The sequence below is a fragment of the Barbus barbus genome (genome assembly GCF_936440315.1).
Source record: "Barbus barbus genome assembly, chromosome: 11".
Lineage (NCBI taxonomy): Eukaryota > Metazoa > Chordata > Actinopteri > Cypriniformes > Cyprinidae > Barbus > Barbus barbus.
Window position 1 is genome coordinate 26674143 of NC_136739.1, and position 117388 is coordinate 26791530.

Consider the following 117388-nt stretch of genomic DNA (forward strand, 5'->3'; position numbering starts at 1 on the left):
GACATTTTGTCAAGGTTAATAATTTTGTTTACCAGTTAACTTATTAATGTCACTGTTCTCATCTTTTCTATCATTTTGTTGACAGTCACCCAATTTATAAAACTGGAGATAAAGTTAGTAATTCGACAAGTATCAGGCAGACCTCTCTGTCTTTGCAGACTCTATATCAGAGGCCTCAGATAAGCTGCTCACATTCATTTACATCTGTGTTCTTCAGCTTTCATACTTAAAATATCTTGTTTAGTTTTACTGTGTACTGGACAGTTATGCTTGACATAACATATTTCGCCATCTTAAAGTCAACATGGAACAGCATTAACATCTATGTTTTATGTACAACCCTTGATATTCCCATGCACTCACTAAAGTTGTTGAATAAAAATACCTAAATATGCATCAAGATGACCTATTGGCATATTCTCATTCATTTTATCTCAAGGGTGGCATAGTATTTAAATAGTGAAAGGTTAATGGCATTACAATGACTTTCTCAAACAGGTTATTGATTAAATTCTAATTAATGTTTGGATGTTCCCCAGCTGATGCAGCATATAATATGATGCTCCAGACTTTGCCTTATGGCCATATGGACCTATTATACACATCTGATAGCCAGTCCAACAGTTTTGTTGCTGTAACCTTTTACTGCTGATAGATTTCCTCCTTTCATTGGTGTACCACAGTATTAAAAAATATGACCCGCTGTGTGGGAGCTAAAGCACTCACAGTTAAGTGCGTGATTAATGCATGACAATATGTTGAATGTGAACAACTTGGAATATATATGAACTCGTTCTCAGTGAGATGCATGAAATGTGGACTGTGCTACACTATCAGAGTCCAAATTTTTTCAGTTATGGTTGACTCTTTACAATGATTTTTGTTGCTTTGTGTACTAAGCTAATGATATTTTGTTAACACTTTATTTTAAGGTGTCCCTGTTAAATGTTACATGTACTTACTATAATATTAACAATAAATTATTCATAATTGCATGCAAGTAACCCTAAATCAAACCCTAATCCTAACCCTAACCATATAGTAAGTACATGTAGTTAATTAATATTACTCAGTACTTAAATGTGTAATTACATTGTAACAATGACTCCTTAAAATAAAGTGTAAACGATATTTTCTATATTCTTAGATTTACGTTAAGACATTAATTAATATGTTTATCAAGCATTTCTAATAATCTAGTCCACATAATGCAGGTGATTTCAGGTTTTATTATCATTGGGGAACATTCTGCAGGGTTTTGGCTGGTTTTATGACAGTAAATAAATCTCAAGTAAATGTATCTTGATTTAAGGATGTTCAGATATTTTGCATTGGAAAACAGACAAATACAGAGAAAGCTATTTACTTGTTTATTTCTTAATTTATTCAGATGCATGCAACATGTAATGCCGTGACTATGAATTTAAGATTTTTTAGGCTTTAATTTGTGGGAGGGCAGATTAAGACCCACAGAAACCCTGATTCTGATCATGTGATCTAAACATGGAGTCTTTGTCTCATTTGTGTCAACGTGGTTTTAAACCCTTTTCAAAAGTAAAAACTTTGTGTAAAACTTTTTTAATGAGGAAATAATTACTGAATGCATGTTTAATTTCATTGGTCATGCCATGTTTGTGTCGACCTTTTGTACTGAGGACTGCAGTCTATTGTCTATATACAGAGGCTCTGATTTCATTGCAGATTATAAGAGTTGCTTCCTGGTATGTGTCTTTTCAAGTAAATAACTATTATTTCAACAGCAAAGAGTCATAAATCACTAAAGATTTTTAAATCTATGAGATAGAGCCTAGTTTAAGTATAATGTATTAGGCCTGTGCACCAATGAAAGCTCTTTCTGTACCTGCCCTGAAATCAAAGAATCCCAAACATCCTAAATATACTTTCTAAAAACAAATAAAACGATCCTCTGCTCTCATATGTGTTCAGTGACTGAAAGGAGCCATTATGAAATCTGGCAGACTCCACAGCTTGCTGGCAGTTTGAAGCTGGCCTAGACGTTTTGGTCAATGGGTTTTGCAAGGGTAAGAACTTTCTGTGCCAAATTCATAATTGATTGCAAAGAGGCTCATTTGACATGGTAAATGGAAGTCTTAAATCTTTTGCAGGGTTCAAGCGTGGCAGATAAACAGTACACAAGACCTTGATAAAAAGACTGTAAGAGACAAAACACAAGAGAGAATCCAATAAGCAGTTTATGAGAATTAAAGGTGCTGTAATCCTACTACCTGACAAATATCATTAAAATTGATGGTCTGACATATAACACTCATCTATAGACTATGTAAACCAAGGAGTCGTAATATACCTGGAGAAAGCTGTTAGCATTCCCACTGAGAGGTCGAGTAAAATGCCTAGTATCAGTTACTACACAATTAAGCAATTAAAAATTGTCAGAACGTTATTTAACGACACCAGATTGTTTAGTCTATCCAAGTGCAGATGTGAAAATACTCTTAATGTTTTCAGCAATACCCATTTGGACAAATTGCCTTTGAATTGCCCTCTAGAGAGAGTTGAGACCTGATGGATATATATCATCTTTTGTCGATAAAAATGCCACTGCAACATGTCCTTTCATTATTTTCCAATTTGGAACAAAGAACTCTGTTTGTCATTATATTAAAGTTAGATACAGGTCACTTAGAATAAAAAAGGTTTTCTTTTTTAGAAGCATTTGAAGCTGTTATTCTGACTCTGAGTACGGACTTCCCACAATTCACTCTGCGGGACGTCTGCATTGACCTGTAGCAAAATTTGACAAAATGGATAGTTGGGCTGTCACTCCCATCAAACACTTAGACAAATGTCATTTCTGAGTTGAAGTTTGTCAAAAGCTTTGGCTATAACAGGGATGCCTACAAAAAATGAATGTGAGCTTTGGGGAACTGCACTGAAGGCAATGAGTTATTAGCACAGCTAATGCTACTGCTGCTGCATCACACTGTGGAGAGTTGGTTCTGGATAATAAATGAAGACTGAATTCAATTTTGGTTGAAAATTTTTATTTTTAACTTGAACCTGATACATTGTTGCTGAATCTCTCCATCATCCGTGACATTTTGTCAAGGTTAAGAATTTTGTTTACCAGTTAACTTATTAATGTCACTGTTCTCATCTTTTCTATCATTTTGTTGACAGTCACCCAATTTATAAAACTGGAGATAAAGTTAGTAATTCGACAAGTATCAGGCAGACCTCTGTCTTTGCAGACACTCTATCAGAGGCCTCAGATAAGCTGCTCACATTCATTTACATCTGTGTTCTTCAGCTTTCATACTTAAAATATCTTGTTTAGTTTTATACACAAGAAAGGTACTCTGTCAGATTCAGCAATCATTTATTTTATAACAAAAAGTGTAGGAGACATAGGTCTCCTTGTTCCTTCAGACAGGAAGGAATAAATGCAAAAATAAAATGCAACCAACCACCAGGCATTTAGGATAGCAAGGCTTGTCAATTTTTTGTGTAATGTTAGTAATTGTGCATATAATTGCGCCTTTTTTACTTTTGATTGGTGTTTACTTTTATATAATAAACCTATAAAGAACATCAAGGTTTCATTCCACTGTTTGTTATATAGTCTAATTAAATTATCTGATGACTTTATTAGAAACACGTAGAAACAAGCTTTCTGCTTCTGTTGGACATTCATCAAAGCATGTGGTGGCTGTCTGTTTGCAATTTATTAAAATATAATCTCTGAAAATGCAAAAATAAATAAATAAATGCAGAATACTGCTGACTTGGAATTATATTGATTTAAATGCATAATGCAGTTTATTTACTCATTGGTTGCATATTAACCCTAGTTTAACAGTTAGTATACAGCTAAAGCTTACTTGCAAGGGTTTTGTTTCCCATAATCCATTAGCTTCTTCTCAAAACTATTGTAGTTGAACAAATTGGGATTTGGGAGGTCATAGGTCAGGTGGCGTCATATTACAGAATATGCGGTACAATTTACGTCATTTTAAATGTAAGACAGCCATGCAAAAACATGACAGAGATGAACATTGTTAGATGTTAGCGATTGTGGGCAATTTCACCGCACAGGCATCAGACACTCTCTATGTGGGCTTTCTTATTTATTTATTTCATATCGTCTTTAAAACATCCATATCTCTGAGGGGTACGACACAGACTTCATCTTTATAGTGAAGTCAAGGACAAGTTCTATTTTAATAAATGTCTCTGGAGAGTTCAAACCCGTGTCTCTTAGGAGGGTGTCACGGTAGCAGTCACTTTGAGGGTGTGTAGTTGGATGAACACACTCACAGAAGCAGGGAACTGTGTGCACAAGCAGATACATATGACTAATCTACTTACTGTAAATGAGGGTAGGGACATATTTTTCTGCTCTTTGAACACCGCTTAATATCATCACGGTAGTTTGCACAAGATAATTTACTTTCAGTATTATGTGCGATATGATATTGAGCTCGCTAAAACATAATTTCTCAAAATTGAATTTCTTGAGTCAGGGTCTGTCATATCCCTCTCCATCTTTTGACACTTCAGAAGCCAGAAAATGATCAATCTTACTGCTATAGCAATTTTGATTAAAATGATAAGTTTTCTTTGGCAGGCAGTATAGGGCTATGCTCTATGCTCTCCATGAATTGGGCCTGAAACTCTTTAAAAAGAACTTAAACATTATCTTAATTACAAATCTTAAGCCAACAAATGTTCAGTGAAAGGAGGTGCTTTATCTTGATAATATGTAGATCACTGATCTTAGAAGGTCAAACTAAATATTCTGGTTGTTGTTGTTGTTTTACTGTTCTTTTAATCAATTATTTTTCTACATTCATTTTAGATGATTTCTAAGTAAAGTTTTAAATAATTACTTTTAATTACAAAAATATATACTGTGATCAATAGGCTTTATAGGCTATGCAAGTTGTCTTATGAAGAAATGCTTCTTGGAAATTAGTTAATTCTTATGGAATTAAATGTATTTGATAAAAACTAAATAAAATTATATTTTATGCAAACATTTTTACACATTTTCTAGCAATTTACAGGCTCTCAGATCTGTAGAGAGATTAAATAACAGTGAATAATTTTACACAATTCTTTAATTCCTTTCCACCATCCACTTTTGTTTATTTATGTGACATTAATTTGCAAGAATTATATTAGTTTGGTTGAGCTGGGAGCTTGTTCACTACAATCCATCCTGAGTAGCTTGTATTGTTCTGCCATTAGCTAAAGATGGAGAGATTATAGCACTAGTGTTTTAAAGCAGGCATGTAATTGTCTATTTCCAGTATAAACAAACCTCTAGCCGAGGGGATGCTTTGACCTCTATAACTGCCATGTTCCATATAAAAAGAGAGTGGGCTGCCTTTGTGTGTTTTCTGTGTCAGTCCCTGAGAAAACACATGAACTGTTAAATGTTTTTCCTGTGAAGATCACATACTGGCACAATTCGCTGCTGGTTCCTATAGCGTGCTCAAAGAAACACAAAGGTGATGAAACTTATCTGTAGTCATCAACAGAAAATCGACCTTGTTGGTCCCCTAAGTGAGCCTTGGAAAATTAGATTGCTGAAATGATATCATAAAAGCTATCCCAACGACTTCTGCTTGGCAGTTCACCAAAGCCCCCGCAGATATAGCCTACTCTCAGTGGGCTTCAAACATCATACAGAAATGTTTATTAAGAAGGAATGTATATCTGTCAGAAATAATGTTCAGGCATAAAGCCCATTGTGATAACCAGTACATACAGATGAACAGCACTTGTTTTCAATGTTACATGTGAGAAAAAAGCCAGTAGAGCTCTTTGAAGGACTGTGAAAAACATGCTTTTGACGTACATATAGGCCAGCTGGGATATTACTGACAGTTTTCTTTTCTTGGGACAAAATAAAATAGCCTTCAAAAGGTTTACATCATACTATTTTTTCACTGTACATTGACACTTGTGAGAGTTTTAACCATGGCAATGCTGTGTTGTTGTTGTTTTTTAGGTTATCATTGTCATTATCAGACAATATTCTGGCTAATTATCCTGCTTCTGTGCCTACTGGCCAAATAAATACATAAATGCTTGGATGTATTTTATCATTTTTGCCTATGTATTATATTAAAGTTGCCACTATAAAAAAAACAATATTACAGTAATATTAACACTGATGTCCTGTGGTGGAAATTTAATGTAATTTTCTAGTCAATAAAATGTAAGATGATGTCAGATTTATTTGTATGAGACTAGACTGGCATGAGACTGTCATGCATTCCAAATGGGATAAATCCACCTCTGAAAGATAACTTCGGAGTACAAATAGTCATGGCCGCCATATTGAATGATTGTTACAAACCAAAGTACTCAAAACTGGCCACGTCTAAGGGCACTTTGGAATGAACTGATGGACACTTCACTCCTGTGATTGTTGCTGCAAGCTCAATAGTGTGACAACCATGCCTCCTTAACTGTCTTGGCAAGATGACACAGATGTGCGTTCCACACTCTTAAGAATACAGATTCCAAAAAGTGGTTTTCGAAAGAATTCCATAGAAGAACCTTTATTTTTAAGAGTGCAAGAAACAGTTTTTTGATACAGCCTTTTTCCATTTGAAGCTCTAACCCACTAATCAGGCAGATTGGATCATTACCTAATCAGAACACAGAACATTTATGTTTGTCATAAAAAAGTGATCTTGAAGCTTCATGAAGCAGTATGCCCAACACTAGGGATCAAGACAAGCATCGGAAAACACATTCCAACTACTTTTATATTTGTTTTTTGATGTATATATGTGGACAACATCTAAATGCAAGTTGCATTTTAATGCCAAGTGCAAACAGGGCCACGGAGGACAGTATCTTGACCGCTGAATGCCACAATTGTCCAATCAGAATCAATTTATCCAGAGAGAAGTGCAGTAATAAGAAATATTTACTCAGTGTTATATCTTGGCTGTTCATTAAAATAGTCTCCTGTATTTTTTTTCTTCTGTAAAATACCTCACCCAGTTATTTTGATTTTCATATTTCAGTTCTGCTGCACCTAGGTCTTTTAGTGCCTCCCACTGCAGAATGAGTAAGATATCTTTACTCAAAGTCCCAGTGTGTTCATTTATAACTGGGGTTGTTTTGGGTCAGATATTATATCACAAAGTACCAACTGAATTATATTACACTGCATTTTCTGAAAGCCTTTTAACTTTTATTACAGCTATAGGGATATTTTGCTTATACTAGCACCCTCAGTACAGCATTGCCTCAATTAAAAGGGTGTTTTTTATTTCAGTCTTGATAAGGAAAAGAACCCCACCTGCAAAAGTTCAAACAAAGGCAACAGTCCAACAAATTACAGACCCTTGTGGACTCCCACATCTCAAACCCTTATGTTGACCATTAGGAGCATGACAGCACCATTCCTTCCTCCTAACTAGCCTCACATGTGTCCGTGCCGCAGTGGACTTGCTATGGTTTGTTGTGGGTAGAAGTAATAGTGAGGTGTGAAATTCTGAGCCACTTTGAGCAAACTGTGATCACCTTATCAGTGGAACCTTTTTAATGGGATTTTCTGCTCTGCCCGCCAGTGCTGTTTTCTGGGTGCCTCAACTCCTGCTAACATGCAAAGTTTGTTCCTTGAGAGAGAGAAGACTAAAGCACATAGTTCAGATGGGGTCTTGGTCCTCACCGTATCTCTCTGCATAAACAGACACACAATATGATTAAGGCGATATAAGGTGGCCATTCTCCATCTCAGCATATGAAGTGGTTCCATAATTCTTGAAGTTTAATTATTCTTCATTTACAGATTTTTGTAAGTGTGCCATTTAATTTATTCTCACAAAAAAAAACAAGGAGGTTTAATGAGCACACAGAGCACTTGCTATGAGATAAAGTAGTAGTTAACGTGGCTCATGACAGTGAACTCATTTCAATTAATCATTGTTAGGATAAAAAACTTTCCCTGTTTGAATTTAAATTAAATATTCAACATAATAATGCAATTTTTCATATGTTTTGTATATGATAAATACAGTTGTCAGGGTTGTGGGGAGAAGGGATGAGGAGAGGACTCAGTACTGCAGAGAATGGGCTTTTATTAATAATAAAAATAAACAAAACCAACCAAAACTACCCCGTAGGGGAAAAACAGGACAGCTGGCAGGCTTGGCAGGGCAGGGCAGGGCAGGGCACGACAAGGCAAGGCAAGGCAAGGCAAGGCAAGGCAAGGCAAGGCAAGGCAGGATCAGCACACGACAGGGGAACATACGACGACAAACTGGCCCAGGACTGAAAACACAAGGAGATTATAAAGGGAGCAAATGAGGAGGGTAATGAGGTAACAGGTGGGGCAAATTAACCAATAATCAGGAAACAAGGTGGGTGGGGTCAAGACAATTGACATGAGCACATGGCACAGAGAACTAAACAAGACCAGCCATGTGCTCAAACAAAACAAAAACACAAGCACATGGCCAGCAAAACAAATCACTAGCCATGTGCAAAACAGGACACTAACACGCAGCTAATGAGAAGACTCATAAGCCGCCTGTTCACAAAAAGCAAAAAAAAAACACCAGCTGCGTGCAACACGGAGCAAAACAAAACGAGAAAAAGCACGCGGCCGAAACCGAACCGTGTGCCGAACAAAACACACACACAGAGGACAGAGGAGCGCACGGCCCGAGCGAACTCGAAATCGCACGCTGCCCAGCAAGAACAAACCTGGAGCGTGAGTGTCCGAACCCCGACACGAAACCAGAACAGAGTCTGAACAAGACAGGAGTGCCGGGATCCGAACACCACGCCCCAACATGAAACAGAGCACGCAGACGAGAGAGCGCGCAGCTCGAGCACACTCGAAGATTATAATGTTTTATTTTATTCTTATTACATTATCATAACATTTTCTAAGGAAAAACTTCACTCTACATTATTTATTTTATATTGTAATTTTGTATGTAGTATGCAGCATGTAAGAGGAGAAACTCTAGGTCTAGAGTTTCTTTCTCTAAGTTCAAGAAAGTCTAATCTTACAACAGCTGATTTCTACGGTGTCCGAGAGAGCTATTAGCGCTGCAAATAGAAAAAAACACCAGCAAATCAAGAAAACAACTTCAATTTGACAACACACACGCTGCAAATGCTCACAACACAACCAAATAAAGAAACGCACTGCAAATACTCACATCACAACCAAATAAAGAAACGCGCTGCAAATAAAATACTTTATTTGATTGTGTTGTGAGCATTTGCAGCGCGTTTCTTTATTTGTTTGAGTTGTGAGCATTTGCAGCACCTGGAGCCCATTTCAGAAAGGCGATTAAGTGAAAACTCTGAGTTATGTAAACCCTGAAATGAGGGAAACTCTGGGTTTTCCGTTTCAAAATGGGAGGTTTGTCAAACCCTGGAAAGCAGGGTAACTCAAGCCTGTTTCTGAAAGAGAGGTAACTTATACTCAGAGTCAGTTACCGTGGTAACTTACTCTGTGAACCTAACCTGGTCGGGAGCAGGTTTTCATCGCTAAACCCAGAGTTTCTTTCGGTCTCCACCCCCGTTTTAAAGTGTAAGCGATGTTTAAATACCTTATTCGTTCATTCACGCCACAAAAATGCTTTTCTTACTGAGTATTTATGTCTTATTTCAAGTAAAAATATCTAAAAATTCTTAAGTTAAGATGCATTTTCTATAGATGAAAAATGGTCTAAGATATTTTTCCTGGGGGATTTTCCGTTTAAGTGCATTTTGCATAAAACATGTAAAATTGGCCGCCATAGGATAAGAAAAATAATCTTAATGCAAACGGAAAAAATTATATTTTAATTTCTTACCCTATTGGCAGCTAATTTGCTAAATAAGAAAATGCACTTAAATTATTATTTTTTTCTTCATGGAAACAAGACTAAATACCTTATGTTATTTTTAAAATTTATTTGTTATATTCACAGACATGTTTATTTAAGAGGTACTATTATAAATTGTAGTTTTCTTTAAAATATTGGAGATGCAGAGCACATTAGTAAAGCCGCTGTATGCAGACATAAGGAAAGTGTGCGTCGCTCTAACACTCATTCTGAGAATTTTTTCCTGGGTACAAATCCGTCAAAAAGGAGTTTCACAGAACTGTAGGTCAGCTCTCTTGGCCACCGTAGATTTCACATCTCCATGTGGACTGAACATAATTAAATGTGGGTTGGTTTACTCACGTTACTGTGTATAATTTAGCTGATATCACTACAAAATGCATATGTTGAACTCATAAAATACATCTGAAATGCACAAAAATCCATTTTGTGAAACCAAGTCACGTTATTTATATAGCACTTTTTACAAACACAGATTGTGTCAAAGCAGCTTTACAATATTAAGAAAGGGAAACAGTGTCGAAACAGTGTGCCATTCTCCTCTGGCCAGACGAGACCAGCAGTTTAATTCTAGGTATGTTCAAAATTCTAGGTCTTTAATTCTAACCAGATACCATGTAGTAACATTAATATGAAAACAAGGGCTAAACAGTTCACCAGGTCCTCCTCAAATAATCAGTATATGTCTTTTTCTTTGTTGCATCTGTTATACTCACAAAATTGGAAACAGTTAGTTCAAAGATAACTAATTTAGTTGCTTTGTGTGGATGAACTGCTGCCTATATTCAGAATTACACAAAGTTATATGTTTAATGACTGATCAAACAAAACTCCCCCCAATACATCAAAAGAGATTCACTTAATTAAAGAGGGGTTGTTTGATGTGCAATTTTAGCTTGCATTGCCATGAGTACCTGTCCTTTTGAATTTGTGTGTTCATCAGACCTCAGTGAGTTCATGAAAAGATATAGCGAGACTGATAAATCATTGGCGGTTCATGGCCTGTATGAACCGTTCTCTTCGTATTTAGATTTAGATTTTCTAGTAAATCTAAAGATATAAGTCTTTTATATACTATGGCTCTGAGTTGAAGTGCGATATAACTGTAATTCATAGTGTTCAATGAGCCTTATAAAATGCACCGTGATTTCAAATGCCATGACCAGTCCATAATAAGAGGAAGTAATATAGAGTATTATGAAAAGATTAATGCCCGTATATATCCTGAGAAATAGTATCCAATGGAATAATAAAACGTTTTTTTCTCATCCTTTTGTTTTAGCAATTCTATCCAGTGTTTTACACCAAAATCGGCAAAATACCATTCTTAAGGCCAGTTTGAGGTGCTCAAGTTATAGAAGTTCAGCCTTTAACAAACATGTCTCAAGACCTTGCTTTTTTCCCCATTTCACTGCTGCATCTTTAAAGCAAAAACACATTCTGTGTGAATGGCCTCTTAGCTGACACATTCTTTACCTTAAAATCCTCATATTCATGAGCACAATGCTATAATTTTAGCCCATTTTCATTTTTTTTTTCTCAGTAAAGCCTTCTTGGGATTATCTAATGGCCTATGAGTCTCTGCTCTGAAGGAAAGGATTCCATGCCTTAAAGCTATCTGATAACTAGGGAATGTATGAGCTTTTTCATTAGAGACAATCAATTATCTTTAAAAGGCTTGTTGTGTAAAATGAGATGGAACCACAGCCTCTTGTCTGATTCAGATTCTTAGATGTGATCTCTGTACATCAGCACTATTGTGAGAGAAGCTGTCATGACTCTGAAAATTGGACACAATTCATTCAAAGTCATTCCTATGAAATACCTCCTAGAGAGATATACAGTACTGAACGAGGAAATACAGACGCACACACAAAAAAGAGAGAAAAAAACATACATTTGAGTCATTTGAGTTTCTACTTTATGCATGCCGTTATTGCAGTGCAATACCAAGTTCATGGTTTTGATAAATACTTTAGATGCACTATAAATACTTACGATTAAAGTGTCTAAAGTCCACAAATTCAGGTCCGGTTTCACAAACAGGGCTTAGCTTAAACCAGGACTAGGCCTTAGTTAAATTAAGATATTTAAGCAGCTTTTACAAAAATGCCTTAGAAGAAAACATTAAGGTGTTCATCTTGACACAGAACAATGACACTGACATATTTTAAGATATGTCAGAGCAAGATATTTTCAGTTGAGACCACTCAAACATGCAATTTAGTCTGGGTCTAGCTTAAGCCTTGTCTGTCAAACCGGGGGTCAATGTTTTTGTTTATTACCAAATCAAGTATGTTCTATTAAAAATGTACTTTTCAAATTTCATTTTTGTGACATATCATTGTCAAGTCACCTGTTTTTCTTTGTTTTGTTTGTTTGTTTTTTTAACTTAGAATGGTTTTGATAAAATATGCAAGTGAGATCTTTCTTCTAATTATGAAATAATGCATTTTCATCCGATTCATCCTTCATTTTGATTTTCCTCTGGGAACTCAAAAACAATTCAGGAAAAAAGAGAAAGAGTTTCAAACTGATTAAGTAAATCCTTTGGAATTTATTTATGAATTCTGGAGCTTTTCATATCATGAATCCAATCATGTTCAGGTTTTCATGAACAATATTGTAAATTGTACTTGAAAAGACAGTGATTGCATGAAAGTCATTTTGGTGCTCTTTACTTCATATTTCCATGGTTGACCACTGAATATTGTAATATTGTTCTCTTGTACATATTACAATGATAGTAATAAATCTACAGCTCCAGCATTTTATGTTCAGTCATAGCTAGCCAAAACTAATGTCTAAAACCTCCCTTACACTTTGTCCCTGCACCACTCAAAAAATCAGCGTGATCTCTTTGTGAGAACTCCTTTTGTGATGCTAAGGCTGCCATTCTCATTCTCTGGATTCCTCATCATGCACCTGAGCATGCCACACATCAGTTTTTCATTGACAGTTGATGACAGGCCTTTTTATAGCACCGATGGTCTATAATAATAATCTAAATGTAGGCCGATTGTTGCACACATCACATCCCCATTGAACAGTTTTGTACATGATAACTGATAGAAAGGCAAACGTAAAGGTGAATTTAAAAATGTAAGGCATGTTGATCAAAACACTTTGTCAATAAAAACTGAGCCTGTTTAGGTTCTGAATGCACATTCCTGTTAATCAGAATTTAAACACTCATTTTGCGATTTTGTCACTTTGCTTGGTCATGGTAGCTCAGAACTTTCAATGTTTAATATTCAAAGGTCAACATCCTCATAATTTTGGTTAACATTATTGTTATGAGTTTATTTAAAGTTATGAACAAACATTTGTTCAGTAACATTCATAGAATGTCTATTCACAGTTATCTGGTGTTTTATAATGTTCTTGAATTGTGCAACATTTTTTTTATAATAATCTAAGAGGGTTTAGAGAACATTCAAAAGTAACATTCCCATATATTTAGCAAAATAATAAAATGGAAAAAAAAGAAGAAGGTACGCACATCCAAGAGTATCTCGATCAGGTGCAAGATCAAAAAGTGATCAGAAAAAGTAGAAAAAAGATCTGCACACTGTTAATCCCTTTATTTTAAATGTTTAAAAAGCGACGTTTCGGTCAGAAGACCTTCATCAGGCACCGAAACGTCGCTTTTTAAACATTTAAAATAAAGGGATTAACAGTGAGCAGATCTTTTTTCTACTTTTTCAAAATGGAACATTCCCCTTAATGTTGTCTTTAATGTTCACATAACCAAGAAAAATAAACATGCAGAAATAACATATTTGTAACTTAATGGGAATGCTATAGCAATACATTTTTAGAATGTATTTTTGTTGGCGAGGGAATAAATTATTATTGCTTTTCGTTCCACAAATCAATGAAAAACAATCAGTTTGCTGAAGCCTCAAGAAAATACGAGGCATGTGCTCTGTGTTTCAGTTGCAATAGAGTTACTTTGCGATTTGTGAGTGTGAGGGAGCGTGTAAAACCAGAGAACTTTTCTGATTGGCTATTTTGAGATTGATTGTGTGGCGTCATGCCTCATTTCCTCTTCAGATAAATCATTTGGTGGTGGCATTTTGCCAGGGTTACATTTATTGCGCTAACACCACGTTAATGCCTATTTTTCACAATCCAATCATATATATATATATATATATATATATATATATATATATATATATATATATATATATGAATGGGTTGTGACATTTCTTAATTTCATTTCTTTTATTAACTATTTTTATAGTAATATTTTTGTATTAAATTTATAGTGATAATGATTTAGATACAAAAGTACAGCAATAATATATATGTATATACAGTTCCCTCCATAAGTATTGGAACAGTAAAGACAAAATTGCTCTGTTGGCTGTGGAGTCAAGACATTTGCAAATATGATTAAAAGATGAATATGAGACAAAACTACATAAAGTCACATTTTATTATTATTATTATTTATTTAGCCGTTTCAACACATATGTTTTACCAAATAAAAAGAACAGCACTTTTAGAGTTCATCCTCATTGATGTGAGCATAAGTTTTGGGACAGTTGAACATAAGGCAGATATAAAATATTAAAAGCTATTATTTAGTTGCAGATCCCTTGCGCACAATCACAGCAGTGAGTCTGTGACCCATAGACATCACCAGACTCTTGGTCTCATCCTTTGAAATGCTTTTCCCAGCCTTTAATGCAGCCAGTTCCAATTGTTGCTTGTTTTGGGGAGTTTCTGCCTTTACTCTCCTCTTCAGCTGGTGAAATTCATGTTCGATCGGATTTAAATCTGGAGATTGACTTGGGCAATCTAAGACTTTACATTTCTTTGCCCTTATAAATTCCTTGACTGAACTGGCAGGGTATTTTGTGTCATTGTCCTGATGCAATATGAAGCACTTCCCAGTGAATCTGGTGGCATTTTGAAGGTTTTGTACCCTTCCAAATTCATTCTGCTACTGTCATCATACATTAAGTCATCCGTAAAGTTGAGAGGGCCTGTTCCAGAGGCAGCCATGCATGCTCATGCCATGACACCACCTCCACCATGCTTTACAGATGAGGCTGTATGCTTGGGATCATTGCAGTTCCCTTTTTTTCTCCACATTTTTGCTTTCCCATCACTTAAATAAAGGTTCATCTTTGTCTCATTGGTCCATAAACACAGTTCCAAAACTCTTCTGGCTCACCTTTTGCTTTTTTGCAAACTCTAATCTTGCCTTTCTATTTTTGGTGCTGGTCAGAGGTTTGCATCTTGCTGTGTAGCATCTGTAATTCTGTGTCAAAGTCTCCTGAGGACAGTAGATTGTCAGAGCATCACCCCAGCTTTCTGGAAGTTGTTGGTGATTTTACAGACACGTCTTTTAGGGTTCATTTTCACAGCTTTTATGATTTGTCTGTCATCAACTACTGTTGTTTTCTCAGCCGATCAGGTCGTTGTTGGTTGCTGGTGTCGCTGGTGGTTCCCAAACTCTTGATTTCTCCATGCCCTTTGTTTTTGCTAGAGCTCACTTCCTCTTTTCTTTTAGCATCCAAATTGCTTGCTTTTCTCTCAAAGTCAGCTCCCTCATCTTCATCCTGGTTTGCGTGTGTCATCATCGAATGCAAGATTCAGAATACAGAAGTAATGGATATAACAGATACGACACATTCTCTGCTTTTAATACCTGAAGAATTAATGCAACAGGACACAGCTGATCACTTAGAAAGACCTGTGAGGCAACTGTTCCAATACTTATGCTCACATCAGATAGAGGGATGAAACTCTAAAAGTGCTGATCTTCTTAGCTGGTAAAACATCTATGTTGAATCACCCAGTAATAAAATGTGACATTCTGTAGTTTTGTCTCATATTCATCTTTTAATCATATTTGTAAATGTCTTGACTCCACAGCCAACAGAGCAATTTTGTCTTTACTGTTCCAATACTTTTGGAGGTCACTGTATATATATATATATATATAATACCTTTTAAAATGTTGCTGTTCTGTTAATAATTTGTATTTCATATTCACTAAAAAGCATATAGCCTATTAGGATGTTTAGTAGCAGTTTTTATTTATTTATTTTTTTATACTGAGACCATGTAGTACAAAGAATATGATCAACATACTGTGCGTAAATAAATTGTATCTGTATTTACAGTTTATTCTCTCAAAACAAGAGGCCTGAAAAGTGCATTTTGAGCTTAAAATGTGTTCACGACATATATGTATAAAGTAAGCTACTATATCTAAAATGTATAACAGTAATGAGACATGGAGTGTTTGTTTGCATCCAAGCAGTAGCCTACTCATCACCTCTCTTCTGGCCCTTTAAACCTCCAGCTGGGTTGGCGAGACTCCTGCGGTGGCATTTAACTGAGTGGGTGACGTCACTAAACTTTCCAGCGGGCTGTGTGTGTGTGTGTGTACGCTCACGCGTATGTGTGTAGAAGACAGCGTGTGCGTGCACTGCTCTGCTCAGGACGCGCGAAGGATTCGTGTTTTTCGGTGAGTGGATCGTACTTTTGCTTTGGAAAGTAAGCGTTTCGGGAACGTGGATTGTCTTTGTATGTCGCATCTCTTAAAAAAGAAACTTGAAGTCCTGGAAAGTGAGTCAGCGCTTGTAGAGAACGTGTGTAAAACTTTCTTTTCCATTCTGTTCGTCAGATGAAGTAGTTTCAGCCATGAAGTAAGTTAAACATTGGTTTGTTAGAAGCTGTATCCTGCAGGAATGTTACGGACGGAATTGGTAAGGATGGAATGCGCTCGAGCAGGTTCCTTCTGTAACACGGATGCACGAGCGCCAGCAAGCGGGATCTGTCGGCTCTTAACTGTGATCTTCAAACGAACAGGCGGATTTTATGGAGTAACGTTAGTTGGGTAGGCTATTTGTTGCTGGACATAGATTTTGCATCTCCTTAAGCTTTGCTTTGGTTTTTAATTAGCAGAAAAGTGCAGGTTACTGATGCGCCTGACAGCTGATCAGTGTTTGTTTTCAGCTTCATGCTATGAAGTTACAGTATATTGACGCGATTAATTATTGGGTTAAAATCTGTCCGCCTTTTAGGTGAATGGTAAAACGGGATATAGGATATAAAAAACCTTCGTTTTTACTTGTAATATTCTTTTTCCCCCCTCTATATTGTGTGATGGAAAATATATTTAGCAGACAGTTTTTCACTTCACCTGTTTACACTGACTTGCCAAAGTGTGTATGTTTATTAGTCTGTCTGTCTGTATTTTTATTTGTCTATCTAGCTATGCATCTGCTAATTTGTCTATCTAGCTGTTTGTGTTTATCTGTCTAGCTGTTTGTTTCTCGTCTGATAGATAGGTGATGGAGATACTTTGTTTATTTTTCCGTCTGCTGTATCTGTCTGTCAATCTGCATTTTGTGTTGCTGCCTTTCAGTCTGTTTTTCTATCTATCCATTCACCTGTTTTTCATATCTGTTTACTTATCTGGCAGTTTATTTGTCTTTCTATCTGTTTATTTGCTTATCTGTCATCTTCAAAATAAGATGTTTAAAAAAAATTGGCTGTCTATTTGTATATCATGTATTTTATGCATAGACATATCATGATCATATTCAATTGTATTTTCTATAGCTTGCACAAGGGTTTCATCCTACTTCAGTTTCTTTTGTTTTGTTTGTTCAGTAGTTAAAACTCCTTTTTGGCCATGTAGTGCCCCTGGAAAGGACTGGCGAGGTCTGTCCATGGATACCTCTAGAGGCCATTTCCAGGCTGTAATCTGCATGACAATACCTTTTCCTTCAGTGTGAGCCAGTCAGATTTACTGAATTTACAGTCCCTCTCTGAGAAAGGCAAACTGATCGCTGAATCTCAAGAAGTCCACCATTCTGCTATAGCAAATATTTGCCAGTAAGGAGACTTTAATGAATTCTTCTTGCCATGCGTCAGTGTTTTTAATAACAAAAAAATCTATAAAAATAAAGGCTGCAAGGCTTTGGAACTGCTAGGTTTTTTTCTCCAATAGTTTTAAAATCCCAATTATGTATATTTTTGTGGGCAATAAGTGAAAATTAGGCTTAGTCGGTTTCTGTTTGCACCATAGCATACACTGTAAAAAATGCATGTGAATTTACAGTAAAACACTGTAAAAATGCTACAACAAAAAACCTTTTCAATGGTTAATGGTAAGTTCCCCTACTTGCGGTCAAAAACTGTATTGGACATTACATGTAATTTTACAGTAGTATACCGTATTTGGAAATGAAAAAGAATAGCCTAAGTTACAGTGAATAAACATAATTGACATTCCCAGAATTCCCTGTTTTACATTTGAAATTTGATGTTTTTTGTTGTTGAAATAACTCGGCCTATGTTTGTTTTTTTCTTATCAGTTGTGTACATTAGGGTTGTATGTTACATTTAATGTTGTTAAATTAATGTTTATTGCATTAGTTCACTTTCATGTGTGTTATCATGATGATGTTTAGTGTTTGTGTGAATGACACTGGGCACCTTCTGTATATGTTGATATTTAAAAGCTGCTTGTGATGAGCTGGTTCATCATGTGATTTTCTCAACACCGCCTGCTTTTGGTGGTTATCAGTGTATTACAAAGGTACAAAACAGATTTCAGTACTTCAATAGGTTGGTATATTAACATTAGTTAATGAAATTACGGTATTTAAATGTAAATTTAAGTTAAATCCTTAACCTAAAATGTTGCTACCCTATTTTTACTGTAAACTTCTAGCAACCACAGCTGCTGTTTTTTTTTGCCATAAATTTTATGGATTTTTTTTTTTTTTTTTTTTTTTTGCAGTTTAGAGAATGGGACTATTTATTTTAAAAAATGGCTAATAAAAACTTAATGCATACCTTTTGTTAGTAAAAAGACATGAAAAATATACACTGGACTAGTGCTCAAAATATATTTCATATGGATAGGCTATATTTAAAAAAAAAAACTGTTCAAAACTTTTAACACAATAAAAATGGTGTGAATAAAGTTACAAGGCAAAACACAAGTCATGACTTTTCAAAAATTGCCCCGTTGAAATTTAGAATAAATTATTTGTTTTTGCATGCGTTTTAAACAAAGTTCAAATAAGTGGAATGGCATTATTTTAAGAGCCGAAGGGGAAGATTTGCAGTGAATAGCTTACAGTGGCATGCGAAAGTTTGGGAACCCCTTGCAGAATCTGTGAAAATGTGGATAATTTTACCAAAATAAGAGAGATCATACAAAATGCATGTTATTTTTTATTTAGTACTGTCCTGAGTAAGATATTTTCCATAAAAGATGTTTACATATAGTCCACAAGACAAAAAAATAGCTGAAATTATTAAAATAACAACATTCAAAAGTTTGGGAACCCTTGGTTCTTAATACTGTGTGTGGTTACCTGGATGATCTACGACTGTTTTTTGTTTTGTGATGGTTGTTCATGAGTCCCTTGTTTGTTCTGAACAGTTAAACTGAGCACTGTTCTTCAGAAAAATCCTCCAGGTCCTGCAGAATCTTCAGTTTTCCAGCATCTTTTGCATATTTTAACCCTTTCCAGCAGTAACTGTATGATTTTGAGATCCACCTTTTCACACTGAGGATGATTGAGGGACTCAAACACAACAATTAAAAAAGGTTCAAACATTCACTGATGTTCCTGAAGGAAACACGATGCATTAAGAGCCGGGGGGTGAAAACTTTTGAACAGGATGAAGATGTCCAAATTTTTCTTATTTTGTTGAAATATCATATTTTTCCATTTAGTACTGCCCTTCTGACGCGACAGAAGATACTTGCATGTTTCCTGGAAGACAAATGAAGTACAATTTACCTTGATCTTCAAATTCAAAAAGTTTTCACAAATATGCAAAAGATGCTGGAAAACTGAAGATTCTGCAGGACCTGGGGGATTTTTCTGAAGAACAGTGCTCAGTTTAACTGTTCAGAACAAACAAGGGACTCATGAACAACCATCACAAAACAAAAAAATAGTCGTAGATCATCCAGGTAACCACACACAGTATTAAGAACCAAGGGTTCCCAAACTTTTGAATGTGGTTATTTTAATAATTTCAGCTATTTTTTTGTCTTGTGGACTATATGTAAACATCTTTTATGGAAAATATCTTACTCAGGACAGTACTAAATAAAAAATAACATGCATTTTGTATGATCTCTCTTATTTTGGTAAAATTATCCACATTTTCACAGATTCTGCCAGGGGTTCCCAAACTTTCGATCCCCACTGTATGTATAACTGTTATATATAACTTATATTTGATCTGTTCCGTAAAGAAAACAGCTTTAAAAGACCTTGAATATGAGCACTTTTTGATGGGTTTTTTATGGCTGAATAAATGTTTCTTGTAACAGAAAGGGATAAATTAAGGTTTTCATTTTCCTTGAATTTATTCCTTTGAACAGAGGAAAAATATCACACCATATGAACATTTTAATGTTCTCATTTCTTGCTGGCTTTCTAGGTTTGTTTGTGTAAGTTTACTACTGTATGTAGGCCTTTGTTATTCTGATGGAGAACATTATTACTGTATCCAAAAACTTTGCAAGGTCGGCTGTCCTGCTTTTATTTTTAATGACATGTTTCCTTTCTGTCTAAAGCATATTACATTTTTTAATAGATTACATAGATGCATTACTGATCTAAAAGCATATTTTTGTTTTTGTTTTTGTAAAGCACGAAACTCCAAAGCTCTTTTTAATTACAAATTCCCAATGTAGTTGATTATTCAAGAGATACTTCCCTTTTGACATACAATTTATGAAAGAAGTGGGGAGTTTTTTTTATGTTTGAAAGTACTGTTTTTAAATTGCCTCTGAACTGGGAAGTTAATACATGTGCTAGATGTTCCTTTTTCGGTGATATGCTGATTTGCAGTTTTCATAGCTCCAAAGAAGTGAAGGTTCTGTGGTGCTACACGTTACCTTATCTTATCTAAATGAGGATAAGCCACAGACTTTACTGTTTTTACATAAAGCTAATTATAAATACTACCGACTAACCTTAACCCCTTAATGGAAACGTTTGCGGTTTAAAAAAAAAAACAAATGTATGCATGAATAATAATTCAAATTGGAGACATCCCTGGGTATCCCAAAGGAAGGTTTTGTCAGATTGAGCTCACTTCTGAGGACAAATGCGTCCCCAAAGTGTAGCTAAGTAAATCCACATAAACATATATTAGATGTGCATTCTTGGGCATACATTAGTCCTTTAGAAACCTTGAAGAAAGGAAAAATCTAATTAACAATCTGTTAATAGGCCGAGCACATCTTACAATGCATAACCGTAATTGCATTACACATTGATTATTTCAGGGGTGTTCAACTCTCCTAATCTGCCATCCTTTTAGCATAGATATCATACTTGAATAAAGAGTATTTCGCCGTACAGACAGCTCCAGTTTTTGGCGTTACTAAATGTGAAAAAAATAACGATCAGAATCTTTCATCTGCCAGATGTATTTTTGAAAGCACCAAATTGCAAATGAGGGCATACATAGAAAAGGATGAGGCAAACATCCAGTGACCTCATTACTGGCACAGACAGTGAATTGTCTGAATATAATGGCTCTGTCATGAACGACATGAATTTTTTACATCATTACTTTATCATTTCTTTTTTTTTTTTACAACTAAAATTGCTTCATCTGTAGTTAAAGTCCAGATTAGAGGAAAACCATTAGAATTTATAAGTGCAATTTAGCATGATTGATTGAAATAATCTTAACTTGAAACTTAACTTAAAAAACATAGAATTGTATTATTATTATTATTTTTTTTTTATATATTATTGGCTCAATCAGAAGCATGCATTGGAGTGGGATTGTTTGAAAACAATCGTTATCTTTGTGTTTGGTGATAATGGCAAAACAAGCTTTAAAATAAGGTGCTTTCGATGGTTTGATGTCAATGACTTTTGGTCGGGAATCATTTAAGTACTGACTCAACTTTGTGTTTGCCACATGAAGGTATTGTATGACTTAAAAAGTTTTACTTTTAAATTAAGTTACTAGTACTTTAATGGTCATTTTGGAGGTTGGCAGTAGAAGAGAAACCAGGATGTTCTTCAGAAGTTCACCTTTTGTATTGAAGAATGGAGTTTATGATAACATTTTTATTTTGAATTAATTATTAATTCATGATTTCCCACTAAATATCATGAAATAAATTTTACCAGTGATTTTTCTTTTTGTGGAATTCCTCATGCCCAGTGACAAACATTTGTTTACACAGAATTTTACTTATAAATCTGTCATATCTTAATTAGGTTGTTACCTTTGTTGACCCCAGAGGAAATGGTCCCCTGAGGAAATTAGATATATTTATACTCTGGTGCGCGTTAAGGTCGCTGAAGTGTTCTAATCTATTCTTATTGTTGTGGCTTTTACCAAATGACTGTGAAGGTTTGAAGTTCATGGCCCATAGCACTTGGTTATACTTCTGACTCTCAAGCACAACTTTGGGAGGGCATAAGACCTAGCTCATTGGAGATAAATCTTATTACATTGGTGCCTTCTAGGCATAGCCACTATTTGCAATTTCAGGATTTATACATCTTTGAGGTTGCTGACTACATAGGGAAGTTAATCTGCAGCCCATTTATTGTCCGTTGAAATAGGCCTACTGTGTCTACACTGACTTTTAATTTAGTTTGATGATACACATTCATGTGCAGTTTGTGTGAATAAAAGCTTAATTTTCAAAAAATCCTGTTATTTTCGGGTAGTTTATAAATTAGTTTGGAAACCTTTCTCACTTGCATTTTCCGCTTGAAATGGCATGACATGTTTGCTGATATTTTCCAAAGCAATCACCAATAATTTGTCAATGACCTTATAGATGTGATTGAAAAGACATGTTCTTGTACCTCAAAAATCATTTTCTTAATTAGCATTTTTTTTTTGTTTTCCATTTTAAAAATATTTTCCAGAAGATAAATTCAGAAAAAAAAAGATTTTGGGACTGAAAATATCTTTCAGCAGTTTTATCTTAATACAAGTTTCTTACCTAATTAGCAATTTTGCAAGCAACAAATTACTTGCCTCTCTAAATTGGGTTAGGTTCACAGATTTATGCTTGAAATTTAATGAAACTTTACAACAAAAAATATCCTCTGGAATACTGTTATGCAATTTGCTTCTTGTTTTAAAGATGTTAAGCTGTGTTTTTAAGCAGTGTATAATGTCCCTGCTATCTGTTCTTTTGTGTGTACAATTATCTTGGTTTTAGTTGTTTAAAATCAAGTTCATTAATTCCAGTCTTCATTATTTTGCATTAAAAGTATCTGTAAGCATTTTTTTTTTTTTTGTCATCTCATAACATCTCATTACTTAAGCTCCTATTAGATTTTAAATCTATCAGCCAGCTGAAGCTAAGTTGTTTAAAAATAACAAACAGTGTGTATCTTAAATATTCTGCTAGGCATATATAATTTGATTTGAAGTTATTTATGTGGGTGCCCTAATCAGTATGTGCCAAGTTCTTCCCCAGCTATACCCATAAAAATCATTCTCATGAAACCCAATGAGATTTATTTTTCTTCATTTCAAGGCTTGTCTCCATTGACAATTGTGCTGGAATGGGCTTTGCCCTGATTTTATGCAGCTGTTGATGTCTTGATGTCAACACAAAGCAATTTACCTTCCCTATCCTAATATGATAAAGAGATGATGGGCGCACCTACAGAAGCAGTTGTTGTGCTGCCGGACAGGTTAGTCCATCCAATTTTTGTTCTTTATTGATTGTGATTGTTATAGGTATAGGCAGAAGTCTGAACTATTTAATTTTACAGCATCTCTTACTGTGTCCAGTGACAGTCATATTCTTCACAAGGCAAGTGCTTCTCAAAGCTTCTTAAAATGTCACAAATCGCAATATTAGCACCTGTGATGAACATGATATTTCCAGTCATTTTTCACCACTCTTAACCTGACTGTAGATAATTCACATGCCACTGTGATTTCATCTGAGTGCCTGTTCGGTGCCTCATAATTCCCCAACCAGTGAAGCCATTATCATGTCTAATGTCACGCTTTTGCAATAAAAGGCCAGGTTCTATAAAAGCATTGCAACGTTATTTGCAAACAAAATTGCGCTTGCAGTTCTGTTGTTTTCAAATGGCTCACACTGATGTTATGCACACTTGTTGCCACGTAGTTCCTAATTTACATTTTTGAAAATGCCCTTTTAAATTGAGTCTTTCACATGAGCAGACACACTGTTTTAGTGCAGAGTTGATTAAGGTCAAATAGAAGAGAGAAGAAATTAAATCTGTGAAATATAATCTGCAAAAAGTGTATGAATTGTGCAAGCTTGTGCAACATGGGAAGTGTAAGATGCTGGAGCGAAAAGAAAAAGGGAGAACTGGTGTGTGAGGAGAATGTGTGACCTCAGGTGATGGATTATTGAAAACCTCTCCCACAGGACACTGTTCTTCAGTGACAGATATGGCTTAGACTTAGTGTATGCCAGTCAGCAAGTGTGTTTCATCCAGTGCTTTAGTTGGTCTTTACTTAAGCCTGCACCTGGAGTGGCAGGTTAGAATGAAGAAATGAACAAAAATAGTATATATAATAGAATGAATAACTTAAAGGACCCTAGAAATAAGACTTCTGCAATTGTTTACTCACCCTCATGTTGTTCAAAGCCTTTGTTATTTTCTGTTGAACATGAAGGGAAGTTTTTGATGTGTCTTCACACTGCCCTTTTCCATACAATGATAGTAGTTACCTTAGGTAGAAAACACCATGAAAAGTCATTCATACAACTTGTGTGCTATATTGCATTACAAAAACTTCTAAAGGATAATAGCCTTTTGCAGCATTGGAAAAACATACCTTTTACATTTCTGTGAAACTCAAAAAATGTACAATTCACTGCACTTTTCAGCTGAAATGGTAAAAACACAGACAACTTTATTTCCACCTTTTTCTTCAACACGGAAATAAGCCTATGGGCAAGACTTCCGGTTCATTAGCTGCTAAGGAAATAATGAGAATGAATGGATGAATGATGCATTTATATAGCGCTTTATTGTGTATTGCTGTACACCCAAAGCACATTACTATCTTTTGGTAGGGTCTCTCCTCAACCACCACCAGTGTGCAGCATCCACTTGGATGATGGAATGGCAGCCACAGTGCAATGGCGCCAATGCGCTCATCACACACTAGCCACAGGTGGAGAGGAGAGCGAGAGAGATCGAGCCAAGCAAGTGGATTATTAGGAGGCCATGATTTACAAGGGCCAGTGGAGGGAGTTTGGTCAGGACACTGGGTTTACACCCCTACTCTTTACGAGAAGTGCCATGGGATTTTTAATGACCATATAGTCAGGACCTCGGTTTCATCCGAAAGACGGTGCTTTTTGACAGTATAGTGTCCCCATCACTATACTGGGGCATTAGGACCCACACAGACCATAGGGTGAGCACCCCCTGCTGGCCTCACTAACACCTCTTCCAACAGCAACCTAGTTTTCACCGGAGGTCTCCCATCCAGGTACTGACCAGGCTCAACCCTACTTAGCTTCAGTGGGCAACCAGTCTTGGGCTGCAGAGTGATATGGCTGTAGGCCTTAGAAGAATAGAAGAGATAATATCGTGCAGTAAACAGTAAAACTGTTTGCACTACAAACCAATGTGTTCATAATTAAGATAATACATTAAAATAATATTGTAAGACAAGTTGCAAATCGACTGGAAGTTAGACCCATAGAATTTACAAATGGCCGTCCCCATTTTTACGGGAAGAAAAAGGTGGATAATGACAGGTCAATTTAATGTTTCATAAAGATGCTCAGTTCCTTGCACAACACTACGTTATGAACTTATAACATAGTGCATGACCTGTAAACTAATATATCTGCATCACAAAACCTGTTCCATATGACTTTTCTGACATGGTAAACTTGCTTTGTAGCTCACCTGGTACAGCATTACATTTGCGATATGGTCTGTGAGTCCTGTGAAATGCATCACAATAACAGAGACCAAAGCTGACTAAAACGGCATGGTTGCTTCAGCAATTACATTTTTTGTCATGTTTGCTTTTGTTAACACTATCCGTTAAGTGTAAGTGCATTATTTTTGTAACAGAGCATTAACATTTTAGCACCACTTACCAGGCATTTCATTTCCAAACTACTGTTAATAACCACCATAATAAAACATTGGCAGATTCACAATCAATCTTTTTCGGATGAAACGCAATGTTTTTTTTAGCACGACTCACTGGACATTTCACTTGAAAGTGTTGTGAAATGTGCAAGAAACAGTGTAATTGTTGCCATAAGCACGTTTTTCCAATGAGCTTGTGTTGGCTTTGTGTGAGGAACAGACTGCAATTTAAGCCATTATTCACCGATAAATTTCCCCTCCAGTGAGCTGTTAACTTTGAGAACTGCCGAGACTGGATAAATAAATCGGTGAGTCACAAATCGAGCTGATCCAGTTTGTGAGTTTGACTCATTGATTCTGTCTTTGACATTGGAGGCAAGATTATTAGCAACTATAGCTCAAATGGAAAGGACTACATCAAATTTTTATAATTTGCTATATATTGACAGACATGAGAACTGTTGTTGTGTGGGAAATGGGAGCATGTAATTTCCCCTTTTGTGTTCCACAGAAAGAATAATAGCATATACAAGTTTGGAATAACATGAAGGCGAGTAAGTAATGACAAACTTTTAATTTTCTGTGTGAAGTATTCCTTTAAACCAGCACCATCGAGGTTGAAAAGGAGTCTGAGTCAAAAACATAAGTCTGTCAGGCCCAAATTTAGCTGACAAGCCACTAGTGTAAAATGCACTTTGTGTGTACAGAGGATTAGCAGTCTAAACTGCAGCTGTAATGTCTTTTCAGGTTCATATCTTAACTCAAGGCAAGAGAGTTTCACAGCACTAGACACTCGCAGAATTATTAGAATCATTCAACCCTGAACTTGTGCTGTATTTATCTTCGAAGTGTCTCCCAAGAGGTTTTAAGTCATGCCTGCCACATGATTCAGTTGATGTGGAATGAGTTGGAACATGGTGCTGTTTCTGAAATGTAATCCTTTTAGGATATCCATGACGCTTACCTGAGGAACTGACTGTATTGATAGATTAATGGTAAATAAACTTAAATGAGATTTCAGCCTGAGGACTTTTTTTGTGTGGCTGAACCATTGCTTTGAAGAGGTGCTTTTATGTGAACTATGAGATGGTACAATAACTAAATGCTGCCTAATTTGATATGGATATTTAACCTCAAGACCACTCCTGTTGTGTGTGTGTGTTATAGCTGTTTTCATTATTTTCATTATTGTATGGATAATAAGAAGTGTTACTTGAGCCCCAGATCAGCATATCAAAATTATTTCTGAAGTAGCATGTGACACTTAAAGAGTGCTGGAAATTCAGCATTGTCATCACAGGAATAAATTACATTTTAAAATATATTAAAATAGAAAACTGATATTTTAAATAATAATATTTCTCAATACTTTTGTATTTGCAGTATTTTTTATTTAAAGATCTTACACTAAACTTTTGAAGGGTAATGTGTAGGGATGCACGATATTATCGGACTGATATCGAAATCGGCCGATAATGACTTTAAATGTAAATATCGGCATCGGCCTGACATGCAAAATTATGCCGATATGTCTTGCCGATAAGGGGAAGGGGTTAACTCGCATGTACTCAGGGTGTGCTATTGATTAGATCACGTCAGCAATGTGGCTCATTCTTGAAGCAAAGTTTTGTCTGAATGATGAATAGATTGACTGTTTTGGATCGCTGCATTTAATGTGTGAAGGCATGTACAGAATGACGCGTTCGGTGTGGGATAGAGTAAACCGTTATAGCACAAGCAGGGGCAGCAGTGACAGCCTCCCCCAGGTCCTAATGCCCGTTCGGTAAGTAGTTTTAATAGTAGGGGCGCTGTTGGACTACTTCTAATTAAATTAAAAAGTAAAATAGCCTACACAAATAACATTTAGACTGTGTTTCTGATTAAATAAAGCAGTAATTGATGTAATAAAATAAGTATGTTTTGATTTAATGGTCAGAAGCTATAGCTTACATGAAAAAAAAAATCACAAACATGACACTTGTAAATTAAATAATTTTATATATACTGATTTATTCATTAATGTGTAACGTTTTATTTTTTTAAACAAATCATGAGCTCTAAAAGATTTTCTGAATTTTTACAACTCTTTTGTTTTAGACCATCTACAAATGTTAAATCTTAAAATAAAATATTAGGGTTAACACTGCATCTTTCTGGGGGAAAAAATGCAGCGATTGATATAGTTGATTTATATTTATTTTCAAAGCTTCAATGTACTGTTAAAAAACCTTTATTATTTTTTATTTAATTCTTAAAATAAGTTCTTGTTAAAAAGTAACCAAAATTAATAATATTTTGCTTATAATTTCTGCACAGGAGAGACTTGGTGTTGTTTCCAAACAAAAGGAAATATATCGGTATCGGCATCGATATCGGCCAAAATGAGTTGAAAAACATCGGCATATCGAATATCGGCAGAATTCCAATATCGTGCATCCCTAGTAATGTGCATATACTTTTTAAAGTAATTTTTTACAAGTTTTTAATGGCATAGCATTTATGGAAATTTATTTTGTTCATTCAAGAGTGATCATGACAAAATCCTTGTATTGTTAACCTAGTATCTCAGTTAGATGTCTTTCTGCATCTGCTTTTCTGAGCTATGGTATAATTAAGGATACACACAGTGTGGGAAAACCTGTGTATGATCACATAATCACAGTGTTTATGCACTGTGTGAATACCCTCCGTTTCACTTAATATTTGACCTTCGAGAAATTGGACAAGAATCCTGCAGCTACCCTAAAGAGTTTCAGATGTGCCATATTTCACCTTCAGGGAGTCCTTAATCTGTCAAGGTGATGTGTGTAATTTACAATACTTGATGTTACAGTGCTTTCTCCTTACTCAACTTAATATGGAGACATGATTGTGCAAAAACAAATCTTAAGCTAACCTTAGCTTTTTTGCTTGTGTCCATTTTTATTTTTACATTCTGACCAGCCTGACACAGCAGTGGTTTGGTTTAGGGTGGAAACTGTTTGTCAGACCAATAGCAATTTAGAAATTTTCAGTTTAGTTTGTTGACACAGGTGGCACAGAAATTACACACTTCACCTTTACATAAAAGTACAGACACATACAGAGAAAGAGAGGCCGTTCAGAAAGACCTTACAAACACTTTTTGTCTGCTGGAATGTTTTATGCACTAGTCCATCAGCAGAATAGAGTTGAACCCCAAGAGACCTGTGCATTTGACACCTGCTATCCGACAGTAATCAGCCCTGTTACTGGGCCCTTTTCTCAAAGCTAGTGTGTTTAGTACAGCGTGGCCTTTTACCGCCATTGACCCAACAAGTATTCTGTCAGAAAAGCAGATCACTTATGGCATTGCTGTTTCTTTATGGCAGAGTCAAGATAAAGAAAGCCATCACCACCCACTGCTGCTTTATGTTTCTAGCCTTTCATCTCACTTCTGGCCCCATGTTCCTTCTAGCTGGCCTGGCTTGCTCTCTCTTCTTTTGTTCTGTGAGCCAGGACTTTTTGTTTTACCTTTGTTGCCCTTTGAAAAGACAGCTGGACAGGGTGTACATACATTGCTGTGCGTTTGGAATTAAAATCCAGTAATTTGATTTGACACATGTATAGCATGTACTCTTGGATCATACATGTTTAATTTTATAACTGCAGAAAGAGATTTCTTTTCTATTACATTTGAGGATTGTGCTGAGGGAGCTTGGAAAATTGATTTTATGGTTGAAATCTTTATTTTTATGCCCTGTTTTTCTGTCTTATTCCAACATTTTCAATACCATATTACAACAATGAAGCCTTTTGCTTCCAGATATTCAATTTGTCTCAATTCTCTAAAAGTAGCATCAGTAATGATCAAAAAGAAAATACATATTTAGAGAGATGAATAGCATAATATTTTTAATATACACATTCCATCTTTTGTTTTTCTAGGTTTAATATCATATAAAGATGTACTCTGAGGCCGTTTAAATTTATATGTATCACACATTTTTATTGGGACTGTGAATAGATTTAAAAATGTAGCTATGGTCACAATTAGCAGTTACTGTACTGACCATGTGAACTTAGACCATTGTGATTTAAGTTTGAACAAGCGTATGTTGTTGGCCGGATCAGCTAGGTTTCCAGGAGGCAGTTGCATTTAGGGACTGCTGTTTTATGCTGGATAAGGAGTGTTAATTAGTGTGAGCATATGACACTAGCCACAGGAAGTGGGGAAAACATTAGTGTGGTCTCAGGAAACTGAAAAAAGGGGGATGCATAATAATAAATGTTCATGTAAAACATTGACATTAATCACAGAACATTGTGTGAATTTTCTCAGCATTAATTTATTCAGCATTAATGTGATCCTGTGACGGTTATATGAGATGGCTATGATGTTAGTTTAGTTATTTCTTATTTAGTACAGTTCAGTTTTTTTCTTTTATCTTACAGTCATGTTCTGATAAAGTCAAAGCTTGAATCTTGAGAGATTCATCATGTTTCAGTCAATAGATCTGAGTCATGCCATGATACGATTATGTGATAAATGCCTCTGTATTCTCAGAGGTGCACAATAAACCCAAATGCTGTTCAATCAATGCCGTTCTCAGATAAACCCTGTTATTCAACCTAATAGTGTGATATTTTTTCTTTTTGTGGATTCCTTGTGGATTTCATTCTTCCAAAATTAGTTTCTCTAGTCTAAATAGCCTGTTGTTGTTTACATTTGCATGAAAAATGTGTGCACAAGGTAAGCATATCAATGTGAGCATATAATGTGCTTTCAAAACTGTTATTAGATTTTACTTCTAAAGCTTCATTCCTTTTTTTTCAGCGAAAAACTGATTCTTGTTAGCTGGCTAACATTAATGAGTTTCTGAGTTACAGCAAATGAAAGAAAGTAAAAGATATAGAATATGTTGTTCACTCTGGCTGAGCACTATTTTCTATTATTTGTATACACTTTGACTCCATTTCAAAACCTAGTGAGTTGCCTTGCTGTCTACTGCTACTTGTGCAACTGCCCTCTAAGACAGTATACTAACTAAATGGAACCTTAGTGATTGCTTTTGAAACCTCAGAATCCATTATCTAGTAAATAGCACTCACAATTGATTTCACATTGTGTGTGTGTGTGTGTGTATATATATATATATATATATATATATATATATTATAATATTTCTTAGCAATTTGCAATGCATTATGAGATTGCCTTATCCCCCAAGGATATGAGCTATTGGCCTAAAATAATAATCTTTGAAAGCAGAATATGCTGCCTACCTTTTTGAACAGCCTTCATTTGGGAAGTTGTTTTGCTCCCTACTAAACCAAGATTTGGGACAGCAAAACAACAAATCGTTTGAAATCAAAGGCAAACATTCAATGTTTTTGCACACATTGTGTGTGTGCTTGTTTAAACCGTGTCTAATGCATCAAATCTCTCACCAATGACTCCTCAGTTGTAGGTCTTTTGCACGCTCATGTTTTGACCTTGGTTGTTTTCTGCAGCTCCTGTGGAGACTAGGAGCTTTGAGCAGCTGTAAGACATCTTGGCAGCCTGGTTTTATCATGTACTTTATAAGCTGTGGTCTTCTTTTCCCTTATTGCCAGCCAGGGCTATGTGCCTCATTACTGTCCTCTTCATCTGTCAGAGCTCTACCGCTGTTTGGGATAAAAGACTGTGATTGATAATTATTCTGTTCATGTGACCTTGCTAGACTAGCAACATGGCATGTGTTCGTTCCATGTTTTTTTGTTTTGTTTTGTTTTGGTGTATTGCAATCCAGGCTCATTGTAAAAATGTGCCTGCTATGACATTTCTGCAAAACTATTTAACATTGCTTCTTGCTCCTTTTGCAACTCTTTCAAAGTGAAATGTCCAGTGAATTGCACTTAACAAACCTGAAATAAAAATGCAATTTCTGAAGCAACCATGCCATTTTAGCTATCTTAGACAAGTCTTTGAGAGGTTTTATAGTAACTCGTGTTTCACGGGTCTTGTAGCCAAGTGCTCTGTATCACAAGTGCAATGCTGTACAAGGTGAGTTAACAAGCAAGTTTACTATGTCAGAAAAGACATACTGTATATTTGGTGCTGGTTATGTTAAGCAAATGTCAATTAATTTACAAATTTTTGAGGTCATAACATGGTATAGTGCAAGGAACCACATAAATGTAAGAGTTTGTAAAATAATCATGTCTTGTAATCATAATTTGTGTGAAAAGGAATAAAAGTTGTGTTTTACTGCCAGTTGTGATCATTGAAACTGCAGTGAATTGTATGTATAGCTACATTTTTGGACAGAAATGTTGGTAGAGTCATGTTTTTTTTTTAATGAGACTAGGTTGGTTTATTACGTTTCTGATAAAAACTAAAAACTATGCAGTTACAATGTAAGTATATAAAAGCGCCATAAAAGTAGTCTGTGTGACTTCTGTGTTATTTTCCATGTATTTACTGTACAAGTCAATGATGCAGCTTGGAATTATAGATGTATGGTCACAAGTGTGGCTCATTCTATCAGAATTCAAAATCAGAACTATCTGTTATATATCCTTTTTTATAATTGCTTCGCAAGACTCAAAGTATTTACTACACCACTTTATGACATACATGGAAATCTACTTTAGGGCTAATTCAGTATACACAAGCAAGCATTGTGCAATCAAATCTTCAACGCTAAGAGGGTTTCCATTATTTCTGTCTGTCTCAGTCTCTTTGTCTTTCATTTCTCAGTTTCATTTTATGTATTGATTTCAGTTTCATGCAGTCTGTCCTTGCTTGTCTTTGTAGTTTATGCCTGAGGATTTTGAAGAATACATTATAATGAATAGAGTGCCCATCTTCCATGTTGTTTGTTATTAAGCCTTAATCCTGTATCTCACCCCAAATGTAGACCCTTTGGAGAAAAAGTGGGAGGCTCTGCACGGATGAAATTATTGTAATGGCATATAATATCAATTGGATTATTAAAAACAGTCATTTTCAGTTGAGGTCTGTGTGGCACCATGAAAATGTTTCACACCAGTCTTGGATCCTGATCCATCGATTGTGATCGTAATCTAAAGAAGCTCAAATCCCCAGTAATTTTTTGGATATGGTGTTTCAGCCCCCCACACACCACTTTTTGTAAATTTTCAGCTCAATTTAAATGAAGTGCTAATCTAAAACCGCTTGTCTTGAAGCATCACTGTCGAGCGTTTGTTTGTAAGCAGTAATTTTATCTATACAAATCAAAGATATATGGGATATGTTGTCAGTTCTGGTCTTTTTGACTGCCGTTACTGTTGTTTACCAATTTGTCATTTAGTTGGCACTTTTATCCAAAATGTCTTGCAGTACATAGACAGCAGCCTTTGGTTAAGTGTCTTTCTCAAGGGCACAGTGGAGATGGTTTATTGATCGTCCCTTTTGGGGTTTGAATCTATAACCTTTCAGTTGCCAGCTTAGCATTGACTTCCAGTGTATGTGCACAATGTATACATGCGTAAAGCCTCCAACAGAAGTTTATCAAGTATGTAATTATTTTCCACTAGGCATTTTCTATAATTAGTCTAATTACCACTCTAATTAATCTAAATTTAATCAGAACAATTAATATCCTCAAGGAAATAAAGCTTTTCTAACTATATTGGTATTCAATTTGTGAGATATAACATGTTATTTGTGCAATTCATCGCCTTTAGAAAATCGGTTTTATAAAAGAGCCCCTAGCAGAAAATACATCAAAGGGCTTTTATAATGCAATACATTCCAGGTTTTTCCTTTGACAATGGGATTACTTTCATCTATGGATATAGTTATGAGTTTGTGTGTCTTTCGTGATATGGTCATTTTAATCGCCCTCTCCCCAATATATATAAATTAGGGCTGCAACTAACGATTATTTTGATAATCGATTAGTTGGCCGATTATTCTTTCGATTAATCGGATTAAAAAAATATTGACCAAAAAAAACACTATTCCACATTCTGCCCAATGTCCTTCAAACAAACGTGACAACTGAATGCTATGAAAACATACAGTGCTTAATTTATTAGACCACTTATCATAATAAAGAGAAAACATATTTTAGAAATTTGTCAAAAATTTGTTTAAATTTAAAAATGTTATTGTCATTTATTAGACATAATAATAAAAAATGGCCTCATAACAGCTTGCATTCTTGCTGGTATTGTTTATGTACTTTTTGACTGCAATTGGGTATCGCGAAAAAAAAATACTCAAATAAAAAATACAAGAAAAAATAAGTGCTCTGGTTTTCTTTCATAGATAACAGCAATAATGATATTATCGCATTAAAAATAGCCTACTACTGTTACTAAAGAGCTTACACATATTGGAGTACTAACCAGTACAGAAAGCCGAAAAATGATTTTGGTTATCACCAATACTGTTACTTTAGAGCAGCAGTGGCACAAACCTTACATAAACACATTGTTAAAAAACTTACATAAATTTGTTAAGCATTGTAAAAATTGAATATAGTTTAAACCTCTATTAAAAATTTAAATAATAAAGATAATAATAAAGACGAATAAAAACACAAACTCAGTGTTAACCAACAGGTAAGAGTAATGTTCTGCAGGAACTACTTTGATCACAGTCACCTCGTCATTTCTTTATCCTGTAAAAGGCCGTTATGGAGCGTCTCATGTTTTTATTCAGACAGACAATTACACGCTGTTATCCCTTTAAAGTTCCTACTCTCATAAAATATTTTAATTTATTTTAAACCTTAAATTAACTTTCAACAACAGATAATTCAGCACAATGGATATGTTTGCGCTGAAAAGCCTATTAATTGTCTCCCTCTCTGCTGTGTTCTGTCCGTCTGACGCGCGTGCGCGCGCCCGCCGCGCCGGCGCTCATTCGGTATTTTAAACTTAACACAGACTGTCAGGACGGACCTTTATGCAAAAATGGATATGCTCGCGTGAATTTGTGGCATTTATAGATAAGGATATGACCGTAAACTGAACGTTTTTGCGCTGAGGACGCACACGCATCTGTCAAAGCGCCTGACAGGGCAAGCCATTACTCTTATGCATTAACTTAAAGCTTAAAATAAAGAATTATCATGTTTTGGGCAGCTTGGATCACGTGCTTCTCCGGCAGAATCTCATTCTGTTTCCTCCACTATTTTTAGATGCATTTTGTCCATAGAAATGCATTATTCAGTGCCGTAATTTGACTAACCAGCTGAAGTTGGACGTGCACTGTGGGCAGACCCGATTAATCGATAATGAGAATCGTTGTCGATGATTTTCATAATCGATTTTATCGATTAGTTGTTGCAGCCCTAATATAAATATAAATAAATATATATATTTTTTCCAATTCTTATCACCAGCTCGCATTGAGAGCACAAACATCTAAGCTAAGAAAATGTATACGTGGCTGATGAGCATGTAAAACCAGAAAATATTATAGCTGTACATGTCTGAGTGATCAATTTACACCAGTTAATATATTGGGTTGCCAGTCCACTATATGTGAGAAATGGCTCTAATTTCAGTTTTATTAGCCTATGATTAATAATAGACCTATTTTCTAGTTGGATAATGTTCTGCTCACATCAAAAGGAATGGAGGGAGGACTGCAGACGGTGATTGATAGATGCATTTCAATGGCTTTTCAGTTTGAATGTCTCAATCACCAATAGCTTTCGAAAATATATAGCCTGTTCTTGCTTAGTGTTTGTATTTAGCATACTTTCTATTTATAGAGGCTGGGGTATTCTGGAATCATTGCAAAATTAAGCTGAATGCTTCTTTGTTTTTCACTGAACGTCCTGCTGTGAACAAGCAGACAGACATACTGCTGAAGTCCATTTAGGCTCATCAGTAGAGACCTCATATTGAGTTATTTCCTGTTTTGTGCTATTCAAATATACACTGTGGAATTTGCTTCTACAGAAGCATTATGCCCATTCAAACTGTGTTTTTTTGTTGTTGTTGTTTTTTTCAGGTAAATTATAAATGCTACTTGCAGCAAAAGTGCAACAGAACAACAATTTGTATATGAATAAATATTGAGGTTGCATAAGTAGTCTATTCTAGATTGAAAATAAAATGTCAGGGAAAAATACGAAAGTTGTACCTGTAGGGATACAACTTGACTTGTACATAATTTGCTTTAAAATGGATAATTCAACTAAAACTACTGTTTGAAATATTATTTATTTTGTTTGTGGCTATGTCTTATCTTGTGTTTTATATAATAAATTCTAAACTCTAAGAAATATTGTTTTTGACGGACAATACAGTTGTTTTTTTTGCGCTCATTATGTAATGCGATTTATTTATTCTAAACAAAATCCCTTTTTTCTTGGTTGTGATAAACTCATGTAGTTGAAATACTGAAATTTAAGTATGGTGTAATCAATAACGTGAATATGCCCTCTGTCTTTGTGCTTGTGGAATTTTCTTCCAGAGGGCTCGCTGTCCGCAGTTCTGGGTTGAAGCCTGATTAATTCCATTCTGCTTCCTTGGAATTACTGCTCAACTTAACTTGACTCAGTTGACACATTAAATCAATTATTCTAACTGGGTCAGGCAGTAATGTAGCCCCTACCTCTGTTTCTATCCTCCCTCTTTCTCAGCACTCTGGACTTATTAGCTTTGGCTTTAAAAGAACAATAATGGAGTAGGGCCTCTTGGAATATCAAGGTTCAGGCTGATTTGTTTCCTTCTCAGGCTGAATCTTTGAAACCGTTTACAGTCAGAATCATCTGTATTGTGCTCCCTAAGGTAGCCCAGTGGGGGATGGTTGTTTGGCTCTGCTGACCTCGGTTTTAATGAGCATTTGTTACTGGTTTAATAGATGGAAAGGTTGTGTCTGGTTCTTGGAAGCTTGTCTCCAACAGCTCCCAAAATTAATTCTGTTGTGGTCTCTGTGGCTGGTTTTGAGGCTCTTATCTGCCCATGGCAGAACATTGGCATTGAGGCTGTGGCGGAAATGTGGCTTGGAGCACTTAGTAGGGTTAAAGGGCCCTTTAGAGTCAGAACACTGTTAGAATAAGGACATGCTTTCCATTTAAAACCTTGTCAAATTATGGAGGATTCTAACAAACCCTTTGCCCATTTCTTTAACCTTGTTTTCCAAGCGTGGTGCAAGTTTGGCACGTCTTCACATCACTGCTTTTAAAAGAAGCATGTGGCGAGTCCATCATTCACTGAATCCATTAGTTTCCTTTCAGTGTTTGCAGGAAGCCTTGTCCATTGAAAAGGACTGAAGGACAATTTCCCTCTATCCTAAATGTCAGTCACATTTCCCTCCCCTCCGTAAGTATAGAAATTTTGATGTGCTGACATCTTCAAGTAGTATTAAAAATCTCTTGAACATTCTGCTGGTGCGTTTGTGAAGACCTCAGACTACTTCATGGGAAGCAAATGAAGACAAACTGCCTGTCATATCCTGTGGGTCTTTTTTGCTGACGACAGCAGAAAGATCAATCTATCTGAAACAGTCCTCAGGACAGCACCTGTGTCATAGTGAGGGCCTGTGCTTGATTCATACTCTCAGCCTTCACTCCTTTCAGTTTTTGCACCTTGTTATCTGAACAATCTTATTCATACATTTCATACAGGCCCTAGCAAAACACATTTCTGTGCAAAACATTCTCCATTCAAGAAGGGACTTGTGAATGATTTGCACAGAAACTCCTTTTCGTTTTGCTGACATTTCACTTGCTCATCTTTATTCCAATGGCCTTGCATTTATACTGACCTGACCTAATCATCTTTTAAATAAATTAGATGCACATATTTTAATATATAGGACTGTGGTTGACCTTAACACTAAGCTTCACAAATCACAATGGTGATTCTCTACTGCTATCTTTGTTTAAAGTAAATTAACTTAAGGTCACGTCTCAGCTAACTTCTAATGGCTGTATTTGATGTTGACCATGCTCAAGGCCATCTGGTTTTTCTGTCTATAAAACATTCTGCCCCCTGCCTGGAGATTTTCCTGAATTTGAGGTGAATGTGTATGGTTTCACCAGATGTGGGGGGAACGTTTGGTTTCTGTGGGCAGGAAGTCAAAATGGCATTCAAAATTCACATTCCTCTGGGTTCTCACAGCATGTACACAGTGTTTTTTTACGTAATATTTGGGGTGAATGCTAAATTTAAGACTAGGTTTGCTGTAATTGGCAGTACAGTCTGTCTAGGGAAAATGTTTATACCAAATTGCATGAAAAAAATGAATTGGTGCAACTCCTGAGGAGACTGTTCCAAGGATTGAAATGTGTGCAAGCAAAAAAGGATTCTAGCTTCTTCCATTCAAATTCAATCTAATGTTGACTATCTTCAAGTGTTTTAACAGAATCATCAGCAGCAGATCTCATTTCCTGTTTGCATACAGCAGTGTGCTGCTTTTCATCTGGAGTACTGTGGCATTTGTTGCTGACTAAGGCTAAGGAGACTTGTGAATCACTTATGGGAAAAATATATGGAAATGTTTTTCTCAGAAGAGGTGCAAGTTGCCTGCTTTGCTCTCAAGACCATGAAATCCCATTTCACGCTTTATTAGCTGATGAAATCTTCTGTGTTCTTTGTGGTAATGTACTTTTTGACTGCAGCTTCTGGTAGTCACACAGCATCTTTACCTCCCATGGTTTCCAATCATGCTGCTTTCTATCAAATAAACGATTTGTTGACTTACAGATGATTATGATCTTGCTTAGATGAGACTCTGCTTTGTGTTGTAGGTTTCATGCACGTAGGCCCAGAGATATTTGGCTTCGCATTACTTAGTGAAGGATTGATCATTTTCTAGTTGGTTTTCCTTAGTGTATTGTTTTGTTGTCTTCGTCCAGCACTACATTTATAAATTCTCTTTTCAGAACTGAGAGTCCATTTTTATTCTGTATTTCTTTTGACCACTTGGAACCAGATTCTTCTGATCCTCTTTGCCTGTGATTTTCTTTTTCAGGACCCTTTGGGATGAACACTGAGCTAGTTTGTAGTTGGCAATGTTTGTCTGCACAACATCCGCAATATTTGATTTTCTTTTGCATGTGTAAAAGAAGTGGTGTTGTTTTAGATCTACTTCGTTGCATTAATAAGAGCATTATAAATAATTTTTCATTACTTTGCCGAAGTGATGCAAAGTTTCACAATTTTACTAGGTCTTGTCCGTGGTGGCTAGGACAGTAGTAGAACTGGTTGTAGAATTGTTTGATTTTATGTGTTTTGGATTGTTCCAGGGACATGGAATCTGAAGTTGAATCATGTTCTGCATATTTGTCCCATAGGAAATATGAGTCATTCTTCTCTTTTTCAATATGACAAAAGTTTTCACCTATATCTGCCAACTCCACTGTCAGTAACAGAACTGGTGACACTCAAGACTTCCAATTTTGACACTGATATTGTCTTAAGTGTCAGTTTCACCTGTAAATATGTATAAAAGTAACACCGATTTCAGTAAGGGCAATGGTCTATGATAAATCAGATGCCCACAGAGATGATCAAAAATGGCATTTCATATCTTCTCATTTTTGCAGAGTAACTTCAGTTAGTTCCACTGCAAACTAACTCTAATTGGCAATTAGGTCTCCTCAGTGCAGTGTTTACAGATCTATATTCCTCTCTCATTAGTGTTAACTGTTTGAAACTGAAACGCTGCATATTCCCATCTGTTGTCTAGACAGAGGTGTGTGTAAGGTAGAAAGAGCGTTAGACATTGGTGGGTTTTTCAGTGCTCTAGGTTCACTTGATAATGATCCATCGGCTCTGTAGCCATGGGTACATTGGCTTTGACAGAGTGAGCTGGCTGTAATTCAGTTTATACAGATATAGAGCAGGAGCCTCTGATTCTCTCGCTGATGGACCACGTTATGGGACCTTGTAGAGCAGAGAGAGATAATCATGGGATGTGAGAGGCTACATGTTGAGGGCTTTCAGACTATTTGTTGGATAGAGGAAACATCCAGGTTTTTTTCTCATGTATTTCAAAAATTAAATTGATGAAATTTGGTATATAATTAACTGTGCAATACAAAAGTGTATAATATCTACAGGTACATCTAAAAAAAAAATTGAATATCATGAAAAAGGTCAATATTTTTTGTCATTCATTTCAGAAAGTGAAACCCATATATTATATAGATTCATTGCACATAGAGTGAAATATTTCAAACCTTTATTTCTTGAAATTTTGATGATTATGTCTTACAAACCCAAAATTCAGTGTCTCAGAAAACTTGAATATTACATAAGATCAATAAAAAAAGTATATTTTAAACAGAAATGTCAGGCTTCTGAAAAGTATGTTCATTTCTATGAACTCGATACTTGGTTTGGCCTCCTTTTGCATGAATTGCTGCATCAATGCGGTGTGGCATGGAGGCAATCAGCCTGTGGCACTGCTTAGGTTTAATGGAAGCCCAGGCTGCTTTGATAGCGGCCTTCAGGTCATCTGCATTGTTGGGTCTATTGTCTCTCATCTTTGCTGGCCAGTCAAGCACAGTAACACCATGGTCATTGAACCAGCTTTTGGTACCTTTGGCAGTGTGGGCAGGTGCCAAGTCCTGCTGGAAAATGAAATCAGCATCTTCATAAAGCTTGTCAGCAGAAGGAAGCATGAAGTGCTCTAAAATGTTCTGGTAGATGGCTGCGTTGACTGTGGACTTCAGAAAACACAGTGGACCAACACCAGCAGATGACATGGCAGCCCAAATCATCACTGACTGTGGAAACTTCACACTGGACTTCAAGCAACATGGATTCTGTGCCTCTCCACTCTTCCTCCAGACTCTGGGACCTTGATTTCCAAATGAAATTAAAAATGTACTTTCATCTGAAAAGAGGACTTTGGACCACTGAGCAACAGTCCAGTTCTTTTTCTCCATAGCCCAGGTAAGATGCTTCTGACGTTTTTCTGGTTCAGAAGTGGCTTGGTAGCCCTTTTCCTGAAGACGTCTGAGCTTGGTGACTCTTGATGCACTGACTCCAACTTCAGTTCACTCCTTGTGAAGCTCTCCCAAGTGTTTGAATCGGCTTTGCTTGACAGTATTCTCAAGCTTACGGTCATCCCTGTTCCTTGTGCACCTTTTCCTACCCAATTTCTTCCTTCCAGTCAACTTTGCATTTAATATGCTTTGATACAGCACTCTGTGAACAGCCACACCTTTCAGTAATGACCTTCTGTGACTTACCCTCTTAGTGGAGGGCGTCAATGTTAGTCTTCTGGATCATTGCCAAGTCAGCACTCTTCCCCATTATTGTGGTTTCAAAGAACAAGAGAGACCCTGAATTTATACTGTAGGGAGGGTCATTAATTGAAACTCAAATGTAAATATTCTAATATTTTGAAAGACTGATTTTTGACTTTCATGAGCTGCAAGCTCCAATCATCAAAATTAAAACAAAAAAAACTTTTGAAATGTTTTACTTTACATGTAATGAATCTAAAATATATGAAAGTTTCAGTTTTTGAAATGTTACAAGAAAAAAATGAACTTTCACGATATTAAATTTTTTTAGATGTACCTGTATAATGTTATTTAATTTATTTAATTTAAAGAGGTCACAAATGCTTACTAAGGCTACATTTATGTGATCAAAAATACAGTAAAGTTTTTTGTGAAATCTATATGAATGTCTTAATATATTTATAAATATAATTTATTCCCATGATTGCCAAGTTGAATTTTCAGCAGCCGTTACAAAAGTCTTCAGTGTCAGAAATCATTGATTTGGTTTACAAGAAATAGTTCTAAAATCAGTTTATTTTAGTAGGCTACTGTATAATTTCTCAAGTATAATCAATTATGTATAGTCACAGCAAAAAACGATGGGTTATTTTTTTAACCCAACCGATGGGTTACACATATTGGGTCACAATGTTGGGTTATTTTCTACAACGTTGGGTTAATTTTAATAAATCGTTTGGTTATTTTTAATTATAACCCAGTGTTGGGTTAAATTGGTTACCGCAGCGACGGTTCAAATTTTAACGGACGACAAGTGACTGGCAGTCAGACAACAGAAGAAGCTGCTGCTGCTGTGTTAGTATGAGGTAAGTAATATCGGTTTTTGATGTATAACTCTTATGACATAAAGAATCGTTAAACGCATTCTAAAATTGAATGTTTTTTTGTTTTTGTTTTTTAAACGAAGTTGTAGTTCCCTTTAGTCAGTGTATTGTTCTCCGGAGAATGAGCTTGATTGTAAATAAAGAGCCTAACAGCTGTCCCGGTTAGGTTGCTAGTAGTAATAAAGTAATTAAAAAAATGACTAGTGAAACTGTTTAGAGATGTATTACAGTAACGTTAGAATGTATGAACGGAAACGTTAAGCCTGTGTTAGGCCTATTATACACTTAATTTAATGTTACTGAAATCACATCTACCATTACGCCAGGTTTAAATTATTTTACAGTTAATGGAGGGTTGCAGACCTGCTCTGACTAATGTTACAGTTTGTTTGGTCGCACTAGTGACTATCACATTTATATATGGGAAACGGCAAATGCAGTGGTGTTCATTTGAGCCGCGCCGCACGGACCATTTAACTTGTCGGTATATAACGTTAGCGCAGCGGCAGCTCCGACAAGCTTAGTCCAGAGAGAAGCACTCAAATTCACTGAATTCTCTGTTAGAAAAGGCTAAAAATAATCCAATTCTCCCATAAGAAAGACGTGATGGGAGAAACGAAGCTTCAAATCAATTACCAATTGCTTCTTAAAATGATTCACTGCTGCATACAAGCGTTTGTGACACAAACTGTTTTGACGCCTGCTGGTCAAAACAGCTACCAGCACTAATAACACTAAAAGTGTTTTTATGGTTTATTCATATGATATGGGAAGTCATGGCCTAATGGTTAGAGAGTCGGACTCATAATCCAAAGGTTGTGGGTTCGAGTCCCCGGACGGCAGGGATTGTAGGTGGGGGAAGTGAATGTACAGCGCTCTCTCCACCCTCAATACCACGACTGAGGTGCCCTTGAGCAAGGCACCGAACCCCCAACTGCTCCCCGGGCGCTGCAGCATGGCTGCCCACTGCTCCGGGTGTGTGTTCACGGTGTGTGTGTGTGTGTGTGTGTGTGTGCATTTGTTCACTACTCACTGCTGTGTGTGTGCACTTGGATGGGTTAAACGCAGAGCACCAATTTCGAGTATGGGTCACCATACTTGACAAGGAAAAAAAAAATAAAAAAATACTGAATATTGTTATGCATCTATTAGAACAGCCTCTAATTACAGCCATTTCTCATATGAAGTGATGTTCAATGTGTTCATACTTATGTTTTAGACAATGGATTCTTCCGTGAAGGAAACACTGTAACAGTGGATACTTTTATTTAGCAAGAATGCATTAAATTGATAAAAAAGAATAATGATAAAGACAATTATAATGTTACAAAAGATTTATATTTCAGATAAATGCTGTTCTTCTGAACTTTCTATTCATCAAACACCTGAAAGAATTCTACTCGGGTGTTGTCAACATAATAATAATAATAATAATAATAATAGTTTTTGAGCAGCAAATCAGAATATTAGAATTATATCTGAAGGATCATGTGACTGGAGTAATGATGCTAAAAATCCAGCTTTGATCACAGGAATAAATTACATTTTAAAATATATTTAAATGGAATAAATAGAAAACAGTTATTTTAAATAGTAAAAATATTTCACAATATTATTACTGTATTTTGGATCAAATAAATGCAGGCTTGGTGAGCAGAAGAGACTTCTTTAAAAAATAACAAAATATTACTGTTCAAAAACTTTTGACTGGTAGTGTAGGATTTAAACTTAAATTATGACTTCAAACAATTATGAAAAAAAGATAAATGATTAGTGTGTTGCTGCCCCATTCTGTCCAGCACAGCTTTCTTTCGTTCTCAGTACTTCATACTTTTGTTCCAAGTCCAAACTTAACAACCAAATCAGTCAAATATGTAAGTGTGGTAACATTTACTCACATGAGTTAACCTAGAACTAGTTTTTGATTAAGTATTGATAATCGTGAAACTTCACTGATGTTTAAAATTTACTAATTTTATGAAAGACTTCATAAAGCCTACCAATTAATCATGGTAAATAATCATGATTTCAATATTGACTAAAATAATCGTGTTCATGATATTTCTGCTATAATTGAGCAGCTCTAACTAGTTTAGAAGTTCATCTGTAAAATGTTTCTTCTGCCTCATCTTATCACAGATGAAGGTGTGGATGAAGAAAGTTGTACACTACTGGATGACACCAGCATTGCTGTACTAATTCCAAGAACTTTCAACGAGGAGACAATGGAACAGAAGACTACAAGCAATGGGATCTGTGTTGCAAACGTTTCTGTTTGTATGACATCAACTACCCAAAGCCTTTTGCTCCCATTTGGGAGTTTTTGCAGCACAGTCATCAATATTCCAACATTTCCTTCAACACACTGCCAATGTTTTATTTAGTGATCAGTAAAACTTTTACTTTACTGATCATCAGTTAGTCCAGCAGCCAGCAGAATTGTTTTTATTATTATTATTACCATTTTTTTCAACTACTTGCACACATTTTCAAAACTTTGCCTCTTTTTTTATTTTATTTTTACTTTACACACAAATCCAAGAATTGCACACACAAAAAAAATGTTAGTTGTATGTGCACTTTTGTTTTGAATTGAATATTTGTACACATTCTTGTACATTTATTTGGTAAACATTGATGAATTTACAGTACTTACTAAAAATGCGGAAATGTTTTACATTTCAAAATATATTTGTCAAAAATGTATTATTTGCATATTTAAATAAACAAAATCTGTATTGGAAAAAGTAGTTTTGTTAAGTAATTTTATTTTAAAAAAAATACTGATCTGAATTAATATAAATATTAACTCAACTGTTGGGTAATTTTGAACCCAATTCATTGGGTTTATGTCCACATCAATGTCAAAATCAAACCTACGCCCTTGCAAAGCAAACATATATATACTGTATTGAGTGTGTGCTATTTGAATTGATTGGATAAGGACTTCATTTCCAGCTATATAGTCGAAATGGGCAGTTAGGTTAGCTCAATTTTCTCCGCTCTCAGCACAATTTTGTAAGTGTATCCGAATCCCACATTTGAGACCGAATCCCACATTTCCTGCTCAAAATCCACTGGTGGTTGTAAACACATGTTCTGTCTTGAAGTGCAGCTGAGGCTTTTGCTAAAAGATCATCATGTGGTTACTTTAGAAAGACATGCTTTGTTGGTTTAGGTGAAAGACCTAGGGATGTGGGAAAAAATAGTCCAAATGACCCCTACAGTAATACTTCTGTGTAAACATAAGCACTCTAGCTCATCTAGCACTGAGCATATATCTGAAGTGTTGTGTTCATGTGGATTTATGAAACAGGATACACAAGTAACATATTCAAGTGCCAAATACATGAAAAATTGGGACCGCAATTTAAAAAAGGGTTTTAAATTGAATTATAAGAATGGTAGTCTGAACTTCACGGATGTACTTTTTGAGAAATGCAGTTTCACAGAAAGAAAGTGGGACTTGGTGCTGCAAGAGAAAACAAATCACCATTACTGTTTTTCAACATATGTGCAAGGACAAAACCAAAAAGCAGATAGGAAATATATAACTGGTCATTTTTTATGTTAACTTTGGAACTCGCACTCGTGAGATTGGGATTCCTCACCTACAGTTTGATATTTATCTATAGATACCCTCTAATTATGAAGCACTCAAACGTTTCTGCAGCAAAATGGCTCTGAATTTCTTAAATTATTTATTCATTGTTCCTTTGTCGTTTATAGTTGTCTTTTTATGTGAAGCAGCACTAGTCATTATAGAAACATATCAAGAGACATCAGTAGACTCTGGCCTTTCAAGCTGTTCTGAATAAATTATGGTGAACTAACTTAAACCTTAAATTATTGAAAAGTGTAGACCATTTTTTCTTTGCTCATTTCTCCTATTGTATGACAACAAGCTCTGGACTATTTATTGGGGGCCAAGCTCGAAGGGCTCTAGCCCCTGTTGTATCTATGTTTTCTTCATATTTTTCTTCTCGTCCAATGGGAGTCTATGGCAAGGGAACATAGGAAAATGATGAAAATTGGCACTCTTGTAGAGATGGCCATGAATAGTGATCTGACCAACTTTGGGGTCTCTAAATCCAACTCTATAGCGCCACCACCAGTTCGAAAATTCAACATTAAAATGGTAATAACTCTTGAACCCCTACGTCTAGAAAAATGAAACTTTGTACACTTGATTACTCTCTTGATGCTGATCACAGTCAATACCTTACATTAAGACTCCATCCATTACAGTAGCAGCCATTTTGAAAAGTACAGTATTCTGTCTTTTCACTACTCCTCCTTCAAAATTTATCCAATTCTTCCCAAAATTGGTACAGATTATTTTTGGACTGCGCTGCACAGAACTGACAAAACAGAATTGTTTAACTACTAGTGAAAAAAAGTTATGATGATGTGAACTTAACGAGGTCGACCCAAAATTGGTTCAGAGGCTGTATCTCGGCCAAATTTCGATCAATCAAAACGAAACTTGGTACGCTTCATCAGCACCATGGTCTGAGGGAACAGCGCCACCCATGGGTCGTGAGATACCAAAATGCACATTTTCGCTTATAACTTTTGAACAGTTAGTCAGAAAATTATGTCTATGGATTCCTTGGGTCATGCCGAATCTGAGGATATAAATTTTGCCAGGATTGGCTAAACCATGTGTCCGCTATTTTGAAATTTGACATAAATTGCTATATCTTTTGAACCATTTGACATATCTGCACAAAAATCGGTAGGGATCATGAACACAATGTCCTGGAGGTACCTCGGAAGTTTGAAGACAGCGTCACCTAGTGTTCCAGAGATATAACTATTTTTACAAAAACACATAACTTTTGAAAACATCCAAATGATGCTATTTTAATATAATTTAATTCCCTGAGTTATGCCGTTTCTGATGATGTCTCTGTTTTTCATTTACTTCGATTTGGCTGACAGGCACATTCATGGAAAATCATCAGAATCATTAGTGTTTTTGCTATTCTTCCTATAAATTTTGTTCAATGTTGTCCAAAATCTGATCTTTGGACCAAACTGCACAAAAATGACTGAACAGATTTTTGATATTCACTACCGTTCCCGAGAAATCCCTCTCCATGCCTGTATTTGTTGATTTATGCTAGTTAGCTTAGCATACTAATAAGTTACAGGCTAACCAATTACCATAATGTTTAATGTGACTCTTCAGCTATCAAGTTAACCATACGCTGTGTTACAGTTAACTTAACTTTGCATGTTACGCTTGTTAAAATGCTAAATAACTTTTTTGTGAGTTTATTCTCACACTGAAACCTCTTCTCGGTAATCTGTTGAACAAGCATGAGTGACTAGCTCAATGTTTTACACCACGGATCCTGCATGCTACATGTCGTGGGTTCGCCACTCAGTGATCGCAGGAGGTACTGTGATAAGAAATGTAGAAGTTGCTTCTGTTGCAGGCTTTGTGCCTTTCCAAGGATGATCTCATCTCAATCTATTAAAAATATGACAGTGCATTTAAGTACAAATTCATTACTTTGAATTTATTCTCAGTTCAACTTCTGAACTTCAGCATCTGTGTAAATTCCCATCTCCTCAGTGGCTTAACAGGATCGGCAATAGGTGCGTGACCGGGAGATTGTGGGTTCGAATTCCGTGTGGTGTAACTTTATAAAATTGTGTGTAATGTTGTGCTGTTTTGATTCGTTTTTTATCCAGATCATCATTGTACAAATCCGTATTGCTCCTGGATTATAAATAAATGTTTTTATCCATTCATGTTCATTTGAACTTCTTTTCAAATGCTGCAGAAGTTACATCTGTTCCAGTCATTGTGCCTAAGAATGATCTAATTTAAAGCTATCAAATACAATGTGCAGTGCATTTATGTACAAATTAATTGTTTTTCTTCTTCCCGAATGATAGTCAATGACAGGCCTATGGAACCATAATGATCAAATTTGGCACACTTGTAGTGATGGTAATTAAAAGTAATTTGACCAACTTTGGAGCATCTAAGACCAACTGACACCACCAGTTCAAAGATTCACTTTTTTTAAATTAATCTTTGTTCAAAAGTTATGATGTTGCGAACTGTGCTGCTCTGCTTGCTGTGTTGCTCTACCAACATTTGATCAGATGACCTTTGGACTGAGCTGCGAAGAAAGGACTAAAAATATATATATATATATTTAAATTATTTATCTTTGTTCAAAAGTTATGATGTTGCGGACTGTGCCACTCTGCTTGCTGTGCCACTCTACTAAAATTTGTACTGAGCTGCACAGAAATGACTGAACAGATTTTTTTTTTTATTATTAATCTTTGTTCAAAAGTTATGATGTTGCAAACTGTGTTGCTCTACTTGCTGTGCCTTCGAGGCTTGGCCCCGAATCGCTGCTTGCAGCTATGTTTGTAATTGTTTCTGAGTTGGTTGCCTCTGCTTCTTGAATCATAGAAATGTCAACAGCTGACCTATTGAAAAATGCTCTGTTGCTCGACCTTGTTGTTGTGCTATTGGTTGATGGTATGGCTTGTCGTGGTGTTCCTCTGTAATTATAGCTCGTCAAGACCCGTTTATCCCAATTAATGAAGAAAACCACTTGAACCTCACAAGTGGCTGATTTGAAATGCTTAAGGCAGCAAATTTTTTTGCTTAAATTTTTTTTTATTTTGCTGTTAAAAATAAGCAGGCAAGTGGGAACCAAGTGAGCCAGAACTACCATTGGTGCCCCCTCAAAAACAAGTTGAGAACTTGTCAGTGATGCCTTAAAATGCTCCCTACGTAGGCAGCTCACTAGGCATCATTTTGGAATAGTGCTGCTTTTTGAATACCTTTTTTATGCCATGATCAGATACAGATGCAAGTACATTCTTGGCAAAGGAGGACTGGGGTAAAGCAAAAATAGAAATGCAAAGACTTTTACTTCACCTCACTTCTGACCTTAACAAGATTGTGTTCCTCTTCCTCCCAGCCAAGATCTCCTCACCCACTCTGTTTCTTTTCATCTTCTGCAAGTCACTGAGTCAATGTATCTATACATAAACTCTCTCAGTCTCTGTTCACATTTGAGCTTGCAGGTTTGGACAAGTTAAAATGTATCTCAATATCTATAAATATGTTTTTATATTTTATACTAAAATTACATTTATACCAAATAATACAGTTCTCTCCACCCATGAAAACCATTTTAAAACAAAAGGCATAGTATTTCAGATTTCCAAGTAACACTGTGATTCAGTGGTTTTGAAAGAATCGGTTGAGTAAATGATTCACTGACTCACTCATAAAGCCAATCACTTGTTTCACCCCTTAATAAATCAGTGTTTTTGAATGAATCTGTTGAATATATGATTAAATGACTCACTCATAAAGACTGCCACTTGTCACCACCTACTGGTTAAACGAGTCAATAACAAAAAACTGTCTGGAATGCACAAACCCACACTTCTGAGATTTTTTATTTTTTTTTGGTAATAGTAGCACATATTAATAGTTTAGTAAGAGTTTGGAATTGATTCGCTAAATTAAGTTGACCATTTTTTTAAACACGTTTGTGTGTTTCTGCATTCATTATTAGTAGTTTCAAGTCACATTGTTGATGTTGCTTATGTTTGTTAGTTTTCCTTTGCCAATCTGAAATTGTTATCATGATATCCTAAAGACATGCATTTAATAGTCAACATTTCTTGCTAATGTCGACCAGGTGCTTGTAAGATTATGACTACTACTGCACTTCTTAAAACATATGGTCCAAACCACAGAATAAGTACTTTTGCCTCACGAAATGGAAAATGCCAAAGTCTTAAACGCATTACTTTCCCCTCCCCACATCTGTCCACACAAGGAGGAGGGGGCGAGATGATGGAAAGGAAAACAAATTTTAGGATAATAAAGGAAAATAATCCTTAAAAATATTCTCAAACCTGCTGATGCCAAGAGTAACACAGCCCCACCCCACTCTATTTCTTCTTGGAGACGAGAAGAGAGATAGTCTGTACTTTTCACCATCTATATGAGCTGTACATTTCCATATCTTCTGTCTGTCTAGTGTCTTGGTCATCTGTAACAGTTGTGACATTAAGGCATAGGTGTCAGATTTCAGTGAGCGTAACACCGTTAGCTGCCAAAGTCCACTGTCTTGCACTCAAGTTGCTCTGTGGCTGAAGTATAAACCAGAATTTTTGTGGTTGATGTTTTTTTCTGTGGTGGAAACTTTTGTTTTCATGTGTTCAGCAAGTTTTCAGTGAGTTAATGTCCTTTCATGAGTTACTAACACAGAAGCCCTGCTAACACTGATACTTCTTTTTGGAGGTTTTGGAAGTATTCTTATAAGATGGTGTCAGTTGTGTATTCTAATACTGAAAACAAAAAAAAATCTAAATGAAAAGAAAGCATCATGAACAGAGGTCAAATGTACAGTTTAGCGTTTACCATACAGAGATATTTGACTCTTCATCTCTGTGATTGGCCAATCGGAATCAAGTTTTCCCAGAGATATATATCTAAATATTTTCCCCCTACACAGCACTGCTTGTTTCTGTCATTCTCTCTTCCTGTCTCTTTTTCTCTTGTTCTTTCTTTCAAGAGGTTCTCTCACACTCATGAGACACCTCGTTTTGCTTGCAAACCCACCGCCCCTCTTACTTTAGTACTTCACATAACCCCATCTGGCCCACAGCTGAAAACTATTAAGCACTGCTGGAACTTCCTCCTTAGTATTCCAGCTTGTGTGAAAGCGAATAAGTCGCCCGGCTCTACAGTTCACCCATCTTTTCGCTTTCGTCTAAAGGTTCTCTCCACTGGTTTTTTCATTTGGTTTATCTTTGGCTGGTGCTTTGGAAATCTCCTCTCATTATTGGTAAGAATGTTGGCCTTTTTATGTGGAGAGGTCTGACAGAAAGGACAGGAGTGTTTGGAGTATGGCTCCGAGCTAAATGGAGAATAACAACTGATCCATGTAAGGAATGCCGAGGGTTGAATTAATAAACATTGTTTTAGAATGGTTGCTATTTGAGCTTAGTGAATAGGGAGGGTTCTGTTGGGAACAAAGGACAGTTTTATTTCATTCTGTTTTTCTCAGTATAGTTGTGGTGGAGAAGCATAGTTTTGTTGTAAATGCTGACAGTGTTGAGTGATGACTCAGATATGGGTCATATCAGTGGAATGCTCATCAGCTTTGAACGGCCTTAAATTATAATTTTTTTGTTTACATTTGTCTGTTCCTCCAAAGCTGTTCCATGCATTTTGAGCATTTGAAATGTTTGGAATTCTTATGAGAACAATAGTCTGATTATTTGAATATTTGGTGTCCCTCTTACTTTGTTCTTTGTTAAAGAATATTTTATAAAGCATTTCTGAAAATATACATTTTAGATGTTACTACAATCTTTTAAAATGATTTAATAAAGTGTTTTGATTAGTAGATTACAGTATTTAAAAAAATCTCCATTTCCAGTAATTTCAGTGTTTTTCTTTTTTAAACGTTTTTTTTTCTTCAAGAAATGATCCTCTTGTAGCTTCTGCTTTCAATGATTGTGAGAAATATTTTGTTTGAATACCCTTCTTAATGACATATGTAAAGGGCATGTTAAAATGAGCATGGGGTAAAACATGTTTTTTGATCTTCTCTGTCTGAAGCCATTTTTAGGGTTGCAAGTGTGAAGTGCTGATATTATTATTGTCAGAATTATTATTACACTGTTTATCTCCCCTAAAATGGAATTTGCAGAACAAACTATAAATGGTAGAAATGTTCAATTTGCCATGAAGGCCTAAATTTAAGCCTAGTTTTATATTGAAACATCAGGGATACTTAGGTTTTTTTATATTCAGGGATTTATTGTCTCATGTTTTAGATATCTCTTTTACCCAAATTTGTTTCTGAATATACATAATTGTTTTCCAGCATATTGTATTTTTTTGAAAATCAAGTTCTTCATTTGGTTTGTATTTGACAGACTTCAGAGCATTGTAGTTCAGAGGGTCTTTGTCAAAATGGCCTATTTCACTAAAATGCATTAATTCCTGAATGGAATATGTCGGTAAAATGACAGTAGTTATTGCTTTATAATATGAACAATTACTGCTATTCGAAACCATATTTTCAATTTAAATCCAACAAAAAGGACCCAGGCAGTCTCAGTCAGATCTCAAATCTGAGCTACCATATAGCTTCTCCACCCAACAGTTATAAATTGCTTTGGGTTCTCTCAGACATGCCTAAGCTGGAGTTCACTTTGAAGATACTAAATATTATCAGCAGAACTTTGCAGCTCAGCATAAAGGAAGATCTCAGGGTCTCCCCTGTGGGACAGAGTGACCAGTGAGGAAGTGATAAACGGAGAACAAACACAGCTGCTGTCAGTCAGGCAGGCGGACAGCACAGCCAGGTGTTTGCCCAGGTGTGACCGGGCAGCAGATAATATTGCTTAGTGGAATAACTGGGAAAGAGTGGGCATTGTACCCAGAGAGATTTTTTTCACTCTGTGTGGAATGTTGTAATAAAATGGCCAGGGCGGTTTTACTCTGTGGAGCAAATGTGTTAATAGGTTAGGAAACCTGTGCAATGTTGACCCTACATATGACTCAGTTTATATATGTCAGGCCTATTTCACAAGTTTTCTGAACTGTGACAGAACTCCTAATGATTTATGAATTCTTTCAAAGTTGTTCCAGTTCTTGGTCTCTTTAGGCTGTTGGCAGACGTGACGCAAAAACTTGTGACTTCACCTTCTCAGTCAGTGATGTCTGCTGTCCTTGTACATTTGACTCTCCGTGGCTCTTTATGACAGCTCAATTGCCTGTGAATAAAAATATACAAGTACCTGCCCTCCTGATCAGCCCCTTTGCTTTTAAAGTTGGCAGTCTGTCATGCTGAAGCCTATCTGCATTGCTCTCATGGGATCCAACAAAACCTAAATGTGCCTGCAATACTTGTAACATTTTTTTGATGCTTTTATTACAGATGTGAACTAATTAAGATACTCTGACTATCTAAAGGATGTGTTATTTTTTTCATTTTAGTTTTTATTTTTAAATCATTTTTTTACTTCATTATGTATAATAAAAAATAATATATATTTAATTAATTAGTCAATCAATCATATTTTCTAAATAAATCTTAATTTGTACATCAATTATGCCTATTATATTATATAGTAGAAAATATATTTAAAATACATGTATGCATATAAATATTGATGTATATGTATATTCCATATTTTCAATGTATATGAGAATGGGTTAGAACAGTGGCTGCTGGATTGGCATACAGAACTTTTATCATATTTATGAGACTCGATCCCAGACCCAGATGCTGTAGAACCGCCCATAAATAGTTCCATTCTAGCTGGTCAAAAGCTTTCATCGCATCTAGAGATAATACTGCGCAAGGGGAGGACAAACTAGTATTTGAATTAATAATATGATATAACCTGCGTAAGTTATCCGAAGCTGAGCGAGATTTAATGAATCCTGTTTGGTCATGATGAACTAGCCTATTCATAAATTTCTCTAGACGACGAGATAGTACTTTAGCATATAATTTAACATCAGTCCCTATCAAAGAAAGTGGCCTGTAACTAGAACAGGAAGTCAGATCTTTATCTTTTTTAACAAGAGAGAAATAACAGCTATATTAATAGATGGGTGAAATGAGCCTGGAGTAACTGAAAAATGTGTCATATCTAACATGAGGGGGCCTAAATCCGACCAAAAATTAGTATACAATTCAATTGGAATGCCATCTATGCCTGGGGACTTCCCCTTGTTCATAGATCGAATTGCTGACTCCAGCTCCTGAAGAGAGATCGCTTCAGCCAGGTATTCCGAATCCGAATCTGACAGCCTAGGTAAATCAAGGTTGGACAGAAAAGATGCAAAAGAGTCAGAGTCACCATCAGCGGAAGAAGTATAGAGGTTAGAGTAAAAAGAGTGAAAGGCGATATTAATGTCTTTTGGGTCTGTCATAATGAGCCCAGATTGGGATTTCACAGCTGAAATATTAGCAAACTTTTCACTGTTGCGTAATCTTAGGGCTAAAAGGTGGCTTGGTCTACTACTCTCTTGAAAATAGTAATTCTGCCTGGATCTTTGGATCAGGAATTCTGCCCTGGATCTCAGTGATGAATTGAGTTCGGACCTAACCGCCATGATTTTACTGAGTGTATTGTCTGAGAAACAACGCTGATTATCTCTAGTCAGATTCTGGAGCTGAGATTCCAGTTCAACTATCTTTTTGTGTCGATTTTTTTTTAAAGTTAAAGTTCGATTATGAAATTGAGTTATTCCTTATAAATCCTTTAACTGCATTCCAAAGTATTTGAGGATCATACACTGAACCTTGGTTAAATTCAATAAACAAATTTATTTCAGAATTGACTGCAAAAGTTTTCATCCTGTAACAATTTAGGGTTAAATCGCCATCTAGTGGCACGAGATGGCAGAGGGATCAAAGATAATCTGCACAAATTTCCATCATGATCTGACAAAGATACAGATATCGTCATCACGAACAGCTGAAGACAAAGAAGTAGAAATGAAAATATAGTCAATTCGCGAATAGGATTCATGAGCAGAAAAGAAAGTGAAAGACTTAACAGAAGGGTTTAATAAACACCAACTATCCACCAACGAGGATGAGGTTACACATTACCGAAGTTTGTCAGAACACAAAGCTTGAGAGTGTGATTCCTTTGGTCCAGATCTATCTAGGATATGCAACATTACATTACAGAATTCATGTCTGCACCCAATACGATAGGTTAACAAAACATTCAATAGTGGAGAATATTCCTATTCTCCACTATTGTTTTTATATGTGTTATTCTACCATTTGTATCACAACCTTTCTCTAAAATAGTAATATTTAAAGTCCTCCGCATCAATATTAGGACACCCTTGGTTTTACTATCTGAAGATGAGTGAGATACCACTTCATACAACTTATTACACCTGCGTATATCCTCCTCTTTAAAATGGGATTCTTGAACTAACACTGTATCAATCTTTCTTCATTGCAAAAAATCCAGAAAACCTGTATGTTTGTGAGGGCCATTTAGCCCAGTAATATTACAACTCAGAATATTAAGGTCAGTCATAGGTATCAAACAGAATTACTGCATAATAAGACAAAATACAAGTTTGAAAATAAAACCAGTTGAGAATGGTAACCTCCCCGTTACCATTCAAAAAACATATACACATTCCCATGAACTATGGCTGATCAAACCAAGAACAAACCTTGATCTGCCAGCACCCCTTTATATGGTCCGTGGCGTCAACAAACACCTGCACATTACTGTAGCACCAACATTTGGCCCCATAGTCACATATTGACTAGGTAGTATTTCTATTTAAAAAAAAAAGAGAGAAGAGAGATAAAGAATACAACTAAAACAAATAAAATATCATAATCAGTAAGCGATACTGTAGCACAATGAACTATGAATTAAGAAGTAAACATTAAAGTGAACAGTGAAAGACACAGTCACCTAACCATTTAGAGCATCTCTTCTCCGATTAGACAGCAAATGTCACTTAGTTTGCTTGCTTCAGAGTAGCTGGAGCTAGGAATCTGATTTACGACGTCCTGTTTCCTTAAGGCCTCTCTGCATTCCAGCTCCTCAGGTTTCAATGTTCTGATGCATCTTAAATTTGTCTGATTCAGTCTCTGATATCTTACAAAGTTTTTACCGGGGCATGAAGTCTGGCGGCCTGCAGAATGAGCTCCCTGTCCGTGTACCGCAACAGTTTAAAGATGAAAACCTGTGGTTTAGCTCGATCTGAGGAGATCCTTGTGTACACGCGATGCGCTCGCTCCACTTCAATCTCTTTGCCCACCAGAGACGGGAGCCGCGTCGGTAGCGATCTTTTCAAAAAGCCCATAGGGTCGTCCTTTTCAGAACCTTCAGGCAATCCGACCAGACGCAGATTGCTGCGCCTATTGCGATCCTGTAAGTCCACAACCTGATGTTCGAGCGTGGCAACGCGCCTATCGTGATCTGCAACAACTTTCTTTTGTTCTCTCATCTCCCCTGTAAGAAGATCCAGTTTAGAGCATAGCGACTGAACAACTGACATGTGAGAAGCAAACTCGTTCCGCATCGCCATCAACTCGGTTCTTAGAATATCCTCAAAGTGTGTAACAGTGTTCGCCATCTTGTCCATCATATCACTCGTGGTCGGTGGCTTGAATTTCTTCTTAGAAGCGGATGGAGACAACTCCCGCTGTTTACGACTGTTTACAACCAATGAAATCTGCAAAAAGTAGCCAAACATACGGAGCTCTACTCGAGTGCGACTAGGTTCATGAGCACGTTATGTGACTCCCCATAGACAAAACAATTCTTAAGACAAAGATTGTAGGTGGGGGGAGTGAATGTCCAGCGCTCTCTTCACCCTCAATACCACGACTGAGGTGTCCTTGAGCAAGGCACCGAACCCCTAACTGCTCCCCGGGCGCCGCAGCATAAATGGCTGCCCACTGCTCCGGGTGTGTGTTCACGGTGTGTGTGTGTTCACTGCTGTGTGTGTGCACTTTGGATGAGATAAATGCAGAGCACGAATTCCGAGTATGGGTCACCATACTTGGCCGTATGTCACTTCACTTCACTTCAAAAACCCACTTTTGCGGCTTTATGCCTCATTGGCTCAAACCAGTAAGCAGCTTGCATATTGTCATCATCATGTAAATTGTACAAAGTGGCATGAATGATATGTTTAAGGGTTAAAGAAAGCATAAATGCATTGTTTTGTCATGAAACCTTAAATCACATTCTTTTGTGCCAAGATATCATCCCAAAATACTATAATTTACTGCTTCCCTCCAGTGAAGCACCACTCCCTTCACATGAAAACGCACTGTAAAAAGCATAGGCATCACTGGTTAGATTGCTTGTTTTGCTAGATGTTGTGTGAAAGGATTTGTTCAAAGTATGCATGGTTATATTGAAATAGCATTTCATACAATAGGGTCTAAATGGAGCTCAGCATTTCCTCTTGGAATAGCACATAATCTGTTTTTCAAACATTGCTATCTTGACCATAATTTTTGAGAAGAGAGAACATTTTTGCTATACTACAGTTTCATAGTGGCTCAATAAAAAAGAGTGCACTTTATACAGTATTCACCTTGAACGTTTAACAATAATCTTACTAGCATGAAAGCTGCACAGTTAATCATAACAAGAATATCAAATGCTCTCTTAAGTCAAGTACAGCATTAAACCTCCAATGTTCCCATTGTCTCATTGCATTTCACCATGAAACATGATTAGGTCTACACAATAAATTCAGTGAAATCATGCAATGATAAACATGCCCAGGAAAGTTGTTCTGTATCTTGTTCAAGTTAACAAGACTGATAATTCACAGACAGGCAGTGGGAGTGATGCACTTATATTGAAGGCACTGTGAAGTTAAAGAAATATTTTTCTGAAGAGCCTCTATGAAAATCTTTTGTCTTCCCTGCATTAGGGAAATCAGTAATGTGCACATGGACCCCTTGGGGAGTTCTTGCGATCCGACAATACTATTGTAATTTGTCTGCCCATTGGGCGGAACATTTGATTTGCTTATTTCATAGCCTCTGTATGTCATTGGCTAAGCTGATCTCCTGATGTTTGACAATGCCTGAGAGGTAGAAGCTTAGGAACTATCATGCAACGAAATTAAATTCTATTGGACATCTTTATCGTTTTATTTTTTCTATTTTTTCTCTGTAGTGCCAGGCTTAAAGACCCAAATGAAATGAGTGCTGTTTTTTGTCCTGCCACATTGTTTTTACCATTGAAACAGGATGTTTTGAGTGGTACTTACAGCTCTTTCCCTTCTTTGTTCAATAGCCAATATGCTTCATTGTCACCTGATGACATTGGAGGAAGGGAGCTTTTTATTCTAGAAAATATTTCACTGGATAAAAATTAATATAAAGTTTATTCTACTGTTTAGGAGTGCATGAAATATGTTTTGACTGTTAACTCCTACCTGCTGTAGTACTTTTGGTTTATCCCCCCCAAATAACTTTGTGCAGAGATATTTGCTTTTAAAAGGGGTTATTTCTTGTGAACCCAATAACTTTTAACCCAGTAACATTTTGTGCAATAACACACCCTAGGAGACTTCACCTTAGAGGCAAATTCACAGGATTTTGTTTTTGAAGCATGTAGTGCTATTTCTCAGACTCCGTGAAATACATTTTCATATGCACTCTCATCCCGCCAGGTAGAGGTGGCACATTCCAGGAAATCGCAGCTGAGACGGAGCGTTTTCAAGCATGAACCGGGCATTTAACAGAAAAAAAGGTATGTGTGTTTCTACCAGTTTTTGTCTTGCTTTGCACTCTTTCCTCTGTCTATCCATTCAGCTCAAAACCTAGAGGGCTGTCAAACGATTTTGAAATTCATGTAAGCATATGAATAGCATGGTTTTGTTTAATTAATAGCAATTATTTTTTGCATACATCAATATTTGCTGAAAACAATAAAAATGAAAGTCATTCAAAGACTTTTTTGTGTGTCTATATGAAAGCATTAAACAGACAAAATGTAGCTTTAAAAGTCAAATATTAAATATTATTGATTTTATTTTCATATCATTGAACCATAAAAACATGAAAGTGCTACTATAAGCTTGAATTGCTCTGATGGTTAGAAATGTCTTGCTGCAGAAGTGAGTACAGATCAGAGATTAATTATTTCATGTTCTTTATTTTACATTATTTTATACATTGCATTTTTATTGCATTATTTTGTTATTTATATTATTATTCACATTAAATTACCATTACCAATATTCCAAATTTAGACAGCCCTAACCGAAACCCTTATAAAACTCTCTTGTTCAGACTTTCCCTTTCCGTACTCCTATCTGTCTGCCTGCATCTCTGTCTATCTCTAGCTCTCTTTGTTCCTCACCTAGTCTCTCCTCGCTTTCTGTCATTTCTCAGTGGCTTGGAGCAGACAACCTGTCTGCCTCCAAAGGTCTGTTTTTTTCCCTCTATGTATTTACAACCACCTGTCTCACCCTTCTTTCCAAAATGAATTAATGGATCTTTGATGTGATAAAACCTACTGGCCAGTCTTAGATCCCAGGTGGCAGGGAATGCATTGGTAATATTTCTGTGTTAGGAGCTCCTGTTTGCCTGTCTGGCTTGCTTTGAATATATAGATTATAATCGCAAGTAGTGTCCAATGCTGAGTCCCTCAGGATGGCAAATGATGTGATGATGTTTAGAGATATGTTCTCTGGTAAATGTAACACATATGGTTTTTATATGAATGAGAGATTATAGTAGTATGCCGAATATCATTTTTGAAGTACAAGTACTCTCTGCCATTACTTATAACTGTGTTTTTATAAGTACATTATGATTCAAGGGTAGCTTTTCTCATGTTTTGATGAACTATTATCTAATATTAAAAGCATAAAGTACCAGGACACAATAGTGGATAACCAAGGCCATGGAAGTTTTGTTTTTCATTTCAGTATGCAAAAAAAAACCACTTCGTCATTGTATTGCATATGGCAGTATCTCTAGTGTACTACATTGAAAATTCACTTACAATATGCTAATTTACACAGAAAAAGTTGTAATCTGATTTCATAAAGAGGTTAGGCATAACAAAGTAATTATTTCGGCACTGAAAAGAGCAAAGCTCTTGTGGCCGCAACACATTTCCTTCCACTGCCTTGCACGGATGTTCCCGCTGTCAAAATTGCCTCCTTTCTGGTGCACAGGACAGTGCTGTTGAACCGTGGAGAACACCAATAGCCCATCTGTCTGAAGGACAGCATTACATTCTCCAACTAACACAAAAAGGTCTATCCAAGCCACTTATGAACAATAGTGACATTTACCAGAGAGAGACAGTAATCATTTTATGGCCATGCATTCATTAGCAGCAGTGTCGGGTGTGAGTGGTGATGTGACGTTACAGAAGATTCACAGAGAGATTTCTGTCTAATGAAGTCTGACTAATTCTGTCTTGCATTGAAATTAAATGGGTGATTCGTCATTGGTCAGTAAGGTAGCGTAAATATGTTATATGGTCATAAATTATTATTCTTTTTCAGAGTTAATGGGTGATCATTTGTCTCAGAAGACTCAGCCTAATAAATTAAACTACGAAGTACGAACAGAAAGTTTATCAAGATGTTATAGGCCTTATCTGTATAGTTTTAAGACTGGATGGATGGTCATCTATAGGACAAAAAGCACAATGCTTCCAGGCTTTTGTATAAACTGTAAGTTTATAAAATAATATATGTTAGCTATGTCGAGCTGTCAAAATAATGTTATGATTCTTCAGGATTAACTGCTGAAATATAGAGGAATTAAATATAAAGCGACAAGTTAAATTACTGTTCACATACTCAACAGGTATAGACTGTTAGTTTCTGAATTTAATGGTTGGTAATCCGCAAAGCCAAAGGCAGAAACGCTGTTTGCGTGATGACAAAGAAATAATTGGACCCAGATTCTTTCCAGACTTATGCATCCAATTACCAAACACAGAACATGAAATAGCAACAGTGTCTGTTATATAGAGCATAATAAAATCAAGTTTGAACCCACACATGATCAGCTTGAATAGCCTCAACAGCACAAAAGATTTCTCAGTGGTGAAACTTTGAGTAATGATATAACACAATCTCTAATGTGATTTGTGCAATTTTGTTTGCCATTTTCATGCTTTTAAGCTCAGAAATGATTGCGTTTGGTGAGTGCGGCTAGTTAATTAGTGACAATCTAGTATTCCCAGTATCCCATAAATAACCTTAGATAAATTATGCACAGTTCCACTACCTAATTACTTACATTACAGTAGTTGTTGTGCCATCTTTTTCTTTATTTTTTTCCCCCCTACAAAACGCTTAAAAAAATTCTGAATATGTCATCATCACATTGCTAATACCTCCAGGCTTTCACAGTGCGTAGCGGGAGATGACAGAAATACTCTGAGATTATGGATAAAACATAATCTTTCTTTAATGAAAAATTGCCCATGTGCTTACAGGACCTTGTGGCCCAGACCATGTATTAAAATGCGTATTCAACACTTAATCGGTTTCAATTGAAATACAGTACAAAGGCTTAGTGCCCAGGGCTTTTTTTTTTGTATTTGTTGGAGTGGCATATAGAAGCATTACTATTGTATTAGATCATTCCTGTCTTACTTTTGCTATAACCTCTTCTTATTGCCATTCAGAGCTTCATGAATCAAAGCAGTGAGTTGTAAAATTAGATGCGGAGACTACCAAGGCTCTTATGCTCCTCTAAAGCCCTTGCAGAGAAATTCTGCTAAGAATATGCCAAGATGTTCAAATTTCACAGACTTGATATTCAGTCAATGATCATTAAATATTATTTTGGAAAACATCAATATTTGGCCGCTTTTCCCATTATACAATTCATTAAATTGAATGCGAAATACTCCTTCAGCCTGCTAATAGCCAGACAAATTGGTAGTCAAGATCCTCAAATATGCAGAGAAATGCTTTGATGGCACCACAGACTCAACCACTTATGACACAAACACATTTCAATACTTTATGATTTGACTTTTTGACAGATTTTCACCCATTCTCCATTCATATTGGTTTCTCTTCTGAAAATATAATAAGCAATGCATTTCTTCAGCCACTTTGTCATCAGCTCCGGCATCACGGTGATGTCTATGAAGCACCTACAATTCTTACACACAGATGTACACAAGAACACTGTGACATTTTGAGGTGTGCACTCTTCATTTGTCCTATGAATCGCACCCACTCTATAAGGAATCTCAGCGGGCGAACACTGTATCCTGACAATCTGTGGAAGACGAAAAACTGGCAGATTTTCAATAAGCAATGGATTTATGAGGATAAGTTTGAGATCAGAATATACAACTTGGATTGAATCTTTATAATTACCTTTAAAGTTCATGTACGTTGACATGTTAAATATATAACTCACCAGATTTAAACACCAATTGCTCTGAAAGCCTCAAAAACTGTTGCTAACTTTTAAAATGACCATTTATCCAAGAGTCATCCTTATTTCAGGCCAAAGTTTTTCTTTTTCTGAATATTTACATGCTAATTAAAATCGACCATTGCTTTCTTGAAATACCTGAACAGTTTCTGAGTCCTCAGGGATCTTTTGTTTTGATCTGCTTGAGTTATACTTAGCAAAATGGGAGATTAATTGGTCGTTGTTTCCCTTTAAATGGCTGTATGGCAATTGTCCAGAATACCGTTGCATAACATCCTCTCAATTGTAATACATTAAAGCAAAGTTTAAAGAAATAATTGCAGGGGGAAAACAGTGTAGAGTTACAAATGTTGGAAATGTGCATTCCCAAATGCCTGACACCCCTCATATGTACTATACAGGAAATAGGGAGTGATTTTGGACATGCAATGGTGTGGCTAACTCTGTTAATGAACTCAGGGTGTTGATGCCGAGCAGATCGGCAGGCGTGCTGAATCTTGTGACTCCTGCGGCTTGTTTGTCACAGTTAGGGCTTGCAGTTTCCTCTAAGCGGTCACACAAGCACAGGCATGGTGGTGTCTCCTGTCCGTCACATCTGACCCCCTGTGTGCACTCCTTTGAGGCCAATCTCAGTAATTCACCTCTGACAAGCCAGTTTGAGCTACACTCCAGCTTTAGCTGAAATCCTTCTTCTACACAGGCATTTGGCTTTTCATCTTTGACAATCTTTGAAAATGACTTTATTTAACAGTTACGCAAGGACTGTTGTTGTTTATACACATTTGAACTGGAGTTTTTGTGCTAAGAGGTTTGAACAGCTGCTGATTTTTAAAGGCCTACTTATTTATATACTGTTTGTCTAAAACATTAATGATATCATCAAGATATTGCATACTTCATAAAGAACCTTGTTAGGTTAATAGTGTTCTGTCTCCTTCTAGATAAATCATGGATGCACACTCCAGAAGCACTGGCGAAGCATTTTATAGCATACAATGTCAAGGTATGTGTTATGAACCTCTTTTTTACAGAATTCATTTCTCTTAAGATTTACTGTTTTGCTGGTCTTTTGTAATATATATACATATATATATATATATATACATACATACATACATACATACATACATACATACATACATACAGTGCCTATAGAAAGTCTTCATACCCCTTAATTTTTTTCACATTTTGTTATGTTGCGTTATGTTAAACTGCTTTTTCCACATAAATCTATACCCCAGTCACCATAATGACAAAGCAAAAACCGAATTTATCACAACTTTGCAAATTTATTAAAAAGGAAACACTGAAAAATTGACATCGCACAAGTCTTCATACCCTTAACTCAAAACTTAGTTAAAGCACTTTGGCAACAATTACAGCCTCAGGTCTTTTTGGGTATGATGCAACACGCGTTGCACATCTGCATTTGTTTTTTTTTTTGCCATTCTTCTCTTTAGATCATCTCAAGCTCTGTCAGGTTGGCTGGAGACCATCACTGGACAGCCATTTATAGGTTTCTACAAAGATGTCTGGTTCCGAGTTCCAGCTCTGGCTGGGCCACTCGAGGACATTCATAGAGTCGTCCCTAAGCCACTGTCTTGGCTGTAGGTGTGTAGGATGATTGTCATGTTGGAAGGTGAACTTTCAGCCCAGTCTGAGGTTCTGAGCACTCTGAACCAGGTTTTCATTAAGGATATCTCTGTATTTAGCTGCATTCAGCTTTCCGTCTTCTCGGATCACTTCCCCAGTCGCTGCTGCTGAAAAACACCCCCACTGCATGATGCCGCCGCCACCGTGCTTCAGTGTTGGGATGGTATTATGCAGGTGATAAGCGGTGCTTGGTTTCCCTCAGACATGAATAAGGAATTGAGATTCATCAGACCAGAGAATCTGATTATCTGGTTATTTGGGTGTATTTTTGTAAATTCCAATCAAGGTTTCATGTATCTATACTGAGGAGAAGCTTGAGTTTGGTCACTTTGCCATCAAGCCCAGATTGGTGGAGTGTCGCAATGATGTTTGTCCTTCTGTAAGTTTCTCCCATCTCCATATAAGATCATGGAGCTTAAACAGAGTGACCATCAGTGTCTTGATCACCCCTCAAACCAAGACCCTTCACCTTCAGTTGCTCAGTTTGGCCAGGAGGCTAGATCTAGGAAGAGTCCTGATTGTTTCAAACTTCATCCATTAAGGATTATGGAGGCCAAATGCTCCTGTGAACCTTCAACACAGCAGATTTTTTTTTTTTTTTGTAGCCTGTTTCACAGCTCTGCAGGCCATTCCTTTGACCTCATGGCTTAGTCTTTGCTCTGACATCCATTTCAGTTGTTAATATAGACAGGTGTGTGTGCCTTTTCAAATCATGTCCAATCAACTGATTTTGCTACAGGATAACTCCAGTCGAAGTATGAAAATATCTCAAAGACGATCCAGTGAAACTGGAATGCTCCTGATCTAAATTTCAAGTGTCTAAGCAAAGGGTATGAAGACTTGTGCAATGTCATTTTTTCAGTGTTTCCTTTTTAATAAATTTGCAAAGTTGTAATAAATCCGTTTTTTGCTTTGTCATAATGGTGAGTGGGGTATAGATTTATGTAGGAAAAAAAGTAATTTAAAGCAGTTTAACATAAGAACGCAACATAACAAAATGTGAAAAAAATTAAGGGGTATGCGACTTTCTATAGGCACTGTACATACATACATACATTTACTTACTTCTTTGAAACTTTTGAATGGCATTGTAGGTCTCTTGTAACATAATTTACTTATGTTTATTTAATGAACTAGCCTAAAGGAGTAAAAAAAATAAAATAATCTATTGTAGTATGAGAATACTTGACTTTATTGAAAATAACAATGTATCTTGCAGGGGGGTGGGGGGGGGGGGGGGAGTGTATAAAGAAGTTAAATTGGGTCGATTTTGATTTCATGTTGATTTTAATGCTTGTTGGCATAAATACATCAACTGTACATCTAAAAAGAAATACAGCAACAAATATCCAGTGCAAATATATATCGATGGATCAATGCAAATGCTATATCAATTTTCACAGTCTTCTTTTGCACAGTCTTCTCACAAAACAATGAATTTGTTTGTGTCTCTTTCGCTATTCATCAAACATCTTGTGGGCAAGAACATCTCGTATACACTGTCAGTGCTGTTTTACGCTCTGTTTCACCAAAGACTCGTCTTCTGTTCAGGGCTGAGAAGCTGTCTACTCCCAAGCAGTGCTTCTAAGATGTCTTACTGAATTCTTCACAAAAACAAAACAGTTTTGATTCTCAGAGCTTGCCTTGAGATGAGAAGAGAATAGACAAAGAAAGTGAATTAAAGAGGGAAAAAAATGGTATTCCGCCAGTGTAGCAGGTGATAGATGACCGAAGACTGGATGTCTTTGGCAAAAAAACACCTTCGAACAGACCAGCAGGGAATAGTCGTCAGGAGCAAGAGACTCTCCACCCAGTGTAATGTAGTGTATCTATCACTCCTGCCTCACTTTCTGTCCTACCGTGCTCACTTGCCCTTGAGTGTGGATGGCATCCATCATAACTACGTGCTGCAGACACGTTTATGGAGTCTTATTTGTTTAACTCCAGTTTGGAGGATTATGCCATTCTTATCCCCCAGAAGAGCTTCTCGGTTTAAAAAACAAAACAAAACAAAACAGTATGATGTAAGCTGTCTGAATAATGATTAAGTCTAATCATGCATCCATTACTTTCAGTGCATTCTTGGAAAGAGGCAGACCAGCAGTAATGAGCTCTAGAAATTAACGTTTTGTAAGGTAGAATGACCTTTTCAAGATTCTGTTAATGGCCTCATCAGAGAGTAACATGAATATAAGAAATCTTTATTTGATGAATGAAAATGGTGTCAGACAAGACAATCACATAAGTATAGTGTAGAAAACTTTGTGGTTACTGTCAAATTATTGTTTATTTATTCATTTAAATAGAGTAGCCATTAGACTAGAGAAGTAATGGCAAGGTGTTTTAAGAACCTTTGTTAAATCAGCCAGCACAGTGTCTAGACAGAATCTTGACCACAAGGACTGGGTAAAGGTTAATAGCTCCATCTGTTGGATGCTTAATGCAGTGTTGCTCCTGCTCCTGATGATTTTCTTTTCATAACAAACTAGCTTTAATGTGTTCCAGATTAAATGTGGAGAATGTTCTTAGCCATCATCAAAGCCTTTTAATAAAATTAACATTATAGTTGAGCCCACAATAACTGAGAGTGTTTGTACAATATACGGAAGCAGAGATGGGGTTTGCTTTGTGGTCAATTTAAATAAATGTCCTTAAGTACTTTCCTTATAATTAATTGACAGACCTTAGATTTTTTTTATTTTATATTATTATTAAAAAAATTGTATTGTTCCATAACACATGATTTTCATGTTTCTCCACAGTTTCTGGGGCACACAGAAGTTGATCAGCCCAAAGGTACAGAGGTGGTGAGAGATGCCGTCAGAAAGCTCAAGGTAAGTTACTGTAGTTTTACATTAGCAGCACACAGTAGGGGCTGTTGCTTCCATCTGGAAACAGGAAGTGGTATTTCTCTTCAGAGGATGTAATATCAGAACCCTCCAGCTGGATCACAGTTTACCTGTTTAATGATGCATAGAGAATTGAATTTTATGAACCAGTATTACATTATCACTTATAAGGGGTTTTGATAAAATAGGAAATGCTACATCAATTGAAGAAGGTCATATTATAACAATAATAATTTTTATTATTGTTTTTGTTATTGTTTTATGAATGTATTGCATGAATACAACACAATATGTTGGTAAATTAACATAAGACTTTTTCAAAAACTGGTCTTAAACATATCTGATCTCTTTTAACCTGATTGTGGTCTTTCTCTCTCTAAAGTTTCAGAAACACATTAAGAAGTCAGCGGGACAGAAGATCCCGAAAGTGGAATTACAGATCTCCATCTACGGAGTGAAAATATTAGATCTTAAATCAAAAGTATGTGCATATAGCCTAACAAACAGATTTATAAAACCAACGGTGTCTCACATGAGCCATGCTGTTTAAGTAGAAGCTAAATGAGGCACTATAAAAAGTATTTGGACAGTTTCTGGTTGTTGAACATGTTCGTACTTAATATGATTTATTACACCTGTGTGAGCCTGAGGGGAACCAACTTTATACATTTGCCAAAAATGACCATAAGATATTTTGTTGTTTAATCTAAAAATATGAACTGTGTCCAAGAGCTTTTTGTTGGCACTGTATGCCCATATCTATCTTAAAGGCCCTATATTTTGTCTATACTGTCTCTTATCTTGTTTTCTTCTTCACAGGAAGTGCAGTACAACTGTCAGTTGCACCGGATATCCTTCTGTGCAGATGATAAGACAGACAAAAGGATATTCACATTCATTTGTAAAGATTCAGAATCCAACAAACATCTCTGCTATGTGTTTGACAGTGAAAAATGTGTAAGACAACAGATAATATGTCATATTAGCTGTCCTAATGTTTTTGAAGAAATGATTTGTCATGCTTACATGTTGTGATAGAACTTGTAAATTAAATGTGGTTCAGAAGACAAATGGCCAAACAAAACACTGCTGATGATGTTACTAGGAAAATTATCCATCTTGTATCTGTCGATTCCAGGCAGAAGAGATAACTTTGACCATTGGTCAAGCATTTGACTTGGCATACAAGAAGTTCTTGGAGTCCGGGGGAAAAGACGTTGAGACGAGGAAACAGATAGGTGGCCTACAGAAAAGAGTGAGCATCATTTACAGTTAGAAAACACAATGCAATATCTCAAATAGGAAAATTTGTTTTTGACAAATCGATATCTGTTTTTATAGATTCAAGATCTTGAAGCTGAAAATTCTGAGTTGAAGAAGCATTTGCAAGTCTTGGAGGAACAGCTGATGATTGCTCAAGTTCCTCCTGTAAGCACTGCGTGGACTTCCTGTCAGTGGACTGCACATAATTGTCATTCACCATTCTGTTAATTAGCTGCATACAAAACAGACATCTGCTATGCCTAAAAACCTCTTCTAAACTGACGAGCTTTTCCTTTTTTGAGAATAAAACACTGCAGTAAAACTAGTGCTGACTAGTTCTGGTCTTTCCACAGCTTCTTCACATTAACTCTTCTAATGAGGCCTATATGCTTCAGAGACCTTCATCTCTCTTCTGGTGTCACAACGTGACCTCGTTCTCTTGCCTCGAAATCTCTTCTGTTACACTAACGCCAATGAGCTCACCTGACTCTAACCTTTCTGCTGGTCTTCTGACTCCACCACCTGCTAAACCAGCTTTGTCAAAACCTCCCAGTGGAGCCAGCATTCCTCGCCCTCCTGTTAAGCACCTTTCTGTTTACTCTTTCTCTCTTTGTGGTCTTGGTTGTTGATTTCAGTTGATTTGCTAAGTTTTACCCTCAGATTTTGGGCCAACAAATGCCTACACTAGATTCATGGCGGTTGTTGGGTTTTGTTGGATTGGTGTGTTTACCCTGTTGGTATTTGTTTGGGGCGGTGTGAACCAGCATGAATTTTGACTAAGATCCATTTTACTTCTGTAATTTGAAATATTTCCAATGAAATTGTGCGGGGGGAAAGGGTGGGGCTTTTTTATCACTTGGAAATTGATTGGATCATGAAGAAAGTGAGAGGGTTTCTTTGAATCAGCGAAGTAGTAAATTTACTTAAGAAGTGGAGCAAATTATTAAATTTTTATAGCAAATTATAAATAAATATATATTTGAAGTGGATAAAAAAAATTCATCAAAGACAAGACAAGAACGCATTTTGGTTTTAGGACAACTTTGATGAAAGGTTTTGATCCACTTCAAATGTTGACTAGTAAATATATATGACTCAATGATTAAAATCCAGATGTAATTATTGATTTATATAATGGAATAATGCACACAATGAAAAAAAAACACTAATGTGAATGGGTTAAGATTCAGTCATTCATTTATTTCTTCGTTTCATTTCATTGTGCTCATAATATATAATGCACACAATGAAACATGGAAAAACAATTGAACGTGAATAGGATTAATTTATGTATTTTAAGGCTAGTATATTGGTTTTGGTTTATTTTGAGAATGGTTTTCAAATGAGTGATTCCTCAGATTGCTTATGTACTTCACGCACTGTTCACATTTGCAGGGAAACAGCATGTCCTCGAAGACGCCCACTGACATATTTGACATGGTTCCATTTTCTCCATTGACCCCATTGGTTCCATTACCAGCAAGTAATGGCTCGGCCCCTCCACCACCAGCAAGGCCTACAGAGATTAGTAAGTTGTCTTTTCCACCCTTTTCTTTACCAAAAGAAATGTTGACTCATTTGGTCAAAAGATCAGGTTGCATAGGTTCATATATGATGTTAGCTTCAGTGGCCTGTAAAATGAAGGGGAAAAAATATTGTAATTTTCTTCTTCAGGGAAAGACCTGTTTGGTGCAGAACCATTTGACCCTTTTACCTGCGGCGCAGCTGACTTTCCTCCCGACATCCAGTCCAAGCTGGATGAGATGCAGGTGACTGCATGTCTGTGAATTATTAGCAAATGGACTGGTGTAAATGAGCAGCTAATGGAGCTGACGGTAGGCACTGCTGCAGCTGTGAAGACTCTCTCAGTGCAGAAGGGAATAATATGATTATATTTGGTTTTATGTTCATTTCGGATTTGTCTTGGGAGTGCTATTCTGTTTGTAGATGGAAAACTTTCAAGAGAACTGCTAAGTTTGCTTTATAAGTATGCTTTGAACCCGATGAAAATAGACTAACATAGAGTAAATCTTGCATACAGAGCAGTTACATGAAACATTTATATCATTTGCCAGTTTTACTCAACTAACAACCTCAATTTTCCATCTTTTTGCTCTCTTTCTGCTTGCAGCGGCAAAGATGGTTTGTATTTTAAGACAATTTGAAGTTTTTTTCAGATGACATATAGCTTAGGTCTTTGGAATGTTTAACTGTTTTATAGGGATAATTCATCCAAAAATGAAAATTCTGTCTCTCATTTTTGCCTTCATGTTTTCACTTCTCTTATATCGATACATCGAAATATATTGTGACTGGTTTCTGTTGAACTGTGCATAGACTTATGCACAATATTTCAAGTCTTTTAAAGCCATACAGTAGTTTAATTTGAGGTACAAACCACATTTTTTAATCAGTTGTTAGGATATGTAAATATGCATATGTTCAAATCGTCCAAATGAGATTTGAGAGCTATGGCAAATGATTTCCTCTGAAGGATGGGTTCAATTTCAATCTGTTATCTCATAAAACGTGGAATATTATGCGCAAATCTTTTATCATGCCTTTTGTAATTTTTGGAGCTTTGTGGCCCCTGGTCACAAATCACTTTCATTGTGTGGCCAAAAAAAATCAGTGTCAACATTATGCTAAATGTCTCCATTTGTGTTCCATGGGACAACATGAGGGTGAGTAAATGATGATGAAGGTGAACTATCCCTGTAAATGTCTCTAAGATCAGAGCCTGTGTCATTTGCTTCTGGCTCATGCCCTGCTTAAAAAAATAATTTTTACTTATTTACAGATTTGTATAAATGTATAATTCAGTTGCGTATTTTAAATAAACGTACATGTATTTAACTGTTTAAAGGGTTAATTCTAATAGAGTTTGTATTTTATTTTTTCCTTTCCAGGAGGGGTTCAAAATGGGACTAACAGTAGAGGGCACTGTCTTTTCCCTTGATCCACTAGAAGGTCGCTGCTGATGCCAAGAAGAAAGTTTTGTCACTTTCATGTTAAACCATTTGTATTAAAGTGCCAAACTCGGGTTTACAGTCAAGATGTCAATGTCTTACCTTACGTTTTTTATGTATTTGCATTTTGAATTTGGTTTACAAAAAGTATATTGAGAAATCAGAAGCATTAAATCACTATTTTTGTAAGAAGAATAAAAAAAAACTAGTTATGTAGTTTTAACACCCCTTGCTTGTACAGGTAATGAAGGATGTAGAAAGTATGTCCAATTGCACAGTCTTTGTCAACGTTTCATTAATATCAAACGCAAATTCTTTAAGCTTGTGTTACACATACAAAATGCTGTTTTTAATCTGTGTGCCATATTACAATCCATAAACGCATACAACGTTATGTAGAGTTCCCTTGACATAATTTTTTTAAACTATTTTTAACACTTAATACTTACCATGCATCATAATCACATACCTTTTATATCAAATCACATGTAAAATGATGATATTGTTTTTGTTAATACCAATGGATCCATTAAAATACAGTATTTTTTAACTGAGCAGCAGTGCCATAAATTGTAGGACTGGACTATTTCCACATTAACATGTACTTGTATTGCAGTTTAATTTTATATTATATATTTTAGTATACTCTTGCACAAGGAAGCACTTTGAAAGAGCTCTGTTCATGTATTATTGTTCATTCCGTTTATAAGCATTATTTTAGCCTTTGCTGTTGTAGTCATTAAAAGAAAACGGTACATATTCTGTTTTCTCTGTGTAAGTTGTGTTTTGTAACATGCTTTTCTTAGAACATTACTTGCATTAAATAAGAAACCTTGTATGAGTTTTTTTTTTTTTTTTGGCTCAACAAATCTTCACCCACATGCTGTAGTGTTTAAGTAATTTATTTCAAGTTGCAGATAATGTATTGAAAATACAATGTAAAGAAATAGTAATAGTACAGTAAAATGATAATTATTTACTTGAGTACCATTAATTTATCATTAAATTTAAAGTGTTTTAAATTTACTCTCTTAGTATAAAAGCTTAAAATGTTAGTTTTTTATGCTATAATTCATGATTTTTCAGAATGTATTTTGGCTCAGTCATGAAATCTGTGTAGGCTACTGTTCATAAGTGTGTCTTTCTGAAGAGCGCCACATCTTGGAGTGTTACTTCGTTCTTCTCGCATCATTGCTCTGGTAAGCTGCTCTTTCCCATCCTTTGTATGTTCAACAAAAGTGTTTTTCCATTCATAGTAGTGCTGCACCGTCATATTTCAATCAGTGCAATTGTTGTAGAAACTTGTAGAAAGCCTGTCTCAGGAACATGTATACAAGGCATAATAATATAACATTCAAACATTTCCTGTTCAGTAAATACCCATATTTATGCCCCTCCCAAATACTGCTAATATAACGAGCAGTCCTCGCTATAGGCATTTACAGTTCTGATCATATTTGGCAATTATTTTAGTCAAATATTTTTAACATACAGGAAAATTACAATATTTTTTTTAATATCAAAAGTCTAGTATTATCCCTGCAATTTCTTACTATTTACTCAAACCAAAAATATTAATTAAAAATAACAACAGCAACAACATTCTGACAGGTTATGACAAAATTGCAGAAATCACTCTAGCAGTTTACAGAGGATATAATGAAGCAAAGCAGTATCTTACAATTGTATTAATTAAAAATATATTTTCATGCTTAAAAGATGAGGAAAGAAACATGCATCTTTAAAAGTCAAGAAAAAAGAGGGAGAAATATTGTGTTGATTGATTCAATAAAATGATAACTGGTACTGAGCATATGTTTAATTTGCAAAGCAAATACATGAGATTAGCTTCAAATCCATATACCAAATGGCTTTAAAAAGTTCTAAAATTGAAAAAAAAGAAGAAAAAGTGCAAGAACGATAGGTATAACTGCATGCTTTAGAAAATATGACATCGTGAAAGAAAAATTCAATACTGCGTCTAATTTAACTGCACCAGCATTTTACTACATTGTGCCTCTTACATTTACAAAAGTATTTAAAGTATAAAACTAATGGGCTAAACATATCTCTTGCATTGCACTTGTGATAGGTGTACTTGGTTTTCAATAGGCTATGGGAAAGATAAATAATAATGCACCTTTTAGCGGTTAGAGAGATGCATTTCATTTTATTTGCATGTCCTTACCCTGCATTGTACCTTTTGATAAGAGAAATACAACCAGTTGTACAGAATTCATGTACAGCAAGTTTGTGGTCAGTTTTTGCCAGTTTATAGAAACGAGGTAGCTTGCACTAATGAATCACCATTTTCATCTTTAATTGTTGTTGGTTTTGAAAGTAATTACAAGGTGAATGTACAAGAGTACAATTTTAGGAGTCAAAATACACTCAACTGAAAGCAAACTTGCTCTATAGCACCATTTTTTTGTGTAAAAATAATAATACAAAAAAGAAAAAACATACTGTAATGAAAACAGGGAAATCCTAATTGTTTTAATTGCAACTAGTGTTGGTACAGTGTGTCGCATCATTACTGTGTTATTTGCAATGGCAATCTCAATTTAAAACAGCAGTTGATGAATAGTCTTGTAGTATAAAAATTCACTTAATTTGAATTTCTAATTTCAAGGGAACAATCTGTAAAAATCTTATGGAGCGGTTGTTTTCTTGAAACGTTTGGAAGGCACAATAAATATCTCGCTACAGGGCCAGCAAAGTCCAATGCTCTGTATGTACAAGGCTGATCTTGTCAACAGTCACTTTAAGAGTCTCAGGAATCTCTTCAATGCATCTCTACTCCTTGATTCATAAGAAGCACACAGGCCCAATATCAATGCCAAACTCCTGATCTGAACCTCCAATGTCCACAGGTGCAATATCCACAATAGGTAGTCTTGCTGTTTTTTGGGTCCTGTATTCAAACACCGTCTTGCCCCACTTACGATTTGCTTGCTGTGAAGAAAAAGACATTCATTTAGGTTTGTATGGGGGCACTTGTGATGTCTTATAGACTACTGATACTGTATGTGTATGTTTGTTAGATCTAACTCATATTCCCCCCATTTAGCTCCAGTGGTGTGCACAGGCCTAAGGAGGGGCAGGGGCGAAATGGTGTTACAAGGGCACAATTGCAGAACCAGGGTGAGGGGGGTAGGGGTGTGGATTGGGCTGGGTGATGGGTTTCGTCCCCCTCGGCTAGGGGTGGCCGATATGGCAAAATATATCACAATTTTTTTTTTTCTTTTTGAAATATCACGATTCTCGGTTTTATCACGATTCTTTGTCATGTTGATTTTTCAAGTTGTTTGAGCATTACAGATAAACTAATTTCCATATTATAAAGACAAAGCCTTGCAAGGTAACAAAATATAAAAAAAAGTATTGTGGATATTTAGGCCAAAGTGGGTGAAGATAAAAATCTTTCTCATCAATTTATCTTTGTTATTAAAAAAATGAGAACAAAGATACACATTACAAATACACATAATATACAAATAAAATAAACAGTGTTTTATTTACAATATGTACAATAGGTGTATTTAGCATGAGCATTCAAGAAATTGAATGCACAAATATAAAAATAAAACACTATATAGATTCCTATTAAATCAAACTGTATTAACGTTTTTCAGTCAAGAGTAGTGAGTAATTTTTCTCTTTTTGGTGTTTTATTAACGTTAAAGGAATAATTCACCCAAAAATTAATTTTTATACATACATTTTTTTAAAAATAAAGTTATTTTTATACCATCATTTACTCATTGCCCCCTCAGTTTTTTTAACAAACTTATTTATTTAGACCGTTAAAGGGTAACTAAACCCTAAAACAACATTTTTGAGTTAATGAAGACTGTGTCTTTATTAGTGCTGTGCATTGATTTGAGTAAATGTTTTCACATTTGGTTATAAAGTGTTTTAATTCTACAATATATGGTGTAAAAACGTCTGAGTGCTGGCCTCTTCAGGTTGAACGGTGGCTACTGCAGTCGAATTTTCCTATTGGACTTTGCATACCCCTGTGACTAAGATGGCACTTACTAACCACGCCCCTGCATGAGCTCACCACACCCCTGCACGAACTCAATCAATCCATCACTGCGGGTCTCGGGTGCACGCCCCCTGCTCAGCCCCGCCCTCGGTTCGTCCCCTCTGTCTCCGCTGGGCTCTGCCCACTTTTCCAGCATTTTTCAAATATTGCCAGTTGGTGGAGTTAGGCTCTGACCAGGGGTTTAGTTACCCTTTAATGAATGATTAATTGGAGGAGCATGGGCGCACCATCTGCAGAGCGCATAAAGTTGTGTTTGAGCAGATCAATCAGCGTCTGACTTGAAGCAGTGCAGCTAGCCTTTCGCAAGCGTGCAGCAAATTGCAGGCTCCCCCTAGAAATTGAATAGCCCCTCTGACTGAGGTGCCCTGGCGCCGGCCCTTTCTGCATCTGAGTTAACACTGATGTGAATGTATGTGGCGTTGTACAGTATATTTATACGGCAGCTCCAGAACTGATATAATGTGCGCTGTAGCACGATACTACGATATTTCTTCAAAAAAGCAGATGGTGGAGACAGTTTTAACGTCCAAGATCAAAAATCGCCATATCGAACACCCCTACCCTCGGCAAAAATTCCAGACCAGTGGCACCGGACCGCAAGGGCACTTTACCGTCGGACCTCAAAGGGTCAGGGGCTAATTATAGCTTAGCAACATGCTAAAATAAACTAGTGCTATTTGTGTTGATGCACAAGGTCCCTTTCCATGCAGAGTGTTCCAAATCCTATAGGCAGTAGTAGAAAGTAGGACAGATCACTAGCTTCTGAAACAAGTCTTGTGCCTTTATATAAATAATGGTCTGCAGGGTACTTACTGAGCAGCTGTCCTCAAGGACAGTGTATCTAAAGCGGTTATTTCCCTCAGCTTTGAGCTCTAGATCATTTGAAGCTTTGAGGATGACTGCTTTCTTGAGGTTTCCAGTTGATTCATCCTTGTAGCCCACAGTGTTCTTGCAGTGGTAAGTGATAGTTTGCGATGCCTCTTTAGAGAGCAGACGGATGAAAGTCATCTGAACTGTGACAGTATTGGCCGGCTGGTCTTTATTCCCATAAGTGAACTTCATAAAGACATAAAAAGAGGTAAATAATAGGCACATACAGTTTTATGTGATAGATACGTCTGTTACTCAATGTCATACTAAGTTATTTTGTATTCTAAGTACAGTAGTATTAACTGAGCTCACACAATTTACATGATTAAAATAATTTTTGTAAGAGTGGCTCAACATGCTTACATATGTTCCTCCATTCATATTGGCTCCAAACCACACAGGTTTAGTTCCTGGGGAACTCCACCATGACTTCTTGGGGATGCTTGCAGGTATTGCGGAGATACATGTCTCGCCAGTGTCCATATTGCAATTAACTTTAATAGCATCCTCTGCACTGCCCTGGTTTGGATCCACCCAGTATTCACCTACGATGTAGGGATGAAACATTTAAGTTTATTTGGTTTCAACTGTTAATATTCTGGTAATTATGGAAAATATTTTTTTCTTATTAAAAATAGCAGCTAGATCGGTACTAAGGTACAAAGCCACAATGACAATTTTAGATTAGTAAAACTGTAAGCATATTGTAAAAACTGCTGTTTAGTACAGTTTTTTTTTTAGAGTACAGTTTAGTATTTGTCTTCTCACTCTCTCTCTCTCTCTCTCTCTCTCCTTCTCTCTCTCTCTCTCGCTCTCTCTCTCTCTCTCTCTCTATATATATATATATACACACACACACACACACACACACAGTTGAGGTCAAAAGTTTACATCCCCCTTTCAGAATCGTTAAAAATTTTAATTATTTTACCAAACGAAGAGGATTCATACAAAATGCATGTTATTGTTTATTTAGTACTGACCTGAATAATATATTTCACGGAAAAGATGTATACATATAGTCCACAGGAGAAAATAATAGTTGAATTTATAAAAATTAACATGTTCAAAAGTTTACATCCCCTTGATTCTTAATACTGTGATGTTACCTGAATGATCGACAGCTGTGTTTTTTTGTTTAGTGATAGTTGTTCATGAGTCCCTTGTTTGTCCTGAACAGTTGCAGTGCCTGCTGTTCTTCAGAAAAATCCTTCAGGTCCCTCAAATTCTTTGGTTTTCCAGCATTTTTGTATTTGAACCCTTTCCAGCAATGACTGTATGATTTTGAGATCCATCCTTTCACACTGAGGACAACTGAGGGACTCATAGTGATAATTATGTAGATAAGTAACTATTTCAGAAGGTTCAAATGCTCACTGATGCTCCAGAAGGAAACACTATTAGGGCCAGGGGGTGAAAACACTTTGAATTTGAAGATCAGGGTAAATTTGACTTATTTTGTGTTCTGGGGAAACATGTAACTATCTTCTGTAGCCTCTGAAGGGCAGTACTAAATGAAAAAAAAAAGATATTTAGGCAAAATAAGAAAAATGTAAACATCTCCATTCTTTTCAAAAGTTTTCTCTAAATGTATGGTTTTTCCTTCTGGAGCATCAGTGAGTGCTTGAACCTTCTGTAATAGTTGCATACGAGACCCTCAGTTGTCCTCAGTGTGAAAAGATGGATCTCAAAATCATAGTCATTGATGGAAAGGGTTCAAATACACAAAAATGCTGGAAAACCAAAGAATTTGTGGGAGCTGAAAGATTTTTCTGAAGAACAGTGGGCAGTTTAACTGTTCAGGATGAACAAGGGACTCATGAGCAACTATCACTAAACAAAAAAACACAGCTGTGGATCATTCAGTTAACAACAGTATTAAGAATCAAGGGGATGTAAACTTTTGAACCGGTTCATTTTTATAAATTCAACTATTATTTTCTCTCGTAGACTATATGTAAACCTCTTTTATGTGAAATGTCTTATTCAGGTCAGTACTAAATAAACAATAACATGCATTTTGTATGATCCCTCTTATTTTGGTCAAATAATTAACATTTTTAATGATTCTGAAAGTGGGATGTAAACTTTTGACCTCAACTTTAAGTGTATAAATGTAATTCAATATGTCTGATTGTATGTCAACCTAAGCTCATTTAAAAGACGTGCCTCTACCTAGATTTTTTACAAAACTCCAAAAAAAGTACCCATAAATATACTGCATTGCAGTTTCCAGCTGAAATGACTAGTAAAACAACTTTTAATCCTGTTAACACAAATTCTGATTAGTTGTATTGATTAATAAAGAGATATTTTCATGTGGTCTCTTGCACAGTGTTATGTTATGACCTCAAAATTATTTGACCATAGAGCATGATTTGTAAACTAATACATTGTGATGGTTGCATTAAATAATAAGCTCCATATATGTGGCTTTTTTGATGTAGTAAACTTGCTTAGTAGCTCACCAGGTACAGTGCATTTGCAATGCAGTTGCAACACTATTGGTTAAGTTTAGGGTAAGGATTATAGAAGTGGTATGTTATTTCATTAACCTTTTATTGCCACTGCCCAGAGATTTCATTTCAGAAGTCTCTGTTCATCTGATTTGGATAAAACTGAAAGTGCTTTTAGTTCCACTCACTGGACATTTCACTTTAAATTTGTCATAAAACGTGCAAGATATTATTGTAATAATTTTTTCATGTCGCTACAGGCATGTTTTTCCAGTGAGCCTGAGTTGGTATATGCAGGATACTGATATAGCAAGTCAGTGGCTTACTTTGAAAAGTTGGTTATAATGATTTACCTGCTTGTGGAATACTCCAAAATGAACTTACCACTCTTTTTTTGAGGGTAGCATTGTTTCAAGTCCTCACAAGTTCTGGCAGGATGCTTTCTACTACCATCAGGGCTACGCATGCTATCAATCTGACTGCTCAAAGCTTTCAAAGTTGCCTGAACTCCAGGATCAGCCTGGAACACGCTTGTTGAGTTACTCTTGGGAAGAGCCTCATCCTCACTGAACTCTGGGGGAGGAAGACCAGCATCATAATCTTGAGGCCCACCAAACATATCTTCCATAGCTGCAGTGGGAGGTCCAGGAGATCCGGGAGGGCCAGGTGGGCCAGGTTCTCCAGAAGGTCCCTAATCATGATGAGACACAAATAAGCAGGTGCCTTAAGTTGCAATGCTATGTGAAGTGGCAGGAAAGTTTAACTTGCCTCTGGTCCAATATCGCCACTAACTCCTCTTGAACCAGGAGGACCCATAGGTCCAGGCTGTCCAATGTACCCTTCCTTTCCTGGTGGCCCAATGGGCCCAGGAGGTCCCTGTGAGACAAATTATTTTGTTTCATATCAGTCACCATTTTACCAGTTGTAAATCATTCACATTTAACAAGTTAAATGCATACCCTTTGTCCACTTGGACCAAAGATGCCTGTAGCTCCCTGTTCTCCAGTTGTGCCCTAAAAATGAAGTGAATGTAAAATGTTATGATGAAAAAATGCTTCACTGATAATATATTGATTATATATTAATTATGCGACTCAAGTGAATTATGTAGGCTTTGGAATATCCTTTCTCTTTGAATCAAACGAGGATCTTTGTTATAACTTACAGGTGGTCCAGGAAGGCCTTGTAAGCCTGCAAATCCTCTATGACCCTTCTGTCCTCTCTCTCCATGGTCACCCAAATCTCCCTTATCTCCTCTTGGTCCTTGCGGTCCCTTAAATAGATAGAAATGGAGCAGTTGTATAGTCTTATTTATTTGCAACTTTAAGGTGATTGGAGCCATTCTAATAATGCCATATTGTGTTATGTCATAGGTTTCTTACTATGAGTCCTCGTTTTCCAGCAGGACCTGGAGGGCCAGAGGGTCCTTTTGAACCCTGCCAAGACAGTGTGAGGAAAAAGTGAGCCAAAATGCTTTAGAGATGACATTCTAGTATATATTAAATAAGAAAATGTAAGACTTACAGACTCTCCTCTCTTTCCAATTCCTCCAGTTGCACCGACAGGACCGGGGGTACCAGGTGGTCCTGTAGACCCAGTCGCACCCTCTGGGCCTGGATCTCCTCGATCACCCTTTAAAAATGAAACCGCTTTGTAAGATTGGCACAAACAGCTTGAAATTATGATTTGGACATGGGTCATTTTAATGTTTTTGGGTCTCACCTGGGCTCCTATGACACCTTCCTTTCCTGGTGGACCATCAGATCCAGCAGGTCCCTAATAATCAAAACCAAGAATGATACATGTATTTATTGTGCTAAGTAACTCTAGTCAGTACAAATTTAATGTAACAATTATATTAAATATATTTTACATCAGGTCCAGGATCACCCCGAGGTCCATTAGCTCCAGGCATCCCAACTGGGCCAGAAGGTCCTTTGTCTCCTGTGGCTCCTGATGTACCCTGTTTTCCTGGAGGACCCTACATGAGAAGATCATGAAGAATCAGATTAGTAGAGGTCTTATAAAAAAGAAGTGCTCTTAGATTCTATTTTAATATTTCAGCATGTAACAACAATACTAACAGCTGGCCCAGGGAGTCCCGGCATTCCACGTTCTCCTCTTTGACCAGGAAGGCCTACAATTCCTCTTTGCCCCGTGGTTCCAGCAGGACCTGGTGGACCATCAGGTCCCTATTGGAAATAACCATTAAGATTCCGTTTTTACACTTAGTGTTTCACCTGAGAAACATCTGGTGCACTTACTGGTGGTCCATCTTCTCCAGAATCTCCTTTGTCTCCAGGGCTTCCAGCAGGCCCAGAGGGACCTCTCTCTCCCTGGCGCCCTGGCGGTCCATGATCTCCTCGTAGACCAGGAGGACCTTCTTTCCCAGGAAGACCAATTGGACCTGGCTCACCAATAGGACCCTAAGAAAATAAATTCCTACAGTTTTGAAAAAATTTTTTTAATTGTCATAATTTGTGATTATGAACCTCTGTAGTCCATGCAACATACCGTTGGACCAGGTGGGCCAACTCTTCCAGCAGATCCAGGGAAACCTGTTGGGCCCTAAACATTGAGGTATGTTAAGTGACTAGCCATTAAAATCGCATGATACACTATTTGAGATCACATCTATACTTACAGGTGCCCCCTGTGTTCCTCTACCACCCTTTGGTCCAGCCACACCAATATTACCCTGTAGTCACACATATTAAGAAAGGGATAATTAATTCACTAGCATCTTCACAGGACCTTCTGAAAACCATGTTTAAGCAAATGTTTTATCACCTGTGGCCCTGGAGGACCAGCCAAGCCTTGAGGGCCAGGAGATCCAGCATCACCCTTTTGTCCAGGCTCCCCTGGTGGTCCTTTCACACCAGGCTGACCATCAACACCCTGTGATTTTGAAAGTGTTCCAGATTCAGAACTGGTTTTCTCAATGACCTGACAAAAACTTTGCATTTTCGCATATTTAATGCATACAATTTCAAACGAGTCTTCTATCAGATTTCAAAATGTATACTTACAGCCGGTCCAACAAAGCCCACAGCACCTATTGGCCCAGGTTCACCACGGGATCCCTTGGTTTTAGCACAAATATTTGTTATTAAATCAAAATAATTTGAAACATTGTTGCCTTTTGTATTTGAGTGTGAAATATTAACTCACTGGCATTGCTCTTGATCCTGGAGGGCCAGGTGGTCCTTTAGGGCCTGGTTCTCCCTGTTAAAACACTACGTTAGAAGTATGTTGTAAAAGAAAACAGTATTAATGTAAAATATAGAAAATATGTTATGTGGGTGTACTTTTTCACCACTTGGACCAGCGGGTCCTGCAGGGCCAATTGGGCCTGTCAAACCCTACATGTGAAAGACAACACGTCAGCATGAGATAATTTTTTCATGCATATTAAGCATCATCTACAGAGAATTTTGTGCACATCTATGATCGGGCCTGCTTGAACAAGTCTTGTATAGTTCTACCTAGTATAGGCACCCTCTGTTCAATTACTAACATGTCTGTTACATTTGTTTACGCTTGATATTGAGATTGCTTTCTCTCAACTATTGCCAGTTTGAAATGCTTCTTTCAAATCTAAGTTCAAATCAAAACAGGAACATGTATAATGTTATATTATTTATTTTTGTCATTGTCACTCTCAGAATTATTTGCAACGCACCAGTTGATAACCACTCAGTTAAGATGTTTTAAAAATACAAATAATTACCCTTGCACCGTCACTTCCAGGAGTGCCCTCTGACCCCTTCTCACCAAGAGCTCCCTAAACGCGAGAAAAGGTTAATTATAGAACTAAAAATATACAAATATCTATGTGCACACTGTAAATCTAATTGCATTGCTACTCACTCTCTCTCCTTTTGGACCAGATGGGCCAGAGATCCCTCTCTCACCTGGCATTCCCTGCAGACCGGGAGGGCCTAGATCACCTACCGTACCAGAAGGTCCAGGGCTACCCTACAAATAATTCAGTAGAATGATAAATTAACATTTTAAAAGCATTAATTACAACACTTCACTAAATATGTCAGGATTATGAAGAAGCTGCATAGTGAAACTGAGGCAGTGTGCTTATTTCGTATTGTATTCTGGTGTATTCTGTGCTCAGTCTACAGTACAAAAAGATCTTATTCTGAAATAATTTAAAACGTTATTCCTGTGTCTCAATACTAATAATAGATATTTAATTTTACCTTTGGGCCATCAGAACCAGGTGCCCCTGGGATACCTTTGGCTCCAGGCAAGCCAGGAGAGCCAAGCTCTCCTCTTTCTCCTGGGATTCCACGTTCACCCTGTTCAATGAAATGACTGACCAATAAGGACATGTCTTGACCTCAGCAACATGTGTTTACAGAAGCATTTTAAGGTAAAACTAGAACTCACCCTTGGTCCAGTTTGGCCTATTGGGCCACCTTCACCATGAATACCCTTGAGAGAGAGACAAATATCTGATTAGCATTACTTTCTGCCATTTGTCCCTTCTTTTTCATCCATTTTTCCAGGAATTAGTTATGTATGTACCTGATCACCAGGTTTTCCTGCCTCTCCAGGAGCACCTGCTGGTCCCGGTAAACCCTGAGAAACAGGTAAGAAGATTTATCTTATAAAAGAGCCAGGTAACAACAAAGAAAATAAATCATTTTGAATGATTAAATAGTCATAAATCAAGCACCTGGAAGCCATGCATTCCAGGAGGTCCCTGTTCACCTCTCTCACCTGCTGGACCCTAAAAATCAAGAAATAAAATCATAGATCGTACTCTAATTGCACTTGTCTAATTGTGAGTTTAATAGCTATACAACACAATAGCAAAAGCAGATAGTTGGGTAATAGAGAGACAAAATAGTACACTTACATGTGGACCTGGTGGACCAGCTGGGCCTACTTCTCCATCTTTGCCTGGTGGGCCCTATGAGAAAGTCAAAGTTGAAGGTACAGTTCATTTTCATTTAGAACAAGATTTATATTCTCCGAAGAAAATGTTAATTGAGCTTGAACATAAAACCTAAGTGCCACAATGTTGCAATCACGGCATCACAATGTGGTTGCTCAGAAGTTTTTTTTGGCATGTTGCTATGCAGTTACGATCAAATTTTGTGGTGTTAAAAGTAGTTAATACATTTAACTGCTGTTACTCACCCTTTGCCCAGGAACTCCTGCAGATCCCTGCTCTCCTGCCTTTCCTGGATCCCCCTAAATTATTGTTCAAATGATAAGTCACGTACTTACAGAGAATAAATTAATAAATTAATAAAAATTCCACTCACACTAAAACCCTTTGGGCCTAATGATCCCATAGTTCCTGGAGGGCCTTTTGTTCCAGGTGACCCCGCAGGCCCTGGGCGCCCGTCCTCACCTGGAGCACCCTGTAGCAGGTGAATAGTAACTACTTTATTTTCTGTTAAAAATGTGGATATTTTATTCCAGTCATGAATGGAAAATGTACCAGTGGTCCTGGCTTTCCTTCAGCACCCTGAACTCCAGGTGTACCTGTCAAACCCTGAGAAAAAGAGGATGCAAAAATTAATTAGTGATGTTTTTGAAGGAGTTGGTGCATTGTGCTCTTACTTTTCTGTTATAAAGACAAAACACATGAATAATTTCACTTACCCTTGCGCCTGGAAGACCTGGTTCCCCTGTTCTCCCTGGATCTCCAGTCGAGCCTTTAGGACCATGAGTTCCTGTAATTCCACGGTCACCTTGTGCACCCTTAGATAATTATGAACAAAAGTATTATTTCAGCATTCAGCTAATTATATTCAACTCGTTAATACTTTGGATTTAACTGAACTCTTTTATTACCTTTGGACCCGGTAAGCCATCTTGACCAGGGAAGCCTCGGTTTCCAGGTGCTCCCTATATCAGACAATAAAAACCCCATGAAAATTGAGTTGGTTTTCATAATTACATTCCTGCCAGTCTGCTTTTGTAAAGGCAATAAAAGAAAAACTAGACTCACTCTCTCACCAACAGGTCCGTGTGGGCCAACAGAACCTGGATCTCCTCTGGGCCCGCGTTTTCCCTCTTCTCCCTGAGGTCCAAGTACTCCCTGTGATCCTGGTGGACCCTATGACAAAGAAATACATTACACTTAAAGGTAATTGGTGTGTTCTTTGTCTCCTCCTAGTTTTTTACCTGTAAGAAAACAGTTACTAATTCTGTAAATGTGTCTGATGACAAATTTGTCTGATCTTAGAGAAAAAAAAATATATAGGTCTACAGTATTATTCAATCAAAACTTACAAGTTCTCCTTTAGGTCCAGCCTCTCCTTTAAATCCAGGAACGCCTACATCTCCCTAAACGCAACACAAAACACAATACTGGTTTGAGATTCAGTGTTCTTAATTGTTCGCCGTTATACACATTTCCGGCCATAAATAGTACATATATTGTACGCTATTTTACATTATATGAACACAACAAATCTTCAGTCCATAAATGCATACGCCACAACGTGTGCAACGAATGCCTTACCCCTTGACCTTTGATCCCAGGCTGCCCAGTGCTTCCCTGAGGTCCTGGTGGGCCATTTGGGCCCAGCAGACCAACAGGACCCTGAGGACCAGTAGCTCCCTGGAGAAAATGATGTTGTGTTAATTGCCAATATCTGCGTAATAAAAACTGCAAAAAAAAAAATTGCTAACTCTTTCATTAATGTATTACGTAATTATGTTTTCTTTAACATACCACTGGGCCTTTGGAGCCTGGACCACCGTCAGTGCCCATAGGCCCCTGAAAAATTCAGAATCACGCTCAGTTTGCATCACAGATTAATAAATAATTGACTTAGTATTTGCAATCATGTTCTAATGTACAAAATGACAATCACAAACGTACTTGTTGTCCTTGAGGTCCAGGTCTGCCTTGATGTCCTGTCTCTCCTCTTTGTCCCTGTGGTCCCTCTGGACCCCTCACACCGGTAGGTCCTGGTTGACCCTGTAAAGTAAAATTCCTTTTTATTACTAGATGTAACAACAATTTAAGGTAGTGAAGGTTCAGCTGAACTATTATGATATATAGAATTCATAGCTATATAACAAAAAATTATACAAAACCTATGAATAAATTCTTGTTATCATTACCCACCTTCATGCCTGGGGCTCCAGGATACCCTGTGGCACCATTAATTCCCAAAGGACCCTTAAAACAATTAAACCATTAGAGATTGGGATCTTGATATTTGTAGTTGCTTCATTAGTTGCTTGGTTTATTAAAATTCCTTACCATTGGACCTGGTTTTCCAACATTTCCTTGAGCACCACGCATGCCCTGAAATACAAAATAAATAAATGTATCTTATTATATTCAAAAGCTCGTATTAAAGTTATCAGAACAATGCTATCACTCTTATTTATTTTTGCTCTCACCGGTGTGCCACCCGGGCCTGGGCGTCCTCTTTCTCCTGTCATTCCCCTGGGACCCTGCATTTAGTAACAGGCCAATTTAATTTAATTGGAAATAAGGCTAGAAGCATTTGTGGCAGTGTAAGCATGACGAGCATCTGTTTTTATTCACAGGATTTACATCAGTAATGCTACTTTAATCGAAGTTTGCAATGTATTGGGATGTGGTCTTCTTACCATAGGACCAGGGGCACCCATTGCACCAGGTCCACCAGATTCACCCTAAAATAATAAATAAGATATGATGAAAATATACTTAGAAATGTGAAATTATTATGTGTATATACAAACAGACAATTATGAAGTCGTACAGCTCTGCTCTTTTACAGCTTTGTCAATATAAATAGTTTATATTGTTTATAGTTAATAACGAAGTAAATTTGCAAAAGCTGAACCTTTGATCCCACAACTCCATGTTCTCCTTTAAGACCAGATGGACCTTGGTGACCCTGAATTATAAAAGGACATAACAGGATTATTATTTTGGTAGACTCCATCTAGAAACCTAAACATATCCATAGGAATACAATTTTGCACTGGTAACTTGAAAATCATTTGTGTACATTGAACATTCTATTATAGTATTCATATAAATTGAATATTCAACCAAGGGAACTTGAATATGTGTGCTGAATATGGTTGGTGCTTGTGCAAAATAAGTTGCAATATTGTCAAACATGATGATTGTATATTTTGTTCTTTCATATTTTGTGTGTGAAGTCTGACTTGGCTTCTTCTCTGGCTTACAGGTATTTTATATGATGCATTGTGATGCATTCTAGACACAACTGGTGGCCTGGTGGATGATCTGTAAGTAATTCCAAAACAATGAAGTGCACTCAATATCAGGAAAATAGCACATTAAAAAGAACCCCAGACCAAGAGAATGAAATTCTAACACTTGACAAATGTGGAAGGTAACATTGAGAGAGCATATAAAACAACAAAGTTTAAAATTCTAAGACTACTGACAATCTTCTACTTTGTATTGCAATTCAATGCTAGATGAGTTCACGTGGTCAATGTCACAAATTAACTTATTTGATCAGTGACCTGCAGAATCGTAAATATTTCTTATTCAATATTTCTTAGTTATACTGTCTTTGAAGGATTTCCAGTATATTCTCAGACTTTTGGAAAACACTGTATGCATGTGTAAATCTCAAATGAGGCCTAGAGATTAAGAGTTTACTCACTCTGAGGCCCTTTAAGCCTGGTGGCCCTGGTGTCCCTGGAAACCCTCTTGCTCCCTGAGCATAAAAGTTATTCAAACATAAATCTAAATGCAAGCAAACACCATCCAACGATAAAAGCTGCAAATAATGAATGACAATGTTTACCACAGATCCTGGAAATCCCATTTCTCCTGCACTTCCTGAAGTCCCTGATTCTCCCTATGGCAGCAAAAGAATTCCATTTCAGATCCTGTTTAATTTTCCCACATTGTTGTGAGGATGCTGATGATGACAGCATAGATTACTCACATCTTCACCAGGCTTCCCCGGAGGACCCTCTGGTCCTCTCTGGCCAGCTCCACCCTATAAAATGCAGAACAGTAATTACTAAAAGTTGATTAAACATAAAAAAATGGTACATTGTACACATGGAGTGCTCATTTAGTAACAAAACAATGCGTTACTACCACAATCATTTTTGTGACTTAAGTAGCATTTATCATGGAATTTCTTAGAAAGGCTGATTCTGCAGCATTGAAAGGGGTAATTCAGCTATTAGACAATCTCACAAGCACTCTTAAAGCATTGTTGTATATTTAATTCTGAAACTATAACACCTGTCTAATAAGTCACTTGAGTTACAAAGAATTTGCTAAGAATAAAAAAAAACAAAAAAAAAAAAACAATTTGCTAAGAATAGATCCTGCCATATTCTGTGACTCATAGGCATATGTAACATCAGATCATTTGCTGGTTTTGTGACCAAAATAAATGTTTTCTGTTAACACTTTACAACAAAGTATATTTGTTAACATTAGGTAATAATACATTAAATAACATTAATTAATAATGTAATAATACATTAACATTAATAATGTTATTTCACAGTGCATTGACTAATGTTATGAATATGTATTAGTGTATGCTGAGATCAATGTTAACTAAGATTAATAAATGCTGTAGAAGTGTTGTACAGTGTTTTCATGTGACAACCTTATTGTAAAATGTACCAGTATTCCTAAAGGTTACCGTTTCAAGTAACCAGATAAATTTCACCAATGAATGGTGGGAAAAGAATGCTAAGTACATGTATAAAACCATTGCAACAATTACTTTTTTTTTTTTTTTGAGAATGTGAATAGCCCAAGTTGTGGTTGCCTTTAATAAATGAGCCATGCAAATTGCCTACGATATGCAAACAGAAAGCACTTTTTGAGTTTATACTGGCTGATGTTTGCTTTAAAATAAAGAGTGTGGGGCAGACTTCCCCAGTAAATTATGAAATCTTCAGAGACAGTAGACAATTGATCATGTTCCCTCACCATTGGCCCTGTATCTCCTACATCACCAGGAGGTCCTTGTGGTCCTGCCGCCCCCTAAAGGGAATTTAAAAACATGCTACTGCTGGAAGCAATATTCTTTTGACCGGATATGTGTAACAACGATTTCTTATCAAATAAATACTTACTGGTGATCCATTTGGCCCAGGCGGTCCCCTTGTTCCTGCCTCTCCCTATTGAAAAATTGTTTTGTTACTGAAATAATCACAGAGGGCTAATGAACCACCACTTTTTTAAACACAGCACCCAAATCAAATGATGAAATTGTCTAATTTTGTACTACTCCAGCTTATTCTTTTAACACAGCATTGCAGTGATGTGAGTGTGATACATTTATTGTAATGTTCCTCATAAGTGTTTGGCTTATAATTTTGTTTAAATGACAGAATCTCCACTTACCCGAACTCCAGGCATCATGGCATGCTGGGCTCCTGTTTTGTCAGCAAATCCTCCAGCCATATGTGAAGACAACTCACCCTAAGTAAGAGAGGACATAGGGCTTTATTAATTGGTACTATATTATAACGTTTTTTTTTTTTTTTGTTATTTTCTTCCCCCTCTGCTTTTTATATTCTGTCTTGTAGTCCTACTTTCAAAGGGCCTGTTATGATTAACAAAGCTATAAACTCTAAACTCACTCCTGGGGTATGTCCTGGGGGCCCTGGCTCTCCTGGCTGTCCTGGAACACCGGGCTCTCCATCATATCCTGGGGGACCTCTGAAACCCTACAAGAGACATTAAAATCAGGCAAAAATAACATATTACAATAATATTGCACAATTTTTCACAACTTTAATCACATTTTGAAATTAATTTGCTGTTTCTTACAGGTCGACCTTTGGGTCCGCTGTCTCCTCTGTACCCCGGAGCTCCTGGAGGCCCCTGTATAATACGCATAAAGTTACATAAAACATAATTAAGGTAAATAAAACAGTCTTGATAGCATTAGCAATATTGCATTAGTCTGTTAAAGTTATTGTCATAGTTTTCACACAAAGGGATGATTGCAAGAAGACTGAATGATTTATGAATTGCCAGTGTAGACAGTTTCAAAATATTTTACTAGCAAGGTTACATGAAAAGTTCAAATAGATCAAATTAGCTTAAGGCAAATAAACTGAGCTGTGCTCTGTCCCCATCTAGTGTCCAGACATCAGGATCTATTAGATTCTGTATATGTGATAGAAATGATAAACTGCACAAAGCAGAGCATGAAAAAGTTAAAGAGCTTATTTTAATATATGTTCAGTTGTATAATTGGAACCATATAATAAATCTGTTTATTTATACTGATCAGGTCCCTATGAAAGTAAATGAATGAAATCTCACCATTGGTCCAGGACGACCTCTTATTCCAATAACCTAAAATTAAGATGGATTTTTAATTTTATTTTCAAACTGTACAAATATTTTTATATATCCATCCTTATCTTCAAATGCAAGATAAATGTTCATTCAAACATACAGTCGGGACATCTCCAGGTTCTCCTTTCTGACCCTGAAAGCAAGAAGAGTAAAACTCAGAGCAGAAGTCACTGGACTGACAAATTTATTTATTTATTCACATTTATATTAAGTAACTATGCATTGGCAGTGCTGAGTGTAACTTATAGCTTACCTTGGCAATTCTGCCCGCTGAGAAGAAAAAAAGAAATAGACAAAATATTTGCTGTTTATCCAAAATTAAAAAAAAAAATACAGATTTGCATGAAGATGCTAATAAATATTAATTTGTTTTGAAGGTTTTTGTGGTGCTCATCCTCACCTGGTCTGTCATTGCCACTGCTGTGTGTTGTGTCACTCTGGCAAACAGGACAGCACTCTCCTTCTGGGATTACTACCTTTGCACAGTTAGACACTTCATCACATTGCACCTCATCGCACAAGATGGTCCCGCTGTCACAAACACAGATCCTGCATGGTTCAGGTTTCCAGATGTCTCTGTTTGTGTACACCTGTCCGTTCTCTGTACAGCTCAACTCATCCTCTATGGGCAAAAAAAAGTAAATGCTATATAAATATTCTGTACGCACACATACACACATTTTTTCTTTTATCAACAACTCCTTGTTAAAAAAAGCTGTCCTATATAGTTGTACTGTATGTGGGTGTTTGTGTTTGTGTTGTTGGTCATGATTAGATCATTGCATAAAAAAGGCACTTTTGACCGCTGCATGAAAAAGGTACTCATAAGCATATGGGTAAACAATTAATTTAAATAGTTTGAACATGTATTACAATAGGTATCTTTCCAAATGCATCAACAAAATATTAAAATACAGAAACTTTGTATTACAGAAACAAAATACAGTAACTGTTATTACAAGTTATATTAAGTTTCCAGTCCCCATTGACTTCCATAATATTTTTCCAAACCACAAAATTTAATAGGGGCCAGTAACGATTTGGTTATCCACATTCTTCAAAATAACAACTTTATGTTAAATAGAAGAACACTTTTTTTTTTTTTTATGAACCATCCCTTTAAATACCCCCCTGTTTCATTCTTTATTTGATACACATTTTTTAAATTAAATTTTACTTTTAAAAATGGAAAAACCACTCATTGAATCACCCGATTATGTGTGTCATGCCTTGCAACTAGCCCAGAAAGCAAGACAGATGTGTAAAAGTGCTGGTATACCATGAGAAAGTGGCTGAGAATTACTGGAAAAGGTGATCCCTTGCCTTTTGGAAAGGCTCTGGTGGGAAAACATGAGCTAATGCTCTCCAGGAAGTCTGATTCATATTATTTCCAACAGACCTCTACTGAAATGTAGTATTCAGTCCATCTTTTTCTGCTTTCGATGATGTGTGGTGAAAACTTGGCCCAGAACTTTTTTTTTTTTTTTTTTGTGACTGCGTAATTTTATGGCCACATCACACTACTATAAATCGCTTTCCACCAGTTCTTAATAAACTTATTTTAATACTTAACCTAATCAGGTTAATCAAGCTATAGTTTTATGCTTGATTAGGCTTGAATAACACCATTTCTAATTAGATGTATTCTTACATTTATAATGCTAAAAGCTTTCGGAAACCATCTTAAAGTTTTCCTAGATTAATTACAAAAAGAAATGCTTCCACTAGCATCTTGAATGTGCACGTAATCGCATTATTTTACTTTCTCCACATGTCTGAGATAGCGTTAAATTCATGGTGTTATAATAAACTTGGCTAGAAAGAGAACTTTGTGTTTTCAGTATGGTGGCCTGTGATGTCAAAATGCTATATTTTGTTATTTAGCTAAAAAAAGGGAAGAAAAAGCCATCTTTAGTAACAGTTCTGTGTTTGCATTTAGATATTCAGACATATATAATAAGGCACAGCTAGTGTCTACCACATCTATGTCTATATAAGTGGGTGTGTAGAATTAAAAAAAGAACTTCAAAGGCATGCTTAATGCTTTTTTTTTTTTTTTTTTTTCATTCACACGTACTTCCAAGATCTCTTTAAACAATTTAAACTGTAAATGTTATTTTTATAATTTTGTTTATCATGCCAGCGGCCTAGACAGCTGTCTATCCATAACAAAGTGATGTTCCAGAATTCATTAGCTTGCTTTTTAATATTTACATAACTTGAACTCCTGCACTTTTATACAAACTTAACATGCATTTAGATGTTGAAGGGTAAATGTTTCTCTGTATGAGTGTCACGCAAGATATGTAGGTCATTACCAGTTACATTCTTGGCTAAGATCTACAAAATCTCATGACCTGACATAGGTCTACTCATTGCTTTCCCGACCTCCTTTCATGATATTCAGGAGGGAAACATCTTCATCTAAAACATAAATTAAATTTTAACTTGTAACAAAAAGTAAATGAAAGATTTGAATGATTCAGCATTCTTAAGAGATAACATAAAAAATAAAAATGTATATATATATATCTGCATTCTGTGAGGAACAACCCCACTCACTCTTTCCAGGGATTGGAAACATCCCTCCTATATGTTTCTCGTGTTTCCTCCTCTTTTACTTTGTTTGGATGCTGTGAGAGCTTGCAGAGCTTCCACAGCTGGTCTGTCATGATTCTAGCTTATATTACACTTGTTTTGGATGGAGAACCTTAAGGCATCAGCGGAGAGGATTTATATAAACATTTACTTCATGTGACCCCACACTGTGATACATTTCAGATCATCCTCTTGCCTTTAACTCTTTTTCTATCCTTCATTAACTCACACCCTCGACCATCAGCTTCACGTTTTGTCATTAGAAGCAGCTGTAAATAGACTGGATCAATAAGATTTTGTTTTAAAGTTTCTGTTTGGGTATAAAATCGAAACCAAAAAAAAAAACTTTCTTCAGATGTGATGAATAAAATCCACATAAGTCTGTTTTAGATACTTTAAATCAGTTGTAATGAACATGATCTTGCAATACTTCAGCCTGCTCCCCTAGAAAATATATTTCTTGTTCTGAAAAAACCTTTTAGGTTTGTAGAGCCTTATATCTTATTAATGCATGCCATTTAGAATGGTTAAAAGGTCAGCTTAAAGGTCAATTCTTTCAAAGGTGATAAATCTTACTGACTCTTGGTTGTGTATTATAGAGCTTTAACATATATACTTGACAATGTATTGCAAACTCAGCAATAGACTAAACCTGTCATGCCACTTTTTACAATATGTAATATAAGCCTCAGGTGTCTCCAGAATGTCTCTGTGAAGTTTCAGCTCAAATACCCCACAGATCATCTATTATTCATTTTGAGAAGCAGAACATTTTGTGCATGTCTCTTTAAATGCAAATTAGCTGCTGCTCCCTGCCCCCTTTTCCAGAATAGGGTTGTGCCTTTACAGCTTGTACCTCAGATATTCTGCCAAAAACATCTGATTGGTTTTGATTATCATTTATATCATGCTAAAATCATGCATTTTAAACCATATTAGTTTAAACTTATGATATGCACATGCACAGAAAACTGATGTCACATGGCATGTGAGTACTAAACTAAGTTCTCTTTCAAGTCTTATTGCGCTTAAACTGTCAAATACGCACAAGTTTGTTAAAAACTACACACATGAGTTACAAAAACAGAGGTAAAAAGTTATGTTTTAGCAGCTAGGAAAGATGTTTCATGTTTATATTAGATCGGTGTGGCAGCAGCGTAATATACAGTAAATAAATCAATACTGCTTTCTTGTCTCCACTGAGGCTGGTACTCTAAATAGTGTTCTATGCTCATCAGTGCAGCCAAAGACAGAACCGTTAGCATGCTTTGTTTGGCGTTAGAACTGGTACAACGTTTTTGCTTGCAAAAACACAATAGCGGTGGCGTAGGTGGAAACTTGCAGATTCAGGGGCAGTATATTATAATAAGATCCCCTTTCTACGTTACGGGGGGGGGGGGGGAGCAAAATCTGAGCAGCTTATTTTTTCACAAGCTTGCTGAGACAGGCTTACCAAAAAAAATAAAAAATAATACTGGGTTGTTCTTTTTCACGTTTTCTGGGTTGGTAGATGTACCGGGGACCTGATTATAGCACTTAAACGTGGAAAAAGTCAGATTTTCATTATATGTCACCTTTAATTCTTAATTACCATCAACTATATTTGTAATAAAAATAACAGCCTCCTTACTAAAATGTAATTCAGTAAAGAGAAGTAAATTTGTTCTATCCATTATGAGACAGCAGGGAATGATATCATTGCTCAGACCTAGACATTACTCAGCGTTCTCTCCAGAGGAAATGCCAATGTGAGAGACTTCCTGCTGTGAAGATACACAAATTAACTGACTTACAAGGTGGAAAAATGTTTCTCTCGTGAATGTGTTTTTAAAGCTCCTGCCAGAGTGGAGTTTTATGCCTGGATCACATTTTCTTTAGTTTGATATTTGAAATGTTTCAGCAGTACTGATGGTTAAATAAAGTTTATTGCTATAGGGCAATGTCATGGACAATGTTTAACATCTTTTTAATGTAAAAAGTTCAGATATATCTTGAATAAATAGATGGCATGAGGGAGTAAAGGGCCTATTATTTATAATAATTTAGTGTACACTGGATATACATGTACATATGGCTTAGCAAGTAATAGAACAATAATGTACCAAACTCCAGAACATTAATTTGGTACATCAGCCCTTGATTCTCATTTTGAGAACTAGCCTATTTCAAACTCCAGTTATTCTTTGTAACCAGTGGATAGTCCAAACAAATAAAGATATGTAATTTTCTAATAAATCCTTGGCATTTAGAAACTGAAATGTGACTGCCACATGGCATCTCAGGATCACACACTATTAGAATCTAATCTAATCCATGACTCAATAATAAACTGTGCAGATGTTTCCATATAAACCAGGCTGACTCAGATGTCCTAGTTATGAGTGTGTGAAGTGCAGGATAGTTGCTTGTGTTGAAAAGCACAGTGTGTTCTCATGTTGAGAGTTCTCATTTTTCTCTAGAGTGGGATTAGTTGTATCAAGATGCAGTTTTACACAACTGAAGTTGAATAACAAATACTGCAATACATATATTAGTAAATGCGTATTTGTTAGGGATCTCTCAAACAAAAAACTATTCAGAAAAAAGTTAATATCCCACAAATATGTTGGTATACATTCAAACTCAATTTGAATTGAAAACGGACTTCTCTGCTTAGCCCTCAATCCCTTTTCTAGATTGTATGACATCTGTTTCATTTCCAACGCACTGTAGTCATAATTATGGGGCTGTGTTCTATTAGTCACTGGCAAAAGTCAAAAGTAATGGAATATTTATACTGAATAGTTTGTTCTACTTTGCATTGATCTTATGGACTGAATCCAAAACCTGTATCATTTCATCTCATCATTATATTGAAGTCTACATGTCATCGCATTCTTCTTACAGGGTTTGGTTTCTTGAGACCAGTAACTATCCTGCCTGGACCCTGGACACAAAAGAGCTCTAATAGACCAGAAAACCACATTTTCCTCATGAAATCCAAAATTGCTCATGATATATTTTCAAGCTGGCCAGCCACAGAGGACTTTATGTACAAATGTTTTAAGTATCAGTATTAACAGCACCAGATACTGTTATATTTGATGTAGAACATGAGAAGCTTGTCTGTGGTATGCCTATATGTTATAGTTAACCAGTCGAGAAATCAAGGTTTGTTCATATTTAGTCACTCTTTTAGTATTGCAGAGACCTACTTCCGTGGTGGAAAAATGGGTTGCCTTTTTTCAGATACTCTGACTTTTGTTTTGGGAGGTCATTGGCAGGGTGAGCTAATAAAAATGAGACGAGACACCCCATTTACTCACACAATGGGCGAATTTTTAAAGTTTATTCTGGCCATATAGAGTAAGAAAAGTGAATGAGAAGTGGTAATGTCAAGCTTGAACATTTTTAGTAAGGAAAAAAGAACTACATTGTAAAAGTAGTACGACAATATGATTTCAAAAATTGTTTTAAATGATTAAATTTTTTTTTGTTTCCTTAAGTTTATGAGAGAAGTTGCAAGTCTAATTTGTGATAAAGCATTCTTTTGAGCTCTTTTCAAGAAATCCTTGATAGTTTGATTCTGTTCTCAAAATCTGTCATCTAAATTATGACACAATTTTCATTTTTGGGTGAATAATCCATTAACCTTATTGGCACTGCTCTAAACAGGTTAATCGATGCAAAACTAAGCTTCTTCTATAATCTATCAAGATGGGGCTTTGGGGACCAGTGTAGAACAGACAAACAGATAGGACTAAAATTTTATACAGGCCAAATCCAGATGATCTCCAGACCATTTTGAACAGCTGTGTAAACTTATAAAGCTTATAGACCATCACCAAGGGGAGTTCTCATCATTTTCTCCACTGCCAACCTCTGCATTCTCTACACAGCCATGTTTGGCATATATCTCATCCTCCTTGCTTCCTGATCCTGTAAGACTGCCAAAATAATATTTTAATATTTTTCACTACATCTGCTGTACATGAGGATGAAAGCTTACTTTTAGTGGAAGTTTTTTTTAGTTTGCACATTGCACTTTACTGAGCTATATAGTGGTAACATACCTACTTTGCATTTGCTCTCATTTTCCAAGCCCAATTGTCCTCTAGCCTTTGCTGTTCGAAGACACAGTGTTCTTTACATCAGCTACATGACTTCCTCCAGAACCACGTTTTAGCCAGCATTTGTTTTAATATTTTACAAATACTGCCAATGCAACCAGTTTAACATCTGGAAGTCATCCCCTGGGCTTGCATTTGCTGACTGCCATAATTTACTTTATAAGTATAGTTCCCATGGAGCAGGCTCGAGAGCGCGCTCATCATTAAAAATCCATCCTCTAAATTGTTTATTCCATAGAGACGCTCAGTGATCAAAGAGTTAAAGGATTGTGTCAAAGAGAGAATAGGATTCTCTCTCTCTCTCTCTCTCTCTCTGCTTGTCCCCCTTTCTTGCTCTCTCTTTCTCTCCCTCTTTCAGGACCAAAGAGGCATGTAATCAAGTCATAGCTCAAAAATGCAGCACATGTTTTCCATCAGCACATAAGCTGTGGACTTGGTTGAATGCACATATTTGGATATTTAGCTGTAAAGTGAAAACACCCTATTTGTTGTAATAGAATTTTTGTGGCAACAATGACTGGAACCAGTTTTTAAACAAAAAATACCATTCAGTCTAAAAAAAATAGAGTGGAATAGTATAGAGGCTCCACAACATAATAATAAAAAATACAACTAATGGTTTAATGTTAGAAAGACAATCTTCAAAGAAATTACAGTGTTTCTCACGTTACTGTGAGAAGTAATTTGTATTGACTTGTTTAACAAAGTTTAAGTAAAATTATTTTTCACATTAAAAACACATTATTCAAAAGATTAAGGGTATTTAAACTGTTCCATGTGGCAATGCTCAGATGAAAAGATGCGTCACATGGAGTGGACGAAGAACAGAACAACTTCATTTGTACTTTATGTGGTGTTTACTGGCATATGTTTGTGTGAAAGGACAGGGAGAGAAAAATTGCATTATATTAAATACTACCAACCTAACCACTTTTGCTCAAAAGCACAGTTAACTTTTTTTGTTGTTTTGTTTTTATAGAGTAATTTTCTTCTCTTTACGTTGCATAAATATTACCATTGTAACTAAACTATTTAGAAAGAAGCAGCTGCTTTCAGTTATTGACTTAAACTAGCTTGAAACCAAACCAATTTAACATCAGCCATTTTCTTCAAGTGAGAAATAGCACACAATCAGGCTTCAGTTAATTTTTTTTCTACAAAACATGTATTAAGTATACTTTCAATGAATTGATTATCATGGCCTAATGGTTAGAGAGTCGGACTTGTAATCCAAAGGTTGCGGGTTCGAGTCTCAGGCCGGCAGGGTTTGTAGGTGGGGGGAGTGAATGTCCAGCGCTCTCTCCACCCTCAATACCACGACTGAGGTGCCCTTGAGCAAGGCACCGAACCCCCAACTGCTCCCCGGGCGCCGCAGCATAAATGGCTGCCTGCTGCTCTGGGTGTGTGTTCACTGCTGTGTGTGTGCACTTTGGATGGGTTAAATGCAAAGCATGAATTCCGAGTATGGGTCACCAAACTTGGCTGTATGTCACGTCACTTTCACTTTTCATTAATGAGATAAGTTATGACTTGTTTATACGGCCTATTCAAATGCAAACATGCAGTTTAGTTTTGCAGTCAATTTAATTTTTCCAAAAGAGAATAAAGTAATTTTCTCCTGAAGAACATTATTACTCCTTAGCCCAAAAGTGCACAGACTGGTGTGAGAAAAGAAAGAAATCTCTCTTTACAATGGAGCCATATTATAATTGTATATATTTTTTGCTCTATTATGAAGGAAGATATTACAGTTGTTTTTTTATTGTTTTTGTTTTTTCCAGTTGTAATGATCATTTACCACAAGGTGGCGCACTGTCAAACCTCAACAATAGGCTTTGAATCCAAGAGGAAACGCGTTGTTCAGATATGCATATATCAGAATCTGCTAAACATTAAGATCAACAGAACCTGAGAGAACATTCCCCAGGATTGTTTTGTCTGGTGACATCATTTAGGGGAAAAATTACGTCACATGTTTGAAATGACCTAAACTGGGGCATGACTGAAGTAATAGCACTCAGGTGTTTTATCTGCAGGGTGTTTTTTTTTCCCCTTTCCCTGCATGTTCAGAGTCAATGCCTCCCTCATAATATCCTCACACATCTGCTCTGCATTAAGATGCAAGATGTGTTCCTTTAGAGACATGTGAGTGCAGTGCTAGAGTTGAAATCGATTCAGCAGATGTGAGAGGAGGATACTGATGTGGGTAGACAACAAATCTTATCATGCATGTTGAAGAGTTAAGAGTAAACTTTGATCATACTCATATGCCACAAACCTCCAAGTGACATCACCGTTAATCATGTTACAGTATGGTTACCACATGGCATAGCTAGTAAAACTTGCTGGTCAAAGTACAGTCAAGTCCCAAACTTAAGGCATAATTAGAGATAATTTCTGGTCAAAAGTACAACCAATTCTCATACAGATGCATGCAACATCCTTTAAATTAAGCTCCAATTAAGTTCCAATTTTTCAACAATTAAATGTACATTTAAGCAGCTTTATATTCAAGCCTTACAAGTCACCTTTAGTAAACCTAAGTAAACCTCTTTGCTAAATAATAATAATAATAATAATAATAATAGAACAAGTCTTTCCATCAAAATCAAAAGCATTAGCTTTAGCATCAGAACAATTAGCTTAATGAATAAACAGCAACTTACCACCTTCGTCTTGGCATTTCACAAATTGTAAAAAAGCCACAGATAAAGCCAGAAGCAGGACAGTCCTATAAGGCTGAAAGATCATCATGCCCATATCAAAGACATGAGCTGTTCTTGTGTGCAAAGTAACCGGGAAGAGAAGGGAAAAAAGAGTCCAGGTTATCGCTTCACCATGAAGAAAGACTGAGGTTTTTCCTGCTCAGAGCAGCAATCAGCCCCAGCCCCACTCTCTGCTGTCTCTTTTTTAACAGCCTTAAGTAAGAAGAATGCTGCCAACCCTAATTTTCCTCCCCCTTTTGTCAATGCTCTCTCATAAGCATCCACTCTGGCTCCGTTGAATTACACTGCATGTTCTTCATTACTATTCTTTAAAGATAGTTTGTTCTTTGCTAATATTGTATATTGTAACAGTAATTCTTTGTTTTTGGTTATCATTCACTGATAAAGTCTGTTTGACTTGGTTTAGTTGCTAACAAGGACGGTAAACTGGCTTTATGACAGTCTTAACTGCACTGACTTTACTGCTGTTGCTCATAGGCTCTTTTTTACAAGGGAACAAGAAAAGAGTTTGTGTCCCATTTGTCTTGGGTTGCAGATGACAGATTTAAACCCCTAGTAGGAAAACAAGAAGGAAAGACAATGGTGAAAGATATACTTTGGTTAAAGAGCAACTCATTTTCTGCTGTTTTGAAGGAGTTTAAATTCATTGTTGCCTGTTCTTCATTGTCTCAGTGGTAAATACTAGACAATGGGACAAGCTAAACATTCCATTTGCTGGTCAGAAATCTTCTACAGTTCCACTGACTTGTCCAGTTTCAGTTTTCAAGCATATTTCACATGCTCCACACATGGGTATGTTACTATGAATTCCCTCATGAACACAAACATTTATGTAAAAGATGACCAAGATCTTACATGTGGTTTGGCTGAATCCTTTATTGTGTCAGGTTTTGCTCTTTTCTGTAATTTTTGCAAGAAAAAAGTATTTTATTTGATTTTAAATTCAATAAAATTGTATATATAGTGCTATAAAGTAGAAGAAAACTGTCTTTTTTAGTATAATGCACTACTTAAGGTTGTCTGGGGGTATCTGATTAAATTGTGTCACAATGTGAAGAGCTATAATAAATGTAAGTTAAAGTATGAATTAATATATTTAATGCTCCGTGCCACAATTGGCCATTTTTGTAGCCGTGGTTTATATATTGTAATTAATCTACTTGAATGTTCTGAACGTGTTTTAAATTCTCTACTACCTGAAAGATATCACTGATTTAGATGTCCTGAGGAATCTCACCTGTAGCTGTGACACCTTTAGACTACAATAGGGGTCAAATAAGTGGCCTGTGCATTTTAGCCAATCAGAAAATTCACCCTGCTTGTTACTGGTCTGACGTCGGGTTGGCTGACATGTCTTTGGAGGGGAGGGTTTTAGTGAGAGGGCGTGTGGGATTGGGGTAGGCTGATCTAATTCCAGAGGAAGTTAGCAAAACAACTGAAATTGCTTATAACTATCATGATCGCAAGTTCCCACAATTTATATCAAATATTCAGATATGCCTGGTATATATGGATGATGCATAAAGATGGATATGCTAGCGCTATTTGCAATATGCTGTTTACTAAAAATAACTATTATTTCAAGCTGTCAGAAAAGCATACAGTAATTTGCTGAAATACATTTTATGAAAAATTAGTGTTTTCACTGCTGATTAGCTTCTTATTTTCACTCCCTCATCTCATTTGAGCCATTTTGGCAGACGGTGCAGTTCTGGGACAGAGTTGAAGTTGTATTTGAATTAGTCATGTTATGACTAATTTGAACTCATTGCCAAACTAAGCTTCTAGCTAACTAGCATTCATGAGGAAATTGATTCTAAATGTCAAGTGGTATGTAATGCAAATCCAACTTGAAAGGTTTTCTTGATGTAAAACAAAAGCTGTTCATGTGTACTGGAAATATGTCCCACCTTTCGGGAGAAAAATCAGCTATGATACTCTAAATATGAGAATATCTCGCATAAGGTGAACCAGAGGACTTAAGGTATTCAAAATAATGCTTGACTAATGTTGTGTTTGAATCCTGTTCAGTCTTTTAAAACATCTGAGGGAAAGGGGAGGAAACAGCTGGTAGCCATGTTCTTTAGGCACTTGATTTACTCTCCATCTCCAATACTTGTACGGCACGGAGGAGCAGAGGTGAAGAGGGGGTGGGCTGAGTCGCAAGGCAGCACTCCTCATGTAGCCCAGCCCAATGGAGTGGCCAATAGCCTTTCCAAACCACTGTAACATTGCTTTCAAGAAGCAGTACTCTCATGCCAAAAACCGGAATGGGAGGCCTTTTTATACACTGTTACAATAGTCTGCCAAGTATTGGATCCTAAGAGAATGTAGCCCAGAGGAAGGTAAAAGCTGTAGGGGCAGACATTGCAATGAGTTATAGTGCTTTCATTTCTTGCTTGTGCTCATGTCTGGCTGCTTTGGATCCACTGGCATGGAAGAAATCTGCTCAATATAGTCAAACAAGCCAGAAGTCTGCTGCTTTGGGATGTCTGTCTGTAAAATGTACAGCAAGTGTGGTTGTCTTCTGTGTGGTCTGTGATTTCTTTCAACACAGTGTCAACAAGTCCTCACACATATATATTGTTCAAAATTTTGGGGTCAAGATGTTTTTTTTTTTTTTTTTAATAAAAAAAATCAGCAATGGTGCACTCAAATGATCAAAAGTAACAGTGCTACAGTGATAATGTTTACATTGCTAAAAAAAACACGATTTCAAATAAATGTTTGAACTTTCCATTCATCAAAGAATTCTGAAAAAATCTATAAACAACAATAATAAGCAGCAATAATAATAAACTGCTTTTCACATTTTAGAACATTAATAATTTTTTCTTGAGCACCAAATCGCTATATTAGAATGATTTCTGAAGGATCATGTGACATTGAAGATTGGAGTAATGATTACTGAAAATATAGCAGCCAACACAGGAATACATTACATTTTTAAAATACACATTTTCATTTGTGATAATATTTCACAGTATTACTGTTTTTTACAATATTTGTAGTCAAATACATGCAGCTTTGGTGAGCATTGGAGATATTTCAGTAAGAAACCCCAAACGTTTGAATGGTAGTATACACAAAAAATGAAAGTGTGCAAACTGTTTTTGAAAACTAAAATTTTAATTAAATGTAGTAATATGCAATATGATAAGGACTTTTGGCAACAGATTGTGAAATGCTTAACAATCCTAATACTTGCTTCGAACAGGGGCAGTGCTGGATGACCAAAGTTAGTGTTTTCAAATGTTTGAACTATATTTCTATTGAAATGCGAAATAGTGAAGAAGTGAAAACTCAAATGCATTTAATATCTATTCAAACTACAGATTGCTCTCTCATTTCTTAGCAGCAGATACAGTTAAAGTCAAAACTTTACATACACCTTTCAGAATCTGCTTCCTTCTGGAGCATCAGTGAGTGCTTGAACCTTCTGTAATAGTTGCAAATGAGTCCCTCAGTTGTCCTCGGTGTGAAAAGATGGATCTCAAAATCATAGTCATTGTTGGAAAGGGTTCAAATACACAAAAATGCTGGAAAACCAAAGAATTTGTGGGACCTGAAGGATTTTTCTGAAGAACAGCAGGCAGTTTAACTGTTCAGGACGAACAAGGGACTCATGAACAACTATCACTAAACAAAAAAAAACAGCTTTGGATCGTTCAGGTAACATCACAGTATTAAGAATCAAGTGTATGTAAACTTTTGAACGGGGTCATTTTTATAAATTCGACTATTATTTTCTCTTGTGGACTATATGCAAACATCTTTTCTGTTAAATATTCAGGTCAGTACTAAATAAACAATAACATGCATTTTGTATGATCCCTCTTATTTTGGTAAAATAATTAACATTTTGCAGATTCTGAAAGGTGTATGTAAAGTTTTGACTTCAACTGTACATGCTTTAGTGACTGTGATGAAAGGCATTGAAAATGGTGACAAATGCTGAACTCTTTATTGCACCACCCACTCAAATACAATGACTGATTTATTCAAAGGAATGTCTTCTCTGGAGAATGGCCAGATACTGACTTGTACTGGCTTGTTTTTTGTGTTCACTTTCCCCAAAGTAATAGATAGAACATAGAAACACTGAATGAGATATTGTACGTTGTTCTTTGAGGGTAAATTCAAGGCTTGTGATAGAATGATAGAAGAAGAAGAATATGATAGAAGAAGAATAAAAATCAGCTTTCCAGCTTTTTTGTTTTAAAATAGAACACACAAATGTTAGACAAAACTAATTTTATGTGCGCTATTATCTTTGCAATTAATTGTTTTCCACAAAATTTTCTCTGAACACAGTTTAATGAAGAACGAAAAACATATATCAGGAAACCTGACAGTTGAAATATCCTTCCAAGATCCTATTTTATGAAAAATGAGTTGTTATTCTATTACAGAGACATATTTTTCCAAACAAGAAGCATGAGTTAAGAAAACGAAAGGCTTTTTGGTAACGCTTTAGATTACACCCCGCAATGTATCACGTAATTAAACAGAATTTACAGCGTACCTATTTGTAATTATAGAGTACCTCCACAGAACCTATTCGTAGGTATAAGGGAACAATATGCAACGTTTGGGGAATAAGGGGGTAATAACCTGCAGAATTATAAAGCATTTATACTGTAAGTATAAACAGTTAGATTACAGGTTATCACAGGTGAAAACTGCATCAGAGGGGGAGGACTTTTCTGCTCCCTCATATACAGCAGGGCCAACTTTGCAAGCATATGCAAAAGATCTCCAGAAATTTGTCAACTCCTGTCCACAGCTGAAAGGAAAAATTGCCAATATGCCTATTAAAAATAAATGTAGAACATGATTTTGTGTGTGTGTGTGTGTGTGTGTGTGTTTTACAATTCTTTGTATTTTGTATAAGTGGTTGCAAATTAGTTTTTTCTGCATTCTGTTCTTGGAAAAGATCTGTTAAAATTGTTAAATAATAAAAATATTTATTTGTTACAGCCAGCACTTACACAGTAACTACACGTAACAAGAGGGTAACAAGGCTTCACTTTGGATTACAGCTCGCGGATGTTACACTTACACAGTAACTACACGTAACAAGAGGGTAACAAGTCTTCACTTTAGATTACAGCCCGCGGATGTTACACTTACACAGTAACTACACGTAACAAGAGGGTAACAAGTCTTCACTTTAGATTACAGCCCGCGGATGTTACACTTACACAGTAACTACACGTAACAAGGGGGTAACAAGGCATCACTTTAGATTACAGCCCGCGGATGTTACACTTACACAGTAACTACACGTAACAAGAGGGTAACAAGGCTTCACTTTAGATTACAGCCCGCGGATGTTACACTTACACAGTAACTACACGTAACAAGAGGGTAACAAGGCTTCACTTTAGATTACAGCCCGCGGATGTTACACTTACACAGTAACTACACGTAACAAGAGGGTAACAAGGCTTCACTTTAGATTACAGCCCGCGGATGTTACACTTACACAGTAAATACACGTAACAAGAGGGTAACAAGGCTTCACTTTAGATTACAGCCCGCGGATGTTACACTTACACAGTAACTACACGTAACAAGAGGGTAACAAGGCTTCACTTCAGATTACAGCCCGCGGATGTTACACTTACACAGTAACTACACGTAACAAGAGGGTAACAAGGCTTCACTTTAGATTACAGCCCGCGGATGTTACACTTACACAGTAACTACACGTAACAAGAGGGTAACAAGGCTTCACTTTAGATTACAGCCCTCAGATGTTACACTTACACAGTAACTACACGTAACAAGGGTGTATGTTTGCATAGTAGTTAAAAAAAATGTTGTAGTACATTTTATTCTACTTGCCTCAAACCACATACGGAAGCTCAAGTGCACAAACAGCACTACAGCTATCAAAAAAAACATCAATTTGGTAAATGTACATGTGTATTATGATGGTATATTTATATGCTATATCCTGGGAGCAGCTGGAAACAGGTAATCTAGTTTTCCACTACTGCACCTCAACGGACATGATTCACTGCTGAGATGACCATATGCAATTTATCAGGTAAATTTTCATATCAATTTTTAAACCAAATCTTAGCAGAAACTAGTAGTAGTCTCGACTATGGTGGTTTTTAACTTTGCTATAATTACTAAATTATACTATAGTATAGGCCTACTATTTGTATCAGTGTCATGTAAGATATATGTTGTAATAATACAATAAGTATCTGTGGTGGTTTCCGCCTTTTTTGTGAAGAATCACTCTCGAGATCTTGGGGTTTTGATACTAGAAGATAGGCTTTATTTTCAATAAAATAAGTCAATAAAGCCGAAAAAACCCAGTAGAGTAATCTCCATAATCTTCTTTAGCATTCTCTTTTATACAGTTTTTCTCTAAGCGTGTTCAGTACATTGTATACATGTTTGTCATGGGACCATGATGTAGTCAGGAGGCCTTAATTTTATGTTCCGTGAAAATAAGGTCCCCATTATATATTTTGCCTAAAGGAAAAACACGACAAGCAGCTTCCCTCTATGTCTGCACTTCTCATACCGATTTCTATACACGTAGGCAAACACACGATTATAATAGTAGGATAAGTTGATACATAAATGACCATATTCACATTGATTATACTCGAATAATTCATATTTTGATTAATAAAACTCTTCATCATACCCCGTATGTAGTGTAAAATATACTGCATCATATATTTTATGTTATTACAATAAGGCAACTTGTTCTGAATCATAATATTGTTGCCAAACACAGTACGTCATGAATACCACAAAATCTTAGAATAGTTACGCATTACTTATGAAATACTAACAGTATAAATAATTTTAATTTTCCAAGTCATTACCCCCTTATCCCCCAAACTTTGCACATTGTTTCCAGTTACCTACACGTACGTACAGCTGTAAATTATGCTTGCGCGGAAAATTGCACTTTGTGTGTCATACCACGTAATTTCACAATAGGTGCCCTTTAGTTAAAAATACAGTATAAATGCTTTATAATTCCTCAGGTTATTACCCCCTTATTCCCCAAACGTTGCATATTGTTCCCTTATACCTATGAGTAGGTACTGTGGATGTACTCTATAGTTGCAAATAGGTACGCTGTAAATTCTGTTTAATTACGCGGTACATTGCGGGCTGTAATCTAAAGCGTTACCGGCTATTTTCATGCTTCTGAAATGTGAAATAAACTGAGATCTTGTCTGGTAGAGAAAATCGTATGAATTTGTACGAGTGAGGTCGTACGACTTCGTACGTATTAGCCACCTCGTAAAATACGTACGAATTGCCGTGAGATCGGGCTGGATTATCATCTGTACTAACACACAAACACACACACGTTTTTATACAGTACAAACCACATTTTCTATTGCCCTACACCTAAACTTACCCCTTACAGGAAACTTTGTGCAGTTTTTCTTTTTCAAAAAAACTATTTCTGTATGATTTATAAGCTTTTGTACCTCGATTTAGGTCCCCACCATGACACGAGTCTCCATGAGTCTGTGTGTATTCAGATTTAAATCCCCACCAGGATATATAAACCTGAACACACACACACACACACACACACACATATGTACGCACGCACGGACACACACACACAGCTTTTTATTGTTATTATTGTTCAAAACGTAAAGACAAGCCTCTTCAAAATTCACCTAACCTCACAGTGACTTTACATGAATTGCTTTCTAAAAATCCCCCACAACTCTATATATAGTCTGCTCATTGTCTTGACTTTGTATTTCAGATCTATTGCAGTACCATCTATTGCAGTATCATCAAATCATGTTTTAGTGCGCTTTTGTACAGTATGTTAAATGTGTTCAAAATGTAAATGCACATGAAATAAAATAAAATAACATAATCTTGCAGAGACATGCTGGTGGTGCTGTTTGATCAACTTTAGATAGCTTTTGACCCACTGCAAAGGCTCACAGAGAATGGAAATAATTAGTATGGTTTAGATCTCCAAGGAAACAGTTGCCAAATACAGCTATAAACAAATTTTCCAGCCAGTGCTTATACTCCAGTATTAAATGAAGTTGTCTTCTTAGACTCAAAACACAACTCAAAAATGAATATTTCCCAAAACCTTTTTATTTTTAACCCATGTTTTCTCATGAAAGTATTTGTGTGCAAAAGATGTGTATATTTTTTTTTTGTACTTTCTGACATAAATTGCTCACATTTAAGGACTGAACAAAGCCCTAACCTTAATGTCCATTTCTGATTTTCCCTTTCTTTGCTCGGATATGTTTTTCAGATTTGTACCAATCGCTTTTACCCCAACAGGGGGAATGTACAATTTTTTCTAGTATCTATTATCTCTGCAACTGAAATATAAGTTGAACAAAGACTTATTCCTGCTTAAAACCTCCCACATACTATGCTCTGCTAGCCAGCACTAACTATTTCTGCACATGGTGGAGATCCCCAGGCAAAACTGTGATGATCCTTACAATGTTATACCTTGTGCCATGTTTTCCTGCTAAAATCATCTTCACTAGATAGGTCTGCATCCAATCAAAGCACAAATAAGCAATGGAAACACAAAACATGCAGATTGCCCATTATACAAATGTTTATCAAACATGTTTTTATGGACAAAAAAAAAAAAAAAAAATCATGAATTTGTAGATTTGTACAATTTATGTACAAAACATTTTTGAATAGGCCATGAGAAGGCAAATTTCATGACATTGGTCTCATTACTGATTAACTGATTACTAAATAACTGATAACTTTGATCCTATGATCTGCAGTCTGCCAGGTCTCCTGGGACAGTTTGTTTCCAGAAGCATGTTGCCACCACATGTAGTTGAGGAAGTTCCTGTTATATATGGTTGTCTGTATTTTCCATGCATTAACTTTCCACATGGCATGTGAGAGGATTTCCACATAGAGTGGACTTTAATGTCTTGTGTATGTATTCTTCACATAATGTATTCTTCAGTTTATTCCTTTGAACCGGAGGTTTTATTTCTAGCATTTATAGAAAATACAGCAACTGTATAAACACTTACTCTAACATGGTGTTAGATGCATCTTTGGTGATCCAGTCCAAAGTTTTAATGCTTGTAAATAACATTTACAAACATAAATACAAAAACAAGCACACCATAAAGAGTCTTACAATATGCTCTTTAAAAAAGTTCTTTAAAAAATTCCAGATGTCTTGAAAATAAGAAAAACATGAATGAATGTAAAACAGTAACAAATTAATTACACAATATGAAAAGGGTGTATTTTCAAAGTCACCCCCCAAAAAACACTTTTTTTGGGTGATATAAAAGTTAGTGGATAAGTGTTTAAACCAATAGTGCTCCAATTTCAACACACTCTAAATCACTTTTATGCCTCAATTAAGTTTTAGTTTTTCTTAAAAACACAGCTTTTCACTTCACAAGACATTTATTGACTGAAGTCATGTGGATTAATTATTATTTTGATATTTTTATCAGCTGCTTGGACAACACCCATTCACCGCAGATGATTCCATTGCTGAGCAAGTAAAAAAATCTGTTCTGATGGAGTAACAAACTCTACATCTTGGATGCCTAAGGGTAAGTAAATTTTAAGCATGTTCATTTTGTGGGTGAACCCATATGGACTGTCAGATGAATCTTGAATATTTTCAAGTTCATAAATGTGAGAGGACATATATTACACATAGGCCTACAGCCTTAGAATAAAGTAAAATAATATCTTTAAGCATGATATGCCTGCCTAACCCAAAGCTGTATCAGTCTTGACCATCTTGCTAGGGTATTCCCTCCATTTGCTTTTGCCCTTCAGCCACGTTTTAATGATGACTACCTCCAGAACAAATTACCACTGCACTAAAACCTTAAATAGATCTATAACAGAAGTTGTCTACAATTAAATAAGAATAAGATAAAGTCAGCTACAGGGTGTTTTTAATTAACCTAGTTTGGATTAATCAATGGTAATTAAAAATGCAATCACTTAAAAGTGAGAAAGCTGTAGAATAAATTGGGTAAAACATAAGGTACCCAGACTTTTTGTTGTAGACCCATGCAGTGCTTGTAGAAAGGAAAAATAGGGGGAGGACTCATTTGAGGTTTGTGCTTCTAACTCAGGAACCACAAATGAAATTGTTTTTTCTTGGTCAGGGGAAATGATTTGCACCTACTGGAAAATGTTAGCAAATGCAAGACGGCTGGATATATGACTCACTGCTGGGATATCTTGGGGGGAGGATGGTGGTCGTCTACTTGAATGTGGGGCTGAGACATTTGTTTACTTTCCAGACAGTTTGGCTAGGAGGCTCCAAAAGGGGACCGCCAGTGAGAGCATGATTTTCCAGAGCTTCGTAAAACAGGGGAGGGCTAAGGTCAGGGGTGACGCTTCAAAATGGTTTTAGTATAGAAATTCTCCTGGGGGGATGAAAGGCTCAAATGAACAATATTCAGATTCACATTTTGCCTTCCTGCAGATTTGATCTCAGTCAATAATAGAAGTGCACACAGGTGGTTTTGGAAGTATCCATGCTTTTCAAGGTAGACAAAATAGTGTGTCACACACTTAAATGCTCACAAGAGTTATGACTAACAGGTCAGTCTCAAAGCATAAACCACATTTTCTGAACCTGAGTTTGCTGGTTTGCTCATGAGCAAAAGTAATTTATGGCATTTCCATGTGGACCAACCAAAAAGGTCACCAATCCAATGCTTTATTTAAAAGCTGTCTGTTGTCTTGTGGATAATTAATTATTTAATTGATTGTTCTGTTATAATTTTATGTAATTTTATAGAACAAAGAGTTTCAAAATGTTTAAATAATTTTGACTGAATAACTCAGCTTGGATTTTACAATAAATATGTGAGGTGATTATTCTTGTTTTATGTTTCTAAAAATGTGTTATAAGTGAGACATAAAGCAATTCATATTTTTACTTTCTTTTTTATTGTTTTGAGAAAATTCTGGGCTCAAATTTTTGTAAAAACTACAGGACATTTGAACAAAATTAAACACCTGACAAGGTGAGATTCAGATTTCAGGGTCACGTTGCTACAGACAAATGGTCAAAAATGTAAATCTTAAATTTGATAAAACTCCTAGTCATGTTGCTGATGTCATGTTAAAAGACTTGTACTAGTGTCCACCTCCAGCAGTAGTCACGCCCCTCCCCCTCCATTACAGGAATGTGTGGTTAGTGTAGATGGTCTCTTGCCTGTCCCATTGTGGGGGTGTGATTGATAACTTCAGTGCTGCTAAAAAGTTGAAAAGCACAAAACCTATGATAGCCTTATGTAAACATTCCTGTGTGAACACTGGCATCTGCCGTTTTACCTTAAGAAAATGTACATGGAGAAAAAAATATATAATTTTATTAAATATTTAATATTTTATTTTTTGACATATTTAAACAATAGATTATTGGGAAAAATGCTGATGTCAATCTTATGTCACACTACGTTATTCTGACAGCTGATTTAAAAAAAAGAAAAAGATTACAGCTTTTGAAATGGATGATTATATGCTTAAACACATTGCATGTCTCTGCAGAAAAAGTTGATTCATTCAAAAATGTGTCTATATTATTCTTTATGTGGCTGATTGATGGCAGAACGAGGATAAAAGATATCCCCAAGCAAGTTTTCTTTCAAATAGCTGTTAGCTGAGTAATGACAGCCAAGCATAGCTTCTTTTTTTTTTTTTTGCCCATTGTTAGCATACAGTATGTGTGTTGCTACTTGCAGCTCTGCATGTTATGTTCCCTAAATTCAGGGAGCTAGGAACAACCAAATGTCTAACTTCATTGCTTATAAAATAACATACATTTGCATTGCTTGACTCCCTCACAATTCAATTAGCATTCATGAGAGAAAAGTTGTTACGTGGCATATCAAGAAATTACATGTTTCAGTGTTTGTGTTTATGGATCTAAGCCACCATTTCTAATACTGGGATCATGTAATGCTCTCCTTCTCCTCCTTCAATAAAAAGCACCATTGGTTAGTGAAACCATTGCAGAATTGAGAAGAGACACGTTTCTAGTTTCTCACAAAACTGCCTGTGCTTGGCACAAGTTCATTTTCTTCACTAAAGTAAAAAAATCTACTCAAAAACTCCCATCCTCATGTCAAGTACTTGTTCAGTGTTTACAAAATATATTTGTTTTACATCTTTTTCTTTTTGAAGGATCTTGCAGCTTTTTTTACAAATCAAATAACAGTGTTTTCATGGTTTGAGAAGCATAGTGAGAAATGCAGATGTAAAGCAGTGACTCTGTCTGGGGGGGTTGCTGTAAAGGGATCTGGGGCTTTAGTGTGTGAAAGGGAAATGCTACAGCCATGATGGATAGGATATGTATGACCTCAGTGCTCAGATCTGTTCTCCACATTGGCTGCGTGTTGCTTGTCTAATTGAACTGTTCTCTGGAAGATGTGAGGACTTGCTGTTGGCTTGAGAAAATTGTTTAAAAGCTAAATCAGACATATATATATATATGTATCTTAAAGTAGTTGTTTTGCACCTATATGATGTGGATAGATTTTCTTTAGGCTTTTTAGAAATGTTATAAGATTAGCTAAACAAAAAAAACTGTCATTCTGTAATAGAATTCTCATGTTCCAAACCTCGTTTGACTTACATTCCTCTGTGGAGATTTCACAGAAAGTATGTAATTTAAATATGGATTTTGATGCACGTTTGCATGCAAAACAGCAGAGGATTTCTTTACAGGACTTATAGACCAATTATATTTACTAATAACAAGCAAGGATAATGAAAGAGGAGACACGTTTGTATCACTGCAGAGCAAAATGTTATATTTATTCAGATCGTCTTACATCTCTTTAGGCCGCCCTCCCATGTAAACACGTCTGGTTAGGTGTTTATTCAGGGGTTCTTTCTGTTGCCATCCTCATAAAGTGCAGACCTGTCAAGTCTGAATGTGCCGACTTGATAAAAGGCTTACATGTGTAAAAATGAAACATGTAAACTATCAAACACCTACATGCTGCTGTTGTTTATGGAAACAACAGGATGCAGACAAATCTTGAGGCCATGCTATAAGAGTGTTGTAGAACAACTTTGGTGATCCAAACTGAACATGCCAAAAAAGGAGAGAAATGCTTTAAGACCAGAATAAACACAGCAAACATAGAGGACAGATGGAAACTGTAAAACCAGTTACTAGAAAAAGTTGGAAATGGATTTATGGTGTATTATACATTCTGAAGAGACTGAATGGATTAAACATGTTTTCAGTGTTGTGTTATTGCCATTTGCTGTTCAAGAGTGCTGCAGTATGTGAACTCTTGGGATTGGAATTTGGCTCGACTTTATGCAGATGTTGTTTGTGCTGTTGTGTCACTGTTTCTCTGGCTATTCTGTATGCTTTGCCTTCTTATTCTTAATTCAACTCTATGTTCTGTGTTCGAGCTGTTTCAGCATTTTATTTGTCTTTTGTGATCACACTTCTGCACAAAAACATTATGTGTCTGTCAATTGCTCTTTGGATTTTTGGAACTTTTTCTTTTTTTTGGTTGTCGCAGAGACTGACAAAAAAAAAAAAATCCATACAGAATGGGGGATGATTTGCAGTAATAACTCAATTGCAGTCTGTCCAAAGGAAGCTCGCCTTCTGTTTCTTTTTTCCCATAAAGGGGAGCAGAACAGCCTTCATAACAGACTTTGTTTATTTATGTTTTAGTACCCTTGTTGATCACTATACCATGATAAATACTGTGTAATTTATGCAGTGTTTTAATATTATAAATGACTGGGGACTGGGAATGTAAGGGACAGGTGGTAGTTTTGAGTGCCCTCGTTTTTTTTTTTTTTTTTTCATAAATAGGAGGGCAGGGACAAGCATCAGATTTCATAAAGAGCTCCATTTTCTCTTAATGCTGAGACTGCTTTATCAAGAGCACAACAAATGCATTTCAGTTTCAGACAAAGGAGCCTTGTTAAAATTCATGCAACTATAAGTCATTTTCTTGGCATTTTGTCAGAAGTCAGGCACTGCATCCTACACATATACACAGAATTAAATGTATAGCGATGATATAAACTCTTGCAGCAATCAAACATCAGCTAACAAACTGATGGGAACTTGACATGGGAGAGGTACAGTGTAACACAAATGATTGTTTTGGTGAAAACTGTACCTAGTGGTCTGTAAACAGCACTCCTTCTGGTAGACCTGTAATCACCAAGCCCTAAAGACAAAACCACTGGACATCCATCCCATCCTAAGCCTAGCTAGTACTTACGTCACATAAGACATCTGTCTGTCGAAGCCCAACTTTAACAGTCAAAGGCATAAAGAATACTAGAATGACAGTGTTAAAACTGCTTTTTCAGGAAAGGATGAGTTGTTCTTTTTTCCCTCTTCATATTTTAGCTAAAATTTAATGCATGCTCCATTTGTTTGAACGCTTTGGCAAAACTGCTATGACTTGTCTGAAATTGTACAATTTACATTGAAAGTAAAACAGCCTCTTCTTCTAACTCCTCTCCCTCCACTGTCTGGATCTGCTCTGAATATTGGCACGGACATGGTTTACGTCACTTTTGGCATGCGGGGGAGTTGAGGGAGTCAGAGTTTTACACGAAAACCAAGTTTAGAGTCTGTGCACAAAAACGTCAGCTCTCTGCATGATAGAGCCTCATTTAATAATTTATTTGACCTCTGGTTGTTTGGGAAATGCATGTGTAATAGTTCAAATGCATGCTTACTGTACATGTTCTTAGCATATAATGTTTGTCTATAAATCATAAAACACTGTAATTCTCCCCACCCAATAGATTCTTCCTTAGTTCTATTAAAAATTCACCAATCATAAAATCAGACCACTTGTTTTTATTTATTTTTATCTGTAGTAAACTAAATTACATCTAATTTTTTAACGTAGGTTCAAGAAAAGTGCGTTCAACCACTTTAAACAGTTGTATTAGAGAGCCACCTGGTGTTCTTAATGGGTATAGCAAGATTTGAAAAGCTATGGTTAAAGTAATTTCCAGTTTTAAGGTTGGTCAATGAAATGTGCCCCCCACCCCCCACCCCACCCCTTATGGAATCATGGAACCTTCTTTATTATTTCACAATGGGTGACTATATATTTACTTAGGCAAACACATGGCAAATGCATTTTATTTAGAAAATGCTGTTTAAGTAATTAAGTAGTATTTTTCAACATTATACAATGTAAAGACAGCATTTAATAAGATAATGATTTAAACAAAGCTGTAAATGCAATCCTTGAGTTCAAATGCCTGAATTGTTTGGTTGTAAATAGTGGTTGACCGATATGGATTATATTGGTCTATAAATAATTGCAAATGTGTGTAAAGTTTACCATTGTGTGCTGTGTTCAAAAAACAAGGTTGTTTACAATCTTCAAAATAAAGTAGATTTTTGCAGCGATGCCATAGAAAACCCATTTTTGGTCCCCCAAATAACCTATCATTGAACAGTTCTTAAAAGAACATTTTTTTTCTTAGCGTGAAGAACATCAAGATAATGATATATTTGAGCAGGTGCCAGCATTTTGAAAAAAGGTCTGAACGGTTTTGAGAGAGCGTCTTTTTATGCCTTATTAGGTTTTTGCATTAGTACAATTTAGTATTTGAGTCAACTTTATTTAAAATATAGTGGTGTTCAAAGTAAAATCCTTTATCAACTCTACAATTTGAAGTCTTGTAGACAACATCCAGTGCACCTGCTGCATAAAAATGTATTTCTAGTAGTGTTTATAGTTCATCATGGCCATAAACATTGTACTCCTTTAGTGATAAGGTCCCATCGGCATTGTGATCATTCTTATGGAACACATCTGCCACAACATCATCAAAATAGGATTCATCTTTCTGTGTATTTAACTTCTTTGCTTCCATTTTCAAGTATTCCTTAATCTGTAAATCCAAATTGACAATATATAAATTAAAAATATATAATAATAATAATAATAATAATAATAATAATGAATTGTGAATGCAAAAGAAAATTCCTGATACAACAATTAACATACATTAACTGATGTCTATTACCTCTTCTTTTGTCAGGGCCTTGTCGTTGTCAATGTCAATTTCTTTGAAGGCTTCTATGCTGCGTGGTCCTCTGGTTATGTGCAACAGCTCCACCTCAAAGACCACTGTTGAATTTGGTGGTACAGGACCTATTCCATCACAGAAAGGTGATTGTTAATGGTTTAAATATTGAACCTTTTTTTTTTTTTTCATAATTAACTGAGATTTAAATTAGGGATCTGTGGATGAGAAAACTCTCTTTTCTTTATTTTATTTTTTTTATGCTGTATTGTGGTGTGGTGGTATTTTCATAAAGCTGCTGTGGAACGCTTTAAACAAGTAAATGTGAACTTAATTGACAATGTTTTTGTAATATCCTATAGGCTAATATTGGGTAGAAAAATATTTTACTGTTAAGCATAATGCAATGTGATGTTAATGATCTAGGACATAATTGATCAGCACGATGACAAATAATTATATTCAAATTTCTTTGGACTTTTAATAAATAAATAATTCCATTTATAGGGGGAAAAAAATAAAGTTAATTTAAAATATTGTCCAAATCAATGGAATTAAAAACAACACCACCACAAAAAAAGAAAGCAAAACAGCGCCACTTGTGTGAGGGACTTTATTAGTTTCTCTACGTGTTTGAAGTGAAAAGACATACCTTTTCCTTTCTCGCCGTATGCCAGGGATGGCGGAACTGTAACTTTTCTCTTCTCACCGGGACACATGCCGTCCAGCCCTAAATCGAGGCCCTTAATAACTTCTCCAACGCCTAACACAAACCAGTGTGGGTAACCCGTGTTTGTCGAACGACTAGAAAATGAATACGAACAGCTTTACTTGGCATTGTCTGGAAATAAAATAACTTCAGTGTTTATCTTCAACGCGATTAAATACTAAATACACTGTTTACATCTCTCTCTCAAAGAAGATAAATATAAACTGCATTAAACAGCCTATTTGTCGTTGAATACAACAACTTCATTCGTAAAAATGCGCTTACCTGCAATAGAACTGAGATCCATCTTTAGCTAGATATCCATCATAATGAGCATTCAGCATGTCTCCTCTCTTGGCTTTCTGGCTGCAGTTTTCTGGCAGAAACGTAACCTCAATTTTAACATCTTGATTTGATTCATTTGCCCGAATCACTACGATAAAGGAATTGAGAGTTTGCAGAGACAAAATGAAACAAAAGTAAAATGTAAAACGCTGGGCCATCTTACACATCTGTCGGCGTGGCGACGGGGGCCGGACAGCTGACGCGGCAGTGCCGCCCAGTAGCTACTCAAATTGCGCACTTTTGGGGTGGGGTGTTAATGTAGGTTTAAATATCCACGCGAGTTTTTTTTTTGTGTTGAAGCTAGGCAAACTGAACATTTTAGAAAAATTTTAGCCAACATTTAGGATTCCGTTCATTTAATTAGTGGTTTAAAAGATTCTTTAGTATGGGTATAGTGGGGGAAAACGCACCCCAACAGGACTGTGCGTAGAATACGCGGGTGACTTTTAATAAAACATAATAAAACCTAAATTCGTGTCCCGCATTTCGGGTACACGTGAGCTTTTCAAGAGCCCGTGTGAATACTCGATTTCATTGAAAAGAGACAGTCTATGACCTGCCGTTTTATTAGTGAAAATAATGGAGCGCTAAACAATATTCTCATGCAGTGTATGTTTTATTCATACTCGAAGCCGGAGAGCGCTCTCGCGTAGAAAGTCCAAAACAGACTTAATTTTGTGGCAGGAAATCCCTCATATGGAAAATACATCCAGCCATCGCTGGAACTATAATAAAAAGATAAAAAGCAGAAAAAATAAAATAATTTGAATAAAAATAAAAAGCAGAAACGTTTTGACTAATGAATCGCGAGGACAATAAACACACGATGGCATTGTTGTTTATGTGTGTTTCTAGTCATCTCCAGGTAATAAATAAAGTATATTAATAATGCAGTGCTAATTGACATAATTTCTTACAGTAGCATATAGAAACTATAAAATATATCTTCTGCCTTCTTTTGTGAAAAAAAAAGTGTAAAAAGTGTTAGTAAAAACAAAACAACAACAAAAAATTAGTATTAGGAAAATATAAAAACATTATAGAAAACAAATTATTAGTTATCGTCCAGTAGTGTATTTGACTTTTTAGACAAATAAATGTTACAGAGAAGATAAATAAAACCTGTCAATTAGACAAAAAAAAAAAAAAAAACAGTAGGGCATACACACTACATTTAGTACAGATCTTTATATTTACAAGGGACTGTGTAATTTTTGTGAAACAAAAGTTAAATGTGTCTAGAATAGTTAGCTATCCTGGTCTATCATTTTACCCCACAGACTAGTTTTGAGAAAAAAAAAATGTCATTATGAAAATATAATTATATTTTTCTTAACTAACTTTAAATACTCATATCATACATAACTATGAAGTTCTGCAAAACAATAAGCTTCAAAACTCTTTTTTTTTTCTTATTACTGTAAATAAGATCATTAACTTGATTTTCTTTTCTATTATAGGTACGTCGCCAGTAGAAGCTTCGCTGTGAATACTTCTACATCACTTTTGATGCAGGGGTG

At 36.2% G+C, this 117388-nt stretch overlaps 3 protein-coding genes across 10 annotated transcripts; 1 reads left to right on the top strand and 2 right to left on the bottom strand.

Moving 5' to 3' along the window:
• The first annotated feature begins 16213 nt into the window (after nucleotides 1-16213).
• On the top strand, nucleotides 16214-71495 carry LOC306876947 (PTB domain-containing engulfment adapter protein 1-like). 8 transcript variants are annotated; one of them, XM_079428409.1, is made up of 11 exons: nucleotides 16214-16341; nucleotides 58171-58250; nucleotides 62866-62927; nucleotides 66340-66411; nucleotides 66809-66907; nucleotides 67246-67383; nucleotides 67565-67681; nucleotides 67768-67854; nucleotides 69085-69217; nucleotides 69364-69458; nucleotides 70599-71495. In XM_079428409.1, exons 2-11 carry the CDS (start codon nucleotides 58223-58225, stop codon nucleotides 70668-70670), a joined length of 903 nt encoding a protein of 300 aa, XP_079284535.1. In that variant the 5' UTR covers nucleotides 16214-16341; nucleotides 58171-58222; the 3' UTR covers nucleotides 70671-71495. The 8 variants fall into 8 exon arrangements, with proteins under 8 accessions (XP_079284535.1, XP_079284541.1, XP_079284540.1 ...); XM_079428415.1 differs by having other exon boundaries at nucleotides 69364-69524; nucleotides 70599-71492; XM_079428414.1 differs by having other exon boundaries at nucleotides 16248-16341; nucleotides 58175-58250.
• Nucleotides 71496-71543: 48 nt separating this feature from the next.
• LOC306876946 (uncharacterized protein) lies at nucleotides 71544-98945 on the bottom strand. Its single transcript, XM_079428408.1, has 54 exons — nucleotides 98714-98945; nucleotides 89741-89962; nucleotides 89594-89610; nucleotides 89441-89473; nucleotides 89305-89337; nucleotides 88804-88857; nucleotides 88614-88700; nucleotides 88375-88452; nucleotides 88104-88148; nucleotides 87958-88011; nucleotides 86945-86998; nucleotides 86801-86854; nucleotides 86657-86710; nucleotides 85856-85909; nucleotides 85638-85682; nucleotides 85425-85478; nucleotides 85282-85326; nucleotides 85144-85197; nucleotides 84895-84993; nucleotides 84745-84789; nucleotides 84532-84630; nucleotides 84300-84353; nucleotides 84016-84123; nucleotides 83859-83912; nucleotides 83667-83765; nucleotides 83503-83556; nucleotides 83324-83422; nucleotides 83196-83249; nucleotides 82912-82965; nucleotides 82729-82782; nucleotides 82578-82631; nucleotides 82440-82484; nucleotides 82250-82348; nucleotides 81906-82013; nucleotides 81766-81819; nucleotides 81344-81397; nucleotides 81207-81260; nucleotides 81065-81118; nucleotides 80826-80933; nucleotides 80680-80733; nucleotides 80550-80603; nucleotides 80300-80461; nucleotides 80120-80227; nucleotides 79909-80016; nucleotides 79758-79811; nucleotides 79560-79667; nucleotides 79418-79471; nucleotides 79201-79308; nucleotides 78995-79048; nucleotides 78804-78911; nucleotides 78420-78726; nucleotides 75943-76124; nucleotides 75523-75765; nucleotides 71544-73613 (listed from the first exon to the last, which is right to left on the bottom strand). Exons 1-54 carry the CDS (start codon nucleotides 98805-98807, stop codon nucleotides 73467-73469), a joined length of 4485 nt encoding a protein of 1494 aa, XP_079284534.1. The 5' UTR covers nucleotides 98808-98945; the 3' UTR covers nucleotides 71544-73466.
• A 12619-nt stretch (nucleotides 98946-111564) lies between these two features.
• On the bottom strand, nucleotides 111565-116081 carry LOC306876599 (peptidyl-prolyl cis-trans isomerase FKBP7-like). The gene is made up of 4 exons (XM_079427898.1): nucleotides 115809-116081; nucleotides 115467-115618; nucleotides 114815-114942; nucleotides 111565-114679 (listed from the first exon to the last, which is right to left on the bottom strand). The coding sequence occupies exons 1-4, from the start codon at nucleotides 116033-116035 to the stop codon at nucleotides 114518-114520; spliced, it is 669 nt and encodes a 222-aa protein (XP_079284024.1). The 5' UTR covers nucleotides 116036-116081; the 3' UTR covers nucleotides 111565-114517.
• Nucleotides 116082-117388: the final 1307 nt, after the last annotated feature.

Coding starts and splice junctions, on each gene's coding strand:
- LOC306876947 (XM_079428409.1), top strand. CDS start 58,223: ATGAACCGGGCATTTAACAGAAAAAAAG. Junction 67,682..67,767: donor TAGGTGGCCTACAGAAAAGA/GTGAGCATCATT, acceptor CTGTTTTTATAG/ATTCAAGATCTTGAAGCTGA. Junction 67,855..69,084: donor TGATTGCTCAAGTTCCTCCT/GTAAGCACTGCG, acceptor TCACATTTGCAG/GGAAACAGCATGTCCTCGAA.
- LOC306876946 (XM_079428408.1), bottom strand. CDS start 98,807: ATGGGCATGATGATCTTTCAGCCTTATAGGACTGTCCTGCTTCTGGCT. Junction 86,855..86,944: donor CGGGGAAGCCTGGTGAAGAT/GTGAGTAATCTA, acceptor TTGCTGCCATAG/GGAGAATCAGGGACTTCAGG. Junction 82,485..82,577: donor CAGGAAAACCTGGTGATCAG/GTACATACATAA, acceptor CTCTCTCTCAAG/GGTATTCATGGTGAAGGTGG.
- LOC306876599 (XM_079427898.1), bottom strand. CDS start 116,035: ATGTGTAAGATGGCCCAGCGTTTTACATTTTACTTTTGTTTCATTTTG. Junction 115,619..115,808: donor GGATCTCAGTTCTATTGCAG/GTAAGCGCATTT, acceptor TTCATTTTCTAG/TCGTTCGACAAACACGGGTT. Junction 114,680..114,814: donor AGGCCCTGACAAAAGAAGAG/GTAATAGACATC, acceptor TTGGATTTACAG/ATTAAGGAATACTTGAAAAT.